Raw genomic sequence first — 144,179 nt, 5'->3', positions numbered from 1 at the left:
TTAACTTTTTAACTCTTAATTTTAGTGGAAAACATTAATTGTTTAAAACTGACCTCCTGACCTCCCTCTCTGATAGTTGAAAGATGTTCCACCTACAGTTGTTTGGAAAGGTGACTGGGAAAGCGAAGGCTAGAGACCAGCACTGCCAAGTACTGAGAAGGTGGAGCTAGTCTACCTGATTCTGGGGAACAAGAAATGTGCATTATCCCAAGCAGCGGAGAGGGCATGGAGATTCCACAGTCTTGATTTATAACAATTCCAGATTTTCCCTCTAGTGAAGACTTCAGATCAGTCCAAATTTCACTCTAATTTTCTTTCGTTTCTCTTTATGTTTAAACCTTAAAAATTTTTTCTTTTGTTTCTCTTTAAATTCCCCCTTACACTCTCTCTTGATAGGTCTTGGGAAAGTTGAGGATACTAAGTGTGCCCTACTTTCCATTCATTTAAGGATGATTAAATAAACCACAGCTAAATCATAATATCTATTTTAGGGGTTTGTCTTTGTAGTGGCTTTCCCTTAGTTTACAATTGTTGTAGCTGTGTTAGGGGAAACTTTAAGGTAAATTTTAATTACTCCTGGCGCAAGGACCTGTATTTCTGCCTATTCCCAATTTCATAATTACAGCTCCCAAATATAAGCCGAGCATCCTCAAAATCAAGAGCTGAAGTAAGCAGGACCATAAATGATTTTGCAATGTCACATCCCAGGTCCCAGAGCAGAAGTTTTAATGGGGTCTGAAAAAGTGGATGCTAGAAGATAGGCAGCACTGTATTCTAGCATCCACTTTTTCTGGAACAGAGGATCCATATCATTCATCAGATCTGTAGATAAAAGAAAGAACTACCTCCCTGGAGGAAGTCTCAGGGCTCATGTAAGAACATGTCCTAACATGAATTCCCAAAATAAAAGCATTCCCAGCTACCCAAGACATTGAACTGAAAAATTTATTATAAAAAATCCACATTTAATTTTGGAAATGTATCACTTATAGTTCCTAGAAAAAGTGACTTCTCATGGAAATAGCTAAGTGCCTTTCAATTTGTTAAATATGCCAGGGAAATAATGAAGACTGTAAATGTCCCTTAACATTTTCTGAGCAGAGACAATAGCACCCTCAGCTGGGTTTATGCTGGGTCTGCAATTGTATCAAGAACCAGCTGAGGTGAAAAATAAAAGGTCTTGGGAGGATTTCCAAGCATATTGAATTTTATGTTTTGTGAGCAGATCTGGAGGCAGAGTGGTCAACTATGAGAAGCAGGGGGCTCAGGGACGAAGCCCCGGCATCGAATTCCAGTTCTGCCTCTTTTTATTGGTAGAGCCTCAGGGAGTTGTTTATCTTTTCCCAGACTCCCTGTCTTCTGAAAATGAGGTGGTTACACTAAATGGTCTCTTCTGAACCCTTTCAGTTCTAATAGTCTAGATCGTGTGACCTGAGCTTTGGAAAGTGGCCTGCATTCTAGACCTGTCGGCCCAGGCCTACCACGATGCCTGGTACATATTAAACCATGAGCAACAAATACGGAATTTATTAACAAGCGACTTCATTGTTTATAATCTGCGTGACTCTATAAACAAACCAATTTTCTGAAGTCTTAGTTACCTTCTGGGTAAAATGAAATCAGCAATTTCTATATACCTGCCTAAAGCTCTAAGCTGTTAGGAGCAGTGTTTCTCAAAATGTGTTCAGTAGAGTATAAGTTACAAGGAATTTTAGTGGGTGTTGTGAAGAAAGAAAAAGAGAAATACTAGGTTCAGCAAAACTAAAGATTTCTTTACAGCAGACTCGGAGCCTTTCTAACTGCCCTGTGCTCTCTGTCTGGCGGCTCTCCCAGGAGGAAGTGTGTTAGGCAGTGTTGCCCTCGCCTACTTTTTACTATGGAGCCCTTTTTTTCATGGAGTCCCTCAGGCAATTACTCTTCCTTAGACCACCTGTTTGGACATTAAAAAAATAATGTTGCTTAAAGGATCAAATGCAATGTGTTGTTATTATTATCAATTTCCCCAATTCCATTCTCTGTCCGACACATACAAAGAATTTCTAGTTTCTTTTTCGTGATTTTATATTCTTGCCAGGGTTACTACTTCTGCAACCCGTGGGCAAATTCCTGCAACTTGTAAAACAAATTCCTTTCCTGTTTATCCACTCACGTGCTTCAAGTTTCCTGGTGGTCACCTGAATGAATCCCGACTGTAGCGTGTCCTGGAAACTCCGAGTCCCTTTACATGTCTCAGATATATCAAGATTTATGGGTTAACTTTGACAACAGTGAATGGTCATGTCCTTACCAGGACATCAGACATTTTTGAGTGACTAGAATGTGCCAGACACTGTAGTGGGCTCAGGGTACAGGGGTCACTGAGCTGTGTTAACTTCCATGAAAGTGCTCATGATCTTCTGAGCTAAGGGAACAAGACTGGCGCCCAGAAAGAGTCAAGGCCATGTGGAGAAGTGCCTGAGGAGTTAAAGAGAGGAAGTATGGAATTCACGTGACCTGGGCCTGGAAAGCAGGTGCTTTCTCCAGGGAAGTGCACGGGAAAATGGGGAGGATCAGGCAGGCGAGGAAAGCGATCGGGACAATTCGGGCACCGAAGTCTGCAGGCCAGTCAAAGCCTGCCTTTGAGGGAGCTTGTGCGTAGGTGTCCAGAAGGAGATGTGAGAGGCTGGCATCTAGAAAGGTGGTTTGGAAGCAGGCTATCTAAGAGTGGTTATTTTAATAGGCAGTGGGGAGCCTTTAGGGCTATTGGGCTGGAAAGCATCACCATCAGATTGGGGTTTAGAACGGCTACTGGCCCTCAAGAAATCATCCCTCCCCAGTTTCTTTCCCGTTTCCCTCATTTCAGCAGCATGTATGTCTTAACAAAAGCTCATTTCACTTGTTTCTAGTCACTCCTCTAACTCGTGGTTATTTTGATAACATCTCTTCTTAATCCAGTCCTCAGGGAGCCAGCCCCAAACTGCAGGCATTTAAATTACTCAGAACCATCATTGATAAAAGTCTGGTTATTCCAGGCCAATCTAATGCACCAATTTTGCATTTTGAAAGTACAAATATAATTATTTTAGGGTGTTCTTGGTGCAAGCAGCAAATGTCTGGTGTTGGTTTTGTTTTACCTTCGTTAAAAGTGTTCATCTCATGGTCCCAGAAAGTGTCTTGTTCTCATTAATACTGACAGTAATACCTGAGAGCCTTGAATTCCTAAGAAATTTTCCTTCCTCCCTTCCTTCCTTCCTTCCTTCCTTCCTCCCTCCCTCCCTCCCACCCTCCCTCCCTCCCTCCCTCCCTCCCTCCCTCCCTCCTTTCCTTCCTTCCTTCCTTCCTTCCTTCCTTCCTTCCTTCCTTCCTTCCTTCCTTCCTTCCTTCCTTCCTTCCTTCCTTCCTTCCTTCCTTCCTTCCTTTCTTCCTTCCTTCCTTCCTTTCTTTAATTTCTGGTTAAAATTGAGAAGAAAATCAGTTTCTTTTTCTCCTAACTAGTACCCACTTCAGCGGGAAGATGATAGCACCCACCCCATTCTTAACACCAGCCAGTGTCTCCACACAAGAGTACAGGGTGTTCCAACAGCGCCACAGCAGACAAACACCCTGAATCACCTGGTTCCTAAGCATGAGCAGCTTTCAGATTAAACCCACGGCCAAAGCCACAGCGAGTCATTAACTCACAAAATTCCAAGGCTGAAGTACAGATTTTATAGGGGGGAAAAATAAAGATATACAGAGGCTAAATAGGAATGCGGGCCCACCTAAAACCTGCCGAGTCACCTGGAAGGAGGCCACATCTCCGGTTAGTTAATTCCTGGGTCATGGTTTTAGCCAGCCAAGTTTCTTTTGTCTTTGTAGGGGATGAGCAAAGTATTATTAGCAAAGGTGAATTTCTGAGCTCCTGTGACTTCATGTGACTAAATGTGACCAGAATAAGCCAGTTGTAGCAATCTTGTTTGTGTCTTGGTGCTGGGAGGTAACAGGTCCCAGATTCTGGGTTTCTGGTCAATTATTATCTGGCTGCATAATAGGGTCACACTGTCGTTGGTCTGATGCAGACACCCATGACTGTCCTCTTTGTCCAGTTTTCTTGATCTCAAACTTCCCGGGGCAGCACCGCCTGTTTGGGCTTCTATGGTCATTGGGTCCCCCCTGATTGAGGCCAGAATTCTTCTGCTACTCTGTGCTTCTGGTGTGGTGGGGATGGGACAAACGCCTCCCCAGCGGTGGCACAGTTCTCTCTGAGTGCCTGTCAGGAGGTCCCTTACTTAGTGGGATGGAGCAGGAAAGGGAAGGGAGAAGAGAAAAGAGAGGTAGGTGACAGAATTTGAAAGCTGGGCTACTCCAGCTCACCTTAGTGTGGTCTGAGCAAGTTAGGAGCTCGTTGTCCTGAGTCTTGATCCCTTAACAAAGGAAGGAAAAGGCAGGTTTAGCCTAAGCAGGAATTCTTGACTTAACTTAAGCATTTTGTTGAATTGAATTTCTCTTTTTGATAATCCTTGGAGTTTGTTTTTCATTTGGCTCAGAAGAGATAAGTTCTTAAAAAGTTTCATGTCAACCAAAATCCTGGTTGAACTGTTTTTTTCATAAGTAACATCTAATTTTTCCCCCTCTATCTGATTTGCTTTAAGGTGTATCTGTTTGCTATTCCTGTTTTATTTGGAAATATTTATTTATAAGGAATTAATAAGCTATTATAATTAAGGAAAACCTGGTAGATAATTGCTTTACATGAGACTAGACTATATTCCAAATGAAAATAAATTTTAATATAATAACATGATAATGTAGATATTTTTGATGCCTGATTTCAGAATTTTGATTTTAATTTGTTTTATATAATAGTATATATTTAATTCTTAAGGTACCCTATTAACACTTCTAGTTAAGTAAATTAGAATGAGGACAGGATGCAGGTGAGCTATGATTGCACAGGGTTTCAAAGATTTTGAGTGAATTAGGGGATTAAGTCTCTTAGTAACAAATGACACACAGAAGTCATAGAAACATGAATTAAGCCCCCAGTGATATTACCAATGAGACTATAAAATATAAATTAGTTAGATTTACATGTTGGAAACCTTAAGAATATTCTCCTTAAATTGTAAACTTCTTAACCAAGAGGAAAAACAAAGAGTTACTCATGAAAAGTTAGAAATTAAAATAAACAAAAGATCTAAAAAAAAAGAAGAAGAAAATATTTTGTGGGTATTTGCTAAACACAATTAAGAAATGACTATTCTCTCTTTTTACATTTTATCTCTCCTATACCTTAAATTTAAAAGGCTTTCAGCCCTGGCCAGTTTGCTCAGTGGTTAGAGTGTCAGCCTGCAGACAGAAGGGTCTTGGGTTTGATTCCAGCCAAGGGCATGTACCCTGGTTGCAGGCTGATCCCCAGCCCTGGGCTGGGCGTGTGCAGGAGGCAACCAATGGATGTGTCTCTCACATCGATGTTTCTCTCTCTCTCTCTCCTTTCCACTCTCTCTGAAAAGCAATGGAAAAAATTTCCTCAAGTGAGGATTAAAAAAAAAGGGGGCTTTCAGAAAATTGCTGTCATTCATTTTACACCTGGGTTCCTTTGCATTATTGTGATGTGTTTTCCTTAATTTCAATGTCAAAAGATATCAAAGATTCCACAAAGCATCCAGGTCAAGACTGGGTATAAATAAATAGCCAAGAGAATAGCTTGAATACTTTTACTCCTAGTAATTTCAAGTTCATACTTTGTCAAAATTGTTGCATTATTGATACTGGAAATCTAGGGTGCCTGTGGAAGGGCTGTTCAAAAAAGCTTAAAAGGCAGTAGAATGTATTGTGATTCCCTAACACGAACCTCAAGAATGTTAAAATAATTAAAATCACAGAGTATGTTCTTCAGTGACAATGGAATCAAACTAGAAGTTAATAGCAAAAGAAAACAGGAAAATCTGTAAACACATGGAAATTAAACAACGTATTTCTAAATAATCCATGGGTCAAAGAGCCTCAAGGGAGATCAAAATATAAATTAAACTAAGAGAAAATGAGAGAGAGACAGAGAGACAGACTGACACCTGGTGGAGATCATATTTTTTCCTCCATGAACAGGGAGTCTGCTTTAACATGAACATTTGAGCTGTTCTCTTAAATCCCTTCCCCTCCTCCTGGCTCATGGTATTTATGCCATTGACCAGCCTAAAGGGGCCACTCACCTTTAAAACATGAAAATCTCAGCTTCTCCAAGTCCAGCTCGCCCCTGTCTCTGCTACCCTGACAACCGTGCTCTGTAATTTGGGTAATTCAAATCCACCAGTAGATTTCTACAGTCCAAATTGTTAGACGAAGGTACATGTTTTAACATTTTAACCTTCATATTTATTATTTCAGAAGATAAAATGTTATGCTTTCTGTGGCATTTCGGCGACAGAAAACAAGAGAGGCTTATTTGGAGTTTAGGTCAGAAGGCTGAGGAGAGAGGTGGGTGGAGAAAGCAGCAAATGAGGAGGCTCCCTGAGCTGCTTCTCTCACCCTGGGGCACTGAATTTTATCCTGCTCAGAATTACCCAGGACTTGAGGGAGAGAGGGAAAGACCTGGAGAAAGCAGACAGTCTGTTCAGCATCTGGGCCTGGCTGTGCCTCTTTCTTGGAAACTCTAAAGTAGTTGCTGGGTGGATTAGAGAGGACTTCTTCTCCAGGTGCCACCCTCCTGTGATTTATGTCTTTTCACCGTTCTCTTCTGGGGCGACCTCCCCTTCCCAAACCACAGTAGTTCCTGGAAGGGCCAGCTGCTGTCATTGACCTCAGAAGGAAGGTGGTGGAACCAGAGTTGCATCAATTAGGCTTTATTTTACAGGCGCTTGGACTCCTGTCTTGCATTTGGCTTGACAAGGTTTAAAGCATGAAGTAGCCTCTCTGTGGGTCTTTTCTCTCCTGAAAGCTGGTGGCTCTTACAGTCACATTGGCTGGCTGTGTGTGGCCTAGGTCTAGTAGAGAGATAACTCATGCCAATGTGGAACTTGCTATGTCCACACTGTTATAACGTTTTGGGTATGTTAGCCAATTCGATCCTCATAACTTCCCTGTGAGGTAGGTGCTCTTGTTACAGAGGAGGAAGCAGGCACTGAGAGGGCAAGGAGCTTCGTTAAGACTCACACAGGCCATCTGCCTCCTTGGCCATGCTCTTAGCCAGGAACTGGCAAACTTCCTGTAAAGGGCCACATAGTAAATATTTTAGGCTTTGTTGGTCATCCAACCTCTGCCATAACTACTCAACTTTGCCATGGTGGTATAGAAGTATTCATGGACAGTAGTCAAATGACTGGACATGGTTGTGTTTCAATAAAACTTTATTTACAAAGACAGTGGGTTGGCTTTGGCCCATGGGCCCAAGTTTGCAGACCCAAGCTCTTCACCACTGCCCTCTCATATACATAAAACCTCTCATATTTCCTCAGACCTACCTCAGCTCCCATGGCATTCCATTCAAACAACTCTCATCATCTAAGGCTTACAGATCTGCTGTTTACAGTACTGTTTGAAGTGTGTTTTATCAGTGCTCCCATTTCAGAGAAGAGCAAAACGAGGCTTCAAAGACAAACTCACTTGCCCAGAGTCTCATTAAGTTCTTCGACATATTCTATTATCCCTATTACACAGATGAAGAAACAGGTGCACAGCCCAGCTGGTGTGGCTCAGTGGTAGAACATTGTCCCATGAACCAGGAGGTCACAGTTCAGTTCCAGGTGGGGGGCGTGCAGGAGGCAGCCGATTGATGTTTCTCTCATCATTGATGTTTCTACCTCTCTTTCTTCCTCTCTCTTTGAAATCAATACAAACATTAAAAAAATAAGTTCTTTAAAAAAAAAAAGAAAGAAGAAACAGATGCACAGAAAGCCAAATATCTTATGCTATAATGATGGAGTGTCTTAGTTTAGTTAGATGTTCATGCCCAGGGAATAGTGCCAGTCCTGGGCAGGAAGATAGAAGCTTCCAGTCAAAGTAAACTCTTCCTTACTCCTCTCCCTGTTTGAGGCACATGAAATGGGAGTAGAGAAAAAGGAAGACATCTGCGCAGGGGAGGAAGCGGCTCTCAGAATCCTCCTGTGCCAGGGCTCTCCAGGCTTCCCACTGCTGGTGACTTTTCATAAATCTTAACATTCTTTTTTATTTTATTTTTTAATCTTAACATTCTTAATAAGGTAACTGCATGGTGGTTTGAGATGATCTCACAATCCTACCACAATGTTTTCCACATTAATTGTGTCAGAGCACAGTAATATTACTTCACCCTCAAAAATTCTTAGTGAGAAGTGGTCATAACTCTTATCACCAAGGGCTAGAGAAGCTGCCATCAGGTAGAACTCAGAGGGGCTGAGTCACAGCTCCTTTTGGTCCAGGGAGCAAAGGTTCAGTAGACACAGCAGTCATGTTGCTGCTGCTGCTGGGCTGTTTTCTCAGATCTCACCACAGTGAAACCCAGGTTGGCCTCTGCCAAAGGTCTCTCACCGAGCTCTTAAGTGCCAAAACAACCTTCATGTCTGTTGACGCCACAGTGGTGGATAGTTGTGTCTTCTAGCTTAAAATGTTATTCTTTATGTTTCTGTAAGGATGTGAAAAAGACTGACTGGTTCCAAGAATGGCCGGATTCCTACGAAAAGTACATCTACAGCTCAGAGGACAGGAACGCACAGAGGCACCTGAGCAGCTGGGCCATGCGCAACACCAACAACCACAACTCGCGCATCCTCAAGAAGTCCTGCCTGGGCGTGGTGGTGTGCAGCCGGGACTGCTCTGCCAAGGAGGGCCGCAAGATCTACCTGAGACCTGCGATCTGTGACAAGGCCCGGCAGAAGCAGCAGAGTGAGTGGGGCTCGCTGGCGCTGGAGAGGAAGCTGGCGTCCATTCAAATGCTCCTGCCCAGATGGGCCACTACATCCCAGCACATCCCAGGGGCCCAACCTTCACACTGGAGTGTGGTGGAGACCAAGGCTATTTCTATGTAGAACATATTAAGGAGAACCAACCACCCCCCTCATCCCCCAAGGGGGACTGCCCCACAGGTCTGCTGTGGCCAGAGCACCTACCATTAAAACTGCTACCTTGGGTTAAGGCACCTGACTCAAGGCCTCTGTTAAAAGGAAAATGCCTCACTTATGGGACTATCATTAATTCATCACTGCTCCCACATAAAGTTTAGGAGAAAGTTGTTTATTAGACTTGCCTCCTGATCTCTTGGGGAATGGGTCCCTACCTGATCTCGTGGAATGCTTTGATCTGCAGTGTGAGCACTGGGACTAAATTTGAGATTAGACTCAATTCCATGACATTTAGGTTCGTGCCATAATCACATGCTTAAATATGTGTTCCTTTTTTTTTTTTATCACATTCATCGGATTGTGAAATACACTCAGCATTCCCTGTGCCTTTCCCATTTCAGACCTCAAGTGACCTCATGTTCTTTCCTTATAACTTGTCTTCAAGATTTGCTCTCAGGGCAGGATCTAATGTCAGTCATTTACACGTTAGTGAAAATTTAGTAGCTGTGTTCTGTCTCCCATGTGGCTTTGCCCCTTGACCCTTAGTTCTAATGGTGAAGTAAAATAATTTTGTCTTCTTCTCTAAGTATCAGTAAGTAAGTAGGGAGGGATTTTCTGCTCAGAAAAAGCTTTCTCCTGACCTGTGAAATATCCCGTCCTATTGGCCGCTTCCTCTACCCACGTGTGAGACTGATCTGGGCCTTTATGGTAGTCAGGCTTCCTAGGACCAGGGGTTCTGCCCAGTTGATGGGAGTTCCCAGGCGTATCCTCTGCTACCCTGGTGTCCGGGCTAACGCCACCAGGGCTGCAGACTCAGGAGCCAGCGAGCGTGGCTCAGTGGCATGGTCACCTTCTTCTGCTCTTTCGTAGGGAAACGCTGCCCCAACTGCGATGGGCCCCTGAAGCTGATTCCTTGCCGAGGCCATGGGGGCTTCCCGGTCACCAACTTCTGGAGGCATGAAGGACGCTTCATATTTTTCCAGGTTGGACTTGAGTTAGAGTGATAAGATGCTATTTCCCTTTAATTCAAGAAATGTTTACAGAGTGCAAGGGGGAGTTTCATACCAGAGATGCCAGGTGAACAGGAGCCAACACCAGCCCGAGGCACAGTCTGGGCGAGCAAGTGTCTGTACCCCACACCTCAGCGGAGGTGCCCGTGCCGAGCCCTCGGAGGGCAGCTGGGGCCTCTGCCTCGGGCTCTTTAGGGTCAGTAACCTCATGGAGCTCAGGCCAGCAGCCCTGCCTCATGCAGCCCCGCCTCATGTGCAGCCTCCAACGAACAAACCCTAGATTCAATAGCAGCTCCGACTTCTAAGTTGCCCTGTAAACCTAAACCCATTACCCCCTGAGCCCCAGTTTTCTGTAAGACCTGGATATTGGGAAGTGAAAGCGGGGTGGTGGTTTACGCAGTGGCGAGGAGTGGCCTCTGCAGTAGCTGCCTGGGCTCACAGCTGTGGAGTGCTGGGAACCCTGGCCTCCCAAAGAAAGTGTTCTGATTTGCAGGGTTTGCCCATTTCTGTGCTCTAACTCTTCCCATTGTGGCTGATTTCAAGCTCTTGGTTGTTTTTAAAAATCAGCTTCAGAATTCCCGAATCTGTAACAATTGGCTCTCGACTTGGCCGGCTCCAGCGCTTGGAATCCTAGCTCACCCACTTACTAGGGGAAGTGGCCCAGGTGCCCTAATCTCTCTGTGCCTCAATTTCCCATTCTGTAAACTGGGAATGATAATGATGATGTGTGCCCCACAGACTTGGGCTGGAGGTTAAATGCGATCGTGTGTAGCAGGCCTTACTTGGTATCCCTATGAATATAACTTTGCCATGTGTGCCAGACACACCATGCAAAGGAGGAGCATCGTAGACAAAAACAGGCAGGCAAGAAGGTGCACGGTGCTCTTGGGAGGTACTTAAAGGGTTTAGCCAATCTTGTTACAATATTCAACTGTAGCAGCACCAGTCAGATGGCCGGGCACAGGGTAAAATTTTGCACGCCATGAAGTACGTCTGGTTATTTATTTTATCTGTCTCCTTTAAGTCAAAGGGAGAACACGATCATCCAAAACCAGAAACCAAACTGGAAGCCGAGGCAAGAAGAACAATGAAGAAAGTGAACCTGGCATCTTCCTCCATCACCTTAAAGCTGAACAGGGGCCCCGAGGCAAAGGTAACCTCTTCCCAGATGTGTTCAAAACATAGGGCAACTCCACACCCCTATGGTGGGCAGTAGATTTCTCCAGCCCCTTACCTACAGAGGAAAGCAGAAGTCATATCCCGCCAGGCTCACCTAAAAGCCAGCATCTGCCACACAAACTGAACCCTTGAGGGTTACCTCTCAATTTCTGTTATCTTTCTATGCTCTCAAATACATTCTATATAATTTTAGAATCATTTTCCCTACCACAATGAAAAAAAGACTGGAATTAGTACTTAACCTGTATTTGACACTCTCTATTTTGGTTCTGATGGAACTGAAATTAACTGAAATGATCCCCACAGATACTAGCCTGATGCTTTCTTTCCTAAAACAGATTACAGTTGATCCTTCAGCAATGCAGGGGTTAGGGGCACTACCCCACGCCTGAGTAGTCATACATCTGCATATAACTTTTGACTCCCCCAAAACTTGACTTGTCCCTCGGTGTCCATGGGGGATTGGTTTCAGGACACCCCATGGATGCCAAAATCCACAGATGCTCAAATCCCCTATATAGAATGGTGGAGGTCAATGCAGACGGATGGCCCTCTGCATCTGCAGACTGCCAACTCTGGATCAAAAACAGTACTGGGATTTACTGAAAATAATCATATAAATGGACCAGTGCAGTTCAAACCCATGTTGTTCAAGGGTCAACTGTATTTCCTTAGCACACTTGACCAAGATGAAATAACCAAGCAGTTTCTGGAAACAGTGGTCATCAGGATGGGGGGTGGGTGGATGTGATGTGAAGTCCCTGCTTTCATGGGGGTTACACTGTAGGTTTGTCTGCTTAATAGTGATAGTAACTCCTACACTTTTTTACTGTTCAATGCTCCACATTTCTTTATAGGAGGACAGATATGGAGCCAGTCCACCCCTGGAGGCTCTAAATGTACTTTACATTTTAAAAAATAGGTAACTAGTGCTTCTTGTCAGGAAATGTAAGCCCTGAATCCAAATAACTGGCACCGCATCCCTTTTCCCAGCCATGGGCATTTCTTTCCACTCACTCTTACCTGATCACAGCCTCTCCACCTGCATCTCTTATTAGTCAACAGTTTTACATAAACACGAGGATTACTTAATTCTCAACCAGATTCTCGATTAACTGGAGGACAATATACTTCCTCTATTTATAAAAATAAATTTACCACTTCATAGTCTGGAAGTCTTATTTATGATTCAACAAAATGAGTTCAGAGGAGTCTCTTGAGAAAAAGTATAATAACCACCCTACTCTCTCGTACTACACATAGCACTGAAAAATAGAAAGTCAAGGAGGGAAACGAGAGAGAGAGAGAGCCCCTGAGAGCTGCATTGAGTATAAGACAAATCTTTGAAGCTGTGGTTTTATTCTTCTTAAATAGCCCCTCTAGGTTTCTCACAGAGGCATTTAGGATATCAGGCTTGCATCTGCAGGGGAAACGTTTAAACACAGGAATGTGAGCGTGAGGGGAAATTGCCTCTTGCTGGTTAGTAAGATCTGCAGTGGAAATGGAAGCAGCCTTCACTTCTGTCAGGTCCTGAGTGGTGGCGTCTGTGCCCCAAGCGTGTGTGCAGTGAGGAAGCTGGGGCAGGGCTCTTATTTGTACAGAGTAACTCATGGGTGCTTGGGGTAGCTGTGTCAACCCGCGTAACTTATTAACATGAGCTTTTCACTTTCCTTTCCAGTCTGTTCCAGGTGAAACGCAAAGTTGGGGAAGTTTACCTTTAACCTGGTCTTTCCAGGAAGGCATCCAGCTGCCTGGCAGTGACAGTGGACATTTAACGGCTAGCACCCCCCAGCAGAAGTCACCGAATGATTGCTTATTTAAGAGCTATGGTTTGGGGGGAGCCGCTGAGCTGACAGACCCCACATCTACCGTGGGTCCTACTGAGCTCTATGAGAAATGCAAAGCGTCCAACAGTCGGATCTACGGCAGCGGAGACCTGCTTCAGCCTCCTGTCTCTGGAGTCCTCTCTGATTACAATGATCTGCAAACATGGAATAAAAACGCTGCTCTGGGGAGAAATCCTCTCAATGACAACGGGTGTCCCAGTTACCCTTTCCCCCAGACCAGCTGGCCTTATGACTTCTCCCCTCCCCAGAACTCTTTAGAACCCCTTTCCCAGCAGATTCCTGTGGAACCACCTGTGGCCAAAACTGGCTGCCACCCACTATGGCCAAATCCAGGGGGCGATCTTTATGAAGAGAAGGTGCATATGGATTTTAACAACTACTACCCTTCCAGCACGTGCCATTCGCCTCAGGAAGACCCCTTCCTCTTCACCTATACCTCTTACGCTCACCATCAGTATTCGCTGCCAGGCAAGAGCAGCAAGTGGAATTTTGATGAAGAAGTGAGGTACATGGGTTTGGATCACTACAGCAACGAAATGCTTCTAAACCTCTGTCCTTTACGATGATCCCAGAGTGTGCCCCGTGCACTGTTAGTAGGAGTGTGACTTGGTGCAGTCACTATGGAAAACAGAATGGAGGTTCCTTAAAAAATTAAAAGTGTAACTACCATATGATCCAGCAATCCCATTTCTGGGTATACGTCTATCTGAAGGAAACAGAATCACTATCTCAAAGGGATATCAGCACCTCCATGTTCCTTACACCATCATTTACAATAGCGAAGATGTGGAAACTACCTAAGTGTCCACTGACGGATGAATGGATAAAGTTGTGGTGTACATATATAAACAATGGAACACTATTTAGCCATAAAAAAGGAGGGAGATCCTGCCATTTGTGACAACATGGATGCACCGTAAGGGCATTATGTTAAGTGAAATAAGTCAGACGGAGAAAGACAAATACTGTATAATCTCACTATACGTGAAATCTAAAAGAAGAAAACCCAAATTCTAGAAACAGATCAGATTTGTGGTTTCCAGAGGCAGAAGGTGAGGGGTGGGATAACTGGGTAAATGTAAGTTTATCTTCTGGATGAAAGTCTATAATCAGATATATGTTTTGCAAATATTATTTCCCAGTTATTGTATCCTATGTAATTCATGGTCACAAAGATTTTCTCCCATGTTTTCTTCTAGAAGTTTTATATTTTCAGCTCTTAAATTTAGGCAAGTGTTACACCTCTAATTAATTTTTATATGTGGTATGAGGTAACTAGGGTTGGATTTCATTTTAGTTTTGTATGTGGATATTAATTTGTCTCAGCACCATTTGTTGAATCAAAGTTTTATCACAATCTTTGGTTAAATGAATATCCAGAATTGCTGCTTTTTGACTGCTTACAGCTAGGCTATTTGATTTACTACAATTACATTTCCTCTTTTAGACAACAATTTGTTTCTCCTGGAGTTGATATTTGTCCCATCTTATTGCTTAATTTCCTATATAACCAACAATAGTTTACCTTCAAACACTATCCAAGCAATAAAAGTCCTTTCTTTATTATAACTCATATTTTTCTTAAAGAAAGTCCTCTGGAACTTGCCATTTTCCCTCAAATGTGGACAGATTGCTCTCTAATTCTGCTGCTCTGCTGTCATCATGCTGTTTCTCTTCACCGCCATCATTGGACCTTCTTTCCTTTCTCTGGGATTCCGTATCTTTTTTCTTCTCGGTACATTGCCTAGTTGTTGTTTTTTTTAAAAAATATATGTTTTAATTGATTTTAGAGAGAGGGGAAGGGAGAGGGAGGGAGAGAGAAACATCTATGAGAGAGAAAAACATGGATTGGTCGGCTGCCTCCTGCATGCCCCCTACCAGGGATCGAGCCTGCAACCCAGGCATGTGCCCTGATGGGGAATCCAACCAGCGACCTCTCAGTTCATGGGCCAGTGCTCAGCCAACTGAGCCACACTGGCCAGGGCTACATTCCCTAGTTTTGATGGAGCACATGCCACACTAGTTCCCTAAGAAAAGATGGATGGAAGATACGTTATTTTGAGCCCATGCATGTTTGAAAATGTCTTAATTCTACTCTCATAGTTGAATGAGAGTTTAGCTGAGACGTCTAAACTGAAAATAATTTTCATTCAAAAATTTGAAGTTTCTGTTCCATAGTCTCCTAGCTTCCAGCATTACTGCTGAGAAGTCTGGATGGCATTTTGATTTCTGGTCCTATGAACATGGCTTACTCTCTCTTTTTAGGGACTTTTAGGATATTTTTGTTACTTCTGGTTAACTGAAATTTCATGATAATGAGCATTGGTGTGGGCCTTTTTACATTTTGTTCATTATACAAAGCTTTTCTTGGCACTTTTAACCTGATCATCCAGATCTTTCAGTTCTAAAAGATACCCTTGTGTTTTTAATAGCTGCCACTGTGAAGATGGCCACAGCCCTGGGGCCTGAGGGTGGCACTGTTGGGCCAGTGTGCACCAGTGCCAATCTACTCTGTGTGTAAATTCACAGAGAAACATGAATGGGTAACAACAGAAAATGGTATTGGAACAGTGGGACTCAGCAGTTTTGCACAGGACGCTTTGGGAGATGTTTACTGTAGTCTGCCTGAAGTTGGGACAAAACTGAACCAACAGGGTGAGTTTGGTGCTTTGGAAAGTGTGAGAGCTGCTAGTGAACTCTGTTCTCCTCTATCAGGAGAAGTAACTGGAATTAATGAAGCTCTTGCAGAAAATCCAGGACTTGTCAACAAATCTTGTTATGAAGATGGTTGGCGCTGAAGATGACACTGAGTAATCTTCAGAACTAGGTGGACTAATGAGAGAAGAAGCATATAAGAAACATAAAATCTACTGAGGAGTGGAAATGGAACCCCCTGAATAAAGTAGCAGGAAACGACTTGATCTAGCATAATTGTCTAAAATTAGTGGTGGACAGAAGATTTAAAATAGCAACTTTTAGCAGTACTAATGGAAAAAAACTACCTACAACAATGATCCTGGAAGAAAATACTCAGCTTTCTAAAGATTGCTGATGAACGCTATGCATCTTTTCACAACACCGTCTGATTTTTAGGCTAGGCTACAGTTTTAATATTCAGAATTCCTGAAATTATCTGTGGTAACAGCTAGCTATAAAAATTATGTAATTCAAGTGCCCCAGGTGGGTGGCTCAGTTGATTGGAGCATCATCCCAGACACCAAAATGTTTCACATTTGATCCCCTGTCGGCCAGTGTAGGAGGCAACCGAGCAATGTTTCTCATGTCCATGTTTCTCTTTCTCTCCCTTCCTCTCTCTCTAAAAATCATAGAAAAATATCCTAAGGTGCGGATTTTTAAAAATTATACAATTCAAGGGTAATATTGTCATAAGCCTTACATAATGTAACTTGTTTACAGTCATCTCTGGATTTGGGTCAAAATACTTAATGATCTTTCCATTGGAAATAACTGGCAGAGGAGACAAGTTTTTATTAGTTGTACAGTGTGAGCTGACAAACAATATTACCTTAATTTTGCAACATACTGCCTTTGCTGGTGCTATTTTTATGCAGTAAAGCAACAACTTTGCAGGAAAACAAGAAACAGTCGAATAATAAGACATTCAACTTCATTAAAAAATAATAATTGCCTTTTCTTTCTTTTTTGGTTCTCTTTATGGTATTTCTTTTAGTTGGGTATTGTATTCGACCAGTTTTCATTGAGCACCTACCAATACACTCCCCTGAACACAGCTCATGGTGCTGCTGTGCAAGCAAAATTGCATCAGCTATGTTTACTGAGCACTTGCAGATTCTGAGGACCACACTTGGGCATAGAAAAGTGAGAAGACACAATGACTGAAGGGATCCAGATGTATTATGGTCAAAATAAAATACAAATAGAAAAATATAAAAGGCAACTAAAATGGGAACATGGATATTACTAATTATAGCACTGAAATTTATTTTTTTATTCTGTCCTGATCCATATGTGTCATCCATACAGATCCTGTTTAGCACTTGGCTCAATGCAAGTCTCCTAGAAATGCTCAGTGTGTAGCTAACATAGAATGGCCCCAATGTAAAGAAATATCAAAGGCTAATCAAGATCAACAATGGAGACAATGATTCTGACTTTAGTGAACGTGTAGTAAGAATAAAATATCCAAAGTAGGAACCAGTTCCACCACCTTTGTTTTGTAGAAAAACATTAAAGTCATTTATCATTTAGTTCAAGGTGGCAGACCATATTTATGCTTTCGTCTCCTCTTCTTGAGAGCTTATTAAATGTCGGTAATGAAGTACAAAAACATAACTCATGAGCCAAGAGAACGTAAGGGAGATAATAAGTGCGTTGGAATTGTCAGCACATTTCTGGGCAATGGGACATGGATGGAGCGCATGTTGACCTATACTGAGGAGGCTTAGAGGTGAAATGGGGGAGGCAGGACTCTGGAGAGAGAGGCTGTAAGCTTGATGTCACTGAGCTGGAGGGTAGGAATGAGAAGGATGGGAGGCACTGAAAATAGGGCCAACACTGGAAGGTCCTACAGATCAGCTGCTACCAGCTGCACTTCCCAGCAGGTATTCATCCAAACGTACCTTGGGAATAAAAAACTTAAAAAATAAACATAAAACCCAAGAATTGTCTCAAAAGACATGGAATTAGCTGTTCTAGGGGAACTAAGACTTCTACTATGGCTCTTGTTCCCCAGAATAAAACCTTTCTCCTGCTTACCTTTCGGGGGCCAAGCTCTAAAGGCACTTCAAGCAAAGACTGTTTGGCATCTGACCTTGCTGCTAGAAATGTAAACCCACAGATAAGGAGAAATAATCCTCGCTCACTATGTGGCCCTGCAGTGACCTAGTTCTATGGACTCAATAATGCAAAGTGTGAATTGGTTTCCAACTTTGAAAATTAACCACACTCGAATTACAAAAGACCTAGAAAAGTCACAGCACAGAACACAACAGCTGTGAAGGTGCAGTTGGAGTCAAAGCTGAACTGGACCTGGGCACCCAGGCGTTGTTGGAAGGTGAGTGCAAGTGTCCTGGCAGCCAAGTCCCTCCCAGCTCATAGGAGGAGTAAGAGAGGGCGAGCAAAAATGGGGCGAGGGGAGGGTTGGGAGGGACCGAGTGGAGGTTAAATAATTGCACGTGGTGACCGAGGGGGGAAAGGGTGGGCTGAGCTTTAACACCAGAAGCAATTCCCAAACTTTCATTCTGATGCCACAAATAGAAAGAATTAATTGTCCGGCTTCTGCCCAGAATCCCTCCCTCAAAATTAGAGCATTATCCTGCAGGGAAGGAGAAGGTCTCCAGCCCTGGATGATTTCAGTAGTTTAGTCTCATCATGGAAACATCACATAGAGGCCACCTCCAGAAGGGAGAAACATATCCCACGTGTTTGTTTTCCTAGCGACCTTTCGCACTACTAAGGAAAAAATTAATTTGGAAATCTAAGCCTCCTCTGCTAAGCCTTAGGGTTTTGTTGTTTGGTTTTTTATCTGTCATAGAGAACTTGCGTTTCTTTTGGTATAAAGTAAAATACAATAATTGGATAGTAGCCTGGAGACACGGGGTTCTTTGGGCTGACGCAGGGTAAGATGTTAAGGCCTGGCAGTCCTGGGAGGGGAACAGGCCACTGGCCTCTTCTCCGAGAGAAGTAAATACCCTGGATTTTGTTCCCTGCCCGCTGAGGCTCTCCATAAGCCCGTGGCAGACCTTCCGAGGACTGTCCAACGTCCACCTCTTGGGTCCCTTTTGGTTTTGCTCTGATTATAAGGGGAATGGAGAGCATCCCTTTGAGGAACTGAAGTCCATGAGCTGTTGCAACTCCATTCTGAGATGCTGGAAGTTTGTCACAAAGGCTGGGAGAGAAGGTTAGATACTCTGGGACTTTTTATTGAGAGCGTAGAACTTTAGAATGTGCCAGACATTGTGCCGAATGCTTCCCGTACATTACCTTATTTAATCCTCAAAACGATGGTGTAGAAAGTGGTACTGTCTTCATTTCGCAGACAAGAAAACTGAGCTCTGAGATATTAAGTAACTTACAAGGATGCCCAGGAGGCAGTACCGAGGAAGGGGCCGTTAGGAGGATGAGCCTTACTGTTATCTGTGTCTAGGAGGTTTTTTCCTTAATCTTTTCACCCTTTCCACCCAGTAGGAAAAGGGGGTAGGAGAGGTAAAAGAGGGTACAGGGGGGATAAATGGTGATGGAAGGAGACTTGACTTGGGCTGGTGAACACAAAATACAATATACAGATAATGTATTATAGAAATGTACACCTGAAACCTATATAATTTTATTAACCAATGTCACCCCAATAAATTCAATTTAAAAGAAGAGTATGGTGCCTGGCTCAGCAGTTGAGCATCAACCTAGGATCTAGGAGATTAAGGTTCGATTCCTGGTCAAGGCACATGCCCGGGTTGCAGGCTCGATCCCCAGTAGGGGCCGTGCAGGAGGCAGCCGATCAATGACTCTCTCATCATTGATGTTTCTCTCTCTCCCTCCCTCTCCCTTCCTCTCTCTGAAATCAATAAAGATATATATATATATATATATATATATATATATATACACACACATATACATATACATATATACATATACACACATATATATTTAATTAAAATTAAAATTAAAAAAGAGTATGAGCCTTCATGGGGGGTGGGGGATTTGGGGAGATGTTGGTCAAAGGGCACAAAATTTGCAGTTAGGCCCAGCCAGTGTGGGTCGTGGATGGAGCATTGTCGTATGCACCAAAAGGTCACTGGTTTGCTTCCCTGTTGGGGCACATGCTTGGGTTATGGGTTCGATCTCCAGTAGGAGGTGGGCAGGAGGCAGCCAATTGATGTGTCTCTCTCATCAATGTTTCTCTCTCTCCCTTCCTTTCTCCCTAAAATCAATAAAAACATTTTTTAAAAATATATTTTTAAAAATTTGCAGTTAGAAGATGAATAAGTTCTGGGTTTCTAACGCACAGCACTGTCATAGTTAATAATACCTTATTACATACCTGAAAGTTGCTAAGAGACTAGATCCTAAATGTCTCACCACAAAAGAGAAAATGATAATTACATGACATGGTGGGGGTGTTAGCTAATGTTATGGCGGCAATCATATTGTAATATTTAAGTGTATGAAATCAATGCATTACAAGGTGTATAGCATTTAAGGTTAAACTTACCTAATGCTATATGTCAATTATATCTCAAAACAACAATAAAACCATTACTCAATACTGTTGCGTGTGTCCCAATATCTTCTTTTTCAATTTTAGTGAAAATTTTTGCTTGAAGGGGAAACTGTAGAGGCATTTACTGCAAGTAATTGTGTTCAGGGCTAGCTCAGAATAAACTTGTGAATCACAGAAGTTTATCTTTCATTCCTTCCACATCCTGCTTCAGGATCCCCTTCTCTTTAGGATGTTGACCCTTACTCATAATAACAGAAATGTAAGGTAAAACTACACAAAGACAATTTGCACCTACCAGATTAGCAACAATCCAAACTTTTGACCACATAGGCCAGGCACTTGGACGCAGTGATGGTGGGAACATTATTTGGTGTTATTATGGGGAGGGAAACTTGGCAATATCAGAATTATAAATGAATTTACCCTTGATTCTAACAATTCCACACATGAGGCTTATTCTACAATATACTGGCATATGTGTGAAATGATAAATTATGATATATCCATTCAATAAAACAGTATGCAGCTTGGAAAAGAATGAGTGTGCTCTTGCCACACTCTTACAGAAAGATCTCCAAAACATGTTGTTAGGAAAAATAGTACATATTATGTGCTATGTTGTGTGTTTTTAAAAATGACAAAGAATTTACATTACATTCTTTATTTTTTTAAATATGTTTTTATTGAGTTTTAGAGAGGAAGGAAGAGGGTGAGAGAGATAGAAACGTTAATGAGATGGAAACATGGATCAGGCCGCCTCCTGCATGCCACCTATTCGGGATCGAGCCCACAACCTGGGCATGTGCCCTGACCAGAAATAGAACCATTGACCTCTTGGTGCATGGGACAGCGCTCAATCCACTGAACTACACAGGCCAGACTACATTACATTCTTATTTGCTTGACTATGCATGAATTCACAGGAACTGAAAGGATACATATGGAATTAGGTAACTAGGTGGTGTGTGTGTGTGTGTGTGTGTGTGTGTGTGTGTGTGTGTGTGTGTGTGTAAAAGGTGGAGAGAGAGTTCTGGGCAGAATTAGGCAGATGGGGAACAAAAATGGGAGGTAGCCTTTTAACTGTATATCTTTTTTAAAAAATATTTTTGATTTTTTTTTTTTTTTTAGAAAGAGAGGAAGGGAGAGGGAGAGAGAAAAACATCAGTGTGAGAGGAAAACATCAATCGGCTGCCTCCTGCATGCCCTCGACCAGGGATTGAGCCTGAAACCTGGGCATGCGCCCTGACCTAGAACTGAACTGGCAACATTTTGGTGCACAGGACAATGCTCAATCAACTGAGCCAAACCAGCCAGGGCTTTACTGAATATCTTTATACCTGTGGTTTTTGTTTGTTTTTTTTTAACCGTGTGATTGTATTTTCCTCAAAATTATTTTCTAAGTCCCTTTCCATGAGCACCAAACTTTCTTCCCAACCCTTGGATCCAAACTGGGTATGTCTTCTCTCTAGTACTCAGGAACCTTCTCAGAAGGCGTCACTTGTGTGAAAACTAACCTTTCTGTCCAGTTTCTGCTACAGGGACTGAATAAGTTACCCTCAAGAGATTTAATGTCTGCACTCTAGCAGGGACTTCTATTTGACAATAATTTGAATGTCTGGAAATTTACTTGGCAGGATGATGGGGAAATATTCTAGGGCTGGTGTGTGCTTTATGGGTACTCCTCAAATTGCATTACATCAAGTTAGCCCTCCTTGTTTTGTAGCTAGTAATTCATGTTTATTGAGCACCTACTATGAGCTAGATTCTATTTTAAAGGCCATTTGTTCTTTTACCCATTGAAGACTCACAACAACACTATGAAGCCACTGCTATTATCATCACTCTCATTTTACGAGTGACAAAACTGTGTCTCAGAGAAAGGTAGACTTCCCAGGGGCATTTAGCTCATTACTTGGCAGAGCCAGGGTTTGAGCCCAGGTGGTTCTGCTCCTGAGACTGTGCTCTCAACCACAATAGCATTTTCTATGGTGTCTCTCAGCTCAGTGATGCCCAAAACCTTGGGAAGCTGGGAAAATGCTAATGGAGTAAATGAGAAGGGTCACTCTCAACAACTGCCACTAAAGGGTCTCAGAGGTGAAGTCTCAAAAAGGGGGAAAATCACTCCCCAGTGGTTAGAAAACATCATAAAAGGAAAAGTCAAAACATACAACAATCCCTGCACAACTCATTTGAAGCACAAAACAATAAGCCAACCTAATTCTAACAAAAAATGTTTTAAATATTTAAATATGAATTAGGGAATGAACACGTACTTCCTTGAGAAGTTTGTTAAATTCTGAAAATACGTTATGTGATTCCTCTAAATAACAAGCTAAAGTTCACTACAATAAATACTATTTAAATACAGTTTTTCTGAGAAAAGTGAGGCCTATGAGTAATACTTCTATAGCTTCCTAATATTTCTGAATTGGAAAGTTCAGTCTCGGGAGCCCTTGGCTTTGTGAAGGTCCCTAAGAGAGTCAGTCATGAGCCTCAGAGCAAAGCAAGGCCTTCCCGACTCATAGCCTCTGTACACAACAGACATGTCAGCCTTTCCATTTATCTCAATCCCTGTGCAGCCTCAACACATGCCCTTCTCTGGTCTATGAGTATAAATGTCACCAGGTTTATATGACAGTCACTTCAGTTCTATGAAAAACTGTATTTTGCTTTTTTACCTTTCCTAATATTTCTGAAATTAGGATGCATCTCCCTATTTATATATCTATTTAATGTAGTGATGTTTCTTCTTTTCTCTTTTTTTTACCCCCCCCCAAAAAAAACTGTCATTAAACCAATTTTGCAGTAATACCACCTGGGTATTAAGAACCTGAGTGCTCTGGATTGTCAGCAGCCCTCCTGGCTTCCCGCTGGAAGTGCAGTGCGATCCCGGGGCGCTCCTTTCCCCAGGTATTCCCGAGTCCCCAGCACTGTGTGACAGGCCTAACCCAGGATGCCTGAGGCTCATCTGTTAGGGTGTCGGGGACAGCAGTCACTTAGCAGTGTCCTGAGGTCTGCCCCTCCTGCTCTGGGCCGTGTTCTGATTTACCTGACGCCCCTGGTCGATGCGGGGGGTGGGGGGCAGCTCCCGGACCATCCCTGTTCGCTGCTCCTGGACTTTCCCCCCTGCTGCTCTGCTCTCTGCTTTCTCTGCTCCCCCACACTGACCTGCTGCCCCCAGCCTGTCCTGGGCCCCTGGGCCTTTGTCCACACCCTGGCCTGTGTCTGCCCACAGTAGCCCGGGGATGTGCCCTGCCTTCGACCTCTGACAAGTTTAGGGTTTGGCGGGAGCATCACCCCCTCCTGGCCACCCTCACCGCCTGCTCCAGCCCTCAGTCCACCGAGAGGTAAGGACGACAGAGGCAGCCTCCCTGCCCCACCCCATCGGCTCCTCACACCGGAGCCCCAGGGGCATCACACCGCACTGCCAACAGGCGCTCTGGGCTGCAGGGCCGGGCTGGGGCGGGCGTGGCGGGCGGATGTGCCGCCCTCCGAACAGTTTCTGGGTCCCGGTGCGGAGCCTGGCCTTTCCACCGAGCTCCTAGGCAGCCATGGTGATCTGTGCACTAGGGTCCTCACTGTTCCCCCTATGGCCTCACTTGCACCAAGCCTCCCCCCCTCCTCAGGTCTCTCACCATGTCTGCACACGCCTGTGGCCCAGCCGTGGAGGTAAGTGTTCAAGTTCACTCTCACAGAGCTCCCTGCCCACCTTCAGGGCTCCCCGGGGACTGCCCCGAGCAGGTGGGGCGGACTTCAGGACACACTGCCTAAGGGAGCAGCCACATCTGAAGACAGGTGAGCCTAAGGCACACCTGGGCTATTGTCACAGTGCTGAGGGACTCAGGGGCTGTGGCTAGGTATTCATGACATCCTGTGACATTTATCAAGGCTCCACCATTAGGGCCTGGCAGAGTCCCCTCTGCAGAGTCCCATGGCGACTCCGAAGTTCCAACACACACACAGACACACAGAGGCATGCGCGTGGCTTTGCGTATCAGTTGTCATTCTGTCTCCATCTGCCTGTTTCATCAGAGTAGTTGTGGTTTCTGCCGCTGGGTTTTATTGGCTCTGTGATAACAAAAGCCACCAGAGCTCAATCATAGGACAGAGACCTGACATTCTGGGCAGAGGTGAAGAATTCTGGGCCTGGATGTCAGACATGCTTTGGATGAGCAGAAGTCACAAGGAGGACTTTAAATGATAACATCCTTGAGAAATGCTTGGTATTTCTCTGAAACCACCCAAGCCTGGCATTGTTTGCGTGGCTAAGTAATTGTACTGTAAGCAAAACCCCCTTTGAAGCTGTGTCTCTCTCTTTGGGGTCTGATTTCCTTTGGCCACATCATTACGACGTAGATGACATGCACCACACAGCTTCACCCTGGACGCTGCTGCTGAGAAACCCCCAAAACGCTGGCCATCGAGCTCGGGGAGGCCTCCAGACTCTCCTCACAAAATAGAGCATGTTTTAGGGAAGCGGCCGGGTGGCGACGAGGCCAGGCTTGAGTAAAAGGAACAGACAAGAACTGAGGACTGAGCTACCGACCTGGAAAATCTCATTCGCTGCTGACTTGGGAGTGAGGCGCCCTCATGGACAGGTAGAAAGTGCTCGGGACTAAGCGTCAGAAGATTGTGTAGGGGAGGGAGACTTTTCCTCTATGTGCTCAGGTTCTGTGACTGGCACCCTGGGAACTCAGCTGCTGAAGACAGATAACAGGATGAAAAGGCTCATTCCATGTGCCTATGGAGGGCCTCACAGAACTGAACTAAAAACCCGCACAGAGATGGTCAGACCCACAGGCTGATACTAAGGAGAATAAATTTATGGAGAGGTGACCAGGCACAGGGAAAGGGTTCTGGGCTTTTAGGGGTAATAAATGGTGGGGAGGTAAATATGTGGGGGAACTCATGGAAACAATAAGTGTTGTTGCAGGAAGGTCTGTTATGTAGATTCCTCCCAGTGCCGCCTCTGGACTGATGAGTCTGGAGTCCTCTCCAGGAATTAAGAGTCATCCTGTCTTTCCTGGTACATGGGAGCGGAGGGGGACACCTCCACAAAGGGACATTTATGCCTGGCTTTTAGGCAAACGGGGAAGGCAGAGAGCTTTTTCTGCAGTCTGTTGTTTCTCAAAGGCATTCAGCTGGAAGCAATCCTTATGCCAAAGCGGCCCATTTGGGGGTGGCATGTTCTGTTTCTCTTCAATTTCACACAGCTATGGACCATCTCCTTCTTGCCAGGCTGGAAGCAATTTGAGGGCAGGGAACGTGTCTGTCCTACTCACTGGTGTATCTCCAGAGCCTAGAACAGTGCCTGGTGCATTGATTTGACTGCAAATGAATGGATGAGTGATTTTGAGCTGCTTTGAGCCTCAGTTTACTTATCTGTAAAACAAAGATAATGGTCAGTAGACCTCTCTCTACATTGACTTACTCAGCAGCAGAGGTTCCCAGGTTCCCAGAATGAAATAGTATAATCTCTTGTTTTGGATAATAGCATAAATGTAAAAAAATCTTTTTAACTTAAAGGGTAGCTCTTCGTCTTTTGAATGCCCCCAGGGAATATGACAAGCTATGACAGAGAGCAGATCATGACACCTGACAGCAAATTACCTGTGAGAATCTTCTCATTTTGTCTGCCCCTGTGACAAATATTTGGCTAGGAGTTTGTGTAATGCACACCACTCAGCTACCTTCTGCTAAGGAAACTGCAGGGAGGGTGGGGGCATGGCTGGAGGAGCTTCAAACATTACACTCCGAATGCTACATTCAAGACAGATCAGAGGCCCCTTTTTGCCCGGCTCCAAGGATGGAGTCCATGAAAGATGTGGCCCTGAGCCGTCTCACCTGCGTTTTTATCAGAACATTTCAAGTGAAAGTGGAAAATCTATCCTGGGGCTGGTGGTGGTGGAGGGGGAGGCACTGGGTAGGGGGCTCTGCGCACAAGTTGCTTATACTTCAGCATCACAACTTCTCTCTGAAGCCTTCCGGTGTGTGTGCACGCCGGGATACGGCGGGAAATACAACAGAAGTGAAATTACAGGTGTGTGTTTTTCTGTAAAAACCTTTGAAAGCGCAGTGGAGGCCCAGGGGAAGTAGGCTGTGGGCAATTATTTAATTATTCATCGGCTGGGGGTAAATCAGGGATGGGCTTCCAGGAGAAGGAAATAAACTTCAAGGTGGAGCTGGAGGAGCTGGGAGAAAGGCATCCCAGAGCCCTGCAGAGCCAGGGCGCGGGGCAGAACTCCTCCTGGCCAGCTGAGGGCCCAGCAGGGGGACGGCTGGAAAGGCGGGTCACTGTCGAATCATTCGGAGCCCAACGTGCAAAGCTCTGATTTCGATTTAGCCTGTACACCGTAGGTCAGACACCGGCGATTCCATTCATCCCGTAGATGGCTGTTGTTTGGTGTAAATCCCATTGCCATCCACCCACTGGGCAAGGTACCCAACATCTCCGCGCCCCCGTTTTCTTACCTGCGAGAAAGGCCGGTAGGTAGCACCCACTCCACAGGCCATGGTGAGGCTCCAGTGAGGGAATATGAGTGTCTGCTCATTCTTGCCCACATTTTTCATGGGCCAGTCTATGGCCCTGGGTGTCCTGCAGTGAGTAGACCAGGGTGGGGGGTGGGGGAGACACGGCTGTGGGTGTGCCACGTGGGTCAACAGGAGGAGACACCAGCTGGTCCTGAGCCACCTGGGCTGTTGTGGGTGGCAGACAGAGGAAGGAAAAGGCGGGGTGGCCTAGCTTTGGCCCCTCCTCCTAGGGGGTCAGGCCCGCAGTTTTGTCTTTCTGGGCAGCAGAGGAAACGGATTGGGGGCTGGTGCAAGTGGCAAAACTCATATACGGGTGACTGAAGGAAGGTGAAGTAAATGCTTGACGCTGGGTGGCAGTGTCACAGGTGCTAAACTGCCCGTATTGTGCAGAGGCTGCTATCGACCCAATGGCACTGCTCAGGGAAAATATCGAGCTTGTAACCTGCGCTCAGGCCGCTAGGAGTAGAGGCATAGAGGCCGAGCGAGGCTCATATGGCCCGGGCAGTGTCACAGCCGTGGGAGGCAGAACGATGGCCCTCCACCCCCAAAGGTGCCCATGTCCTGATCTCTGGGACTGCGACACAACCGTATGTGGCAAAAGGGACTTTGCAGATGTGATTAAGCGAAGGACTTGAAGGTGGGAGACACCTTGGGTTTTCCAGGTGGGCCCAATTGAATCGCATTGGCTCTTAAAAGGGGAGACCATCCCCAGCTGTGGCCAGAGAGGGAGGGAGGTGGGGGGAGGGAGGGCGGTTAGAGATGCAGTGTTGCCGTCTTTGAAAAACGAGGAGGGAGCCGCACACCAAGGCGCGTGGGCAGCCTCTGGAGACTGGACAAGGTGAGGGGAGGGTTTCTCCCCTAGACCCTCCAGGAGGGACGCCGCCCCCTCGATACCTTCACTTTAGGCCAGCGAGACCCATGTCAGACTGCTGACCTCCAGAACTGTAAGTTGATACGTTTGTGTTCTTTTAAGCCACTAAGTTTTCAGTAATTTGTGGCAGACCGGGAGACAAAGAATAGTCGTGAATGGGAATGGTCTTGGATGAAGAAGCTTGGGACAAGGAGGTCTGGGCTTGGGCTGAAACTCACCCTTAACATTTCAATGACACAGCGGAGCAGGTGCCCGCGGGGCTAGCCCCAGTCTGCAGACACCAGACCAAACGCAGAAAGCTCTCCCAGCACCAGGGAAGACAGCAGAGTGTCCCACAGAGATTTTGCAGAGTATCTGGGTCAGATCAAGGGTGAAGGAACTTGTCATTGGAACCTAAGATAATACATTTATGCAAATGTGAGCCACGTTCTAGCTGGGCCTTGATGGTGAGTGAGTTTGACTCCCAAAGGGAAGCTGTCCCTGAAACCAATCTCTCCATCTACTTGTTCAAGCCTTCTGGATAATTCCCCTTCCTTCAGGGTAACCCAGCCGTTCTCAACAGGCCACAGGTGAGGGTGATTTTGACCCTCCAGGGCTTTAACAACGTATAAAGAAATTTTTGGTTGTTACAGCTGGAAGTGGGGTTGCTATTGGCATCTAGTGGGTAAAGGCCAAGGATCTTACTAAACATCCTGTAGCGGACAGAAAAGCTCGTCCTCCCACACCAACAAAGAATCACCCAGCCCCAAATGTGAACAGGCTGAAAAACCCAGAGGTAGAGAAACTGGGAGAAATGGGTTCAAATCCATGTGGCTACTGAGTAAGGAACAGCCACGCTTCTGTCTCCACCCCTCCGTCAGTCCCTGGGGTCCTAAAAGTCTTCTAGTCAATCCCTTTGCTCACACATTGGACCAACCTCAACTCAGGCACTTAGGAAAGGCAGTCACTGGGGAAACTGAAAAGAGGTAGTTTTGATCCGAGTAGCCACTAATAGCAAAGGGGTAGTCCTGGGAAGCTCGTCTCCTGGCCAGTAGATCTATCTACTGTTCTCTTGAGGTGCCTGCAACTTGCAGACAATTCGTCCCCTTGACCACATCTTCCCAGGACTGCACAGAAAATCCCCGGGGACAGTTCAGTGAGCAGGAAACAGAGCTACTCCTAGCTGATTCGCCCTGAGACTTCTCCCCCCGTGTCCCCCCATCACACTAACTCAGGTGGTCACTGTCTGTCTTGGTCTAGCAGTGAGGAGGAGGGGTAGAGCCAGTGTTTAAGGTTCAGTGGCACTGTCTAGATATGCTGCAATGCATAGGCTTTAATATAATTGTTTCATCTCTAGTTGCAGGGAACTTTACACAACGTATCTGGTGCAAACAGAAGTCCTTCTACTGTACCGATGAGGAAACTCGGCTTTGAAAGACAGGGTTTCTCAAACCGTGAAAAACAGTGGTTATAGTTGGTGAAAGACCTAGCTACCTGCAAGGACACATCTGAGAAGTCTAATTCTCATCAGATGATTCCCCCGTCCAACATTAGTGTTACCATATCAACAGACATAATGCATTAAAGTTACACTTTGCTCACAAACATTCACTTTCCATCACCCCATCTCTCACCACTGTGGCCACTCGCCCTTACCTGCCCTGTCCCAAACCCTGCCAGTGCTGATCCTGGTGGAAAATTGGCAAGGAAACACCAAGAATGCCTCTCTGAACTTCCCAAAATGGGTATATTCTATAATCAGAAAAAAAGTTTTAAAATATTCATTTTTCTAAAAAAAATAACACAGGAAAGAACGGAATCTAAAACCTACATCTTTTCAAATTAAGCCAGGCTTTGTAAACTTTACTTTTCAGTAATCTTTTCAAGGAAGTTTGGAAAATTCACAGATGCTCCCCATTCTGCTGTGTCAATGGAAAATGTAGGGAGATAAGAGGAATATTCCTGTCCCAGAAGGATCAGGAGAGAGCTGTACCATCCCCCCTTTATGATGGAGGCCCCTGAGGGGTGCAAGCAACGAGGCGGCCACATGGGTGACTGTCCGCAGATCAGAGAAACCTGCTTCGCTGACTGTCTCAGTAGGAGGGGAAGAAAAGCCTGTTCCAAAACATGTTCCTACTTAAGACAAAATTTGTTGACCTTTATATTTCCCCTGACTCTTCAAGTTCTTCAAGATTACTTTTCCAAACTCAGGTCTGCTTTGAGACTATTATTTCTGCTTTAGACGCTTCTCTTTCTGGTTGAATTTGGGGGGGTGGGGGGGCCTGAAGAGAGCTGGGAGCAGGGATTTTCTATTTATAGTCTCCGTGACCCTTATAAAGGTCATCTTTGGTACTCTATCCTTCAGTCAGAGCCAGGCTGCACTTTGTCTTACTCAATTCTCCTCAAGATTAGAGTTCTCAGAACAGATGCATTGAGATACCATTCAGCAGTTAGAGAAAGGCCACTTGGGCACATTGAATTTAGGGGCATTCAAAGCTTTCTTGCTCTTGGCGATTTTGGCTCAAGGGCTGTAAGCTTGTGCGTCTCAGACGAATGCTCCCAAGAACAAGGTTGGGTATTTGCTTGAATTTTTACCTTGTGTTCTTTTATGTTTTCCCTCTCCTCCTGCTCTTTAACTAGGCTCCGTGCACTTCTTAATATTCCCAATTTTCTCTTGGCCCTTCCAGCTAATTTCTCAGGCCCTTCTGAGAAGAATTAGGAAGGCTGCTCCTGTACAGAATTAGGAAGGCCTTGACATTGGCCTGATGTGCTATCAAGGATTTCCCACGAACTTCCACCCTGTCCCTTCTCTCTGTGTGATCCTTTGGCGTATCACTGCCTTCCGTTTATTTCTACCCAAAGCCTGGCTGCTGCTCTAGACTTCCAGATTCTTGCTTGTGTTAAGGGCAGTCTTACCCATTGGTCGGTGAGGAACAGAGAGGGTAATTATGTGCCCCCCAATGCTGCGCCCAGAGCAGGCATCCGGAATCAAGCGGCCATGGCACGCCTCCCTGCTGAGGTCAGACTCAGCAGCAGAATCTTTCTCACCCGCCCCCTTTAGCCGCCAACTGATCAAGCCCAAGTCATCCACCTGACATACACGTCCTCCTTTGAGACAGGTCACACGTCCTCACTTGAATCAGGTCACAAATATAGTCTTAGTGTTTTTTTCAAGATTTATGGTTTTAGAATATTCCCTCTGGGGGCTCCCAGTCGTAGAACTATCTCGCCGCTCACCCGACTGTTACTGCTCTTTTAGATAAATCCCACCTAATAACAGTTTCCATAGAGAGAGGGCCTGTTTTGTGCCGGGGCTTACCGCGTGCAGTCTCTTGTTGCCACAGCAACCCCGCAGGTAGTTACCATTATCCCTGGTTTACAAATAAGGCTTCAGGTGTCAAGTGACTTTGACTAAGATAATAAGTGCTGGTGAGGGTGGGAATTCACACCCAGGGCTCTCCAACTGCCAAGTCCAGGGTCTTTCTACTGCTTTGTGCTCCTTCCTTCCTTCTGCCTTCAAGTTCCGAGTTAGGGGAACTCCTTTCTCCCTCATGCTGGGGGAATACAGTCCTTTCTTTCCTCTTTGGGCTCCAGGGATTCAGTGGAATTAAGTTTGGAAGGATTCGTAGCTGAAAGGCCCTTCATCTAGAGGAGCCCCAGTGTGTGTGGCTATCCCTCGCTCCGAACGGTATGAGCATCTACTGCCGTAGGCTCGAATCGGGGCATCGGGGCACCGGGGCGAGGGGCCACAGCGGGTTTCCCTCCCTGCAGGTGTTAACTAGGGTGGTCTCACTGGGAGGGGACTCGCACTTACTGAGCATCTACTACATGTCAGGCTGTGTGCTAGGCTCTCTGAGCTAATGCACTTTGATAAAATCTGTGGTCTTTGCAACCACACCATGCAGGTAGCTCCTCATACCACAGTGTTCTCAATAAACCCCTCCTCCAGGTGATCACGTAGGGGAGGAACAAGGCAGGAGGGGAGACTCTGCTTCGAGCCATCTGCCTCAGGGCAATGCGAGTTATAAGGCAAGGGGACGATATCTCTTGGCAACTGTCCGCATTAACCTGGCATGACAGGTCCGGGCCTGGAAGCAATCGGCCAGGCATGAGAGAAATCCGGCTCAGGTACAGATACGAGGGAAGGAGAAACCAAACGCGGGGCAGGGTTTTTCATGCTGTTGATTCCTGGCGCCCTAGTCCCTGTTAGATACAGAAGTTGCCTATTCTGAAGGAAATCAGCCACGGCCAAAGGCAGTCGTCTTCATACCCTAGGAAATACACCAAAGCATTTTCTTCTTTTCTGGTAGGAGGAAGGAAAAGAGCCGGAGCAGAACAAATAACCTTCATTCCAAGTTAAATCTGATGAGAAGCTGGTTGTAGGGCGCTGTATATAGAGTGACCATGCATCTCAGCTCGCTGGGACAGCCCAGGTTTTAGCTTGTCTCAGTGTAATTACAAAACACACTCCCCCTTCTAGTAGAAAGCATCCTGATTTTGACAATAATTGACTCTATGGTCACTGTGCTTATAACCTGGTTTGAATTTACTGCACACGAGAAATATTCCAGCGTTTGAGGAAAAGTTATTCTGCACAGAAATCCATTCTGTCAGAAAGAAGCCTTTGTTGCTGATGAAATTTTCACACTATTCCCCTGCTGCATACACACATGCACACACACATACATAACTCACACATGCACACACATACACACACATACATTGTGTCTAGTGTCAGTTGGCATTCTTAGAACAATTTTGCATGCTTTTGTGAATTTGAATTCCACGGCCAAATGTCTATTGGAGTCACAAGAAGAAAGTGCAAATATGGAAGCTTTGGGTGGATTTAACAGTGATGTACCCAATCTCTGCCCTGGGAGTGAGGTCTAGGGGCCTCCCAAGTATAAAAAAGTCACAAATCAGACTGTTTGTCAAATGGGAACAGTTGGTCTCTCTTCTGTCCCTTCCCATCTTCCCCAGCCCCCTGCCCACCACCAGACGATTCATCCCAGAAACCCTTCCCTACTCATTCCAAAACATGGTATTCAATCTCCTCAAACTGCAAAAGTTAACTAGCCAGATAAAATCTGGCCAAAAAGACTGGGTTCCTTGGTTAGTTATTGAGGAGCTTAGCATGGCAGGAGTCAGAGCTCTGTCACCAATGTGGCATTTCATTTTGGATACACACCTTAATTTTGAGATCCCATCGTTTGCATCTTTGAAGGCCAGCCATAAGGATTTGGGCAATCCTGTTTTCCTGTGAACGTGAAAAGCAGATCTCCCCTAGCGGCTGGAAGAATAAAAGCAAAAATAAAGGCGTGGGACAAGGGCGCCACCTAGTGGCAAAAGCATGATTCATTTCTGTCAATCGCCGCAGGCTCCTGGAATGCAGCCAGTGCTCCTGGGGGATTATTTTAATGTTTACAACACAGGTGTTTGGGAATCAGGAATTTAAAAGAATGCTCTCTGTCCTCAAGCAACCCAGAGTTTGGTGGAGGGACACTGACATGGGAAAAATTTAGAATGGAATGGAATAACTGCTGGGATAGCAGGAAGGTGGGGTATTTTGGAAACTGACTAAGGACCCTTTCTGGTGGAGTCAGGGAATGGGTTACAGAGGTGCCGAGACTAAGATTAAGTGGGAATTAGTTGACTCTATGGTTTACCCATCTTAGTTTACCCTGTGGCCAGTCACACAAGCTGAGAAACTGCGAGGGCTGAGTTTGGCACAAATCATCCACTTGCTCTCTTTTGATGTGCCTGTCCCTTATGGTGGCCATTCACCACATGTGGCTATCGAGTACATGATCCAAATTGAGATGTGCCAGAAATGTAAATAACACTCCAGATTTCAAAGATTTAGAGTCTAAAGAGTATAAAAAAATTAACAATTATAATATTGATTATATGTTGAAATGATACTATTTTAGATACACTGGACTGAAGAATGTTATTAAAATTAACTTCACCTGTTTCTTTTTCTTTTTTGGTAAGGTGGCTCTAGAAATCTTAAAATTATATATGTAGTTCAAATTATGTTTGAACTGGGCAGTGCTGGTCTAAGCCATTGGTTCAGTTCCAGTGGGAATTATATTTCAGTTTTGATGAGATTCCTGTAGAACTGGACTCCTGGCTATGGGCTACGAGCAAGGGTTATAGTCAGCCTTGCTCTACCACTCAGTAGCTGGGGTGAGCATGAACAAGTTTATTTAAACTCTTGATGTCAATTTTCTTATTTATAAAATGGGACAATAATACCTACGTGTTGTGAGCATAAATGCAATAACCACTATAAACTTAAAGCCTTTTGTTCCACACTTAACACATACAAGCTCTTAAAATTTTTGAACAGCTTTATTGAGGTGTTATATTTACAAACAAACTCTTAATGAACAGTAAGATGAAAATTTACTGAGCCCTTCCTACTGCCAGGTGCTCCGTATGAGCCCTCTCCTTGAATTTGTCAGTGTCACAGTTTGACCACCTTGGGAAAACCACCTCACCTTTCCATTCCCCATTTCCTCACCTCCTCTAGGATGGGTGGTCAATGATTTCTACCATAACTTCTAGCTTTCACATTGTTTTGTCAGAAATTTAAAAAAATTTAGCTATTATAGTTTTTGTTTTTTAAATATATCTTTATGGATTTCAGAAATAGGGAGAGGGAGAGAAACATCAACGATGAGAGTCATTGATCGGCTGCCTCCTACACGCCCCCTGCTGGGGATCAAGCCTGCAACCCGGGCATGTGCCCTAATCTGGGAATCGAACCTCGGATCTCCTGGATCCTAGGTCGATGCTCAACCACTGAGCCACGCCCGGCTGGGCTATTATATTGTAACATCCAAAAGATGTCTTCCAATTTTTTTTTTATAGTCTCTTGTTTCATGGATATCTCGCTTTCATCTCTCTGAAGATATGTAATTTTGGTTAGTTTTAAAAATATTACTACCACATGTACTACCTGTTTCCTTTGTGTTCCATTTGTTTAATTAGTTTGATTTTTCATGTTAGGGACTTTTTTGTCACGATTGATGCTCTCTCACAGGCGCAGACATTCAAGAATGAGGCGCTAAATGTTGACTGGAACCTGTGTGTGGGTGGGGTGGCTCGCTGACTGAGTAGTGAAGGATGGAACCTATTCTGTTGAGGCACCTCTCTCAGCATCTGTAGGTCTTTGAGCAGAAGGGTTGTCTTTCCTCCATTTCCCTGCCTCAGGGGGATAAGCCTGGCGACCCAAGTTCTGGGGGCTGGTGTGGGATCCTTCCTGCTGGGTGCTTTACTGCCAGCTGGAGGTCAGTTGATTTGCTCTTTTGGGTGTTCGGATTATTTTACTTTTTGAATCATTGTATATTCTTATATACTCACAATATATATTGCTTTTGAATTAAAAATTTAAGTATACAAATATAATCTGAAAAAAATTATTTTCAGCTCTCCAAGCTAAATAAGTGAAAGTTGCTTTAGCGGTCACAAAGGAACCTTTGAACTGGGTCTCCACTGGCTGTCAGCCACAGGTCATCAACACTCTTCAAATTCCACTTTCCTTAGGAGCACATTTTTCTAGCTGTATTTGACTATGTCCTAATCAGATGTTCTATTAACTTACTAAAACTAAGTCATATCATGAAGAGCTGCCTTATGTTAGGCATGTTGGTTCTTCCTCCCGCTTTCCTAACTTGAACACATCTGATTCCTATAGAGCCAACCTAAATGGAACTCTCCTATTTAGGTACATGTTTGGTTTTCACCTTTAACATGTATTTGCTTTTTAAAAGGCCTGTCCCATACTGTACTGCAGGGATGTATGAAGTGCCTTTTAATATCAATATGAACATGAAAGCAACTGTGGCTGCAGATTTTTTTTTTTTGCAGATGTTGATTTCTGAAAATATATGAGTACTGACTCTTGCTGTATTGAATCACAAAAAAATCTGAATCTGGTAGAGGACTGCCAGACACAAACTCTGAAATTCTATTAGTATTGTTACTAGGGAGGTAACGTCCAGGTTACTTGATGGCTAGCTCTCCCAACCTTAATTCTGGAAAAAGAATTAAGGCCTGGGTTTCCATGATCCTCTACTGTTCTTTTAAGAACCAAGATGACTGGTTGATCTTGTTGAAGTGTTCCAGTCCCAAGGGATTCATCCTTTCTCACTTTGTGCCACACATTTGTAAGGTGCTTGGGTGAGCTCAGAGTATAGACTTCTATAGTCTGTGGCTGCATATAAAAACCAACAATAAATTCAGGCAATGATTCTTAAGCCTTCGCTGGCTGCCCTGGGACTGCTTATTATTCTGATGTTTAAAAAAGGCCATCCAAATCCATTTTCTTGAAAGAAACATTTATTTATAATCTTTATTGGTCAAACAGTTTCAAACAAATCCCGAACAGCTTTTCACATTTTGAGCCTTTAGTGCAAAAACACTATGTCATGCGTGAAAGAAACGCGTATCCAGTAAAGCTCTCCCCTGAAGCATTTAAATATTGGGATGATCAGGCAGAAGACTTATGTGACAGAAATCTGCTTGAAAGGGGGCATAATAAAGCTCATATTAAGGTTTTTCACAACATAAATGTGTTTAAACAACTTATAATCTCAACTTCTTAATTTCAAAACAAAACACCCTAAGAATCAACTATCCCTTTAAATAAAAAAACCGAATAATCAATTTATACTCTTCTTAAAAGAACTCCAACAATGTAAAATAAGTTCCAATTCCAGATATATATATGTATATGTACATTTATAACTTAGGTGCTCTTTTGAGCTATATGCTTTTATTCATGCAACACTGACAGAGGACTGAGCGCGAGCTCTACAGAGGCCGCTCTGAGAACGCAGTGTAGCTCCGCACCCGGGCGAAGGACAAGGGGGTGTACATCTTGTCAATCTCAAAAGCAGTGACTGCAGTCTCACCAGTTGACCTGGAAAGAATGCACAAAATTACAAATTACCAGGAAATTCCAACTCATTTAAAATCCTTGCATATTTCTAGGGGTGGTGGTGGTAGTTTTATACTTCAGTCTTTTAAAAATTTTAATATATATCAGTAAATTCTAAATAATATAGCACATTGTTGAAAAATTTTAAAATTTAAAAAAGTACAAAAAAAGGTCGCTCATAATTCTACCTATTCTATCACTGAATACAGCAAATCCAAAACATTTTCTAGTGTTCCTTCCAAACACCTAACCTCTCTATCAAGATTTCTTATTGAAGTCATACTCTATTAGCAATCCTGTTTTTTTCATTTAACGTTATGACGTATGCATTTCCTAACATCATTACTCTTCAGAAGTCATTTTCAATGGCTGTATTATTTCACTGTCTGCTTGTACTACAATTTACTTAAAAATTCCCCTTTTGTTGGAAATTTAGGTTGTTTTCTGTATTTGGCAATTAAAAATGTTGTGATATTTTTTATTGTGTCCTTTGGACAGATTCCAAAGAGTAGACTTTCTAAGTCAAAAGCTATAAGCATTTTAAGGCTCTTGTTAAAACGTAATTTAGAAATAATTATAATCCTAGAATAGAATTTAATGACTTAATATTTGTATGATCAACAACATAATTACGGATGGGATGGAGGGAAAGCAAATGACAAGTTGTACTATTATAGTCTTTTATATTCCACCCCCCAAAAAGAGAAATAAACAAAAGCAGAAAATTCAAGTGCCTTTATAAACATTATAAGGAAGTCAACGTGATCCTTAGCAGTTACAAACAATGCCTCTTATAATGTCCTCTTTTCTCCTAAAACATGACGCTTTTCTTTCTTTTTTTTTTTTTAAATATATCTTTATTGATTTCAGAGAGAGTAAAAGAGAGGGAGAGAGAGAGATAGAAACATCAATGATGAGAGAGTCATTGATCAAGCCCATAACCCGGGCATGTGCCCTGACCGGGAATCGAACCCCAATCACCTAGGATCCCAGGTCGACGCTCAACCGCTGAGCTATGCCCGGCCGGGCCTAAAACATGACGCTTTTCATTTCTTTGATTCTACTTCTGGGTTTGGTTTCTTTCTTTGAAAAGAAAAAGAAATTCCACAGATTACTGAGAGAAACAAAAAGGAGATAAGTGAGAAAAAAGAAAACTGCTTTTTCTCACGACCTTCCAAATGAGTGCAAAAAGTTACTTGTAAGACAGCAATGTAGCCAACAAATTTTCAACAAATGGTCAAGGTTGTGAAGCAGGTTAACTGAAGGTGATCTCAAAATGTGCCTCAGAATTTTGGATTCGGTTAGAATGGAAAGCCTTCAGTCACACACTAGTCTTCTTTCAAATTCAACAGCAGCTAACTCCGACAAGCACATGAATTTATTTCACTTTCTTAATTCCTTTTTTATTTTACTTATTTCTGTACTGGTCCTTTCCCACACATACTCTTCTGCTAATGATTTCTTACAGGTAAATTCAAACTCAAGGGTCCAAGATGGTAGCACAGAAGGACACTGAACTTACCTCCTCCCAAGAACATACCAAATGAATACCTATAATTAGAGCAATTTCTCCTGAGAAACAACTGAGGGTCAACTGAACAGCTTCTGCAGAAGAGGGAAAGTTGGGGAACCATGAGAGCACTCTGGGAGCTGAGGGAGCTATCAGGCTGGAGGAATGGGTGAGCACCACAGCGTGTGTACAGGGGGCCCCTTTGCAGCCAGAAGGGATTGGCACGACATATTCAAAGTATGAAAAGCAAGGACCTATAACCAAAATTACTCTACCCAGTAAGGCTGTCATTTAGAATCAAAAGAGAGATAAAGAGCTTCCCAGGCAAGAAAACGCTACCAAACCAGCATAACAAGAAATGTTAAATGGACTTCTTTAAGAAGTAAAAAATATGAACATTAAAATGGCAATAACTACATATCTATCAATTACTTTAAATGTAAATGGATTAAACAATCAAAAGACATAGTGTGGCTGAATGGATAATAAGATCCATACATTTGCTGCCTATAAGAGACCCACCTCAGATCAAAAGACATAGACTAAAAAAGTAAAGGGAAGGAAAAAGGTATTTCATGCAAATGGAAACAAAACAAAACAAAAAAACCTGGGATAATGATACTTATATCAGACAAAATAAACTTTAAAACAAAGGCTGTAACAAGAGACACAGAAAGACTCCGCAATTCTACTTCTCAGTATTTATCTGAAGAAACCCAAAATACTAATTCTAAAAGATACATGTAGCCCGGCCAGGCGTAGCTCAGCAATTGAGCGTCGACCTGGGATCCAGGTGATCAGGGTTCGATTCCCGGTCAGGGCACATGCCCGGGTTGTGGGCTTGATCAATGACTCTCTCATCATTGATGTTTCTATCTCTCTTTCCCTCTCCTTTCCTCTCTCTGAAATCAATAAAGATATATTTTAAAAAAATGTTTAAAACAAAAAGATACATGTAGCTCTATACTCACTGCAGCAACCTAAGTGTCCACAGAAAAATGAAGACGTGTTTACATAGATACAATGGAATATTACTCAGACATAAAAAAGAATGGTATCTTACCATTTGTGACAACATGGATGGACCTAGAGGGTATTATGCTAAGTGAAGTCAGAAAGAAAAAGATAAATACCATATGATTTCACTTATAGGTGGAATCTAAAGAACAAAATAAACTAACAAAACAAACTCATAGATACAGAGAATATTTTGACGGTTGCCAGGTAGGAGAGGGTTGGAAGGATGGTTAAAAAAGGGGGAAGGCATAAAGATGTGTAAATTGCCAGTTATAAAAATGGTCATGGGGATGTAAAGTAGTCATAGAAAGTCTGGTCCATAATACTGTAATTACTACGTATGGTGTCAGATGGGTACTAGACTTATCAGGGTGATCACTTTGTGAGTTAGAGAAATCTATCATCACTATGTTGTACACCTGAAATAATATAATGTATGTCAACTGTAATTAAAAAATTATTTAAAAATAAAATAGAAAAAAAAAAATCTTTCCATTTGCAACAATGTGAATGGACCTAGAGGGTATTACACTAAGTCAGTCAGTCAGAGAAAGATAAATACCATGAGGTTTAACTTATATGTGAAATCTAAAGAATATAAATAAAGAAGATAGAAACAGACTCATAGATACAGAGAACAGACTAATGGTTGCAGAGGGAGGGGGTTTGAAGGATGGGTGAAAAAGGTGAAGGGGGATATCGTTAATATTGTGACAAGTTTACACAGTGACAAATGGTCACCAGAATTAGTGTAGCGATCACATTGTAAGGTATATAAATGTCAAATCACTATGTTGTACACCTGAAACTAACATAATGTGTACACCAAGCAGATACATGGGCCTTCACTGTAAAATTCTTTCAACTTTTCTGTATGTTTAAAATTTTTGATAATGAAGTGTTAGAAAATAAAGAATAAAACAAAGAGAATGGTGGAACACATTTGTAGTAATGGAAAATAATGGTTTTGGAGAATACTTAAAGATATTAAGCATGATTATGTAAAATAAAATGTAAAAAAAATAATCCTAACTCATAGAACAAAGAGCCTTATACAGGAGCCACCTAAGAGATTTGGCTTTGAATACAAGAGACCTTTTTAGCAGACTTACTTTCCTAACTATAATTTTACTAAAATCAGTGTGTAATCCCTGAGGATAAACCAAATGGAAATAAAGTAAAAAGTGTTAAGACGAACATGGGAGAATAAAAAAGGTCTGGTGTTCTCAAACTGCCTTGAATAAGTCCACACATGAACACCTTGGAATGACTGCATGCCATTCTACTCAGGGAACGCTGCCTTCATTTGCAGAGAGGAGGTGCCCATCCACATTCCCACGGGCCCTGTGAGCAGCACAGGTGCTCCATGGCCTGGCCCACTTTCCGTCCCAGTTCTTCTCCTTTGGGCCATTTTCTGGGCTTGCACAGTATTAGTATACTCTGCTTCTGTAGTGTTAACTCTGGGGTTAACATTATGTGAGAGTTTCCTAAGTCTGACATTAAGTACACATTTATTCCGTAACCTTTGTATTTTTGCTGCATCCACCTACTTGTACATAATATGACAAGAATGATGTATCCAGATGAGTTTGTTGAACCTCTGGTGGCCACTGGAACACAGCTGTAGCCCCACATGAAAACTCTGATCTGCTTCTTGTACAGGAACACGACGAAAATATCTGTATTTATAGTCCAGTGGTTTCTGTAAAAGAAAAGATGCGTGAGCTGTAATGAAACCTCACTAAATATGTTATACAAGAATAACATAGCATCTGCACATAGTAGAGTTGTCCTGGATATCAAATAACAATGTGTACGAGTGTCCTGAAAAATTAAGCACTCTAAAAACATAAGGTTTTTCCTCCCTCATCATCATTTCAGTAAATCATCATCATAACCCCATGTACTAACTATGACGACAGTGTTGCTATCTAATGGCTGAAGGAAGGAAGACCCAGGCAGGTCATAAGAGTTAATCAAAGTTACACAGCAGTTTCAGATGGGAATCAAGACCTCTGTCTCCTATCTCGAAGCCTTGTATTTCCTTCTACTTGAAAATGCTTGGGAATTTTTAAAAAGAGAAAATAAGTTGGTGAAGGCTGCAGAAAAAGCGGAGTATAACTTATTTTTTGAAATAACAGTAAGACAGTCAGTGGAAAAGTAATACAAGCTCCATTAGAATCACACTTCCGCAAATACTGCTGCTAAAAACACAAAAATATCAACACTACATGTGGTTTCATTGTATCCTATTCTGAAGGAAAAACCGGTACTCTATGTGGGAGTTCCTAAATTCTTATTAGATAAAACCTAAACAACTAGGGCCTCACAAATTCCCCAATTCTGACCTCAGGAAACTCATGGCCAAGGTCACAGCAACTATCTCTGCCCCCCAGACTGCTGCCCCAGATTTCAGGAGCCTGCCTGAGCCAGGCAGAGAAGCCAGCAACAGATGGCCACACGTGATAGGACTAGGACTCACAGAGAACCCTGTCCTAACTATATTGACACATAATACTAGAGAAGAGAGGGGGATTCAATACAAGGGAAACTTCTTTCAAATCCTACAATTTATAAAAGCAATAGGCTAGTATTTATTATAACTTCCTTACAACTGACTTCTTGATGGTTTCTAACCAGGACTGAAAAAATGCACCTGAACAAAGGTAAAAAAAGAAAATTAGGCCCTCAATCTGTTAAAAAAGTGTAAAGCCCTCTAGAATGTAATAATAACCCAGCAATCCTACTTGCTTGATAGTTTTTTTTTTCTGTTGCAATAATAGGAAGAAAATGATCTTACATTAGTTTACTTCCAGTGAAAACTGAAATTCTATATATGAATGCCCTTATGAAAGAACTGCCCATTTGAGCTAATTTAGGAAAAAAATCTCTTATGATTCAAAATGAGAAGAGCCAAAAAAACATATTTTGGTATCATTTTACTAGTTACTTTACAGGATATTTTTTGACTTTACATTTTCACATGTGAAAAGCCTGGACCAGGAAAAGAAACCATTTGAAGAAAAATAGACAAGCTGATCCAATAAAAAAAACACCACATTTTAGAAAATCCTCCAGTTTTCTTTAGAGAGATGCTATACGTCAACATACATTTTGTGTAATAGTATAAATAATGAAACAGTGTATTTGTATCCTTTCTAATCAGGAATGCGTGAATAAACAGGGTATTAAAAAGAAAACATTAATTCAACCTTGTATACTCACTTCTTCTTTTTTCTTAGTTATCACAGCAAATACTTTGGTCTGATTGTCTGTATCTTGTGACAAGCGATAATGACCCAGGAGAACTGCATCAGTTCTAAAAATAAAAAAAAATACACTTTAAATCTATTATTAATCAGTTATTATATGTATTGAAGTAATTTAGGAAGTAATGGATTATAATAGTGTTTAAGGAACTTGCCTGAGAAGAACCAACTAGGATGTGAGTAAACCTGTTCCAAGGCCCCAGAGACCTACTGTATAGTACAATCTCCAAGGGAGAGATGCAGGAATTGGTATTTTTCACAAATGCCCACCCAGTGACCGCTTTTTAAATCATCCAGTAGTAAGTTCAGAAAACACAGGATTATATTAACCGCAAGTAACCATATAAAATGTGAACTGGATAGGAAAGTATAGAAAAATATTACCTTGTATTTCGAGTTCTTAAACGTGGAACAATGGACTGAGGCTCCTCGGGGGTCGTCAACATCATCACGTGGCCATCAGGAAAGAATCTTATGTACCTGTGTATGAAGAAAAAGAACACCAAAAAACACCACACACAAAGTATAAAATATGTCCTTCTTTACTGGTACCTAAACCTAGCCATAGCTATGAAACCAAGATGGATATACTGTAGGCCAAAGAACTGGCAAAACATCATTAAGACATGACTGACAAGCTGTGAGGCCAGCAACAAAAAATTAAAGGCATATTATCTTCCTTAGAGGGAAGTGTTGAACTTTTACTTTCATTCACTGAATAAAATAGGTAGATTAAATATTATTAAAGTCCTGCATGTTTTTTTCTAAAGCACTAATTAATGTCAAATAAAAGTGGAATCTCATCATACACAGTAGTTAACATGTCTACTTATTTCTCATTGCAGTGTTACCTGATGAACAATAAGGCTGAATAAAGGCACAAGCTATTGGAAAAGGCAAATGAAATGAGTACACCAGGGGCAAAAGACAAGGAAGAGCTCTAAAATGTGAAATGATTCTTAGATTTAGAGGCTAGAAGGAATTAAATTTGTAGTAATCCATTGGTTCTTTGAGTACAATTCCTATTATAACACTGGATAAAAATACTAAGGGCCATTTTGTGGATAAATGCAAGAGCCACAGAGAACAGATGTTCAGTAACTAATGAGCTAATACTTGGAGAGAGAGAATTTTTCACTCACTCAGTTTACTACAGTTGTACCTGTAATATTCCACTTGGTGCCAGGCTCTATAGAAACCATCAAGAGACTGTTCCCCTTGACGAATATATGTGGTTTTACTGATATATACTCCTATAGAAAAGAAATAGTTTTAAAAGAATTAAACATAATAATTAAAAATTTTTAAAATTAAAATCATATAGCACATTTCTAGCTTCATTTTTACAGTAGTTTCCTTTAAATATGCTCATAACACTTAGGTCTGTTACAGAAAACTAAGACTGTGCATTTATCAAAATCAGCATGATAGATCACTATTTCTCTTGAGTTCTAAAGGGTTCAACTTACCATCAAACCGAACACGGGGCCTTTCTAGAAACATCTCTCTCCAGGATGTGTATGGAACAAGTTTAATACAGCTTCTGCCCCAAACTTTCAAGCAGGCCAAACGCCATATTTCAGGGTCTCTAAGTAATAAAATTACAATATCAATATATATAAAAGGCTAAGTCCCTATATGCAGAAACAGTCCTGCTACCAGCCATCTCCTATTCAGCAAGTATTTGTTGAGTGCCTGCCAGGCACTGTCCTGGGCCCTGGAGATAGATTGATGGAGAGAAGACTTGCTCTTTTACTGGTGGGAAAGCAAGAAAACAGAGAGAAAATTTCAGGCAATGTGGTCAGTGCAAAAACAAACAAAGCAAGGTAAACAAAGACACGGTGGTAGGAAAATAAATTTAGATACAGTGACCAAGAGAGGCCCTTCTGGGCAGAAACCATAGCAAGTGCAAGGCTCTTAGGTGGGAGTGAAGCTAGTGTGCTCTAAAAGGAGCAAGAGGGCCACATGGTTGCAGCAAAGTGAGCAAGGTGAAATACCGACTACACAATTTGAGGGGTGGTCAGGTGTAGGTGAGTCCTAATTTACAGGTGGGAGTGGCTGTTAAGTGAGATAGAGGTCACTGCAGGGTTTTGAGCATGACTTATGCTTTTAAAAGATGACTCTGGGAGAGCTCCAAGATGGTGGTGGCATAAGAGGATGCTGAATTCACCCCCTCCCACGAGCAAACCCAAATATATACATGTATAGTGAGCAATTACTCCTGCAAGACAACTGAGGGCTGAATGAGGAGCTTCTGAACAACAAACAAGAGAGACAAACAGAGAAGACTGGGAAACCACAGGAGCCCTCTGGGAGCTGTGGGAACTGTCTGAGCTGGTGGAGCTGGTGAGCACCATTATTTATGTTCCTCTCCACTTCAATAAGATGGGCAGGGGCTTTTGCTTGGGTGCTTTGGCCTACCTGCAAGATGACCACAATGAGCTCCCAACTACATTACCCAGAGCCTTTTGCCTCCAAATAAAGGGAGCTAACAAGAACAACGGGTACCACATCCAACTGCCAGCCTACCTGCAGGGAGCCACTCCAACACCTCAAGCCAGTATTCCCAGTGCTGTAAGTGCCAACCAGCTTCCTAAAACTACCTGGCAATGAAGCCTACACTGAGATCATTTTACACAAGACTACAACAAACATGAGAGATTGTACAAAGAAAGCTGGGGAGCCCCAGGAGCTCATCAGCTCAGAGGTGCTGGAATGCCCCCTCCATCTCTATAGGGTGGGGGTGGGCCTCTATCCAGGTGCTCTGGCATATCTGCAAGGTCATTGCAGCATGTTGCCACACTCATTACCTGAGTCCATTTTGTCCCCAAACAAGCAGGATTAACAAGCATTATATTACCTGCACTTGGCCTCCCCACCCAGAGCCTCTCCAATTGGTGGACAAGTGCCCTGGACATCTTATCTTAGCACCTGTGCGGCTCCTACTAGCCTGCCAAAACCATCTGCACACTGAACCTACAAAGAGGCCATTTCTACATAAAGCCACTTTTTCAAGACTGGAAGGAATAGCTGCTGTGTCTAATTCATATAAACAAATATGGAAAGTCAAACAAAATGAAAAACACACACACACACACACCAGAATCTCTCTCAAATAAAGGAACAAGAAAATTCCCCAGAAAAAAAAACCCTAAGGAAATGGAGGTAAGTAATTTGCCTAATAAAGAATTTTTAAAAAATGGTCATAAGAATGCTCACCAAACTTTAGTGTGGCATAGAAAAACTCAGTGAGAACTGCAACAAAGAGAAGGTGTAATAAACAGGCAGACCTGAAGAACACTACAACAGATGTAAAAAACACATTAGAAGTAATCAACAGCAGATTGCCTGATACAGAAGAAAAGATCAGTGACCTGGAATACAGACTAGTGGAAATCTACAAACCAAACAGCAAAAAGAAAAAATTTAAAAAAACAAGGACAGTGTAAGGGACCTCTGGGATGACAGCAAGTGTTCACACATTCTCATTATAAGGATCCCAGAAGGAAAAAAAAGAGAGAAAGGAACAGAAACCTTATTTAAAGAAATAATGGCTGAAAACTTTCCTAATGTGGGAAAAGACATCCAGGTCAAGGAAGGACACAGAGTTCCAAACAAGATGACCCAAATACACCCACATCAAGATATATTGTAATTAAGTGGTAAAAGTTAATGAGACAATCTTGAAGGAAACAAGAGAAAAGTGAGTTACATACAAAGGAAACCCCATACAGCTATCAGCTGATTTCTCAGCAGCAACTTTACAGGCCAGAAGGGAGTGGAAGGACATCTTTAAAATTCTGAAAGAAAGGAACCTACAGCTTAGATTAAGTTACCTAGGAAGGTTATCATTCAGATTTAAAGGAGAAAGAAAGAGTTTCTCAGACAAGCAACAACTAAAGGAGTTCATCGTCATTAAACCAGCTTTACAAGAAATACTAAAGGGTCTTCTTTAGGCAGAAAAGAAAAGGACATAACCAGAAATAACACAATACGAGAAAGAAAAAATCTAACAGGTAAAGCCCAACAGTTAATAAATATAGCCAATCAGACATTTAAAAAGCTACTATGAAGGTCAAAAGAAAAAAGTATCAAACTCCACTCAAAGTACAATAAGTAATTAGGAGATACATAACACAAAAAGATCTAAAACATGACATTAATACCATAAAGCATGGAAGGGGAATAAAAACATAGTCTTTACAGAATATATTCAAACCAAAAGCCTATCAGCTTCAACCAGAATGCCATAGATATAGAATGACATACATAAACCTCACAGTAACAACAAACCAAAAACCTACAAAAGATACACAAAGAATAAAGAGAAAGAAACTCAAACAAAACACTAAAGAAAACCATCGAACCAAAAGGGAAGAGATCAAAAGGGAAAGAAAGGAAGAGAGAAGAGAGAGAACTATAAAAACATCCAAAAAATTTTAACAAAATGGCAGTAAGTACATACATATCAATAATTACTTTAAATGTAAATGGATTAAATATCCAATAAAAAGACATAGGGTGGCTGAATGGATCAAAAAACATGGCCCCTCTCTATATGCTGCTTATAAGAGATTCACTTCAAATTGAAAGACACATACAGACTGAAAGCGAAGGGATGCAAATGAAAACAAAAAGGAAGTTGGGGTAGCAATACTCGTATCAGACAAAATAAATTTTAAAACAAAACAAGGTAAAAAAAGGCAAATAAGGACATTACATAATTATAAAGGAGTCAAGGAGAGGATATAACAATCATAAATATCTACACATTCAACAAAGAAACACCTAATGATATAAAGCAATTATTAATAGACATAAAGGAAAAAATCCATACTAATACAATAATAGTAAGAGGTTTTAATACCCCATTCACATCAATGGATAAATCATTCAGATGAAAAATTAATAAGGAAATAATGGCCTTAAATATCACATTAGAAAAGATTGACTTAATAAATATTTATAGAACATTGTATCCAAAAGCAGGATACACATTTTTTCAAGTGCACATGAAACATTCTTGAGGATAGATCACAGGCCACAAAATAAATCTCAATAAATTCAAAAAGACTGAAATTATATCAAGCATATTTTCTGACCACAATGGCATGAAACTAGAAATCAACTACAGGAAGAAAACTAGAAAAAACACACATACATGGAGGCTAAACAACATGCTACTAAACAACCAATAGATCAAAGATGAAATAAAAAACTAAAACAAAAATATAACTATTCCAAATTTATGGAATGCAGCAAAGGCAGTTCTACAAGGGAAGCTCATAGCTATAGAGGCCTACCTGGAGAAGTAACAAAAATCCCAAATAATCTAACTCGACTCCTAAAGGAACTAGAAAAAGAACATACAAAACCCAAAGTAAACAGAAGAAAGAAAACAGTTAAAATCAGAGCAGATATAAGCAAAATAGAAATTTAAAAGCCAATAGAAAAGATCAATGAAACTAAGAGCTGGTTCTTACAGAAGATAAATAAGGTTGATAAACCTTTAGCCAAACTCATGAAGAAAAAAAGAGAGTCCAAATAAATAAAATCAGAAATGAAAGAGAAGTTCCAACCAATACCCACAGAAATACAAAGAATCATTAAAGAATACTACAAACAATTATATACCAACAAATCTGACAATGTGGAAGAAATAAACTTCTACAAGCATATAACCTTCCAAGACTGAACCAAGAAGAAACACAGAATCTAAACAGACTGATTACCAGCAATAAAATTGAAGCAGTAATTTAAAAAAACTCCCAACAAATTAAAGTCCAGGAACAGACGGCTCCAAAAATGAGTTCTACCAAACAGTCAAAGAACTAATACCTATTCTTTAACTATTTCAAAAAATTGAATAGGAAGGATGGCTTCCAAACTCATTCTACAAAGCCAGCATTACCCTGATACCAAAATCAGACAAATACATTGCAAAAAAAGGAAAACAACAGGTCAATATCCTTGATGAACACAGATGCAAAAATTCTTAACCAAATATTAACAAACCTGATTTAACAACACATTAAAATACACCATGACCAAGTGAGATTCATTCCAGGAATACAAGATGGTTCATTATCTGTAAATCAACGTGATACACCACATTAATTCAACAGATGCAGAAAAATCATTTGAAAAAATTCAACATCCTTTTATGATAAAAACTCCCAACAAGTGGGTGTAGAAGGAACATATTTCAATATAATGAAGGCATATATGACAAACCCACAGCTAATACCATACTCAATGATGAAAATCTAAATACCTTTCCTCTAAGATCAGGAATAAGACAAGGATTCCTTGCCCACTATCACCCACCACTTCTATTTAACATAGTATTGAAAGTCCTAGCCCAGCAATTGGACAAGAAAAAGAAATAAAAGGCATCTAAGCCAGAAAAAAGGAAGTAAAAGTTTCATTATTTGCAGGTGACATTGTAGTCACAGTAAAGGAAACCATCAACAAAACAAAAAGTCAACCTACTGAATGAAAGAAGATATTTGCCAATGAAACATACAACAAGGCGGTCAATGTCCAAAACATATAGGGAACTCATAAAACACCAAAAAAAACAGAAACCCAATAAAAAATGTATATACAATGGAATATTGTTCAGCAATAAAAAAGAATGAAATCTTGCCATTTGTAACAATATGGATGGACCTAGAGGGTTATTATGCTAAGTGAAATAGAGAAAGACAAATACTGTATAATATCATTTATATGTGGAATCTAAAAAAACTAAACAAAACAGACCCACAGATATAGAAATCAAGCTGACAGTTGCAAAGGGGGAGAGAGGTAAGAGGATAAGAAAAGAAGAAGAAAAATAAAGGATCACACTGGTGACTTATGGAGAATATGCTTCAGGTGTGTAAGACTGGAAGCAGAGAGACCATATAGGATGCTATGGCCATAATCCAGACTCGACATAATGGTGGCTTAACCCGAATGCACTTTGGAGAAGTAATAAAATCGTCAGACTGGAGATATATTTTACAGGTAGCAACAACAAGACTTTGTTATGGAGTTGGTACAAAAAGCGAAGTTAAAAGATGTATTCAATGTTCACATGATTCTTATACAACTCAAAATATGTTTAACTTCACTTATAACTTAAAATATTCAGTTTTAAAGATGTAAAAGCTACTTATATTGGAACCAGACTACAAAAAAGAGATCCTCTCTCAAAATTTATGTTGCAATGTGTATTTAAAGAAATTTTTAACAATTACTTTTATAACACATGAGGTTTTATCCCTGAAAATTTGTTTTATCAATTCCCTATTTATGTTTTCTCATGTATAATTAAAAGTTAATGGAGTAACAGTGCTAGAGACCCAAATTTCAAAAGATTGGTAGCAATACACTAGATGTTTAATAGGTATTTGTTAAATAGAATAGTGCACAGAATCACCAAAAACCAAAGACTTCAAGCAATTCAAATGTTTTACCTAAAATACAATACTGCAAATGAAACTTTAACAACTAAAGTTATAAAAAAGTTCTAAAGCTAAGAACTAAGTATATATTTTTACATAAGATGCCCATGAAAGACTACCAGTCTCAAATAATGTCATACTAAACTATTTTTCTTCACACAGTGTGATTTTAAAAGTATAAGGTAACTTTTAATGGGCTAAAAGAAAATTCTAGTGCAATCAAAATTTAAATCATTACAACTTAATGGGTTTAGAGTTGCTGTGAAAATGGCTTGAGTATTTTTTTTTTTTTTAGCATGATTTCTTTTCCAAATCAACTAAGCTAGCATGCAAATTACTCTATGGAAATGTATGTGTGATTGTATCTGTTCCACATATCATTCTATACCCTGGGAACCTAGTGCATTCCACCCTTTAAATGCCTAGTAGTTTGAGGAAAAATCACGTATGTACAGCTTAGAAAACTGTTCTAGAATAGCATTTACCGAGAACATCAATTAAATTCTTTTATCAAAATTGGCAAAAGGCGATAATTCGATTTTCACCACTGCCAGAGTTATTTAAAAAAGTAAGTACCTGGCACAGATATAGAATCCTCTGCACACCTGTGACAACTGCTCTAATGATCTGAGGTCCAAATCACTAGACACCACCCATCGGAAGATGTACATCAGCACCTCCATTGGCAGCACTGCAAAAGAAAAGCACCCTTTCAGTGACTCTGTCATTCTACTGTCACGTTCTCAGGGCAAATACCTTTATGCATTCCTACAAGTTTATAAATCACACCTTCAGTACTGCTCACATGTACAGCACTAAGTATGTTTAACTACCCCTAAGTAATAATGGTTCCTAACATCATGACACAAATATCTGTTTTTTCAGTATAGAACAGATCTGAAGCTACTTTTACAAAGCACCCCTGTCCCTCGCAAGATCATTTTACTACCAAGATATATTAAAATAAGTATGCTAGGAAAATAGTCTACTATATATGTATGATTCGTATTTCATTTAACAGTAAAAGTTATTTTCATCTTCTTGAAAATTTCCAATTGTCCTCCTCTGAACAATCCTCCTCTGAAAAGTCCCATAATTTGTAAACATTTAACATGTGAAAATAAAAAACATTCATTTTTAAACATTCAGCCCATCTCAGGACTACTGTTCGACTTGGCTGAAATACCTGATGATACCAGTATTCCTCCAATTTTCTTAGGATTGCCCTCAACAACTCAGACACTCACCCTCTTAGATCTTAAGTGGAAAAATATGGCATCCTTGAACACCTGCATTACAAACTCTGATCTACTTCAGACTTTGAAAAGCTTATCAGTATACACAAACCATAATTATAACTAAATCTCCAATCATATTTTGAACTAGATCAGTTATCTGACCTTGTAAGTTTGGAAATCTAAAATCTAAGGTTAAAGTATTTCTCATGGATTTCTAATAAGCATAAATTCTAACCTGATATGTGAGTCTGACTGCTCTCAAGTTCGGGCTGACACAGTTTGAGCACCGACTCCTGAAATGTGAGCTGCTGCTGGAAGTAGGACAACAGGTCTGCCATCTTGCTATCATCATCGTTATCTTCAATGCTGCAAGGGTAGGGAGGTGAATACACTAAGGGCCTCAGTTTATAAACAGAAAGCTTAGAAACTGATTTTTCATAGTATTTTCAAATCTTCTTTAGAAAAAGTCATCTAAAAGCAAACTTCTGACTGCTTCTTTCTTTGATGTGGTAAAAGTTTGTCCTGCCTTGCAGAGGAGTTACCATAACAAGTCTTCTGGAGAAAAAGTTTCAGCAACTTTAACTCCCACCCAGAAAGGATCAGAATTTGGGGATACAGGTGTTAAGATTTAATTTATTAGTTTCATTGTAGAGACTTCATGTGTTAATGAAAAATATAATTTCAAATGATTTTTAAAATCTTATGTAAACATATTCAAATGACTGTAATCCATTTAATTGGATAAAAATCAAAATCTACAGATGTCATCTGAGGTATTTACTTACCAAGGGTTCCTAACAGATGTGCCTTATCACCCTGCATTTAGAGGAAAATGTGTAATTTAAAAAGTCTTAGCAGGGTCCACAAATCACCTATCAATATAAACAAACGTGTAGAGTTCTAGAAAAATATCTAGCTTTCCGTTTTTGCTAAAAGTAACCTTAAAAATGATCAGATGTATAAAAAGGCTTGGATGGATGAAGTTGGAACAAGAAGAGTTTATTATAATACAAGAAAGGGCAAGTGTGATTGAGTCTAGATGGATTCAAGAGCTACTTTACCAACATTTTACAAAAGGCAAAAAAAAAAAAGCAAAGAGATAGAGCTTATTAGATCTGATAAGAAAACACACATGTGTCTTTAAAGAACTTTCACAGCATCTGGGTTTGTATAAAAGGATTGCACAGAAAAGAAATGCTTCTTTAATGTTTTAATACAAACTTTTTTAGCAGCACTTGGAGTCTATTTATAAAACTGGCTCAGAACTGGGTCCAAATGACTCTACCCAAATTTTAAAAATCTCAGAGGAAAGGGGGGGCGGAAGAGATTAACCAAAGAACTTATATGCATAACCCATGGACACAGACGACAGTGCGGTGAAGGCCTGGGAGGGGGGAGTGGGGTGGACAGGTCAATGGGGGAATAAAAGGGGACATCTGTAATACTTTCAACAATAAAGATAAATTTAAAAAACAACACTGGGTCCAAATGACGCTACCCAAATTTTAAAAAGGCTTAGAAAAAGCCCAAATGATTCCTTTTAAGTATGATCTGCCTTACACTATTAAATCTAATTTGGTAAACAATATTATTAGCCCAAAAGTTCAAACAGGCAATTAATAAAAACTTCATTAGGATGTTTTTAATATGGCTTTCCCAAAGCTTAAGTGTTAATAATATAAGCAGTCAATAAATACTGGCAATAAGCATAAGTTATCAATAAAGGTAGCTTCTTAATTATTTCATGACAGAGGTAACATAATAGATAATGTAATATCTCATTACCAAAACTCTTTGTTTTCTAGGTGTTGTTCATTTTAAACCTGACATTCTCTCATGGGTACAGACTCCCTTCCATTATCAGCAAATTGGGCTTTTGGGGATAAAGGGATTGAGCCAAAACAATTTTATAATTGTTTTGCAAATACCTTTAAAAGTATTGACTTAAAAATATGTTCTCTTGATCTCTGTCATATAAAACCATCAATGCTACCTTCATGACTGATTCAGGAGCTGGGCCTGTACAATGAAATGGGGTTTCTTTTAGGAGTGCTTATATCCTGCACTTGTGCCTTTAAACAGTTAATGATATTCCACCTACATACCTTAAGAGAATAATAAACTAAGGCTTGTTATACTTCAGCATTTTCCTAATAAAATGAAAACCCCCCTTTTAAGTAAAAATGCATAGTTTCAAACATATACAAAAGGAGAAAGGCTAGTATAATGAAACCCTATGTACCCATCACCCAATTTTTACCATTAACACATTTCAATTGTGGCCCAATTACATTTCAACAGTTTTGACTATAAATAGGTTTCAGAAAGTTGAAATATGGCCTTTAATTTACTCCTTTCAATAATCACTGCTTTTATTTAAAAAATTCTTTCATCACCTTATTTCTGTTATGTCTAAAATGTGCATTTCTATATTTTAATCTTAATTTCCCTAATTAAAAAATTTCCATTAACTTTATAAACAAATCTTTTTACTAAAAACTATATGACTTAACAGAAAAGCACCATCTTCTTATCATGTTAAGAGTCAACAGGGCAAAGACGCTTAATTTTAACAAACTCTATGTATTACTGTCTATCAAATTATATACGCACTAGCTGTTTCCAACGCCATCACCATCTGGAGACCGGGTATAAGTAATCTTGAACTCTATATCAGGTACAAGTTGCATAGCCCTACGATAAAACTTGATGGCTAAAAGAAGAAATAAAGCTAAATTAGCTATGACCATACATGTTTGTCATTTCCTTTGATTACCCTTAACTGTGGTTTAATTTGGTAACTTTCTTTACAAACAGCCAAATTCCCTTTTTCTACATGCAACAGTAGTCAGTGAACAAACTTATTTCCAAACCTTACAACTCAGAAATAATCTTTCTTTTTTCTAAAGCTAACATGTTACAAAAACTTAAGATGTTGCATTTTGCTCGTCTTTTAGTGCTTCCCATCTTTTTCCTCAGCCTCTTATGCAGTGTGAGAAGTGATCTTATGTGGATGTTTTTCTTTGGACTTTGCAAATACAAATGTTATAGCCCCAGCAAAAACACTTTTAAGCAGATTTTTCTAAAATGTAGAGTTAAGGAAAATCAAACGCTCCCTAGTGGGTGGAATACAGAGGTTTTTTTTTAGTTTATTCTTCAAATCCAACTTCAGTCCAGCTGCCTTTTATCTAGCTAAATAACCTTGAAAACCTGTTTGTTTTTAAATAAATCTCCTGGCCAGAAGGTTCAGAGTTATAATATTTAATAATGTATTACATAGAGATATATCAATAGATGGTGGGGCTGCCAAGGCCAACTAGATGAAGTCCATTCAATTCAAAATATTCTGCCATGTTTTTTCACTCTTAGTGTACACTAAGTGGAGATAGGAATCTTAAAAACTAATGAAAACTATGGAGAGATATTAATTGGACCCTTTTAATATCTCAAAGTGAAAAATATCACTAGAAGAAATTTGCAAATAATGCAACAATTCTGAAAATGTTATTTTGGGGGCATATTCAAATGATCCAAGCACAAGAATCTTTCCTATGTCCCAATTATTAGCTTTACTATCGCAAAATAAAAGGCCAGTTTCAAGCGTAATATGGTAAATAGCCCCATCACTTTGTTTACTTATGCATTTCTATTAGCTTACTAAAAGAAACAAAGTTAAAGGGTATTCCTTTACAGATAAAATAAATTAGAACTTAGAAAACATGTTCCTCAATGTATCTTAATATTCCCCTCCCCTGAAGGAGCAGAACCTATTTTTAAATAAGTGGCAATATTTTTAAGACTTTAATAATGAAGACTACTAAAACCTAAATGTAAAAAAAAGTCATTTTACTCATTCTATCAATATGATGTTTTCCAGCAATATTTTTTTTGGAAGGAGACAGGTTATATAGAAATACAATTTTTATTTTTGATATTTCAAGAACCAATTTCAAATATAGGGAGACTGATATTCTATACCAAATATATTGTATTAAAAAAAAATTTCTCAGTAACAAAGAGTTGTTATTCATAAATGTCATGATAATATGATCCAGGGCCCTGAGCTTTTACCTTCATAGAGAGCTCCATTTTGTTCTTCTTCTACTGCTTTTAGGAAGAGTTCTCGAGCCTATAAAAATAAACAGTGAAAAAAATTTTTTAAATTGGTATTAAAAATGAGTATGAATAGCAGAGGACAGCCTTCTCAACAATGGTGCTAGAACAACTGAACATCCATAGGCAAAATAATGAACCTCAACCTAAACCTCACATCTTACAAAAAAATTAACTTGATAAAACCACACTGAGGTATCACTTCACACCTGTCACAATGGCTGCCATCAATAAATCAACAAACAACTTGTGCTGGTGAGGATGGGAGAAAGGGGAACCCCAGCACACTGCTGGTGGGAACACAGGCTGGTGCAGCCACTATGGAAAACAGTATGGAAGTTCCTCAAAAAATTAAAAACGGAGCTGCCTTTTCACCCAGTGATCTCACTTCTAGGAATATATCCTAAGAATCCTGAAACACTAATCAGAAAGAATATATGCACCCCTATGTTTATAGCAGCACAGTTAACAATAGCTAAGATCTGGAAACAGCCCAAGTGCCCATCAGTAGATGAGTGGATAAAAAAGCTGTGGGACATTTACAACCATGGAATACTATGCAGCTATAAAGAAGAAGGATCTTATACCCTTTGGGACAGTATGGATGGACCTGGAGAATATTATGCTAAGTGAAATAAGCCAGGCAGAGAAAGACAAACATCCCATGATCTCGCTTATATGTGGAATCTAAAGAACTTAATAAACTGATGAACGGAATAGATTCAATGACACTGGAAGCATAGATCAAAATGACGAATGTCAGAGGGATGGAGGGGGCGGATGGGTGGAGGGGGAGAGATTAACCAAAGAATTTATATGCATATATGCACAACCCAAGAAGACGGACAATGGTGGGAAGAGGGACTGGGGAGGGGTGTGGGATGGGGTGAAACGGGTCATTGGAGAGAAAAACGGACATCTGTAATATTTTAAACAAAAATAAACAACAACAAAAAATTAACTTGAACATGGATCATGGACTTATATGTAAAATTTTTTAAACTTTTAGGAAAAAAATGATGAAGAAAATCTTGGAGGCCTCGCAATAGGCAAAATTCTTATACTCGACACCAAAAGCACAATCCACAGAAGTTGATGAACTGGACCTCATCAAAGTTAAAAACCTGTTCTGCAAAATACCCTGTAAAGATGATGCAAAGACAAACTATAAACAAAGTATTTATACGCCACATGTTCAACAAAGGACTTGTATTTAGAATGCAAAACGAACTATTAAAACTCAACAATGAAAATACAAGCAATCTAATTAGAAAAGACAAATCAACATTCCCACAGGATATAAAGATGGAAATAGCACATGAAAAGATATTTAGCATCAGCAGACATTAGGGAAACACAAATTAAAATGACAATGAAGTATTACTGGGCACTTGTCAGAATGGCTAAAATTAAAAAGTAATGACAACACCAAGAGCTGACAAGGATGCAGAGACACCAGATCACTCACACACAGCTGAAGGGAGCATAAAATGGTGTAGATACTCTGCAAAACAGTGTGGCAGTTTCTTTTAACTGAAGATGCACTTACCTAGCAATTACACTCTTAGGCCAGAGAAATGAAAATGTATGTTCATGCAAAAACCTGCACATGAACAGTCACAGCAGCTCTACACATAATAGCCCAAAACTGGAAACAACCCAAATGTCCTTCAACTGGTGAATAGTTAAAATAAATCGGGGTACGTCCATAACATGCAATACTGTTGAGCAATAAAAAGGAACGAACTTTTGATACACACACAACTTGAATGGATCTCAAGGAATTATGCCAATCTCAAGTGTATGATTCCATTTATATAATATTTTTTAATATTAAAATTATAGAAATGGAGACCAGATCAGTGGCTGTCAGTAGTTAGGAATGGCCGGGAGGAGGGAGGGAAAAGAGAGTATAACTGTGAACATATAGCAAGAGGGAGCCTGTGGTGATAAAACAATTCTGTGTCTTGACTGTGGTGGTGGTTACATGAAGCTACACATTAATAAAATTGCACAGAACAATTTATATGCATACACACAAAACACTACTCGTAAAACTGAATAAGCCCTGTGGAGTGCATCAATGCAATGTCTATTTCCTAGTACTATACCTATGTAAGACATCACCATGGAGGGAGAATGGGAGAAGGTGCAGGAGACTTCCCTGTACCTGTGAATCTGTAATTATTTAAAAATGAAAACAAAATGGACATGGAAGTTCTTAGTTATCAAGGTAATGTCACTTATTTAATGGCAAATGGCTTCTAAACAAAACCTTGGATGTGATGGAGTACAGACGACGGCCTCTGCGGAAAAGGAAGATAATGGAAAGATGGTGCGCTGTGCCTGCCTCACGTGCGTAACAGGGAAGAAGCAAGACACAGAAAGCCACCAAACTTTCCAGTGTGAGCACTCTGAAAATGTTCCAGAATAAGGAAATGATTACTGCATCATTATAAATTTGTTCAATTTAAAATATAACAAAATACTGCATTAAGACCTTTGGAATGGTGTTAATCTTTGGATAATTTTTTTCCCTTCTGTAATAAATTCAGAGGCATCAGTCTTTTGGAGACCAAGTGAAACTCAGGGGTCTATAAATTACCAAAGTCAGTTCCATGAAGATAACGTGCCTGTAGGAAAGAAGCCCATAAGGAGTGGTGATATCATTCAAAGTACCTAGAAGAAGTAGTGAGGGATGGACAAATTGGTGTATCTGTACAAGTTTTTCAAGTGCAATGTCCATAATACTTAACTTTTCTTCTTTTGCCAGTTCTTGCTTTCCTTTGGCATCCACCGCTTTCAGAAAAGAGCCTCTTGCTGCTCTACTAGATCGAGTTTCTGAATTGCCAGGGCCTACACCTGGGGCAAGTTCAAACATCCACTGAGCTCGGAACATCTGGAGTTGTGCCTAGGGGAGAAAGTATTTTAGGACTCATCTAGAAAGTGTAGCTCAATTTGGGAATAATTTGTCAGAATATATATATTCTAAGACCAGAAAACACTTTAAAAAAAAAAAAGTTTTTATTTATTTCAGAGAGAAGAAGAGAGAGGGAGACACAGAAACATCAATGATGAGAGAGAATCATCGATTGGCTGCCTCCTGCAGGCCCCCTACTGGGGATCAAGCCCAAAATCTCCACAGGTGCCGAAAGGGAATCGAACCGTGATCTCCAGGTTCATGGGTCGACGCTCAACCACCGAGCAACACTCAAATTACTAAGTTAATACCATTAAATACATATTCTAAAACAATTTTCTGCTTAAAACTTTAAAGAAATCATGAAAATTTGCCTAAAATAAGATTGTTTATACAGGAAAAGTCTAATGGTATGGGAAAACCAAATTTTAATTAGAATAAAAAATATAAGCCATCACTTAGGAACTGAACTTAGATGCTTGAAAAGTGTTTGAAAAAAAAAATCTGTTTCCTTGGAATACACCATTTAGCAGATGTTAAGAGTGCTGCTAAAAATTCTATATGCAAGCCTCAAGTATCTGTTAACATTTCTCTTTTTTAAAAAGAAAATATTTTTTCTAATACACACCACTGAATTTTTTAAAAATACAGGGCAACTGAAGTCCCCTGTGTGGTGAACTGTGCTGTGCTTTATCCCCCTTCAGGAATAAAGCACTGACTGCCCCAACTGCTGGGACAGCAAATGAAAAACAGCCCTCAGTTGTCAGCCCTTTTGGGGTATTGCCTCAGCAAGATTATATTCCCTTCCCAGGTGATTCCTATCCAATGATACATTAATGAAAGTAATCAGTGGCTGAAAAAGCCAGGCTCTCAGAGGCTATTCCATCCTCAGAACTTCCACAGGAATAACTAAGGTGGTCCATCACGACTGCATAGCACCTCAACTCCCCTCAACTCGGCTTCCCTCCCTCTCTTCAAGGTGACAAAACAGTTCTATACCTTGATCGTGTGTTGATCCCAAGAGCAGTGCTTTAAAAACCTCCTACATGGTACTCTCCACCTCCAAGTCTGCTTTCCACGGAACCCGACCCATGCCCCTCCTCTCAGAGAAGGCATTGCCCATAGGATTGGGTATATTAGTCCTGGCTTTTTTTTTAAAGGTATATATACACACACACATACACACTCTTTAAATATTAAAAATATTTTTAAAATATTTTTCCTCTACATTCTGTACACTGCTTTGGTTTTGGTTCCCACCTTCCTACATCTAACACATATACCTCTGACCTAAACAATCTTTAGCAGCACTCTTAATGTCTATTAGACGACGCATTCCCAATAAATATTATAGAGCTTATGAATTCAGTAAGATGCATTTTACAAATTACAATGAATATTTTTCTATTTCACTGCATAAAGATTTACCCCATCCTTTAATTACTTATTTTTGTTAATCCTCACTCAAGGAAATTTTTTCCATTGATTTTTGGAAGAGGGAGTGGAAGGGAGGGAGGGTGGAGAGAGGGAGAGGGAGAGGGAGGGGGGAGAGAGAGAGAGCGAGAGTGAGAAAGAGAGAAACATCAATGTGAGAGAGATACATTGGTTGCTTCCTGCACGTGCCCCAACCAGGGCCAGGGATGGAACCTGAAACCCAGGTATGTGCCCTTGACCAGGAATCGAGCCCTCACCCATAGGCCAACACTCTAACTACTGAGCCACACTGGCCAGGGCTACCCTGTACTTTAAAATGTCTGCAGTGCATTTCACTGCATGGATGTATCATTACTTAACACAAGTGATGGATATTAAGGTTGTATTCCATTTCTCCATATAAACAATGCTTCAATAAACATTTTTGCACATGTATATTTTCTTACTTTCCTCATTATTTCTTTAGGCTAATTTCCTGAAGTAGAACCACTGGTTCAAAGGGAATGTATGTTTCTCATTTTGACCAACACTGCTACTCTGCCTTCCAAAAAAGTTGCAGCAATTACCCTTTCACATACACTGCATGAGTGTTCTCACAGCCTGGATGGCATTGGGCATTCTTCACCAATCTGATTGTTAAAAAAACTAATTGTAGATTTAATTTGTATTTTTAAAATTATTAATGAGGCTAATTATCTTTTCAAATGTTTAATAGCCATTTATATTATTTTTTCCATTACTTGTCCTTTCATATCTTTTGTGTTCCTTTTGCTAATTTATAAGGATATCCTATATACTGAGGCTATCAATCCTCTGCCCATATGCGGTAAATAGTTTTTATAGCTGATTATTTCTCTTTTGACAGTTTTATGATGTGCTATATACAGGTTTTAAAATTTTAGGTGGTCAAATCTGTCAATCTTGTTTGAGGTGAGGGGTTTTGAGTCATGCTTTAGCCTAAGTTTGAGTACTTTAAACCCATATACGGAACTACATAGCAGCAATTACTGATACATCTTTTTACAGAAAAAGAAATCCACAACATAGTTATAATTTAAGCAATCTATAAACCCATATGAAAATACAGTTAAACTCCATGCAAATAAACCTATACATCTTTACAATTATGACCAATTGCTGCTTATGTATGGAAAGCAATGGAATATTAAATATACAATGAAGAAACATGCCTGCAGATCTGTTTCAACAGGGCTTTCATTTTCATCATCCTCTGCTCTGATCATATCAGATTGACAATCTTCCTCAGCTTCTGCCTGAGGAGGAAAAAAAACACATCAGAATCAGTTTCTCTGAAATCTGCCTCTCCTATTTAGCTCCTTGCCCAATGAAATACATAGTTGCTTTTGTCTAGATACCTTCTTTATGGTAAGTTTAATGATTCCCATCAGAAAAGCCTGATACTTTTAATTTTTTAATACTGTACAATAAACAACTTCACTGGACTCTAGTTTAAAATGTTTAGAAGAACAGCTTTGCTTTAGAAAATAACATTTAGTTGTGGTATACAGTTCAACAAATAGTTTCTGTTTCACGAATCACAAAAGGTGATGTATAATCCATCTATAGATGTCCCTTCTTTTACACATTGGCATGTTATTAATATGTGAATATGCTTTTTTCTGTTTATTAATATTTTAAATGTACCATGAAAGCTTATAAATCAAAGACATGTAATAGTGATTTTTTTTGGTAAAAAAGTCCCTTCTATTTTGTTTTACAAATCCACATTTTTATATATTGGATTAACTTAAAATGGAATAAAGCAGGGCTGGAATGACTGTGCACGGTTTGGAGCTTTATAGAAGTCTCAGATCTGTTTCCTTTCATTTTATCCTTTTGTTCTCAATAAATGTTTGCTAAACTAAACTGAACCCTACCTTCCAGTGAAGATGAAATGTTGCCTAGGTTCAGTCTGTTGGGTAACAGATTTATTAGCAAACGGGACTTGCTCAACACTTCTTGTGTTCAGTCCTATAGAAAAATGTGGCAATCAGGGAAATGACCTTGAAGGTTAGAAAAAGTAATAAAACCTATTTAATTTTCATCGTTCCAAAGATGGTTAAGTTTCATAATCGCCAATTTCAGCTGTAATTTGTTTCCAGAAAAAAAAGTTTGTATTAGCACATATCTTTGAGTACAGCAACCGGATATATACGTGCACTACTTTAGAGTGCAACATAAATAAGCCTCACTTCTTACCTTATCTCTGCCAACCAGACTTCAAGCAGAGAAGCCTTTAAGACTTGAACCACTTAGTATATGGTAAAGTACTTGGCACATTGTAAAAGCTACATCAGCAAAGAAATAAATGAGAGAGGCCAAAACTCGGAGAACTTCCAAAAAACTAGAAAATTTAAGCATTGACTACGTATTGTCAAATACACATTTCTTATTCTGAGTCTTTAAGCTGGAGCTTTCTGTACTCAGAAAATCACTGATGGGAAAATACACAATAAAGAACTCTGAATTTATAGATCCCATTGAGAAATGTATTTCTCCTCAAATAAGAGTCTGCTTTATTATTGTAAACTCTAAGTACAGCTAATTACAAGGGAATCTGAGTTCCCTAGGGTATCCTCTTATCAACAGCCTTCTCTAACTCTTGCCTAGGGGTCATACTAAACTGACTTCAAGTGCTTCCCCCCCACCCCCCCTCCAGTTCTGTGCTCCTGCATATGCTGCCGATCTGTTCGAATGACGCCTGGAATTACTGCTCCTTCCTCCTCACTTGGCTACTCCTGAGTCCTTCAAGATTCAGTTGAGGAATCATCCCAGTAAGAAGCATTTTCTGATCCTTTTAATTGCTTCTTTTTGTTTTCCCATCACACTTGTGCTTGTATCACAGCACTTAGACTTGTATTGAGATTATTTTTGTCTCTTTGCCAGAGTTAGTGCATTGGGAACAAGGATCACATCTCATTCACCTTTGTAACTTTAGAAGCCAAACACATGGCTTGACTCATAATAAAGGTCTGTGCAAGCTTCAACTGTCTCATCTCTAAAAAGCTGGTGTTGGATTTGGTTACCTCTGAGGTCCCTTTTTGTATGTGACATTCTATGTTTAAAAGTTTACCACAAACCACCTTGAAGGTGTGCTTATATTGAAGATTTAGTCCTGTACCAAAGTCTAGTACTATGCCAGGCTGATAACAGGTGCTCAAAAAAAACTGAATGTATAAAATGCCATGTAGAAATATAATGTGTATCTCAAGAATGAGGAAAGGAAACAGGAAACCTGTAATACAGACAGCATTTTTCTTCTTCTCTGAGCTCCTGTGCCATAACAGAGTTCTAATCCAGTATTACTTTGATTTTGACAGTATAACAAAAACAAGGAACTATCAATTTGGGGTTTTATCGCATTTTTCAATTCAAATACCATGTGATTAACAAGCAGGTCCTCAGGTGTCACCGAAATTTTCACTTTATTTTTCCTAACTGAATTTTACCTGAACCTCACCTTTCACTTGAGTAGCTCATATCTGCATCATTTTACTCCTGTTTAACACATGGGATTAATGAAATATAAAAAGTTAAGTGCTTAATCCTGGTCCGAGAACTACTTCTGCAGTTAGGGGTATAGTCAATTACTGCTTCTCCTATCTTCCACATTAATAAAATAAATTCTTTCAGCCATTCATTTATTCAATAAATATTTGAGTGTCTACTGTAAGTTTGGTATCCTTTCACCCTGGATTCGCGCAACCCTCGAGATGAGTTTCTCTGATGGGCAATTTATTCCAAGTCAAAGAAAGGACATCTGCATATTCCAGCCTGCAGTAGCCCCGTGGGATGTGCGCTGTCAATCTCCCGAGCTTCGCCGAGTCTCCGCATCTGCAGCACACTGCGCTCCTCGGGCCCTCACTGCTGCGAGGTGAGGCGTAACCCTGCCAGCCGCACGCCGCCAGGGCCGCCGGCGCACACCCCCTCCCGGGCGCCGCCGCGTCGCGGGGCACGCGCCTCTCGGACCCCGGCCTCTCCGCGGGCACGGCTTTGCAGAGGGGAGCAGTCAACAAGTGCCTGAGCCTCCCGACTGCAGACGCTGCGACGGCGCACCTCAATCTATGCTCAATGCTTCTGATAAAATCCCTCGAGAGGAGCGAGCCTGGTTCGACGTCCTCAGCGAGCAGAGAAGAGGCGTTTTCCGCGGCCGTCCTGCAAACCCACTCTCTTCACGTCGCCTCCCGGCTGGCGGTTCAGCGGGACGAAAGCCCGGGAGTGGTCGGGGCTGGGCCCCCTCCACTCCTCCTCAGACCCGAGGTGCCACAGTGGGTAGCAGCCGCGCTGCTCCCGCCCCTCCCCGCTCCCCCGGGGCTCCCTCCCCCAGGCCCAGCCCCTCCGGGGCCCCGCACCCCCGCCTCGCAGAATCCCCCTGCCTCCTCCGCAGGTTACCATGCTGGCGGGCCGGCCGGCCGCGGTCGAGGGGCTGTCCGCGCCCCCTCTGCACCGTCCCCCGAGGAGGTGTGCTGGGTGTCTGGGTGTCTACTTCTGCCTGTCTACTGCAGGGGGGTTTAGCAGAGTTCTCGGTCGGAGAAGCGCACCAGGCAGCGGGAGTAACTGCGGGCCCGGCGTACGGCAGCCATCTTCGCGGGATGGGGGGCCAGATCGGGGCGCGCTGGAGCCGCGGCCGGGGACACGAGGAGCCGAGAGACACCCGTTGCCAGCGGAGGCCTAAGACTGTGCGAGAACCAGAGCGTCGGCCCTACCTCCCGGAGACCCTACACGCCGCCGCAGAACTGACCCCTCCGCGGCAGAAACCTGCGCCGCCGCACCGAGCATGCGCAGTGCCCGCCGCCTGCGTGCGCCGCTCGGCTCGGAGGCTCGGCGCGCACCGCCTACCCGAGCACTAGGGGGCGTGGGCCTACTGGGTGCCCGAGGCCAGACCGGGTGTGAGGTCACCAATTTGCCGAACCCACCCCCAACTCACCCCAGTTATTCGGCTCAGTGAACACTTATGCAGACTTGAAAAACCATAATCTCAAAAATGCAACTCAAATTCAGGTTGAGACTCTATGGCAAGCAGCCCTAAGGAGCACCGAACTGGGCGCTCAGGGCTGTCCCGCGGCGACTCTGGGGGGAGTGCCCCTCCAGGAATGCAGGGAAACTGAGAAACTCCACTACATCGCAGGCTGTTGTAACGACTGAACTTTTTAAGAGCACAGGTCTGGAGGTTGAGGAAAAGATGCGTTTAGGAGAGCGGCAGGGGTAAACTCAATCACCGCAAGGAAGTTCTCACTACAGATCCCACCATGCAACGGGGGAAGGACGTGCTCGCTCCAAGGCCTTGAAACCCGAGTCCTGCCCAGACGGCGTTCCCGAGACTCTCTGGGATTTGTAGTCCGCTGCTCAGCGCAGAGCGTCTGAATCTGCACAAGGTACTCGCCCCGCCTCTTAAAGAACAAACGCCTCATTTTCACTCCCACAGGCACTTATTTATCAGGCGACATGTAATTGTCACACACTTTACATTGCTTTAAATAAGGAATTTTGCATGCTCTATGAAAACCTACAGTCATATAGCCTCTTATCTTCTTCATTCAGCAAACATTTAAGAAGTTTCTGCTTTCTATCAGGTACCGGCTACTAATAGTTATCAAGATTCCAAGACCCTACTTTCAACGAGTTCACAGAGTTTAAATCTCTTATCCATTATTTTATTCTGGAGATATTAGAATCTTGGGCAGAAATACAGAGGCAAAAAAAAAAGGGGGGGAGGAGGAGAGGGGGAAGGAAAATGGTGAGCTACAATATGGAAGCCCAACTGCTGTCTTAATATTGGGGTCCTCCCTTCCGATGGGTGTTTCTAGTTGCACCCTAAATCAGTTACCTATAAAAAGTGCCTTCATGTTTAATGGAGGACCGAAGTTTAATAGTTTTTAGTTTTTAAAAGAGACTCTAGGGCTTAGGTCTTTTAAGGATGATTTTCCTCCCAATGATCTCTTTAAAAGGATTTTGAAATTTAAATCTGGTGGAAAGATTAGATGTAAAAATTTATAATAGAATAAAATTATATGTGACTCATGAATACAAAAGATCAGTTTTGCAAATGAAGAATGAGGTATTGAAATATTTTCAGAACGCTATTTCATTAAACGTGTTGAATGCTAATTTGAGATATCTTGGTCAGTTAGCGCAGATGATTCCTATTTTTCTAGCAAATAAACAATTAAGTAATAATTAGTATTTGTAATGATAAATTGAGCACATATTTTATTAAAACGCTGTTAGGTTGCATAGCTACTAATTTTCTATATTAGATCAGCATCCACTAGACCTCTTTATAGGGTTGTATTGTCTGTAACCTGACCGGCGTGGAGCCCATCTGCCTCAGGCCAGTGTGTAGTGTGTGTGTTCTTGACTTTGTACAGGAAAGATTTCGCAAGACGAGTCCAGATGATTTTGAGAGTACATTTATTAAAGCTGAGGCCAGTGAAACAACGGAAGGACTTAGGGTAAGAGAAGCAACAGGAGAGAACCTAGGCAGGGCTGCTTTGGCTCCCTAGAAATGTTACAGGAACAAAGTGAATCAAGGCAGGGCTACTGTTAGCTCACTGGGAAGTAAAAGTCACAGTGCAGAAGTGAGCCAAGGCAGGGCTGCCTGTAGCTCACTGGAAAAGTCAGAGAAAAAGGGAGCCTTTGAAACAGGTTTGGGGGAAAGCCCAGGACGAGCTGCTGCTGTGTGCTGCTCTCTGGTTGCAAGTCTCATGGAGACTCTTAGAGTTTAGCAGAAAAAAAATTAAAAGTTCATTCTGTGCTCTAGAGCAAGCCTGCACTGGGTCTTTGTCTTGAGGGTTTTTAATCTTTCTTCTGTGGGTGAGAATCTTAGGGGAGGGTTTCAGTAGAATATTCATCAGCTTTCCAGGTGCATTTTTAATATGCTGATGCATCAAAATGATGTAGGGGAGTTTGGGGTTATTCTTTGGTTGGCTTTACTGTTTTACTTTTTTCTTGGGTCTGTCTGGCTCTAATTGGGTTTTTGTTGTTATTTATTCTCCTGACTTCATCCATACTTGGGTTTGGCTGGAACAAATGGCATTAATTGGGTCTCTGTCCTCTATCTCCCCCACCAGGGTCATTTAAGCTATGTATTCTCTGGTTAGGGAGGAGAGGTATAAACCATTTGCTCTCGAGTGTCCTTGGTTAGGGAAGATAAGGTCTTGCGAGTCACTAGCTAGTTGTAACTTGTTCAGATTCTTTGGCCTTGTTTATTTTGTCTCAGTTTCCCCATTCCACTTGCCCAGGAATTTTCCTAGCTTCTACTATCCTGCCTCAGTATTACACCATATTATATTTACAGGGTTGTAATTTTCCCCAAGGCTAGAACTACTAAGTCATTTACTAGCCTAGTGTACCCTTTTTAAAGTAGACCAGGATAGTCCCTCTATTTGCTAGGCAGACTTGTTTGGACAATTGAATTTGACTAAAATTTTAAATACTTTAAAAATCATTTTTCATGGGAGTAGCATAAAATTTGTTAGGGTCCCTCTTATTTCCCTGTCATTTCATTGATAATGATTTTCAATTTTCATTTGCCATATGGTTTGTGTGTTGTATAGGTAGATAAATGTTATACATTTACCAGATGGCTTGATGACCCTTTTCCATTTAGGACAGGAAGTCTAAGAAAGCTTGATTGTCTTGTGTCTTGGTTTCTTCAACGGGAGCAAGAGGAGAGAGAGAGTCAGGCCTCTTGTACAGACTCTTTAGGAAAAAACAACCTGCCTTCAGTTCTTAGAATTCAAAAATAAAAATAATGAGAGAAAACTGATATGGCGATGAGCTGGGGAATTTAAACTCAGAGAAAGATCCAGTGTGTAAAAGATTACTGCTTTATGAATTATAGTTGTGTTGCTTAGGGCAGTGTGGTTCTCCTTACCAGTACCAGAATTTTGGGGATAGGGTCCAGAAATCTGGTTTTAACAAACCCTTCAGATGATTCTGGTGATTCTGATGCCACCAACTAAAGTTTGAGAACCACTTGGCTTGGGGCAATTATGTAAACTTATTTATTTATTTTTTAATCTTCACTGAAGGATATTTTTTCCATTGCTTTTTCTGAAGGAGAGAGAGAGAGAGAGAGAGAGAGAGAGAGAGAGAGAGACATTGATTGGTTGCCTCCCGGGATGGAGCCTGCAACTGAGGTGCTGCCCTTGGCCTAGATAGAACCTGGGACCCTTCAGTCCTCTGGCGGAGGCTCTAACCACTGATCAAACAGGCTAGGGCCAATTATGTAAATTTAAATTGAGGACCTTGAAGTGATACATTTTTCCAAAGCACTTCAGAGCCAGTCCTTATATGGAGAATTTAAGGTAATATCTAAGATGCAAGTGAATGTGTTTTAAAAATGTTAAGTGTTAGACTTCGGTCTAGTCACTAGTTACAGAGGACAACTGTCGTGTAGAGCATACCTAGTCTGTTTCCCGCCTGGATAACAATCCAGTCTTTCAAACTCAAGTTGCTAATATAAAAATTCTTTCAGTTCAGATGAATGCCAACAGGCAATCAGTTGAGTCCTTCCTGTAGACATTTTTTACTGTGGCAATATATAACATAATTTGCCATCTTAACCATTTCGAGTGTACAGTTCAGTGGCATTGATTTCCTTCGCAGTGTCTTGCAACCTCAGTTACCTGTTGTTGTTTTAAATCAGGAGAAACGTTTTCGCCATGCTTACCTGGAATGAAATGTTCTCAGAACGTGCATGCACGGCCACCGTCTCTCCATCTTGACAGGCGGTGCAGCCGAGCTGCAGGAAGGGCGCGTCTGGAGCTGAGGCGGGTTCGTGCTGGGCTCTGGGCCGGCCCCGGCCCCGGCTGCAGCCCGGAGCGCAGCGGCTCCGCGCCCCGGGCGCCGGGCGCGGTGCAGGGACGCGCAGGGCCAGCGAGGGGAGCTGCAGGGCAACTTTTCCCAGGGAAAGCGGCCCGTCGTCCCCGCTCGAAGCCTCCCTGCCTTTTGTTTGTTTTCCTGCTGGAGGCTGGAGAGCGGCCGGGTTCCTGCTGCTCCACCATGCGCCGCGCGGCCCGTGCGACTCGCCGGACCTCCCGGGTGTCCCGGCACGGACGCCTCGGCCCGTCCTAGCGGGGATCGCCCCGCTTCTCGGTCCCCGAGCCCGCTGCCGCGCCCCGCTCGCCGGGGAGCTGCGCTCACCGCAGGGGCGGGCCCCCGCCTGTGTTCGCCGCGCCAGTAAGTGGGGTCAGGGATTTAGGGGCTTCTGCAGGGCGACCTGTCAGTCGGGGCGATGGGCTGGAGCTGCCGGGGGGACCCCTGTTCCGAGGCCCCTTGAGTGATCGGAGCCGGAGGGAGAGGTTAATGGGCTGTAGTTTCTCTGCGCGGTCATGTGGGTCTCTCCCTCTAGGCATGAAAACTCCCGATTCCTCGGAGTGTGGAAGATTTCGATGGGTGTTTACCTTTTAGTGTTTCAGAGGGGAAAGATTCGTGCCCGATTTGCAGCCCCTTTAGTAGGATGTGGAGGACTTGCTCTGGAATTTTCCTGACTAGGCCTTTGGCTGTCCCGCAAGGGGTCTGAGCAAGAATCCTTACACATTTATGTGCAACCATTTTTCACTGGGTTTCTTTCTGCTCTGATTTCTGTTCTACTAATGTGAGTACCTGTTATGAGAGGGGTGTTGAAGGGTTTTCTAGAACAAGAGTTTCTTTTGTAAGGCACCTTTTAAAGTTTGACATTGAGGGCTTTTACTTTTAAATAGGAAAGTAGTTTAATGCATCCTTCTGCGGAAAGACTGTTCATTTCCACTTCAACTAAAGATCCGCCTTTGCTAAAGCTTGACTGTGCTGAGATACCACCTTGAATTTTGCATGCAGGCCTAGATTTCTCTAAGGTATTAGCAGTTGTGTTTTTTTTTATTTTGTCCTGGACCACTCTTTATAGCAATAGAAGTTTAATAGCTACAGTTTTCATTTCTCACATTTTCCAATGAGTGGGCTTCCTGGATATGCCCCAATAGTGAATTGTACTATTGCTGGATAGAAAATTAAAATGAGCTTTACATTTGTGTAGTCATCATAAATAATTAAGAAGAATTTGCGACTCAACCATATGCTAGCTGTGCTAGGAGTTAATGTATGCATAAATATGCACATTTGAAATAGTTTCTGAACAAAGCGCTAGGATTTGGTACAGAATCTTCAAGACCTTCCTATTTATTTGAGGACCAGTTAATTGTAAAACACTAAGAAGTAGATGTAGAAATGAGAGATGTGCTGGGATTCTTTATGTAAAAGGATATCCTCTCCCTAAGGGCTAGCCCTCTACAGTGACCCTGCCCACTTCTTATTTCCCCTCTTTCCACTTTGCATTGTTCCCCATCTCCAAAGTTAAAACTGGTGGTTGGGCAGGAGTGGGTAGTCAGGTTTCTAAAGGAGATTGGTTTAGTTTTAGATGATGGAGGGATATGTTGGAGGGTTGATGGAGCCTGTCTGAGTAGGCAGAGGTCTGTCTTCCTTGTCTAGGGAACTGGGCATTTTTAGTCCCAAAGAAATGTTTTTTCTCGGTGAAGTTTCCTACCTACAGACTATATGTAAATTAGCTACCAGGATAAAGAACGAGCCTTTTGGGAGGGGTTATTTGCTGACTGTTCAGCGTCATCAAACCCCGTTGTTTGTTTTATTCTCATTGCTTTTTGAGGTTCCTAGTAGAGGTGGAAATCATGTTGCAATTGAACCTTTGGACTTATCTGTAATTATCTTTTCCTTCATTTCCTTCCATCCTGATATCAATGAGTCATCAAGACCTTAGAAACATGATGTGTATAGATCCCTCCCTCTATATTTTAATCCAGAACCCCACCTTTCCTCTCTTGCAGACAAGCAGCCTCTTAGCTAGCCTCCCAAGCCTGGCTCTCAGTAAGTCCTCAGTAAATGTTTGCTGAATGAATGAATGAATGAATGAATGAGATGCGCCTCTTTCTGGAATATTCAGCATTCCTTGTTAGTCTAAACTTTTTAAACTTTTAAACTATCACTTCTTTATGCCACTCCTTGACTTGCCACCTGCAGTTCCTCTCCATTCTCTAAAATGATTTGACTGATTTTACAAGGCCTTTTATAAGCAGGCCTCATCTCTTCTATCTAAATCTTATTTTCAGTTTAGCATACATCTTTGTGCTTTATGGGGTTTGGTTTTCTTGCTATCCTGCTAAAAGGGGCCAGGCTCTCCCTAGAAACTCCCCCCCTTCTCTCCACTCTGCTGTGCAAATCTTAAATCTTACCCATCTTCTGTGGAGGAGCCTTAGTCCTACTTTTTTCATAATGTCTTTTTTAACTATTCATTTCTCTCCTCTTTCTTTAAAGCCTTAAGATACTTGTTTTTTAGCCTTTCCTTGTACTGGCTGTATTGATCTCTAATTGGTTTAGGCTATTTTAAGCCTCGTTAGGGCAGGAGCCATATTTTATGCATGGTAATGTGGCTTTGTGGGCTTTAGAGTCAAGCAGAATTGAGGTCAGGGACTGGCTTCACTTATTACTCATGTGGCCTTGTGAGATTCACCCAGCATTAGTCCTCTCACATGTAAACTAGGGGAAATGCTTCCCCCTGCTGATTTCATTGTGAAGATGGTCTGGTGCCTAATTAGTGCCTGGCATAAGCCTGACAAAAATCTGCTCAACCCCTCCCCCCACCACAATGACTCGCAGAGACCTAAACATGTTGCAAATATTTGGTTGATGTTTGTTGATTGACTTGTAGTAGACCACAAGGCATGGCTCCGCCTGGAGGCCCAGAGCATGGGAGCCATTCAGTGAAGCTTAGTGAGTGTTATCCTGCCCTTACTTAAAATGGCTTGGGCTTAGGTTATTCCTGGCTAGAGCTCTGCTTCTGGGATCTGTTGCTGTTTTTCCGTCTGAACCTTGCCAGGAACACTAGTGCCTTTTAAGTTTTTTTTTTTTAACTGCTTCTCTTGAGGCAAGCTCCTCTATTTCATTTCGCAGGACCGTGTGAGTTAGAGTTTTACCTTGCTCACCCTTCTATTTTTCTGCTTGTGAGGTATGTATGAGTGTGTGTGTTTATGGCAGGACTACTTGCCTAGCATTTTTGTGGCAGATTTCTGAATACAGTGACCCTTCTGTATATGTTGACCCGCCAGCCTGTGAATAGTGTCTCTCTTAATTGTAGATTCTCTCATCAGCAGCCTGACAGACATGGCATTCTGAGAAGGGCCTCTGACTAGAGGTCAGAAATCTCCTGTCTGTGGGCCCCAGTGTTTGTGGCCGATGTGCTTGGCTGGAAGATTGTGCAAACAGAGGTGCGTGCGGACAACTTACACACATATTGCTTGGAGGTGACCGGGTAACCTTGTCCTAGGTTGTGGCTTTGCTTACCCTTTGAAACACAGTTTTAAATAACTTCCCTATCAATACACACGTGTTCTAGAAAATTACCCCATAAAAATAATTCAGTGAAGCAAATCATTTTCTGGGGCAAATGACATTAAAATGCTAAGAAAATGTTGCAGCAGGAAGGAATCAGATGCCTTTACTTGCGGCCAAAGAGGAAGTTAAAGCAGCAGCTCGGGTTCCTCTGAGATGGGGAGGAAGGTCGATATGGGCATTCACACTCAATCTCTGTGCCTAGTGAGGTGCTGTCCGATGGTAGAAGCCATTACCACTTAACAGATCCTGGAAAGGTGCTCAATCCAGGCAGAAAGCTTCCCTTCCTGATTTCCTTCCAAGGAAACTGAAGCATCCTTGCTCACTGAGCTAATACCCTATGCATTGTGCTTTGAAAGTCGAAACCTTCCTAGAAAGCGTGCTGGTGGTCAGACTTGCCGGTGCAGCTGGAATCAAATCCTATGTGCGCTCACTTGTGCTGTTGTCTCAGAGTTTGAAGAAAGCACAGCTTTGGAGATCTACCCCTTTTTTATATGTGGTTCAGAATTTGCAATACATTCATACACTTTTTACATAAGGGCAAGTGAGGAGCATTTGATATATCTTTAATAGATTATTAAAACATTTCTTGCCCTGGCCAGGTGACTGAGTTGGTTGGAGCGTTGTCCTGTACGCCAAAAAGCTTGCAGGTTTGATTCCTGGTCAGGACACATACCTAGGTTGCAGGTTCGATCCCTAGTCGAGAGGCAACCAATTAATTTTTCTCTCTCACATCGATGTTTCTCTCTCTCTCCCCCTTCCTCTCTCTCTGAAGATCAGAAAAAACATATTCTTGGTGAAGGTTAAGAAAAAAAAATTTAAAGATAAACATTTTTTATTCACACAAAAAAATGTGCTACTCTGAAGCTAACAATGATTTTATTCCTATTAGTTGGGTCTCTGGATCTCATCTGATGTAAAGTGAGGGTGCTGGATGATTGTTAAGGTCCCTTGCAGGAAAAAATCTAATTTATAGTCTGAAGTTTCTTCAGCATTGTGCTGTGCCCATGTTGAACTTAGATCCTAGTGAACTCAGCTTTCTATCTATACTAATTAGCATCGTTATATATTATCTTACTTTTAAATTTTTTCTAGATATTAACTTTGTCTTCTTAACTCAGTTTTTTAAAATGGAAGGGCCACAATAGTGCCTCACATATCACTTGGTGGCTCTTCCGCCACACTGGGGGCTCTCAGTAGCTACTGGGTAAAAGTATAGTGATGGCTGAGAGCTTGAGAGCCGCATATTTTTGTGGAAAGATCAATGAGTCATTTTTTACCTTTCTGTAGGTATTGTATGACCTGTAATAAAGTGCTGATAACATGTGACTGCCCTCGTGGTTACTATAGAAGATAACGGCCCAGAAGCTAAAAAGATAAAGTATTATGGTGTAATGTATTCAACTGTATATTTGACAGTATCAGGAAAGTTACTATCTGCATGAACTTGTAGTTCTCCAAAGACAACAGTTAATGCTTTTGTGGTCTTGGACACTGCCTTTGTTTTGAGAGTGAATTTATTAAAGGTTGATTTAATTCAGACAAAACTGAGTCAGAAAAAAGTAAGATATACAGGCTTACATGTTATCTTAACTGTTAAAAAGCATGTTTTCCTAAATTAGTGTAAAAGTTTTTAGAAGGATTCATAATTTTTGTGCCCTAGTCCCCATAGAGTTGTCCAGTTTTGCAAAGAAGGGTGTGAGGGGGGTGAGATGGCAATCGGAGTGCAGTTGGTGACACAGGAAAATCACCTATGGGCAAAAAGACCTTTTACAAACCTGTAAGTTGCTCATTCATTAACTTATTCATTTAACAAATCTATATTGTGAGCACTTATTTGTGCCAGGTGTGTGCCAGGTACACAGCTAGGTGCTGGGAATACAGTTGTGAGTATAAAATTTCTGCCCTCACATTGCTTCTATTCTAGGGATAAACACAGTTCATACATGTAACCCTGTACCGAGGGCTGAATGAGGGTTATATGGAGACAGCTGAAGTGTTTCTGCTTACTTACAGGATTTCCTCTCTTCCAGGGGTCCACACACTGTGCCCTGCAGGCATTTCCTGCGTGCTGCCCATTTTTGTAAACAGAGCTGTCCCATTTATTTCCGTATTGTCTCAGACTGCTTTTGTGCCACAGCGGCAGAGTTAAGTAGTTGTGACAGAGACTCATAGCCCTCAAAGCCTAAAATATTTATTGGCCCTTCACAGAAAACATTTGCTGACTCCTGCTCTATATTATTTTTTATATTACGCCTTTACTTCCTTGATACATTTTATTGATTTGTTTGTTGTTAAACATGATAGTGAATCATTTAACATTAAAGTGAGATCAGTTCCTGTGTTAAAGGTGCTGTAATATTTGCATAGTGCTTGATTACAGGGTGGGGCAAAAGTAGGCTTACAGCTGTGAGTACGAGAAACACAGTTTATTTACTAATTATTGTATTATTTTCCATACAAACAACTGTAAACCTGCTTTTGCCCCAGCCTCTAGATATGTTCTCATTCACTCCATCTTCACCACACCCTGTCTTGCCCACCCTCCACAGCCCTCATTAAGCACAAGGACTGTCATCCCAGTTTCATGCAAGCCAGGGTAAAGGTATTCTTCCAGCTCCTTAACATTTTGCTCTCCTTTCAGTTCTTTACACTCCACAAAGGCCACATAGAATGATGGGCCCTAGTTTAGAAATAATCTGCAGTGATTGAAGACTCTTTTTCTCAGGTTTGGGCACGAGCAGCCTTTGGTATTGCAGAAGTGATGGGAAGTTGTGGGCCCTTCTCAGGGGACGAAGGGCCCTGGTGCATGGGGAGTCCTTTTCTCAGAAGCTGGGGTTGGTGGAGGGGAGGGAGGTAAGGTGTGGAGCCCTTTCTGGGCATGGAGGAGGCATGCCAGAGAACTGATTTCCTCCTCCCGGCTCACCAGTTGCTGTAGCTGGAAGCACCTTTAATGCACTCCTTTGTCAAGGTAAAGGCAGAGCGACTTCCTCATAAAGAAGGCTCTTTGGCCTTGTAACTGTTGTCCCCAATGTAGAAAAAAAGCACTTGTCTAAGAGGCAAAATACTTAAAGATGTTTCAGCTAAACTGTATATAGGCAGAAGAATTGGGCTCCAGAGAGAAAAATATGAGCACATGTACTATTTCTAGTACCTTTTAAAAAGAAATTAACAGTATTAATTTCCTGTTGTAAAGTTATGACACACGAACCTAGAATCTGCTGTGTAATTAATTACATGCCAGTTATGGTGCCACGAGAAGGGCCATTGAAGGACTTTGCACATGATCCAGTTTTCCTGTGAGGACAGATGAAAGCAGTGGAATCTTTTCAGTGTGAAACAGTGAAGGCTAAGGGAGGCAGACTCCTCATGGTCTGAGTGGGATCAGCCGGCTGGTAAGCCACAGCTCTCCGAGAAGCCCACATTTGCATGCAATTTTCTGTCTCCTGTCTTAACAAATGCGTAATTGTGGCATTTGTTCAGTGACTATCAGGATTACAAAATAAAGAATGACTACCATTTCCCTGTGCCCAGTCTCTGGTGTCCAGGCTGTGAATGAGCAGGGCATCTGTGTGAGCTGCTCACCATGAGCAGATGTTCTTTGCCTCCACTGAGGATTGCAGCCGAGGGGAGGGAATTGGGACCTATCCCAGGAAGGTTTTCCCCAATGTCACCTAGCCAGGAAAACCATCACATGTATTTCAGAGAGTGTCTGGAACTCTTTGAAAGTGAGATAAAGTTGTATTACTTTGTCACTTAGGTACAGACTTACCCAAAGACCAAAAACCTGATCTGGCTACAGTGAGGGGCCCTTTCTGTGATTGTCTGAGACTCAGTAATTCCAGCATCGTGGTGGAAGGGCCCAGGCAGCCTGCCTGTCTTAGTTTTTCTGTAGTATTTACTGTTCTTCCACGAACATTTGTGGTCAGGTCAAACAATTGATTATTACCTTGCACATGAAGAAATAGAAGCACTGAGAGTTTTGAGATAACTTATCGAGGGTGGTACAGAAAATAAATAGCAAAGACTAAAATTCAGATTTTGACCATTCAGACAATCTTTGAGTAACTGCTGTGTGCAAGCGGAGTGTGAGGTGTGGGAACACAGAGGTGAAGCATGGCGAGTGACCTGGCTGATGCAGAGGGCAGGGCTGCATGTCACTGACCACTGGAGAAGGTATGGGGACTGTGAGGTGGAGACAGGGACTTGAGAAAGCCATTTGCTATGGCTATGTCACTGTAGGTTGGGGCGGGAGGTTTTGAAGAGGTGATTGTTGTAAGTTCTGAACTTTGGGGCCCAGCTCTGGCAGGAGGTGCTTGTTCCGTCTCTGAAAGAGAAATGTCATGTAGTATACAGGGTCCCTCTGGGGCACTATCTTTTCTTTGCTAGCTTTTGTGTATGTGACAGGAAAAGTGGAAACAGTGATTCATTTTTTTTTATTGATGAGAGAGAGAGAGAGAGAAATCAACCTTCTGTTCCACTTAACTGTGCATTCGTTGGCTGACCCTTGTATGTGCCCTGACTAGGGGTTGAACCTAACCTGCAACCTTGGCATGTCAGGATTACACTCCAGCCAACTGAGCTACCCAGCTAGGGCCAGAGATCCGTTTTTTTCCCTTAGACAAATGCTAGCTTGATTCCTGACAGTCACAGAATCACAGAGCATTTGAGCAAGAAACCATTTAACTACATCAAGTGCAATGTCCTCATTTCACAGAAAGTAAACCTGAGGACCAGGAGACACTCTGAGTCAGAGGGGGTCTGTGCCAACTGGAAACTGGGACCCAGCTCCTCTTTGTCTGCATTCACTTTGCCTCTGTTGCTGTCGAGGTCCCTGCTGGGTTTACTGATGTTTGTTTGTAGAATGAGGCCAACCAGAGCATGGCCACATCACTGGTTTCCATATTTGGACTTTGAGCTACAAAGTACTTCCTCTAATTCCTCTTATTCTCAGATCCTCTAAAGATTTTATGATCTTTGGATCTTTTGCAACCTTTCCCTTGAGTTTGGTGCAATCAGTCTGGGTTCCTGTCTCAACTCCACTAACCTTGGACAAGTAATTTGTGTCTCAGTTTCCTTATCTATAAAATGAGGGGATGATGTTAATAGTACTAGAGACAAGTTGCTTATGTCTCAGTTTCCTTATCTGTAAAATAGGGATGATAATAATAATAGTACCTACCTGGTACAGGTGTAAGGATTGAATGGATTGATATGCGTGAAGCACTATAATAGTACTGTACAGATAGTAAGTACTACAATTATTAGTAGTACCTTTTTGGCTTATTTGATATGTTAGGAAGGTAAGTGTGGATTAGTTATAGTGAGTGATTTATTTATCTTAATTCTTGGAGTCGGAGAAGTATCTAGGACTGCCCTTTAGCATGTCAACTAATTCCTAAGTTAATGGATGGGCTGCTACATTCCATTCATTTCTCAGGCAGTGGTGACTGTCTATACCAGGAGCTATGAATTCAGATGCTGTAGGGCCAGAGGAGGAAATGTAAAAGACTCAAGGAAGCTGGCTATGTGCTTGTTAAGCAGTAAGGAATTGCTCTTCACTTTTAAATAAAGAACAATTTTTCTTCAAACATGAGATTTTTTTCAGGTTGTCTTTTAGTTTGTCACTTTTAATAGCAGCATAGGAACAGAGAAATATTTTTCTTCTGATAAAACAAGTGGCTGTGAAGGTGCAAAAATGCATGGTGACTAAAAAAAAAATAAAGGAACTGACAAGGAAGCCATTTCAGGGATAACAGGGAGGATGGGACTGTGATGAGCTGAAGAGTCCATGCTCAGTCTAAGGAGATGGTGACTACCCTTTTTTAGCTTTTTATTAGCATGTAAGGCTAGGATCCCATGTTGTTAGTCATTCAGTTTTTTAAGAGAAGACCCACATCTAGATTTCTATATGAAAGTTCCTGTTTTTAAATATAGATTCAGAACATACTTCTAAATTCAGGCCTTAGGCTGCCAGTTTGCAAGCTATGGTCCACACAGTGTAAATCTCCATATGCTAAATATTACATTCAGAGATTTCAGCCACAATTGTGAAGTCTTGTCCATTGTGCAAAACTGTAGAGAAATTTCTCTATATTTCAAAAAGGAATTATGTTGTTCGTTGGGTAAGTGTAGATTTCTGATTTCATTCCTAAAACATTCAATTTTGAATAAATGAAAACCACTGCTGCCTTAATTCAGATTATTGCATGAAAGTCTTTGGAAGGTTCTCTGATTTCCTTGGTCGCCTTTAACTTAAGCTCTGTTGCCACATGTGGTAAGTTTCACTATCAGTGACATACAAAGTGAGCCCCATGTTGGACCCCATTTATTGTACAAGGTGGGATCCCTTCCTGATTGCCACCTGCCATGTCACAGAACTAGGAGAAAATCCACACAGTATGAGTTAAGGAATAGGTTCTTTGGGGGAAACTTTCAAATCAAGAGAATGAGAAAGAGAGACATGGATGTCCTAGTTTCCCACCATCTTCGTGAAGAGTAGTGCTGGACTATGGCACTCAGTTGAACAGGCAGTGTGAGTATAAATAGATGATTAGCAGAGTCTGGGTTTAAGTGTCAGGTATAGAGAGTAGTTGTCTGGTAAAGCCATCTACCTAGCAATGTGGGGACCTTCAAGACCCAAGAAGCTGGGTTTTGATAAACTCTGGGGAAAAGAGTCCCTTTCCCAGCTGGCTAGTTATCCAGGCAATCCTTAGTGGTACCCAGGGCCACTTTTGGACACTCCTTCTTGTTGCACCACAGTAGATTTGTAGTCGTGTGTTCTTCCAGAATAGAAGCAGATAATGGTGGATGGAAAATTGAACCTTAGGCTAATAAAGAATTACTTCTTCTAAGTTGTCTCCAGCTATGCTAACCTTTTTCAGCTTTTAAAACCATGCTAACTACAGAGGATTGAACTATTGATTGATCAATCTATCTCTGTCACATCCCCTGTAGAATTTTGTCTCTTAAGTCAGTGTAGCCTTAGCCTACTATATCAGGAATGCTTAATGGAATATCTGACAGTGGCTTCAACAAAGACCTTTAGTTAGGTTGTATAACAAGAAATCTAAGGCAGGTATTTTCAGGGATTATGCGGCAGCTCAGTGATATCATCAACCATTCAACATCTCGGTCCCCCTCCTCCCTCCCCCTCTCCCTTTCCCCTCCTCTTCCCCTTTCTCTTCTTCCCCTTCCCTTCCCCTTCCCTTCCCCTTACCCTTTCCCTTTCCCTTTCCCTTTCCCTTTCCCTTTCCCTTTCCCTTTCCCTTTCCCTTTCCCTTTCCCTTTCCCTTTCCCTTTCCCTTTCCCTTTCCCTTTCCCTTTCCCTTTCCCTTTCCCTTTCCCTTTCCCTTTCTTTCTTTTGTCCATCATCAGCAGAGAAGATTCTCATCTTTAGAGTTCACTTCTTATAGTGACCAGAAAGCTGCCTGAGTCCTATATATCACAGTTTTATATAGTCGTGTTTAAGGCAGAAACACAGGGCAACCCCTGTCAATTGTCTTTATCAGGGAATAGATTCCTCCTCAGAAGCTTTTCTCTTCCCTCATCAGCTCACTTTCCTTTCCATCTCATAAGTCAGAGCCACAGCATCACTCCTAGACAATTTTTAGTAGACATGGAATTGCTTTGCTTGGCTTAGACTATAGTAGGTGTTCATCCCCCAGGATTGTAGTAGATGGCTGCCATCCCTCATTAGATTGAATCCTGAATAAAATCAGCATTCTATAAACTGAGCAAGAAGAGGAGCAGTGCTATTGAGTAGATGAGCATCTACGCAATATTGCCCCATCTCCTTCTTTTTTCCAGTGCATTGTCCGTCACTCTTGTTTTCCTACAGCAGCAGGGAGTTTTTGTTCTTCACTTTCAGATCATGACGTGAGTCATCACATTCAGGTCACCACAAAAATGATGAACAACTGAACACCACTGATCTCAGATATTTTTAACCACTTCCTGCTCAGAATTGACTGTGGGTAGAATGAAACTTCTTGTCTAATGCTAATTTGCATAATACCACTTCATTCATTTAGGGTAGAGATAATTCACTGGAGTAGAGAAGAGAAAGCTCAAACTGTGGTCATAGTTCTGCTCTCTGGATCCCCACATAGTGTGACTCATCTTTCTCTCTGACACCTCTTTGTACACTTGAAACAATTACTGTGGCTTCCTAAGTCTCCTTTACTTCTTATATCCTTGTGTTCCTTCCTGCTTTTCCTGTGCATTCATCTAGACCCCTCATTGTGTTCTTTAATATCTCTCTTGAAGGTTGTCATCCAGAGTTGAACAGTAACTCAGGCATATGGTGAACCTGTCCTGGCCCTTGTTCTAGAGCCGCAGCCACCGTGCTGTTACACTCCAGTGGGCATATTCATGTAGTGTGAACGGAGTCCCCAGAGCTGTGCAGTGTATTAGCCTTTTCTGAATGCAATGCTCTAATAAAAAGTCCAATAACTCACTGTGTTTGGAAACAAAATAGGACAAACTTGAAAGTACTTCTAGCTGCCTACTGAGCATCTCCAGTGAGAGGTTTTTATGCAGACCTCAAATTCAACGCCTTAGGAAACAGAACGCATTGCCTTTGCACACTGTCCAAGTAATACAACCCCCAACATTTTCTGTTGCAAACCTGTGTCTCCTTCTATTTCTAAGATTTCTATGTTCAGGCCTTGGACATATTTCACCTGGACTATTTCAGTTTCTACCTAACTAGTCTCTCTGCCTCTAGTCTCCCTATTGTAACATCTGTTTGGTCTCCAGAGGGATCTTCCTCATGTCATCTCCCTGCCTAAAAACCCTGGAGAGCTTCCCTCTGCAGATTAAAGACCAAACTCCTGCATGACATATACATACCCCTTCACAGCTGGGCCCCCCCTTTAAGTTTCTGACCATTTCTTGCCATTTCCTTACTGTTCTCTGTGGGTTTTTTGCCCTGGCCCTGTACTGTACAACCCTGGTTGCACATTAGAATCAGCTGGAGAGCTTTCCAGACTACTGAAACTCATTCCCACCCTGACCTAACTCTTTTAAAATTAATTTTATTTTTCAATTACAGTTTACATTCAATATTATTTTGTATTAGTTTTAGGCCACCCTGACCTAACTCTTAGAGGTGAAGCCTGGGCATCAGTATTTGTTAAAAGTTCCCCAGGAACCCGGCCGGCAGTGGCTCAGCGGTTGAGCATCGACCTAGGATCCAGGAGATTGAGGTTTGATTCCTGGTCAGGGCACATGCCCAGGTTGTGGGCTCCATCCCCAGTCGGGGGCGTGCAGGAGGCAGCCAATCAGTGACTCTCTCATCATTGATGTTTCAATCTCTCTCTCTCCCTTTCCCTTCCTCTCTCTGAAATCAATAAAGATATATTTTAAAATAAAATAAATAAAATAAAAAAATAAAAATAAAATAATAAAATAAAATAAAGTTCCCCAGGAGATTCTAATGTTCAGCCAGGGAACAAACTACTAGGTTTTTCCCTCTTGTGAACATACCACGCAGTCTACCTGCCAACCTTTTACACACAGTTTCCTTCATCTAATTCCTTTCTTTCCCTCTTGTGTATAATGAAACTTGATTCATTCTTCTGTACCTCAGTCCTCTCACTTCTCTGAAGTGTTGTCAGACCCCCCCTTCTCCCAAGAGTTGGTAGCCTCTCTACCATGTCCTCATAGTACTTTCTACATTTTTCACATACGTGCCAATTGTGAGTTAAGTAAAGGAAGGACCCTTATCTTATCCATAATGTGCCCCCAAAGCCTTGCATAATGCTTAGCATCTCAGCCTGGAGAGACACTAGTCTGATCCATTGTACAATCATTATTCAATTAGCTGAGATAACAAGATTAAAAAGCAACTACCATGTGCTGAGAGTCACGTCTTGCCAGAGTAATTGAGTTTTGGTCTCTAATAATATGAAAAACTGTAACAGGAAAGAATTGTTAGGGAACTGTGCATTGACCGAATGACCCACTTTATCTTGATTTCAGTAAAGTTCTTATGCTTTCACAAGTAGTTTTCTCAGTGATCATCTAGGGAAAGCATTGTCCCAATTATACAATTTAAGTGGTTGAGGAAGTAGAAGGACATTAATTACCAAAGAAAGGCACCTATGATTAATAATTAATAGATGTGATTCATTAGTATAATGCCATTGGGGAAAAAAAGTGGGCAAGAGCCCATATGCTACTGGTACATAGATAGTCATTAAGTTTTGGTCACCACAGTTCATCAAAGAGATGTGAGGATTCAGAGATGAATGCCAAAGATAATTAAAGTAATGGAAAACAGGTCCCATGAGGAAAGGTTGTGTAATTAAAGCAAGAAAAGGCCGAGGGACACACATTTGAGTACTCATTTCATGATATACATATTTTTTGTGAGATATATTCTTTATATCCACACACACAAGTAAGCATGAAGAAATTAGCTTACATTACAACAGGCAAGTTTTGGTTGGACATTTAAAAAATATTCTAATTAATTGGATTATAGAATGCAAATTTATTAGTTAGCTGGTTTTTGACAAATCAAGGTTCCAGTGATTTTTATTTTTATTTTTGGAAGATGACATATAACAATGGTTTGGGAATTTCAATTTGTTGGAAAATGAAATTATGAATGATGCAGAAATCATATTGTCAGATCAAAAACAGATGGAGATAAATAGGAAACAGAAGAAAACAAACACAGAGCCCCAAACGCTTATGCTGTGGCCCAAATGCTCTTTGTGTTATGTGGAGACAGCTTGCGTCCCAGACAGACACAGCCTTCATCATCAAGTGAACGAGCCATAGTGTATGATAGTGTTCTGTCTTACGAACAGCCTAATACAAGGTTTTATTAAGTAAATCTGCATCTGTATGTTTCAAGCTGAAATAAAATGTTTAAGACATATATGTGTGTTTTTTAAAGATTCCATTCCTCTACATTTTGAGGATAATTTTTTCAACTTTTAACCTAGGATAATTTCAAACATGCAGGAAAGTTACAAAAATAGTACAAAAAATACCTATGTACCTTTACCCAGATTTACCTGATGCTAACATTTTACCCCATTTGTGTGCTTGTGTTCTCTCTCTCTCTCTTTCACACACACACACACACGCACACAATTTTTGTTCTACCCACTTGAGAATAAACTACATGCATCATGGACCTTTACTTATAAATCCTTCAGGGCGTATTCTCAAGTACTAAGAATATTATCTTACAGAACCACAGGACGGGCATCCACTTCAGTAAGTTTATTACAGATGTGGTGCTTTAATCTACTATCCGTATTCCAGTTGTTTCCATTAACCCAATATTGGCCTTTATAGGTGTTTTCTTTTCCTCCAAAGTCTGTGCTTTTCAAAATGGCATCTGAGGCCCTCCGCAAACAAAACTAGGGTTGTGTCCTTCCAGTTGGGAGCTCCTCGCCTTTCCCTCCACCCCAGGTTCACTCCCCTGTGTCCGTTTCTGCTCCTTGGAGCGCACCTTATGCAACGCCTACTTTTCTTTTCCTTTCACTGCTCAGTCTGTTATGAAGACTTTTCTTGCTGCCTTCCTGACCCAGATGGAAGCCGGCGGCCTTTCTCCTCATTTCCTCCCCCATCTGGGACCCTGGGTGTACTTGAAATATCAGCGCATATGCATGAGTACATGTCCACCCCCTACCCCAGTCACCCTTGTCCTCTGCTGTGAGACTCTAAGAGCTTTGAAAAAAGGAATGGTATTTTATTGGTCTTTTTATCCCCAGATGTTAACATTGGGTCTGTCGCACAGGAGTTGCTTTATAAATACTTATTTATCAACAATGGAATATGTCTTTGTAAAGAGCTGCTGTAGGAGCCTAATCCCAAAGAGCTTCCAAAGAAAGGAAAATGCCCCTCAGCCAAGGGCCTTAATGGTTCTAGGGGGAAGGGGAATGAGTTTGGGTTGGGGGATTGGCCTCTTCCAATTAAATGGTAGAGTATGGTGAAATTAGGCATAACCTTTACATTTCTTAAGGTTTCTCAAGGTCACACACATTTTGCAAGAATGTGGACTGAATTTACTTTTTAATTTTTAATTTTGAACTAATTTCATACTCCCAGTAAAACTGCAAAAATAGGACAGAGAGTTCTTAGAAATCCTTCACCCAGCTTCCCCTAATAGTAACATCTTCTATAACCATAGAACAGTGGTCAAAACCAGGAAGGTAGCTTTGGCACAGTGCTGCTAACTCAGCCACAGACCTCATTCAAATTTCACCAACTTTTCCACTGATGTCTTTTTTCTGTTCCAGGATCCTATCCAGGACCTCACATTACGTTTACTTGTCATGTCTCCTTAATTGCCTCCCATCTGTGACAGTTCCTCAGTCTGTCCTTGCCTTTGTGATCTTGACAGTTTTGAAGAGTATTAGTCAGTCTTTTGTGGAATGTCTCTCATTTTGGGTTTGTCTTATGTTTTCTCATGGAGAGATTGAGGTTCTGCATTTTTCACAAGAATACCGCTGTGATGTTGTGATGTTGCGCTCTTCTCAGAGCATCGTGTCTAGGGCACACGATGTCATATGTCTTATTAATGGTGATGTTGAACTTGATCACTTGGGTAAGGAGGTTTCTGCTTGATTTTCCCCTGTAGAGTTACCATCTTTTTCTTTGACATTAATAAATATCTTAGAGATGCTTTGAAACTATGAAGATAATCCTGTTTCTCTTCACACTGTTACCCATTAATATTGGCATGCATCAGAGAATCTTGTCTGTAACAGATTTTACTGTGATGGTTGCTTAAGAGTTAATTTCTTATTTCCCTCTTTCCTTCTACATTTATTGATTAGAAAGAATTCTTTTGGAAAAAGGAGCTGCAGATGGGATTTGGATTTAGATGCAGGATGTCACATACTTCTAATCAATATTTTCTGATTTATTGATTCTTTAGATAATTAGTTTAATAGCTATATTTTAAAAATGTCTTTAATGTTATCTATGTGTTTACATTAATGTTTATGTAAAGGCATTGCAATCACATAAGTTATTACTACATTTTCTATATTATAGGCAGACTGAATGACTCAGTTTTATAAGTACAAGAATCAATGACATTAAAAAAACACAACTGAAAAAAAATTTTTTAATGAAAAACCTGAATGATGTTAAAAGGGGCACAGCCTGCATGTAGTCCTTAAAAAATTACTAGCTCTTTGTTTAGCTCCTGAATGTCTAGTAGTAAAAATAGTACTGTTGTTGTCTAGCCACAAATGGATCATGGAACAAATGTAAGTTCTCTATGAGGAGAACTTTGATTTTAGCATTTCTTGGCTTTTATATGTTTGCATTGTTAATTGTAGCAGAATTACAGAACACAGTATATTTAGCCTGTGCTCGGCAATTTTCATCAACCATAGTTATCATGCCTGGTTTGCCCACAGTGGTTAGTCAACAAAAAAGCAGTGAATTGCAATAGATTCATTTCTCAGTTAGTGACAAATTCATTTTCCAAGAATGGCATCTCTCGTTTTATAAAAAATTGTAAAAGAGAATTATTTAGATCAGAGCTTGACAAACTTTTTCTGTAAAGGGTCAGAAAATAAATAATCTCGGCTTTGTAGGTCATTCAGTCTTTGTCACTATTACTCAGTTCTGCTGTTGTAGGGTGAAAACAGCCATAGACAGTATGCAAGTGAGTGGGCAGGACTGTGTTCCAATAAAACTTTATTTAGAAGAACAGGTGGCCTGTGGGGTGGGGGCGGGTATAGTCTACTAATTCTCAATTTAGACTATAAAAATACACAAACTCAAAATATGCATTAACACTTATCCTGATCCCTGATTTTTCTCTACAGGCAGAAGACTGATCTTTGAAAATATGTATTTGGGAGATAGTCACGTTCTGTTGACTACCTTGTGCTGGTGCTGCCACAGGAAAATCTGGTTACACTCCGGGGAGGCCTGCCGCCGCTGCAGGACTGAACCACCTCGGCCCTGAGATGAGTGTCGGGCCTGAGCGGGCACACCATGAATAGATACACAACAATCAAGCAGCTCGGGGATGGAACCTACGGTTCCGTCCTGCTGGGAAAAAGCATCGAGTCTGGGGAACTGATTGCTATTAAAAAGTAAGTTTTCTCCTTCACTCTCATGAATGCATCCCCAACTATCCATTGTCAACAGCATTTTAACTCTGCCCTCTTCATTCCTTGTTTTTGAAAATTTTGAAAAGGGGAGTGCGTGGGAAGCATGGAGAAAAACCTTAGACATTGACTTCTTTGGGTTAGATGATTGTCGACTCTGGAATGCTCATGTTCAAGGTCTTAAACATTCCCATTTTGGATTTGCTACTTTGCATATAGCATTAGTAACTTTTCAACTTGTTTTCTCCTCTTGTGAGGTAATAACGAGCAGTTTAATAAATATTATTTCATAGGAAAGGAAACTGAAACTCTGAGAAATTAAGTGACTCAATTTGGGTCATTTACACATGTGGTGGTCTGGTGACTACTGTCCTGTTCCCCCGACCCCACTTGCCTTTGCATTATAAGTTCAGACTCATTGTATTAGTTATCTGTTGCTGTGTAAAAGTTGACCCCAAGAATGAGTGGTTTAAAACAACTATTTCACAGTTCTAGTGGCTCAGGAGTCTGGGCCTGGCGTAGTTGAATTCTCTGCTTTAGGGTCTCTCGTGAGGCTGCAGTCAAGGTATTGGCCAATGCTGGGGTCTCATCTAAAGCTGGATTGGGGAAGGATCTAGTTCCAAGCTCACTCACATGATTGTGGGCAGCATTCAGTACTGCCTGGGTTGAAAGACTGAGGGCCTCGGTTCCTGGCTGGCTTTTGACTGGAGCCTGCCCTGAGTTCCTTGTCACATGGGCCTCTCCAAACAGCAGCTCACAACACAGCAACTTCATCAAGACATGGAGCAAAGAAGGCAATGAGAGTCTTCTACCAAGATGGAAGTCACATCTTTTTGTGTTTTTTAAAACTAATTATGGAAGTGACATCCTCTCAAATTGCTATATTCTTTTGGTTAGAAGCAAGTCATTGAAGGAGAGCAGGTTATACCAGGTTGTGAGTACCAGGAGATGGGGGGTCTTTGGAGGCCCTTTTGGAGAGTGTCTGCCACACCCATTTATATTCAGTTGCCTTCTCAGCATCTCCATTCGGTCAGATGTCCTATAGACACTTCAAATTCATCATATCTAAACCTGAACTTATGTCCCACATATTCTGCTTTTGCTCTCAACCTGCTTCTTCTCTAGTATTCCCTATCTTGATAAATGACGCTACTCTCCCCTCAAAACCTGGGAGTCTTCCTGACTTCCCTTCATATGCTCTGTCATTGGTCATCTAGTCCTGACAACTCTACTCAATATTTATCTGATCCACCTACTTCTCTGTGTTCCACTGCTAACCTCCCTGTCAACCCATTATCACTTACCACCTCTACTCCTGGAATAATTTCTTCTGTAAGGTCCCTGGCTTCCATTCTTACCCCCATCCATTCCAGTTTGAAGAGGTTATTTTAAACTAATGAATCTAATTGTCTAAAACCATTTGTGACAAATATTCTTTGTGTCCCTGCTGCCCTATCATACCTTTTTGTCCCACCTGACTTAAGGGCACTATGGTGTACAGTGTCCTACCCACCAGCAGCATCCCACCGCTGGTACACGCAGGAGACTCTCAACCAGCATGCCCTCTACACAGTCAGTTCCTGAGAAGGTTCCCAGCAGGACTAAGCCCCAGTTGCCCACCTTGGCATCAGCTCAGGAATGCACCCTTAATGGATTTCCTACCTCTGTTCCCAGTTTCTCTGCTCCTTGTTTTGACAGGCTTCCTAGAATCGCCTCCCAAATAAACTACCTGCACCTGAATCCTTGCCTTGGGGTCTGCTTTCAGGGGAACTCAAACTAAGACAGCTTTCAGTGTCTTCCTACCAGTTTTAGGATCAAGCCTCTAATTTTTAACATGACCTACAAATAGCTGCCTCATTCAGCCCCCGCCTGTTTTCTTCAGCCGTATCTCCTATCACTGCCCCTTGCCAACTTTGTTCTGGCCTCTCTGGTCTTTCAGCTTCTTGAACTCACCAGATACCTTTCTGCCCCAAGCCTTCACATGATATTCCCTCTTCCACCTTCCTACCAGACTCAGTTCTGCTCATCCTTCAGGTTTTGGTTGAAATATCACCTCCCTAGGGGAATGTTTCAGACTACATTGGATCGCCTTGAGGTCCACTCCCGACAATGCCCTGTGCCTCTCCTTCCTGGCACTTACTACAGAAAGTGATGAATTACCTGCCTTTCTGCTACAGTGTCAGTCCTGTGAGGGATGTCTCTCTCATCATTGTATCTCCAGTGTCTGACAAAGCCCCTGCTGCATAGGAGGGGCTAAGTAATATTTGGGGCATGAATGAAAAAATTGATCACTCCACCAGGAGACAGTGTGACATCGAGGGTAGAGTGTCAGAGTGAGGTGTCAGAAGTTTGTCTGTTCTTAGCCAGCCATGAGACTTTGGGAAATCGAGTTACTTCTCTGTTCCTTAGTTTCCCCACCTGTCCCATCTGTTTCACAGAGCAGCTGTAAGATTCAGATGAAACAATGTGATTCAAATGTAATGGAAGAGAGAACCTTGACACCTGGGTTTCTGGTTAGCTAATAGGCTTCCCTTTCTCACCCGCAAGCTCCAAACCAGGGATTGGAAAACTTTTTCTGTAATGAGCCAGACAGTAAATATTTCAGACTTTGCAGTCCATATGGTCCCTGTCACAACTCAGCTCTGCCGTTGTTGTGGTGTGAAAGCAGTCAGAGACCATGTATAGATGAATGAGTGTGGCTGTATGCCAACAAAACTTCATATATGGAAACTGACATTCAATTTCAGATAATTTTCACATGTCATAAAATATTCTTTTGATTTTTTTTAATCCCAACTATTTAAAAATATAAATGCCATCTTAGCTTATGAGCTTTACAGAAACTGATGGGGAGTGGAGTTGCCCCTAGGACATAGCTTGCCAACCTCTGTATTGGCGTGTCTAGAACCGTGTTGTCTAACATGGTAGCAAGTATCCATCTGTGGTATTGAAATGTAAATTTAACTAAGAATTCAGTTCCTATGTTGAACTAGCCACATTCCAAGTGCTCAGTGGCCACATGTGTCTAGCAGTGACCATCCTAGACAGGCAGAACATTTCCAGTGAAACAGAAAGTTCTATTGGACAGCCCTGGTTTAGATAAAATAAGAATGAGGGGCTCCCTCCACGGCAAGGTTAGCTGATTAGTGATAGAGCAGGATAGCAGCCCAGGCCTCTCTGTACTACACTGCACCACCTTGCTGGAAAATTTGGTGACAGGATTGATTGCCAGATTTTAAAATAAATGCTGTTTTGGATAGTATAATATTTGATAGAAATGAAAACCAGTTTTAAGCACGATTCATTAGGTTCAGAATGAAAACATTAAAAAAAAAGTTTAGCCTGTGACTGGGAGTAAGCATACTATTTGTTTCTCTCTTCTCTTTTAGAATGAAAAGGAAGTTTTATTCCTGGGAGGAATGCATGAACCTTCGGGAGGTTAAGGTATGTATTAATGTTTCTCTCTCTCTTTCTCTCTCTCTCCTTCCTTCCCTCCCCCCCTTTCCCTTCCTCTCTCTGAAATCAATAAAGACATCTTAAAAAAAATTTACCACCTTACCAATTTTTAAAAAAGATTTTTTATTGATTTTTAGAGAGAGGAAGAGAGAGGGAGAGACAAAGAGAAACATAGATGTGATAGCAAAACATTAATTGGCTGCCTCCTGCATGCCCCCTTCTGGGGATCAAGCCCACAACCTGGGCATGTGCCCTGACCAGGATGTGCATGGTACTACACCCAGCCAACTGAGCCACACTGGCCCAGGTACCACCTTAACCAATTTTTAAGTGTATATAGTTCTGTGATATTAAATATATTCCTATTGTTTTACAACCACATCACCATCTATCTCTAGAACTCTTTTCATGCAAAATGGAAGTCTGTACCCATTAAACAGTAACCCCCGATGACCCCTTATACCTAGCCCCTAGCAACCACCATTCTACTTTCTGTCTTTATGAATTTGACTACTCTTAATATCTCATATAAGTGAAATCGTATAGTGCAGGCAGACCTCGTTTTATTGTGCTTCACTTATTGTGCTTCACAGATGTTGCATTTTGTACAATTGAAGGCAGGACACTCCAACTCACTTCATTGCAATATTCACTCATTAAGGTAGTTTAGAACCAAACCTGCAGTATCTCCAAGGTATGCCTGTGTTATCTCTTTGTGACTGGCTTATTTCACTTAGCACAATGTCTTCAAGGTTCATCCAGTTGTAGCATGTGTTAGAATTTCCTTCTTTTTTAAGGCTGAATCATATTTCACTGTATGAATATACCATATTTTGCTTATCCACTCATCTGTTGAGGGACATGAGTTGCTCTCACCTTTTGGCTCTGGTGAACCTTCCCATTTCTTTAAACTCTTTCTTTCCAGTGACTCCTTCTCTTCAATCTGTAAATGTGCCTACCATTTTCTCTAATCAGCCGTAGCCCTCTCTCCCCTTGAGCTCCCACCCCTTTCCTTTCCTTACCTTCCAACCAACTCCTGTTGCCATCATTTCCCACCTACCATTGACTTTACACTGACTTGAGTCAGGCATCTCTCTCTGCTATAGAAGCTGCTCCCTTAAAGTCACCAGTAGCCAAGTCCAGGATGATTTTCTCAGGTGCTTTCTTGTCTGCAGGGTTGGATGCTGTTGACCACTTCTTCTCCTCTCCTAGGGCTGTGTGACTGCTTTTTCTTAGCTGTCCTACCTCTTTCTTGCCTTTCACCATTTTTTCTATGGTTCACCCCTTAAATATTGGCAATTTCTCTCATTCTGTTCTTAGCATTTTTTTCTTTGCTCTGACTCTACTGAGCAATTTCATTCAACCCCCTTGCTTCAGCAGTCTCATCAAATCTTTTGTCTTTCCTATGCATTAGACCAGGGATTAATAAATGGCCCATATTGCATTTTTGTAAGTAAAATTTTGTTGGAACACAACCATGTCTGTTTGTTTGCATATTGTTTGTGGCTGACTTCATGCTACAATGACAAAGTTGAGTAGTTGCAGCAGAGACCATATGGTAGCCTAGAGAGCCTAAAATATTTACTGCCTGTCCCTTTGGAGAAAAGTTTGCCCACCCCTGCTGCAGGCTCCTATATCTAGCTGCTCAGTGGATATCAGTGCCTGAATTTTCTAGAATGTCTGCATCCCCCAGTGCTGTTCATATTTGCTCCCCCTTCTGTTAATGATCATTTACCCAGAAACCACAGCTCCTTGCAGGTGGCTTGTGTGATCCCACTTTCCACACATCTCATCCACCCTGTGTGCTGCCGGAATGATCTCCGTGACATTCAACTGCTCATACACTGTCTACTGTTTTATCCCCACAAGTGCCTGAAGTGGAAGGTGTTAGTATCTTGAGTTTGCTCATGAGAACAGCTGAGGCCCAGACTGAGTAACTTGCTTGAGGTAAACACAGCTTGAAGCCACAAAGTTTGGTTTCAAACCCAGGTTTGTGTGAAGGCTTCAGTGGGTATCCATCTAGCATCCAAACAGTGTCTTCCCTGCCCACTTCTCTTTAAAGTCTTCCGGATGAGCTTTAGAACCCAACTGGGGCAATTTTTATTTCTCAGACAGAGAATGCCAGTCCATTCTCACTCCCTTGCCTGTGAGGTCTCCCCTCCCAACACACCCCTTCCCGCTCACTGAGTTGTCTAGGTGTTACTGTTCCTTAAAATCAAATTCAAATGATACTCACTAAGAGTTTAGTAATTACTCCCTCTTGAAGTATCTCTGATGTTCCTTGTCTCTGTCATTAATACAGTCTTCTTCATTGTTTTACATATATTTTGTTCTCTCTTCCAAATTAGGTTGCTCGCCTCTGAAGGGCAGACGCTGTGTCTTATGCCCAGGGTATTTTTTGGGCCCAGTACATTGTACATCAGGTTCTCAAATAATGTCCTTTCAGTCAACATCTTTTCGTTATAACATTGATATCAATTAGCCTATGACACGATTGGTTTCTTTACACATTGTTTCACTGCAGTTCCAAGAACCTATTGATGACGTTAAGTGAGGACTTACTGTAGTTTTGTTAATAATTAAGAAGCTTCATGCACAGGGATAAATGGTCCCTACTTGGATTGCTCACCCAGGTTTAATCTGCTTCTCTGCATTGATACAGCTGTCCTGCCTCTTCCTCTCCTTTGTAGACCTCTCCGGAGCCAAAAATAAGATGCCTTCTTCCTGGAAACATATCTCTGTAAAATGAGTCACATGAAGTCCTCCACACAAAATTATTCTTTTTATATTAAACTAATACAGGCTTTAACTTGCTCATGAGCCTCACTTAGAAACCAGAGCTGCGAGCCACTCTTAGCCTTGGGGACAGCAAAAGGTACCCTACTCCTTGCCTAGAATTCTCTTCTTGAAAATTTTAAAAATTTACTTCATTTTCCTCTGGACAAATTTGCTGCTCACCCACTGACATCTCAGCCATTGTGTGGGTTGCATTCTAAAGAAACTGGCAGAAAAGATAGCTGCAGGCCACGGGATTCCAGTGAATGCTACTTACAAGTTAAGCAATATTTGTTTTTGTTACTCATGGAGAACCAGGAATCCAACCCAACTGAAAGAAGTAATCAGCCCAGTGGGGTCATTCTAGAAGGATCTGTCCATTTGGACAAAACAGCTGAGTATTTCCTGCCAGAGACACGTGTTGGCAGGAGCTCGCCTTTCAGGGAAGAGGCTCCAGAGAGTCTTATTTGTTCTCACTTGCTGGCATAGTCCTCTCTCTTCCCAGCTGCTTGAAATAACTCGATCATATTGCACATTCCCAAGCTGTGATCCCTGGGGTGCCTTATTACTGAGTGTCCTTCCAGATTCGGATGTCAGCGTTAGCATTTTCATCTTCAGGCATTGCGCGTGTCTATAAAAGGGATGCTCTTTCCAGGACATTCAGAGATAAAGAGGGCTTTGCAGTGTTTATTATTGGACCCGATTCTCTGGGAGGAAGAGGCTTTTTGAATGACAAGGCTCATCCCACTAACCAGAGTGACCCTGGAAGGAGCCAGTCTATAAAATTCTAGTCATCTAGTGAGCAGAGCAGCGGTTGGGTATCGCTGGTTGTCACACGTGAACAGGATTGCTGCTCACCATCGACAGAACTAATGAGGCAAGAAAAAATGGTTTGCACGTGGCCGCACTCACGTGGATGTTCCCGGGAGAGGAAAACTGCATATACGCGAGGTGGAATAATACGGTCATGCAGCGTTTTATGAGTCACCCTCTTGTTGCTTGTGCCTGACTTGTATTGCCTTTGCTGTTCCTGGAAGTAGAGATATTTCTCCCATATCACTTCAGAGTCTTTCCAGAGGTTTCTCTTCCTTGCCCCTCTCCTTCAGGACTCACAGCATAGACACCCTTGAACTGGATGGAAGTTGACAGAATCAAGCTATTGGCCTCTCTTTGAACAATTTCTTGTTCCTAATGTCTGCAGACTGTTAACTGGGGATCTTGCCCCAAAGCAGCTGCCTTTTCCAACACAGGCATACCCCAGACATATTGTGGGTTCAGTTCCAGATCACCGCAATAAAGCAAGTTCTAATCTTTTTGCTGGTGGAGACTCTTCACTTCCATTTGTAAAAACTGCAACATCTGTGAAGCACAGTACAGTGAAGCTTGATAAAACGAGCGTGCCTGCACTCAAAAGCTCAGATCTTCCCATTGATGCCCGTCTCCACTTCCCAGGCATGAATTCTATTATCTGGATGGAATGCGCCTAAGCTAGCCCTGGCCCACTGCCTGGTACTGGTGGCACAAGAAATATCAGTTAAGGTCAAGCATTTATCTTCCAGTCAGTTAATCAAGATAGTTTTTTCATGTAAAGTTGTTATCGATTTCATAGAAATGACATTTATGAAATTGTTAAGATATGAATTATGGTATTGCTGTGGTTTTAGAATTAGGTATTTCTTCCTAAGTCTACATGGGATTACTTTTTCAACAATAGATTCTCCTTAAGTTTTTGTTTTTCTTCCTCGCTTTTCAGTCTTTAAAGAAGCTCAACCATGCCAATATAGTAAAATTGAAAGAAGTTATCAGGGAAAACGATCATCTTTATTTTATCTTTGAGTACATGAAGGAAAATCTTTACCAGCTCATTAAAGAAAGGTATGGCTTGTTTTTCATGATCTTAGAAATAAATATTGCAAAGTGGATGTGTTTTCTTTCTGCTTTTGCTTTTTTCAGTCAGGTTCCTTAGGCTTCGCTATTTGAAGCTGCCCATCAGATGAGGGGCCCGACCCTCATTCCTACTTGGGAGGCCTTGTGGCAGCTTCATAGAAGCTAGTTTCAGTGAAGCTGTTTTCATGTTTTAATGGGTTACTCATCCAAAGAAGCTCAGATATTTGACAGATATTCTGCGGTTCTCCGTTCCCACAGGCACATGTGGGCAGAGCAACTACAAGTCAGGGGTGTAACAATTTCATTCATTTTGAGATCTCCATCGAAAACCTCTGGGTTTATTTCAGTTCCTTTCTTGCCACAGTGTTCAGGGGCTTGCGCTCTGAGCAGAAGAGACTGATAAAAACTTACCTGCTATGGTACTATGAACCTTAAAAGTGAACCATAGGACCTCTTGGGCACATTTTCTTGGTGGCAGATGAAAGCCATTCACAGCCTCCCTCTGAGCGATTTCAGTAAACAAGTATTGTCTTCATTGTCAATAAGAGCAATGAAGCTGCATGGTTTCCCCAACCAGGAGGGGGAAATGTTATTATCTCCTACATGCCATAAAGCCTCAAATTTTCCCCATTAAAATCTTAAAAAGTATTAGCTTATATTATGGAGAGAGGAGATTTTTAAATGCTACATTAGAAGAAATTTTGTTGGGGGGTTTACTATAAAATATTTCATCATTGCTTCTTTGTAACACAACTGAATATATTTGGTGTGTATAAGGTGGCCCTCTTGTATGGATAAATGGTTATTTTTCTTTGCTCTTTATTATAAAAGAATCTGATCAAATTAGCATGTGAGCAAATGTTTTCATAAGTTCTTACTATTATAACCCAAACAAATCCCTTTTTCATCTGTAAATCTGGATTTATAACTTTCTGCCCCCTCTGCTCCATACAGAAATAAGTTGTTTCCTGAGTCTGCTGTAAGGAACATCATGTTTCAGATACTGCAAGGACTTGCATTTATTCACAAACATGGTAGGTGATTTGGATTAATGTTGTCATCAGGTGGATGTAGGAAGCATCACTGTCTTTTGTAGTTGATTCCCAGAAAAGGTTGGAGAGCCCAGCTGGGCGTAGCTCAGCGGTTGAGCATAGAACTAGGATCTAGGAGATCAGGGTTCGATTCCTGGCCAGGGCACATGCCCGGGTTGCAGGCTCGATCAATGACTCTCATCATTGATGTTTCTGTCTCTCTTTCTCCCTCTCCTTTCCTCTTTCTGAAATCAATAAAGATATATTTAAAAAAAAAAAGAAAAAAGAAAAGAAAAGGTTGGAGAGTCGAGAGGCTGACAGTGGATTTTGGAATATGTTATCTCCATTACCTGATTTCTGAATACCCTTCATTCTTTCTCATGTCTGCGTATTCTTATTCTTTAGGCTTTAACATTAAGCATGTTAGTTATAGATCTAAAATTATTCATGCCCATTAACTGGTGTATTAATGAGAAACCTAAAACAAGAATTCAGAGAAGTTTCACATTATGTTTAACCCACTCACTAACACTGATCTCATTTTCTCAATGTATTTATATTTCAGTTTGTTCAAAGGGGTTCAAAAATAGTCGAACAAAATTTATGCAATGCAGGAAAATAAAATGAATGAAGAATTAGCAACGAAAGAAAAAGGCAAAGGCAAAACAAGCTATGGCTGTAACCAGGGGTGAGGTTAATCCGCAAAATGCATATCAGCATGCTTTACTCAGGTAGAAGAAGCAGGCCACAGATTCATTCTGAGCTTGTTTTCTGACAGTGCAGAATGTGAAACGTCACTGATTACTACCTATATAGTTTCCCCGAGGTAAAACAGTCCATTTGCCCAAGAGAAGCAGAGCTATTCTTGGTACTGAGACCAGAGAGGTTCTCTTATGTGTCCTTATAGAGGGGACAGTGTGTAATGTGACTTCATGGGAAACCCAGTGACAGGTTACATGGGGAAGTTTCATGTCATATCCCTCAATATAGGCCAGTTATATCACCTGCTCAGAGAAAACAGCTACTGCGGCCCAGGATAATTCACTTTAGGGATGGCCTGGTTAGGAAAGATTTAGAGTATCTAGAAGAATGGATGACTCTATACCCTTCAGGAAATCATCTACCACTATTATTCTTTTTATCTGAGCTTTTGAAAAATATCGAGTAGTAATGAATTTGAGGTTATATTTAACAGCAAGTACCTGGGACATTATTAGTCTTTGTTACTAACTGGACGCAACCCACCTGAGGTTGGATCGATACCTTCTAGTGAATAAGAGCTATGGGACAGGTTCAGCAGTAGAGCCAGGAGGCGCCTCAGGAGGTCATTTGAAGTCACTTTAATATATATGCAGATGGGTAAAGCAGCCGATCTTGCACTGGCAGCAATCCACTCACTCCCAGTCTAAGGATATCGTTGCCATTGCAAATATTGTACCAACAAATGAGTTTCATTACCCAGTAAGGAAACTGGATGGAAACCCTTTGATAATACAGTCAGTTCAGATTTGACACAAATTGGTAGTGAGTAGAAAAGACATCTTGCCACAGCCTGTGACACCGTCTATCTGGGATTGTTCCCAGCCTGTGTTTTAAACCCTAAGTAGCCTCTCACAGAGACTAAATGAAAGGCAAACTACAGACAGAGGCTATCTGTGCAAATCCTTGTCAGCCTCAGGCACATGCTGAGTAAACAGCAAGAAATTGAAAGATTGAGTCAAACTGTGAACCAATACTAGTAAAAGAAGTTTTTAGTAAAGGCGTGTCCAATTCTGCTGACGGTGATACAGCTAGCACTTTAGCCTGTAGTCACCAGAACGCGCAAGGGGTGGTGTGAGTTTGCAAAACACAAAAACCTTATAGTAAGACATTAGGGACAAACAGGGAGAAAAGAGTCACTTACTAGATTTAAGAGCCCAGGAAAATAGAAATGAGAAGAAATCAAAGAGATTCTCAAAAGAGAAAGGTCAACTAGAATATTTTCAAGTAGGGACCAGTCATAGCATCTAAGTTGCTTGGGCTACTTGCTCAGTGCTGGAAACTGAATGGGACCTAAAAGAAAGTTAATATTCTTTGGCTTTCTCTTCGTTTGCTATTGTCATGAGACTCAGATATTTGTTGCCAGAAAGAGCATGTAGCCTTCTATCCACGTCTCTACCTAACCCATCAAATGAATACACACATGTACCCTTGTACATGTGCATCCACGTCGACATGTACACGTATCCACATGTGCATGTATCTACATATACACTCCTCCCCCATCCACACGTACACACACGCAAATGCACATATATGTGTGCACACACAATACATATTTGTGTCCAATAATTTAGCATCCGTATACTATTGTGTCAAAACGGCTTTTTAGAACTCTGCACTGTCAGTGGCCTTAGCCGCTCCGGTTGTATGTGGGACGCTCAGTTTATTGGGAAGGTCAGACCACCTTTACTTTATGACCCCAGCACCAGTGCTATTAACAGAACTTCTTGACACTTTCCCCAGCTGTTAAGTGCCCAGTTCTAGTTATAACTTACTAACATTTCCTCTGTCACTTTATTTCCATGCCAGTTTCTCAAGTAGAAAAGATAGGTGGTATCTGTTCCTTCCAAAGAGGTTTAGAGAGGTTTAAAGACCTGCCAAAGGCTCCGCTGTAGTAAGGTGGTAGAGCAGAGATTAGCTCAGATACTTGTGTCCATTTGCTCCGCTTCACTAGAAAAACCTGTCCTCAAAGCTATCAAGAGAGTAAGAGGTTAAGAAAATAGCGAAAATAATTGTATCGATATTAATTTTATAGGTCCTACCTCATTTTCATTGATAAAGGATTTGGGGAAACTTTTTCATGGTATTTATATGGTATTGACTTGACTTTGGTTAGGCGCACATGTAACTCCATATTATTTCTTTTCTCCAGTAATGGAAGAACAATAAGCTAAAGCACATCACAGATCTGCCTTAGCTTCAGGCTCCTCCCTGTCCTCGTTCTCACTGTGAGAGGCGCTCTGCCCCTGGGGAGTGGGCTCCTCCGAGAGGGGAGTGGAGCACTGCGGGTAGTTGCTATGGCCATGGTCCATGTCGCTGAGCACTTTCCCCACACAGGGACTAAAAACGCCATCCTGCTTGGGGCCGACTGAGCAGTGTCAGAGCACATGTGCTTTGAGGGAATTAAATAATTAATGCACGCTGTGTTTTATCTTTAACCTGCTCTTACAAATATTCGGCTCACACTTATCCATGCCCATAATCAGAAGTGCATTAGGTGGCTTGGGGAACAGTGTTTTGCCCCTAGAAGTGGTTCTCTGCTTCTGTGTGTCAGCACTGTCTTCGTGCACATGGCCCTGAGTCAGCCCTTGGCCTGTGTGTTGCTGTTTTCATGGCTCTCTTTGTAAAAACATTGTAGGTTTAAGTTCAGTAATATCTGTGAAATTATACCTTCCATCTCAGGAAGGTGTGCTGTATAAATTCATAGTGTTTAAATACTCTCTGGTTATTTCCATATATTCGTATCAGGCTCGTCATTAACAGAATGTGCAGAGGGAAGAAAGACGCCTTTGTGGCTTGATGGTTTCCTTGCCTCAGGGTTCTTAGTGAAAAGTAAGCCCAACACATTTTCTGCCAGGATGAAAGAGAAAATCCCTCTGGTATTCGACTGACGTGGGATACCCTGAAATTAAACTGAAGGGCTGCTCTGGAATTATGAAAGCCAAACAGTTTTGAACAGGAAGGTTCTTATGTTAGAAGCAGTTGGCTGTTGCACGACCCCTGAATGACCCAGCTGTAAGGGTTTGCACTGTGAATCGGAAGTGCAGAGGGAGAAGTGGACTCTTGTTACAAGTCCCCATGCACACATCACAGAATGACCCTGCCAGGAATCAGATCAGAGCTTAGCTCCACCTCCACACAGGTGGAGGGCCACAGCACTAGCCTCACGAGCCTTGATTCTTACCTGCAAAAATGGAGCCGTGTCTGCCTGTCCACTTTACCAGGTTGTTGGCAAGAGAAAATGCGAGGACTCATACCACTAATAACAAGCTCTTGCAAGGTACCGATTGCTAAGTGCTGCTCTAAAAGCTCTGCAAATATTAACACCTTGATATCCTGCAAAACAACCTCACGAGGTAGATGCTGTTATTCCCCCATTTTACAGATGAGGGGAGTGAGGCACAGAGAGAGTGAGTGATTTGCCAGCCAGTGAACAGAACTGGGATTTGAAATCAGGCAATCTGATTGGTCTGCACACTTAACCACTACGCAGCATTGCCTCTCATGCGGAAATAGCAATATTTTGTTAAAATGGAGATGAGAAGTAAATGTACATGACACGAGGGTCTTATACTTCCAATTACCAAGGAATAGAGCTCCTGGGCATAAGGCTAATAATATCTATTGCTATTATTATTATTCAGTAATGAAAAGAACAGAGGGCTAGATTCCACAGACATGTTCATAAATGTTTCTAGTTATAAAGGCTCATACTCAAATATAGTATAACAGACAACATATGTCAACTGACAGATACAGTTTTCACCAGCCAATTTTAAGAGCCTGTTTGCAATTAATTTTTTTCCTAACCATGTTCCCTCTGGTTGTTTATTTGGGGCCTGAAGTATGATCCATAGAAGAGAAAGCTGCTTTAGAGGGACATATTGGGAACCAGAATCTTCGCTCTCCTCACTTCATTAGTGCACATGTTCTCTGTGGAAGTAGAATTAAAGACGAGTTAGCAGTGAGGGAGAGAATAAAGCTTGACTGACAGGAGGAAGTAGTCCACATTTATGGGAGCATGACCCAGGGTGGAAGCCAGGTACAAGGCCTGGAGTGCAAGAACATGTGTATCTGAGCACAAGCCGATGTGGTGGGATGAACTGAACAGAAGATGCAAGTCTGTTGAGGTGGGTGTTAGAGATGGTGGCAGTGAGGCTTGGGAGCTGGAGCACAAATGACTCATTATAAGATAAATGCCACATAAGTTTAGAAATAATAATTTCACCCAATCTGGACACGAGAAGACCAGAACCAAAAATCTAGATTAGCTGTGTGAACTGAGAGGGACAGAGCAGAGCTCCCTAGTGTAACAGCTGTGGCACATTTATTGGTAGGATTATGAATAATTCACCCACCAACCATGATTCACTTTTCCCATCTGTTCAGTAAGAAAACAATGGCTACCATTTCATTTCTCACTGGGTGTTTTTAATGCTCTGAGTTTTTAGGAAGAGAGACCATGGTCTCATTGTTCGCATATCTTCAGGGCCCATAGGATCCTGGATGCACTGATGAAAGGCCCCTCTCTAACAATCGTTTGTGCATTTTCAGCTTCCTAAGTCAGTTCCAAGATGGGAGCATGCAGTCAGGCCTTCTGGGAGCTGGATGCTGCTCTGAAGAACAGAGGGTCCAAACATAGTGACTCAGTTACACAGTCACTTAGAATGGACCTCGCCCACTCTGGTGGGCGCTGATCATCTTTATTTAATTAGGCCGAGAATAAGCCATTTAAACTTGCCCTCATCAGAAACTCTTTCATTTTAAAGGCCATTTTTGACTAATACTGAATTACTGTTTGAATTTGTTGTGTTGACAGCCTCAAGTTTGGTTCTTCCTATAATTTAGGTTTAATTTACTCTTAATTTGGTTAGGATACTTCAGGAATTGGTATGAGGAAAGCCATTAGGTATATATTAGTACAATGGCAGGATAAAGAATAAAGCAATGGGGATATATATATATATTTTTTTCTTTCTATACCCATATTTACATATAAACAGTCATATATATACATATACATACGCTGTACAAGTAGGAAATTCACTGTACCTGTCTCTGGTCTAACCCAGGTCTGATTCCTTTGACCTCAGTGGCTTGGATTATGGAAAACAGAAGCATCTCATTGGTGGAAGGAAGCACTTTCTCTTCTCTCCTGAGGCCCTCTTGAATGCATGCGATCACTTCTGTACCTTCAGCCCTTCTATGTGTACTGGGTTTTAGGCTCTGTTATTATACTCTGTCCATCTCAACCAGCCTTTCACCTTACAGACATCACTGTGTCATAATACTACCCATGTGGAACTTCACCTAGTACTAAGCCCTGGTGTCAGAATGAACAGAGAGGAGTGTCCTTTTATTAAAACATGTTGCTTTCTGTGATACATGACACCTAGTGCGTTTTTCACTTATAACCACATTACAGTCACCCACCTCATCCTCTAGAACAGAGAGGGTTTTGGAAAATGACCTTGACATGTAGATTTAGTCCTGCTGGAATGCCCTCTGTGATGAGGACTTCCCACTCTGAGCCCTCAGTGTCTCCCACACTGCATCAGGGTCATTGCTCTTCTCTCTCAGTTCTCAGCTGCTGTCTTGTGAGGCCTCCTTCCTCCCCCCTCCCAACAGCCCTAGTCTGCTCTCTGTCGCCCCTACCTACTTGGCACAGGTCTGTTTTCACCATTAAGTTGCTTCACATTTTCTAGAAACCTATTCAAGTCCTTGGCCAATCAGCAAGAACATATTATGAGGCCACTGTGCTCTGCCACTGCATTAGACATTAAGAAGAATTATAACCATGGCCTCTACCTGTAAAGTGCTACATCTGATTAGTGAGAGCGGCTTAACGTACCTGAAAATGATAGCACTCTGCTCAAGTTTATAGGAGAGGGCCTATGACATCCACCAAGGCAAAAACCATGACCATTTGGGTTGCTTCTGAATCCACAGAGCCTAACCCAGTGCCTGGCATGGAGTGGGCCCTCCTTGAATATTTATTGGTAGAATGAATGAATGAATGAATGAATGAATGAATGCTAACACATTAGAATGGCTTCGTGGAGGAAGGGAAACTCAAAGCAAGCCTTAAAGAAAGACAAAGATTGGGATTGATACAGACGAAAAGTACAAGGGTACAACATTGTGAAAGGGAATAAATACAGGGAACCTAAGGAAAATGAGGAATTTTCCCTGATTAGAGCACACTTTACACATATCGGTGGTAACTATTGGGAAATAATTTTCTCTCTCTTGATAGACTGAAAGTTCAGGCTTGTTAAGTAATTTAAAAAGGAGCCATGGAAGGTTTTGTTGTGTGTGTTTGTGATGGGACAGTGACAAGGGAAAGACAGTGTTTGAATGATCAGGAAGTGTGGTAATCCAGACAAGCTGCAGTGAGGACGGCCTGCTAGAAAGTGGCAGAGCAGGGATGGGCTGCGAGAGCTAGGATTTGGGAGGGGCCAGTGAGAAAGGGCACGAAGGACAGATAGGAGGTATTTTGATGAAAAATGTGACAGTTCCATGGCTTTCTAGGGAAAGTTAGATGGATCCAATCTAACTATGAGGCATCTGGGTATCTTATCAAGGTTCAAGAAGGAGAGATGGTTTGGGACAAGTCAATGTGGGATGACGGTGACATTCAGCTGCTGTCATTAGGGGCATCGGCCTAGAGAGGGGTAGAGGAGGCAATTGGAGATGTAGATTTGAACATTACCAGCATAGAGATAGTTGAGGAGTTGTGTGGATCTTCAGTGATGGCTGTTAATTTCTTCCATAATATACTAGTTAGAACCTAACTTTCACAACATTGGTAATGATAGCACATAATAATACCATTAGCAGCATTAACGGAGTTGTATTTCCAGTCTGGGTGTTCCATTGAGATTTAGGGTCACATACAATGAAGTTTATGTCAGCAATGCTCTCCATAAGTGGGGGGATTCTGGGCATATATAGCTGATCAGTGGGTGTCCGAGTGCACCCGAAAGGTTGGCATGTTTACTATCTCCTGCATGCACCCCCAAAGCTTTGCTGTAGCCCAGACCAGCTTCCCCTGTGATGAGTTTTCTTTGCCTTTCACGACGTGAGCTGCCGCTGTACAGCTGCACCTCTACTTCTTCATTAGGCAAAGTAGTGTTTAACATTTAAACATCTGTTGCAACACACACCAGAATCTAGCTATGAGTAAGTCACATTCATAAATCCCTTGTTTCTTGAACAAAACTCGTAATTGTGTTTCCGTAATTGTGGTATAAATTCTCAGTACCCATAAAACTTGTCTTTGAAATGATATTTTTTACTTGAATGACAATTTCTTTTTGCAGTTTTCTCAGCCCATAACTGAGTTTTGACATTTTAAAAGAAGTTTTCTCTCTTGGAACAAAGTTGTGAAGATCAACTTTGGAATAATTTTACATTTTGAATTCATCAAAGGGAAATGAATGAAGTCCTTTGACCAGTCCAAAAGATGAATATATAGAGTCCTCAGTGTCATACCTGAATTATAATTCAAATTACAGCTGTTATGAAACGGGCAATATAGCTGCAAAGGGTGATGCAGAAGCGAGCTCACATCTGATTCCTTCTCCACTGTCTCTCCAGGCTTCTTCCACCGGGACTTAAAGCCCGAAAACCTGCTCTGCATGGGACCAGAACTTGTGAAAATTGCAGACTTTGGATTGGCCCGAGAAATCCGATCAAGACCTCCGTACACAGATTATGTATCTACCAGATGGTGGTTACCATTTTCTTTAAAATTACTTAATTACATTTCCTTAAAAATATATCATTACGTTGAGGATAATATTAATGTCACAAACATTAACTTTTCACTAAGAGAAACAGGTGATTGAAAACATATGTGTATGTTGGCCTTGCACAGGGTTTAAAAGCTTGTGTTGTAAATAATGTTTTAAAGGAAATCCATTATGCTTTTCCATAATATAAATAATATTTTATAGACCTTCCTAAAGACCGTTTACTAAAAGAGTTATGTAAAAGATTCTCCAAAGACTTGTCTGACTAACCAGATTTATTGCTATTATTAAAACTTTCAGGCCCTGGTTGGGTAGCTCAGTTGGTTAGAGCATTGTCTGGATACACCAAGGTTGTGGGTTCGATTCCTGGTTAGGGCTCATATAAGAATCAGCCAATGACTGCATAAATTAGTGGAACAGCAAATCAATGCCTTTCTCTCTCTCTCTCCCTCACTGTGTCTTCCTCTCTCCCTTCCTCTCACTCTCTAAAATCAAAAAATAAATTTTTTTTTAAAAAGCTTTCGGGCCCTAAGAATTTGATTTAAGCAGTTGGCCACAACCAAGAAGTAGTCTACAGACAACAAGTTTTACGTTTTCTCTCTCTTTCTACTCTTCTCTCTCAATCTCTCTTTCCCTCGCTTTTATTCTCGCTCTCTGTGTTTCTCAAAGAGGCTGTGGAGAGGAAAATAGGCGACGCAATAGAAAATACCGTAGGATAGAAACACTGCTTTCTGACGGCAGCCGCAGCAGTTGCCAGTCTCGACGCCTGCACGTACCACACTGAGCTAGACAGAAAATGGAAATTTGTAAATCCTCACTGTGAATTGATGGTGTATTTAATGTACTCTGGCCAGAGGGAGCAGTAACAGGCAGCTCCCCTTTGCCCCTCCAGGTACAGGGCTCCAGAAGTGCTCCTGAGGTCCACCAACTACAGCTCCCCCATCGACATCTGGGCTGTGGGCTGCATCATGGCCGAGGTGTATACACTCAGGCCACTCTTCCCTGGGGCCAGTGAGATCGACACAATCTTCAAAATTTGCCAAGTCCTGGGGACCCCAAAAAAGGTAAGCCAGCTCCCTGGCCTCCGCCCTGTGTAGCACTGGCTCCGTGATCACTGCTGGCCCTGCTCCTTCTGGAGTCTCTCTCTCAACCTCAGTAACCTCCACGCCCCCGTTCTCAGACACGGCCCTGGCTCCCTCCTCTCTCAGGAAGAAATCGGCCTGGCCCCTGCTCTGCCCGCCAGGGCACCCCACCTCCCTTGCAGAGTTTCTCTGTTCTCATGGCTACAGCACTTACGAGCTATTCAGAATGTAACCTGTAGCCCTCACCTCCCTCCTTTATACCTCCATTCACATGTTTATCTCTGGAATTTTCTCCAGACGCCCTCCCCATCACCTCGGACTCAACATGCCTGACAATTTGCCTTTTTAAAAACTTCTCCCAAAGAACACGAACACACTGGATGTTCTGCGCACTTCTTACCTTACATGTGGTGTTCAGTATTTTAGTTCACTTTTTATACTTCTGAATTATTTATTTATGCATTTTATTGTTTTATATCATCACTGCTTATTTGCTTTTTCTTTCAGTTGTACTGAGATGTAGTTGACACACAGCGTGGTGCAGGTTTAAGGTGCACCAGGCTGCTCTGTGTTTCCCCCAACCAGCTCCCTTCTTTCATTCCCCATTTGTGTCTGTGGTCCCATCGTAATCCCAGAGCCCCAGCCTTGAGGCCGAGTGTCTTTCCCTCACGCCCCTTCCCCTCACCCAGGCCGTGGGTCCTTAAACCCTGTTGACTGTCGCTGCACAGCATCTCTCACATGGCTCTCGTCCTTGGAGTCCGCTGCTGCCGTCACAGACGGGGCCGTGCTCCCCTTCCCTGTCTGGGGTGTCACTCTTTCTGCCTTCAAGTCTTTCCCCCCCAGCTTATCTTTCAGTCTGCAGCCAGCTCACCTTCTTAAAGAACAGGTCTGGTACTATCTCCCCTCCTAAAAATATTCACCAGCTCCTCGTCACCCAGCCCCCTTGCTGTCATCCCCTGCCCCCACTTCATACCTGTACCCCCCCCACACCATGTGCCCTGGAATCTCTGCACTGCAGTGCTCTGCATATACGCAAAGGTCTGTCCCATACCCCAGTCTGCTCTTCTTCTGAGGCCCCAAAATCGTCTTTCTCCCCACTGTTCCTCTGATCTCCTCTCCACCTTCCACTGTGATCTGTGTTATTAATACAATCATCTGTGTCCATATCTGTTTCCTGGACATTACGCTCACTCAGGGCAAGGATTTGTCTTGTGTTTATTTGTGTTTCTTTTTCCAGGTCCTAGCACCATTGCTGGTACAAACCAGTTCCTCAAAAGAAACTACTAAGTCATTTGAATGAGTCATTAGTGGCACCTCTTCAAGATTTCCAGAGTCTCCTGCTGGAGCCTCCCCTCCTGGGGATAACTGTGTCCATACCTCTCATAACCTTTCCTATTTTTTATTCTGTATTCCTGTTATTTCTAATTAATTAATTAATTAAAATAATAGTTCTTTTTTTAAAAAATATATTTTTATTGATTTCAGAGAGAGGAAGGGAGAGGGAGAGAGAGAACCATCAATGATGAGAGAGAATCATCGATCCACTGCCTCCTGTACTCCCCCTGCGCGCCCCCTGCTGGGGATGGAGCCTGCAACCCGGGCATGTGCCCTGACTGGGAATCGAGCCTCGATCTCCTGGGTCATAGGTCTGTGCTCAACCGCTGAGCCACACCAGCCAGGCTGTATTACTGTTTATAAATAAACATCTTATTTTTTCCTTTGGACAGTAATTTCATTAAGGGCAAGATTTACATCAGATTATTTTTGGATACCCAACACTACGCCTATAGTAGGCATTCAGCAACTAGGTGAATTAATGATATAAGCAATACATAAAGCCACTTCACTTTAAAAAACAACAACACAAAACAATTAACGCCAGAACGTCTCTTGTAAAATAGTGGAGTGTTGGAACTAGAAGCCAACCTTAAAGATCACTTGTTTGTCCTTTCCCGTTGTTCTAGCATTTAGTGTCACAGGTATGATGGATGGGAAAGCAGAGAGCTTGAGTTGGGGCGGTCCAACTTTCTTTGCTGCGGGACTTCTCAGCATGTGCATTTTGAATCATCGAGATGGGGATATGTAGGTTTTGACAAATTTATTTAACTGGGACAAGGTGTTTTGTTTTATTCCTTCCCCCAAATGTCCTAGTAGCAGTTTCTAAAACCTCTGCCTCATGGAACACAACTGGTAAAATATTAATTTGGTTTAACCCCCAAATCTCAAGAGAGGAGCTGTCTTGCGTTAAGGTTATAAAACAAGTTAGTAGCAAATCCAGTGTCTTCTCTATACTTTCCCAGAGTTCGTGTACTTTCTGGTCTCTGCATAGCATCCTCCTGTGGATCAGTCATCACAGGAGAGGTGCCAGGAGAGTGGATATGGGCGTGGGTGTGACATGATTGCCTTTCCCTTATGGACGCACATGCCAGGATCTACACTGCTGTCCCAGCGAGTCAGCTGAGCAAGATTTTCTATCTTTTCCTTCTTTCAGACCGACTGGCCAGAAGGCTACCAACTTTCAAGTGCTATGAATTTCCGCTGGCCCCAGTGCGTACCCAATAACTTAAAGACCCTGATTCCCAACGCTGGCAGTGAAGCAATTCAACTCCTGAGAGACCTGCTTCAGTGGGACCCCAAGAAACGGCCGACAGCTAGTCAGGTTTTCTTCCATTTTCTTCTGTTCGATGTGTTTCTTATGAAGTTCATATCTAACTCTGAATAAGTCCTATATATCTCACAGGAAGTACTTTATTTGGTATTATGGGTTAAAAAAAATAGTATTGAATACCACTATTGGTGTATTATATATAAGAACTTAAAATAGTTTGAAAGTGTGTAAGGTTAAAGTAGTTGAAGTTTAAACAATATAGTTGCTTTGAAAACTGGCATACAGTTCACATGATCTATCACCATATATGTGGAAATGAAAATAAACATATATCCACCTGTGTTTGGAGATTGCTTTCAAATATGTTCTTTATAAGTTAAGATTATGTAGCAATTTGTTTATAAGTCAGTGCTGGTTGTTGAAAGGGAATTTGAAAATGTCTTCTAAAATCCAACTCGCTCATTTTACAGATGACAGAGAAAGAACAGCAGATGAGATAGAGCTGGGATAATAACCATGATAAACATTTTATAGCACGTTATAGTTCATAAATGCTTTAGTATGTTTTTGTGCGAATTTAACCCCATTAAATAGTATTACTCTTTTCATTCTATAAATGAGAAAAATGAATCTCAGAAAGTTTAAGTGATTTGCCCTCATCACTCATTTAGTAACTAGTTAGTTCAGACAGTGCAACCAACTGCAATTCAGTCACACAAATGGCAGGTCTTCTGGCCCCATACCTCCTGTTTTCTCTACCCACCCTCCCCCAGGTCACCTCGACTTAGATTATAAAATGCACCCCAAAGAGGTGTGGTGGTGCTGTGGACTCCAGCACGCCCATGCCTCCTGCCAGCTGCTTTTTGCACTAGTTGTGTCTGGCCCCTTCTCACCTTGTCTCATTGACAGTTACATTGCTCAGGGGATTAAAAAGGTGACCAGTTCTAATCAGAAATGATGATTCTGCTAAGCAGAAGTGACAGTGACATTTGAAGACATTGCTGGTGTGATGTTAGGCCTTGTGAGAGCTGGAGCGATGGTAGTTGGGGGATTAAAGACTTGTAGAAAAGCAGTTTTCCAAAGCTCAAAGAAGAAAGAGCCAAAACTTGGTACCATAAGGTTCTGGATAGCTCAAGAGGGTAGGAAAGCTCTCAGAAATGCACTCGGGATGAAATGCACAAATATTCTCAGGGCAGGAAGGAAGATTTCTGATGAACTCAGTGTTTTAAAGGATGCACACATATAAAAACAAAAATATTCTGTAAAAGGGAACCTAGAGAGCACTGCGTGCTTTCAAGAATTGTGGCAGAAAAGCTAAAAATACCCCTGAGTCAGTGGAGACTTGCAGAAATGGGACTATGGAGGAGAATTTTCAAGTTAGATGCCAGGGCCCAGGACCTGTACCAGAGTATTCACACTTTTTGCCTCTGTATTTGTACTTGCACTGGTAGTTACAGATGTTTACAACTATGTCCCAGAGGGGTTAAGAAAGGTTATGTTCAGTGATTTTCATTGAAAAAGACCAGGGAAGACAGGGAATATTTCAGAAAGACTTGGAAGATTTATCCCTTGGCTATCTAGAAAACTCGATTATTCAGAACAACTAGCAAGTCTGGGTGCCAGTTGATCCTGATAGGCAAGGTTTGGCTCTGTCACGCGTTACACTCTTGGCATTTCGGGGTAAAGCAGATATACCTGCTTATCTTACACTTGATTCTTCAGGGCCCCCCAGGATCACTGTGTTATATCATTTTTTTCTCTCCTATGGAATGAGGAAATAAATGGGCTTAGAAAGGTGAAGTATTATATTTAAGACATATAGCAAATAAATTACAAAACTAGGATCTGTGTTGAGCCAGAATACTTTCCAGTAGTTGCAAAGGTACTAGCAGTGTAACTGGCTGCTTTAGGCAGATCATTTTAAGTACACGCATTTGATGATACTTTAGATAAGAAAAATCACAAGGGGTGTTACAGATTCAAGGTGCTGCTTTATACAGGGTGGAGCAAAGGTAGGTTTACAGTTGTTCATCTGGAAAATAATAGTTAATAAATAATAATACAAGAATAAACTGTGTTTCACATACTCACAACTGTAAACCTACTTTTGTCCCACCCCGTAGTTGGCTTAGACTAAGAAACTATAGTAAACTGGTCTCATGGAACGTAGCCCTGTGAGCTGATGGTATTAACCTTCCCGCTAGACTCCTATCCTAAAGCAGCCCTATGTGTCATTCCAGGCGCTTCGATATCCTTACTTCCAGATTGGCCACCCCCTGGGCGGCACCACACAGAGCCTTCAGGATTCAGGAAAACCACAGAAGGACAGCCTGGAAAAGGCAGGCCTGCCACCTCACATTAAGCCAGTCCCTCCTGCCCAGCCCCCAACCAAACCACACATGCGGATTTCTTCGAGACAGCATCTAGCCAGCCAGCCCCCTCAGCATCTCATGTACCCCTACAAGGCAGAGGCGTCCAGGACAGATCACCCAAGCCATCTTCCAGAGGACAAGCCAAGCCCCCTGCTCTTCCCATCCCTCCACACCAGGAACCCTCCAGTGGTAAGCGGCGAAATTCACTCGTGATCCTCCTGTCTGGCCTATTTCTCTTCTCACATCACTTACTTTGTGAACTGGTTTTTTTCCTCCTCAGCCTATAAAGTCTAATTATAGTAAGTTTACCTTTGTAATAGCATGAAACTGTGAGAAGAGCTTTGGCCTTGGAGTTAAAGAGCGAAGTTCAAGTTCTTACTCTGCCTATTTATCACGAGAGCTAATAAATAGGTGGTTGAGAGCTGGATGCTGTAGCCAGATTGCCAGGGTCTCAGATCTCGGTTCTGCTGTTTCACAGCTCGGTGGCCCTGTGCATGTCACCTGGCTCTCTGTTCCTCCTCTTCTCTCTGTAAAATAGGGATGATAATAAGCACTGCCTGATAGAAATATTTTGAGGACTAAAATGAGTGACTACTTGAAAGAATTTAAACTAATACCTGGCGCCTAGTAAGAACTCGATAAATATTAGTCATTGTTACTGATCCCTCTGCACTCAGCTTCCTCACCTGAAAAAAAAGATTATTATGTCTGTCTTGCCCACTGGACAGGGCTGTTCATGAGGATCAAAGGTCCTGCTGCTTGTACAAATGTTTTGAAAGTCACAAAGTGCCACAGTAATATTTGTAGGCCGTTACTCCCATGAGTGCCATTAATGGCTGTTAAGGCTAGGCTGTTAATGGGGCCAAGATCTTTCTTCTCCTTTTGGGCTGGAGTTCAAACGGAGTCAACGCGTGTTAGATTTAATCAAATAGTAACCTGACCAGGGAGTCTAATTACCAGCAGCTTTATAATGCTGTCTGAAAGTCTGATTTTCTAACCCCTTTATGCAAAAGTAATACTTTTCCTGTCAACTAGTATTCATTTACTGAGCTCTGGCTCCCAACCAGCACAGTGCACGATACCGCATGAGGTTACAGGATGGTCTCTAGACTTTTCACTTTACCCCAGCCCAGGACTCGATAGCAATGTGTGTTTGGAAATTTCCTATTATAGCTAACTCTGTAGTTAAATTGTATCCAGGTCTACCAAGAAGGCAAAGAAGATATTACTTGTATTGTTTTCTGTAAAAGAAGGGGATGACTGGCATCTTAGCTATATTCTGTTACATCTTTATTTATAACACTTTAAATCACGGCAACTGTTTGAGATGAGGCCTGAATGAGAACCTGGCCATCTTCCCAGTATGGGAGAAGTACCTTAAACTTCTTTTTTTAAATTCTTTTCATATACAACTAGTGTCCCCATAAGATGAAGCCCGACGTAATCTGTGCAGGGTAGGGGAGAGACAAAGGTCTGGAATGCGTTTCTCAGGTTGTCCTTTCGGATAAGCAGTGCGTATTAGGGAATGCTGTGCCCCAGGACCCTCCTTTTCGTGACCAAGAAAGTTCAGAATGGGGATTAGCCATGGGTGAGCTCCATTAATGCCAAGTATTGCTTTTTTTCCTCTCTCCTTGTAAATACAGAAAATCCTAGCTGGGCTGGAGCACAAAAACGGTGAGATCAAGCCAAAGAGTAGGAAAAGGTGGGGGCTTGTCTCCAGGTCAACAAAGGACTCCGATGACTGGGCTGACCTGGATGACTTGGATTTCAGTCCATCCCTCACCAGGATTGACCTGAAAAACAAGAAGAGACAGAGCGATGAGACCCTCTGCAGGCAAGTGTCTGCTCGTCTGTAAACGGGCTGGATCTGGGATTTGTGAGGGGACCGTTACCCGTCTGACAATGCTTTCTCTCACGCATGACCTGAGCCACGTTCTCTCCATTCAGATTTGAGAGTGTTTTGGACCTGAAGCCTTCTGAGCCCGTGGGAACAGGAAACAGCGCCCCCACCCAGACTTCATATCAGAGGCGAGACACACCCACCCTGAGATCCGCAGCCAAGCAGCACTACTTGAAGCACTCCCGATACTTGCCTGGTAATGAAAACAATTCCCTTTTCTGTGACCACTGATAAGAAACCATTTTTCTGGCATCCCGTGTTGACAGAGATTCTGTTTTGGAAGGCACTTGGGGCTTCTCTTCAGAACTGGTAGGAACATCGTAAGAGTATTTGCTGGAGCCCAGGCCTCATATTTTTAGTTTATATAGTTGCCTAAGATAAGAAGCTTGGTAGAGGAAACTGGGTCCAGCCCCCAGGGAGGGAGGAACTGGTAAGAGTCAGGCAGCATGCCTGAGGCCTCTCCCTAGACATCGGCAGTGCCTGACACAAGTGGGGATGCGGGCGGTCTAGAGGGAAAGTGGTTTGGCTTGAGGTTAAGGTCAAGGCAGCCTTGGACATTAGGGAGTCTGTGAGGGTTGTTGGTATAGACTGGAGTCATCAGCACAGGATGAGAAGATGGATCTCGGGGGACAGAAAGCAGAAAGAGGGGAGCAGAGAACTACAGGGGTCAGGGCTTTGGAGGGGGGATGGGGAGGAACTTAGATGACAGAGAGGCAGTGGTCTGTGAAGGGGACAAGTAGAGATGTCCAGGAGCAATAAAGCCCAGGACAGCATGAGAGGGGGTCAAGACATAAGATGTGGGACAGATCTGTTGGTAGAAGTTTCAGATACCTCTCTCAGGCTACCCACCAGTGAGTCAACATACTAAACCCAAAGACAGCATCTTTTCTTTTCACATGCAATTTTTGCTTAGGTTCTTGACCCATAGAAACTTTTTGACCAGTTGAGCTCTGCATTAATTTCATGCCTGAAGTCTGGTGCATATTTTGCATTTTAAAAACTTTTCTTCCTATCAGGAATAAATATAAGAAATGGCATCCTCCCAACTCCGGGCAAGGATTTCATTCCATCCAACCCGTGGTCTAGTTCCGGTTTGTCTGGAAAATCTTCAGGAACAGTGTCAGTAATCAGTAAAATAAATTCAGGTGAGTAGTCATTAGTAAATGCCAAATGACCAGGAGCAAATTCTCTGGGTGTGGCAGAGTGGATACAGAGATGAGGGTACCAGCTGTGGAACCATGAGGGTATTTCTGCTAAAAAACCCCTGGGCCTCTTATCCAGGCCTGTGCTCTTCTCTCTCTCTCCCTCCCTCTCTCCCTCTCTCCCTCTCCCCTCCCCCCCCCCCTTCAGTAGCAGGCCCTGGGGACTCAGCCAGCTCCACTGGGTCTGCCTTCAGGAGTAGCTGGGGAGAAAAACATAGTCTTTCTTGGCTCATGGGAAAAACAAAAATAACTTTGCAGTGTCTGACTTCTGAGGGGCCCCCTCTGTGGTGGGCAACCTCTGGAGGTTGAACTCGGCTCCAGCTTGTCCCCTCTGTGTGATAACCCAGCCCCAGCCGAGCATCAAGACTTCGGTTGGAAGATGGTTTGGCAGGCCCTCCCCACTTTTTAGTAAACGGGTGAATGACTTTCGTAAGCTCTGCAGGCTGACTGACCCTGTTCCCAGCTGCAGCTTCCCATATGGCCGTCCCTCACACAGGCAGCCTGCTCTGTGCTGCTCCCCTTCCTCATTCCAGGTGAACACCTAGGTTTCACTTCTCCCCACCTTTATCCATTGTGTGTGCATTTATTTCAAGGAATACAAAAGAGAAGAAAATAATATCAACACCCACACACCCACTGCCAGATTAAAAAGTCAAACTTTGGAAATAGACCTGAAGCCCCATGTCTAGGCCTTCCCTCTCTTTCCCTCCCTCCCCCCAACTCCCACCTGATTTGGGTGTTTATTATTTCTGTGCTTTTTAAAAAATATATACATGAAATACATAGTATGGTTTGGCATGTCTTAAAATTTATATGTATATAATCCTGGATCTCCACTGCACTCATTTTAATAATTATATTACGTGTGTAGCAATTATACATATATAGAATATATATCATACTACACATACAGCATATCTAACCATACAATACCATCATTTATTACTTCTACTAGACTATAATCTAGTTATCCCTTCTCTTCTCGATGAACATGTAAGTTGTTTATAATTTTGCTTTAGAAAGCATGCTGACGTGGACCTTGCTGTGCGCCTGTGTGGGGATTCTCTGGGCGTGATGTAGACACACTAGGTTAAGAGTATGCTCATCTTGGACTTTACAGATATTGTCAAATTGCTCTCCAGCAGGGCGTGGGAGTTGTGCTGCATCCTTGATGCCACTTGATATCATCAAGATTGCAAAATTTGTGCTAATGCGATGGGTGTGACATGGCATTTTTGTGTGTCTTAAACTTATGTGTCCTGTTCACTAATGAGGTTGAGCATCTTTTCTTGTATTTATTGACTGTACGCTTTTTCCCTTTTGTGACTTTACCCATTCAAGTTCTCTCCCCCTTTTTCTTCATATCTATCTGTTCACCAAAAATGCAACACCTGCTCCAGCTCCGACTGACCAACACAGCTCCTCAGACATGCATTCCAGCCATGGCTCCCGCTCTGCTTTGAGCGCTGGCCAAGAACACTGTGTGGGGAAGACACAGAGCAGCTCTCCTGCTCAGCAGCTCTTCTTTATGGCTGTACCTCCCATTTGTATAAGGGCCAGAATAACATTCCTCATCACTCCATGTGTAGCTTTAAGCCTTAATAATAAGGCTTATAGATGTTCATTGCCCCATCCAATATATACATATTGATTACTTGCTATATATATGTAGGGCATTGTACTCATGTCCTAGAACAGTAAGGTGAGTAGCATATAGTTCTGGCCCTTAAAGCGCTCTCAAGATGGAAATAGCATAATAAGTGAATGTATTAAATATATTTTAATAATGGTTAATTATTCTGATTACAAACAAGAGTACTTAGTGTAGAATTACTTGTAATAGCTAAGTAATTAGCAGAACCTGCGTGTCGATGAACAAGAGAATAGTTAAATGAATTAGGGTTTATTTATATTCTAGAATGTGACATGGAAGGATAACTGTTCTATATTATGAAATGGAAAAAGCAAATTTCAGAATAGGCTAAACCAACTATACCAAAAGAAAGAAAAATTCCAAATTTCCCTTTTCGTAAACAAACCAACCGTCCTCCACTTGGGTGTGGGCTACAGGAGCAGCACTGTCCCCTACCCCTACCCCCGTCTTTCTGACAGTGTGGTGTGTTGGAATGCTCTACTCAGAATATGTTTTTATCATAATTCTTCCCCCTCAAAAAAGTAAAAACCTAATTCTTTATTGTTCTGCATCGCTGTTCTTTAACCCTGTCGTGTGCACTTGACTTAGTACTAATGAGCTTTCGCGTTTGCAAATCAGTTGGTTCCGGCTCTACAAGTTCTAGTGGACTGACTGGAAACTATATCCCTTCCTTTCTGAAAAAAGAAGTTGGTTCTGCTGTGCAGAGGGTACACTTGGCGCCTATTCCAGACCCTTCCCCTGGTAAGTTCTATTTTGGATTGTTCATGAATTGATTCAGCAAACAGTTATTGAACAACTGCTTTGTAGTTGTAGGTCTGTTGTAGGTCTAGGACCCACCTGTGAAGGAGACAGACAGAGCTCCCTGTCTTCGTGGAACTTGAAGTCTGTAGACAATACATAGGCCAGATAAGATGCTCATAAATGCTAAGGAGAAAATAGAGCAGGCAGGAAGTAGGGAATGTGGGGGTTGGAGGATGGTGCAGATTGCAGTTTTACATAGGGTAACGGAAGAAGGCCTCACTGCAAAGGAGATGCTGAGTAAGGATGTGCAGGGGTGAGCGAGCCGTGCAGAGTGGGTGAGACTGCTCCAGGCGTGGGACTCGTGGGACTCTGACGTGTGTGCGCTTTGAGACAGGACAGGCCTGGCATGTTCAGTGAGTAGATAGGAGGCAGAGTGCAAAGTAGTGTGAGTGAGAGGAGGGGAGTAGGAAGAGGAGAGGAGGTTAGAGAGGTGAGAAGAGGCCCAGTGGTATGAGGCCTGCTGCCACCGTGAGCAGGTCATCACTGACTCTGAGCGACATGGGAACCACTGGAGGGTTTTGAGCAGAGGAGTGGGGTGGCCTGATTCCCATCTTCCAGCTCACTCAAGTGCTGGGTATCACTAGACTGAAAGGGGATGGCAAGGTTCACCAAGTAGGAGGCTAATTATCCAGGCAGTGGATGGTGCTGGCCTGGCTGGGGTGGTAGTGGTTGAGTTGGGCCAGATTCTGGGTATATTTGGAAGGTAGAGCCAATAGGATTTGCTGACAAATTACAAGTGGAATATGAGAAAAAGAGAGGAGTCAGGAATGACACCCGTTTCTTTGGCCTGGCAACTGTAGCATCGGGTAGTCTCTAATGGAGAGAGGGAAGGCTATGAGTAGGAGGCAAAGTGCTCCTCTTGGGTTCTCATTTTCTCCTCTTCTGTCACCGAGATGCATTTCTCTGCACTTTGTTTGCATGGGTCCCCTATCATTCAAGCCCGCCTTTCTCTTTCACCGCAGGTTATTCTTCCCTGAAGGCTGTGAGACCTCACCCTGGACGACCTTTCTTCCACACCCAGCCTAGAAGCACTCCTGGGCTGGTCCCACGGCCTCCGGCGGCCCAGCCAGTGCACGGCCGGACGGACTGGGCTTCCAAGTACGCACCTCGGCGGTGACAGTCAGCGAGCCCTTCGTAGGGGAAAGCAGGACACTGTCCCGCAGCCAACTGGTGTTCTTCCTGCAAGAAACTTTCAGATGGTGTGAAAGCAAACAAACACTTTATAGTTATTCTTCTGAACCAAGACATTTCAATATTCTTTTGTAAAGTTTTTTTTTTAAATATTGATTTGAATGCAATACCCTGTTTTTGTACAAAATTATTTTATTCTAATACTGGGTCCCATTATTTTCTTAAACAGCAGCATTTTGTACATATGGATTATGTTTTAGCATTTTATACAGTCAACTTTGTAACAAACTTTTTAAAGATTAATTGATTTTCTTTTGGGGTTCCAGATAATATTTTATACAGATTTTTAAAAATGTAATAATAATATTGATGCAGTATTGCAACAGGGGTGCAATTTAAGGCTACATGATAGAGGGTTATTTACTCAGCGCGTGTGGATATTTGTGAAGAGGTTAAATTTTAAATGTGGTGCACAAGGTACCTCAGGCTTCCTTGGACTGACATCAGCACTAGAAAAATGCTCTTTTGCTTCTCAACATCACTCTGTCGTTTGGTTTTTTGAGACTGCTGGGCCGTTCTAAAAGCACTGTTATATAATTCACTTTGTTTGGTGTTTGTTCCCCAGATGAAAGAACTCTGATAATTTTTTAAAATTTTTACCACACCCTTTGTTGTGGTTGGAGATAGCCAAATGAACCCAGGCTTTAGCATGCGATGCCATTGCATTCTGTTTCTTCTATTTTTTAAAATTAAACTGTGTAAGGACCCACAAAAGGGAAGCTTTTCAAGCCCCAAGATTCTCAACATAAAGGTTAATACAGTCAGTTAAACTGATATCCGTGCCAAGATGCACAACCAGAAAGCTAAGTTCCAAAGCAGCCGATTTTTCATGATAATAACTGATAGAATTTTGCATTCAGCTCAGTTCTCCAGGTTTGGCTAGGAGCACACAATGAATAATCTTCTCTCCTAGCTAAAATCTCAGCAGAAAAGATTGATGGCAGAAGTTCCATTTATCTAGGAAGCCACAGTTACGGTGATGTTAGTGTCACAGTGTGCCACATTTGAACTTTGAACACTTAACCCTGTGTAGTTTCTTTCGACAGCAAGAACTCTGTTGGCTGGCAATGGCTGTTCCATTGAGAGGAATGTTTACAGCAATTTTGAAAATGACAAAGCTAGTTTGGAGACAGAAAAAAGACAAAAGGTCCGCTCTCATCCATCTCTATAGGACACATTTGCCTCCACTCATAGTTACCTGGAAGGCAAGAGGGAAGGAGGGTCACTTCCAGAGAGTGCAGTGTAATCTCAGAAGCATATGGACTCATTCTTCCAGGGCTCAAGGACTCTCATGTGGTTCCAGGGTCCAGGATATATAGCAGGCCGAACCGTATGAAATTGTCATTTTCATAGGTTAAAATGAATATTGGCACTTTGATATGGTTCGGCCTAATAAGTTGGTAAGTCACCACTTCAGTGTATTAATGATATGTTGCAGCCTGACCTGAACCAAGTACACCGTGGCTCCCAAAGAGCGCAAACCTAAAGTCAGGAGTAATTTCTGCTTTGGAGAATCTGGCTCAGAGACGTACTTGACCAGTAACTATGATCCCGAGGGCCCAGAAAAAAGCACTTAATGGATGTGGATTTGATAGGTAATATTTTCCTGTTAACAAACTGGCGGCAGAGCTTCGGAAAATAAATATGTACGTGTAAGCACAACTTGAACCTGAATTCATTTTTCTGTATTATATTCTCAACTCATTATCTAGAGCAACAGAAAATGTGTTTTTAGAGACGAGTCCTTTACTGAGGTTAATATTTATTTTCTCTTTCTGTATTATGTATACAGAGTAAGTTAATCTGTAACCTTGCCCAGCTTGCTGGAAAGCTGGGTTTAAAATGTAAATTGTAAATTGTAAAAGCTAATGGATTGTGAATACCATATTCTTGAAACTCTAGCTTATGTTCAGGCCATTATTACTTTTTTTTTAATTGAAAAAAACCCTAGTTATCTGGTTATTACACATTATAAAGTGGTTTTTCTAATACTTTTGTAGGGCCCAAATTCAGAAAATATTTCACTTTTCTTCCTCTTACTTTTTCCTTTTTTGTCAGCAAACAGCTTCTCTTGGGAAGCTAAACACGTTCACTCATATGAAAGTCAAGAAACTGATGTTCAGTTGAGAAAACTAGAAAATTGGAAAAACAATGTACATTCTAAAGAACTAGCAAAAATCCTATAAAGTACTCCCCTCCCCACCCCACAATGGGTAAAGGGCAAATTGTGTATACAAGCTGTTTACTATAGACAGGAATAGTGACCAGTTTTTTGTTGTTAAGTGAAAAAAATGCTACCTGTTGCATGTGTTTTTCAATTACTATTGAATTATAAAGTATACTGCAAGACGCCAAGGCCAACGACAAGTTTAACCGAACCTTCCATGACTGTACCTCACTTCCAGTCAGAAGGCTTTCCAGGACATAGGACAATGGTTCAGGATGGCTCTCATTTCGTGCCCAAAGGCTCAGTGACAGGTGTGCCAAAGGGTAACCTGCAGAGGCACAAACGTTACTTGGTCTAATTGTTCATTTTACAGTAAAATCTCATTAATTGCTAAGCCCTTATCCAGCTCATGTAGGATAGGATTAAATAGAAAGAAAATAGATTTTCAAATTTTTTAAAGACACATCTCGTGCCTGAAGGACTAAATAACATCTAATACATCGACACTGTGTCATCTCCTGGAGTTTGCAAAGATTGACTATAACCAGGGCGACACATAAAACAACACAATTCTTTTGTCAAGATTTTGTCAAGAATTGTTTTGTTTTTCAGTACAAATACCAGTACTGCTGGAGTTCATGGGCACCGTGCTTTCTCATGAAGTAGCATTTCCCTTCCATCGAGCCATTGTTCTGTGCCATTTAGGAGAGGAAAAGAAAGCAGGCTGTATGTTTCAGCTCCGTGTATGACCCAAAGCAATATGTGTATAAGAAAATGTGTGACATACTATTACCTATCATTTAAAGCATACTGTAGCAACTTGTTTGTTTAATATATGTGGTTAATTTTTAGAATTATTTTTACAATTTCCAACCAAAGTACTGTATTTTGTATAATTTATTGTGAGGACCTTCTCACGGAAACCATTAAGAAAACAAACTGGAGGCAAATATCACATTCATCGTATTATTAGTTTCTTATAGATGCTGTGCTAATGTGAATTTAAAATGACCTGAATAAATAGTCTTCTGATCTCAGATATCTTGGCACTGGTAGAAATTTTAGTCACCTGATTTGATTACAAGGGAGTAACTGAGAATATATTTATTTATAAAGCAAATACTCATAATGATGAGAAGATAGAGGAGAGAAAACCACTTATGTAAGCCCCTTCTGAAATAAAATGTTGCTTTTTGAATAGTTCATCCTAAGGTGTTTAAAAATGTTAATTTTACATTTACAAAATTCTGCTCCAAATAAAGTTATGGTTTAAGAGAAGTGGATTTGAGTATTCTGTTTTTGTTTTCATGTTCTTCCATCAAACGATAACATTAGGCCCAGCTGGGGTGGCGCAGTTGAACGTTGACCTAGGATCCAGGAGATCGGGCTTTGATTCCCGGTCAGGGCACATGCTCGATCCCCAGTCGGGGGGGTGCAGGAGGCAGCCGATCAGTGGCTGTCATCATTGATGTTTCTATATCTCTCTCTCCCTCTCCCATCCTCTCTGAAATCAATAAAGACATATTTTTTTAAAAAAAGAACATTAGTATTTCCTAATTGGAATTTTGATATTTTATTACTTTTTCTTAATACTTGTACATTGGAAGTATACACTTAGAGCAGCAGTATGAAGAGTAATCCTGCAATGTGGAAGTTTTGTTGTTTTTTTAATGTAGCTTTTAGTAAGTTAGGTGACTTGAGATATTTAAAAACAACAACAATGCAGGTCAAAACTTCTTGTTTCTGATTCCATCATGATTAATACCTACCTTGTATGTTTTTAGCTTTCACAGTGCACTCACATGTACAATATAAGCCTTCAAAAGAAACTCATAACTTCATGAGTTATCTATAAGATTCCACAGGAAATTCGTTTCCCAAACATTCTTTGAATCCACAACAGAATTTTGTAGGAAAGTGATTTACCAATCAGACTTGTATTGGTGAATCCCTAAATGTGCCCCTCATGATCAGAACACCACTGACCTGACTGTATAATCGTCAGCATTCGTCTAACCTCTTGGCATGGGTGCCCCTTCAGAAGCCCCGCAGATTCGAGCTCTCAGCCATCCTTCCTGCTGTAAACACCTGCTGTAGGATACAGTCTGATTCCAGCCACTCGAGCTTAGGCTGAATTTACAGCAATTGTTTCCCTCTTCCCAGAGTGGTTACACATCAAGCTTCTCTGAAAATGAGATTTAAAGCTCTTGATTTTTAAGGCAACTTTGCCTGCCACTGAGTGGGTGGGCAGAGGTTTAAAGACAGGACTTCCCAGGGCCTCTGTAAATATACCAGGTTGGTAGGTAGACAATATGAGTAAGACTGAGGGACTCAAAGAGTCTCCAAGAAGAGAAGGATTTTAGGGGATTCCAAAGAATAACATGACCTAAGGGTACCTGTGGTAGAATGGCAGAATTATTATAGCAGGGCTTTTTATTTCTCCATGAGGCTGTGTAATTACTAGAGTCTAATGAGACTGCCTTAGTTCCTCTTTCAGGTAAACAAGATTGCTAGGATGATGTGACCCCTGTTTTATTAGGTTGGACATTCGAGCTTGTCATTTTTGTAGGTTAGGAAAAAGTAGTATAGTATCAGCAATGTGATGTGGCTCAACCAATTAGAAATAAGGGAGTGGAGATAGATGTTTCACTTATCAACAAAGTTGAATAATAATGCTTGTGCTATCTAGTTCAATGAAAGTGAATCCTTGTAGAAAGGTAGGTTAGGAAAATTGAGTCAAGGATGATCACTTTCAGCAGGGCTGGAAAATATGGCCTCCTACCCATGTTAGACAGTAATCTCTGTGTTAGGTCAGAATTAGAAAGATGAAATTGAACATACTTATATGGGAAAGCGACTTTTCTGAGTCTCGGGCTGCCAGCTACTCTTGATTTGCTTCATTTCTTATTTTACATGCTCTCTCTGGATAAGCTCATCTTTTGGTAACAATTTGCTCCATGTGAGTCCTCCCTTCTGAGTCACCACTGGCTTATACAACTGTCTAGTGGACATTACAAATTGGATGGCTCATAGGTATGAAAGACAAATATACTCATTATTTCCCCCCAAACCTTGTCCTGCACCAGGCTTTATGGAGCTAGGAACCAAGGCTTCATTCATTCATTCATTCATTCATTCATTCATTCATTCATTTCATGCTTTTAGTAAAGATTCTCTGAATACCTACTCTGTGTTAAGCATTATTGTAGGAGCAGGATATACAAAAATATACTGTTTAAAATGTGAAAATCCCTAACCGTGGGATTTACATTGTATGAAATCTACAGACAACAAAATAAAATGTATAGTATATTAGATCACAATAAATATTATGAAAAATAGTCAAGGAGGGTGGAAAAGGAAATGTGTGTGTATGTTGGGGGACATCATTTTAAACTTTTATCTTCCTCCCTTTCCCACTACTCTGATTAGTAAACCCTTTACCTTACACCTCCTTAATATCTCACCTTTTCTTACCCATCTTCTTCAAACTCACGATACTACTTTAATTCACACAGACATTTAACAGGCCTCTCTTTCTTGACACCCCCCCCCACACACACGCACACACACTGTCCCAATTCATTCTTTACACTTCTGTCAGATAAATCTATTGAAAATAAAATCTGGTGTGTTGCTGCAATTGATCAGTACCGTGGCTTCTCAAGGCAGGTCCTCTCAAGAGCCCCTCCTGAGTGAAAACAATAAAACATCTACAGTCATTTGAAAAACAAGACAAACACAAAACCTACAGTCTAGGAAATAGGAGCTGCATCTAAAAACAGGAAAGTTTTGAAGCCCTTTTTGTAACCATGTATTTTTACCTTTGAATTCCACGTAAATGCAGCATCCTATTCTATAATATGTATTAACAGAAGTTTTATAACACATAGCTATGCTACCTTTCAAGAATCAGCTATACATCTAACTACTTACCTGGGTGCAGAATTATAAGTTGTTGCATGTATTAGTGTGCCTGTAAAAAAATAATAATAATAATCATTTGGCGTTGATTGCAGTGAGAAAAGAAAGGCAGACTGCCACGTGCAGCGCCTCATTTGGATGTGTCTGGAGTCTTGGAAGCTTGACTACCCTACGTTCTCCTACAAATGGACCTTGAGAGCTTGTTTGGAGGTTCTAGCAGGGGAGCGCAGCTACTCGTATACCCTTGACCGAAGACCGGTCCTCTCCTCTGGGGGGAAGGTCGTCCTCTTCGACCGAGCGCGCAGCTTCGGGAGGGACGCACATGGATCGGTGAGGGAGGAGGGGGACACCCGCCTAGCCAGCCAGATCAGCCGAATCAACCCTGGCGATCAATGGGGTGACAGATGTCGCAGCCAGATCGCCCTCACATCCGAAAGAACAGCACTGAGCACAGGGTATATAAAGCTGATCCAGGGTTTTGTCTTTACGCATAGGTCGACATTTTTACCATGCCAGGTTCCCTAATGAGACTTTTTAATTAAAGTCCAAATCTAAATAACACTGAAAAGGTCATTTGATCTTTCAAAATGTTAAAGTTAATGTTAAAACAGGCTTGAATTTGGGCTGTTCTTGCATTATCCAGAATGCCTTGCAGCTGGGTGGGAGCATGCTAAACATTGCGGTTTCTATTGGTGAGATCTTCCCGGAGCCGCGCCCACTGGTTGCTCCTCCGGGCAGCGGGCTGGTCCCGCCCCGCTGCGGGCTGCTCGCGGTGCGCATTGTGCGGCCCCGGTGCTGTTCGCGGATTCCAGGTCTGTGCCCCTCCTGCCGCCCCTACCCAATTGCCCCTTCTTTTTGTTTCTCCTCCTTTCTGTTGTCTCGGTTCCGAGCCTCTTCACTACACCATCCATCCCTCGCCCCCACCCCCATTTAGTCCTTCCCTTGTGTCCCTCCCTCCTGTCCTTCGCGCCCCCGCCTCCGTCTGGACGAACGTGGGCCCCTTGGCTGCACTTGGGGTCCCCCTTGGCTCTGTGTGGATTTTTATTAACCCGCTCCGGGGAGCCCGAATCCACCGACGGCAGAGGCCAGGCTCGCATCGTGCCCGGGCGCGGCGGGGTGGCCCCTCTGGTCCAGCCTGGGCTGAGCGGGCAGGCGGACGGAGCGCCCGGGTCTGGGCGCGGGTGGCCGAGCCCGTGGCCTGGGCGCCTCCGCAGCGGCCGGGGCTCGTCTCCCAGCGGGGGCGGGGTCCTGCTGGACCCCCGGGGCCGCCACCGCACGCGTGACGCTGGACGCGCGTTTCGTAATAACGCTGCCCGGCCGCCCTGCGGTTCCTGCGGTGATCCAATACCGATGCGTGTGCGAGGGTGACTCCTCCGGACGCGCGGGCCGTGGGATCCGCCGCGACCCCTCCGCGTCTGGCCTCTGCGGGCCGAGTTTGGGAAATCTAAGGTTTTTTTTCAAAGTCGGAGTATACGATGATCTGAACCTATCACTAATGTCTGTACAACACATGGCCGCAGCTTCCCAAGATCCGGAATAAGAAATAAATATAAACCAAGAAAAAGAGCCAAGATTTTTTTTTTTTTTTTGGTTTCGTTTTAATGTTTTTAAAGTGGTGGGAGGGTTTAATAAGTGAAACGCAGGGGAAACCTAACCGGTTTCCTGGGCCCCGGTCGTTGCATATTCATTGAGCCCCCCGGGCACGGGGTTGGGGACCCGACGGAGGAGGAGCTGCGCGTGTTTTTCAGAAAGGCCGAGGGGCCGCCATGGCCGAGAAGAAGCCCAAGCTCCACTATCCCAACGGGAGAGGCCGGATGGAGACCGTGCGCTGGGTCCTTGCGGCCGCCGGAGTGGAGGTACCTCTGCGCTGTTTCTAAACACATTTGTGTCCGCCTTGGAGACTTTAGGAAAACATAAATGGGGAGACCCGAGCTAGCCCCCTCCCGCGAGCGATACAGCCTTGCTTCATGGTGTCAGATGCCTTCCTTTCCATGTTTCTTTTTTCCTTTGTGAATGGTATGTAGTGGATGGAATTCCATTTTGCTTTTGACTTTTACTTAACCGTGGGCTTCTGACCTACCACCAAGAAATATTTATTTTAAGGAGAAAAGGAACGAGCCTGAAATGGGCCAGTTACCCCCAGACCTTTGTTAATCATACGTCTCCGTGAATTTCTTGTCTGCATGTGTGCATGCTTTGGCCCACAGGGGTTTTGTTCTGTTCTTTCAGCTTCTTACTTACAGGGATTTTCAGGTAGAAACAGAGGCAGGGAGGGCATTGCCATGCATTCTGTGTACTTTTCACCCAGCTTTAAGAATCATTAACTTTATTTGGTGATTGCCAGAGGGAAAGGTGGGTGGGGGAGGTAGAATAAAGTAAAGGGGGAAATAAATGGTGACAGGAGACTAGACTTTGGGTGGTTAACACACAATACAATATACAGAATTGTACACTTGAAACCTATATAATTTTATCAACCAGTGTCACCCCAATAAATTCAATAAAATTATTTTTAAAATCATCAACTTTATGCTGCTCTTGTTTCATCTATCTCCTCCCCTCCACTTGTTTTGTGGGAGTATTTTAAAGCAAAATCCAAACATTGTATCACTTCATCAGTTTTTATCTCTAAAAGATGAGGATTTTAAAACCACAATACCATTATTATACCCTACAAAATTAACAATTCCTTATTTTCATCTAACACTCTACCCTGATTTCTCAAACTGGTCTTTTCATAGTTTATTCCAGTCTGGATCTAAGTCAGGCCCACACATTGCATTTGGGTATATTTCCTTCAGTATTTAAAAAATCTTTAACAGTTTTCTTTGCATTTTAAAAAAGTAAACTCTAGGAATGATTTTAGATTTATAGAACAGTTATAAAGATAGTGCCCAGTGTTCCCAGATAACCATCAGTCAGGCTCCCCTAATGAGAACATCTTACATAACCATGGCACAGCTAACAAATTAAATTGGTGCATGGTTAACCTACAGGCTATTCAAATTTAATTAATGATTCCACTAATGTCCATTTACTGTTCCAGGATCCAACATTGTATTTAGTCATATGCCTTCTTATTCTCCCTCAATCTGTGGCAGTTTCTCAGTCTTTATTTCATGATCTTGACAGTTTCTAAAAGAATTGGTCGGGTTTTTGTAGCATCTTCCAGTTTGGGTTTGTCTGATGTTTTTCTCATGATTAGACTGGGGTTTAGGGAAAGAATAGCACAGAGATGAAGTGCCCTTTTCATTGCATCATATCCAGGGATTACATGATATTAACATGAATTATCACTGGTGCTGTTCACCTTGGTCACTTGGTGACAGTGGTATCTGCCAGGTTTCTTGTAAAGTGGACATTTTCCCCTCTTTAGAAGTGAGTCATTTTTAGCCCACACTCAAAATGATGAAAATTAAGTTCCTCCTCCTGGAGGGGGTAGTATCTGCATTTAGAATTCTTATATAAGGGAAATTTGCCTTTCCCCCCTCCATTTATTTATTTATTCAATCATTTATTTATATCAGTATGAACTTAAGTATATTTACTTTTTACTTCCGGTTATAATCCAGTAATATTTAACTTTGTTCCTCAAACTGTTGCAGTTTTGGCCATTGGGACTCCTTCAGGTTTACCCTTGTGTCCTTTCCACACAGCCCCACCCCCTTTCTCTTTTTTTCTTTCCCCTTCATCAATTTCTTACTTTCTGCCACAACAAGATGCTCCAGGCTCTTATATTTTCCTTGCCCTGGCCCTAGAATCAGGCATTTCTCCAAGGAGCCTTCATCCCTTTTCTTAGAAAATGCTATCAACAGCCAAGATCTGGATGCTAAGTGTCTTCATTTGTTTTAGTGCCATTTATTTGTGGAAGAAACTGCCCTGTAGAATCTCCCCCATTCTGCATTTGGCTGATTTACTTTCATTTTAACATGTTTCTCTGTTCTCTATATTTCCTGCAAATGACTAGTTGGATCCAGAGCTGTGATCAAATCCAGGCTCCTTCTTTTTCTTACTACATTTTTTTCCTGCCAGACTCTGTGAGCATATTTCTGTTATACGCCATCAGGGTGCATGATGTCTGACTGTCTCCTTTTCAGCCGTGTGGAGCTTGATCAGTGTGTTCCAGTGACGTCAGCCTGATCCACACATTATAAAGTTCCCCCATTACCCTTTCAGACAGTGGTTTTAGCAGCTGGTTGATCACCACTGCTAGGGGTTACAAAATGGAGATTTTTCTATTTCTTTCATTTCACCTGAATCTATTAACTGTGATTCTCTTATAAAGAGCATTTTTTCACTTGTTAACTATTTAATTACTTTGAAGTGCAGCTCATATAGGAAAGGCAAAATTAATGCTTGATTTGGTCTCTTTATCAATTTTCAGAATAATGAATTGTTACCCTGGCAACCTCCAAAGATGACCAGTGAAGGTCGTTGAGTCTGGGGTTTGGGGTTCTGTTTGTTTAGTTTGGGTTTTGGTTTTTTTGCATACCATTATAACTCCCCACACAGCGTTTTACGGTTTTCTACATTAGTTGATACCGTTCTTATATACGAATGCTGATTTCTGACTTTTAGAGAAACTAGAAGATCTAGTGGTACTGGGCCCTCATTTGCACAGGGCAGCATTGCTGAACCCGAGTGAGGACTGCCCCTACAACGGGACCTGCCAAGCACAGTTCCCTCATTCCCTGTTGTCTCAGGATGTATTTTCTAATTCTGTAAAGAGGGAGAGTAAAAAATTCTTGGCTCCATCACCTAAACGTGTCTGCTTATTTATGTCATTTGTATGCTTCTGAACTTAATTCTGGTTTATTCAATAAGTTTTGCAGTGGATGTCTTTTATGCGTATGTAGTATAATCCTTCATCACATCCTCTCTTTTCCCAGTTTTCATTCTACCCTGCCCCTCCTATTCTCCTAGGAGTCAGCATTCTTGGCTTCATTAATGGAAACCCAATCCTAGATAAGTTCAGCAACAACAACAATAACACACACGCACACATGCACACGCACACGCGTTCGGGTCAAGTCACCTGCCTATCCTAGGCCAATCACAGTGGGCAGGTAGGTGGGGCAGAGTAATTAGCCCAGTGTGGATCCTGGGCTCCCCACTCTGACCAGGGTGGAGGGAGCTTGACTGGCTTCCCTCACTGGGGCTGACCGTGTGGTTTACAGGAGCAATTCCCAAAAGGTGATATTTGGGGGGTGGAGAGAGTGCATCCCCATGTCTTTGCCAGAGGGCATTTTTAGCTAAGCTTGTGCTCATACAGATCTGAAACAATAAGGAGGGACCAGCTGGCAACCGCTGGATGAGTTTCTGATTCCCAGAGTCACAATATCGGGCTGAGCCTGCCGGGCACAGCAGACACATCTGAGTAACCAGGTAGCAACCTGCTGAAAGGCAGCGGGTCCTACTTCAGGAGCCAGCGTCCTCTATCTCAGTCACTGGTTCAAGTCCTTGGACGTTACTCTATGCTGGATGTTGCTTTTCCACTGCCTGGGGCTCCATTTGCCCAAAGACAACTGTGTAGACAGAAACCCAGCCTCGGGTTTGGACTAGAGTCGCCAAGGTCCCCCTAAGCTCTGCTTGACTTTTTCCTTCCTTCTCTGTTGCACCCTCCCGGTGCCAGTCTCATCTTACTGTCCAATAGCTTTACAAAGTTCAACACGAGCGAGTTCTTCTAGTGAGAGCACACATTGTGCGTGTCCCAGAAGTCCAAAATCAGGATCAGAACCGTTGAGAAGGACTCATTTTTAAAATGTACAATTCTAGTCTCAGTTACTGAAGGTGGGAGTGGGGTCAGACACCCCCCACCCCCACCCCCCACCTACTTTCCTCTGTGCTTTAAATGGTCATGGTCATAAAATTTTGAGAGCAGTAGTGTGGAGGGAGCATCCCCTGCACCACATCTGACCAGTTGGATGTTTGGACAAATGTCCAGAACATTTTTGGCCTGAGGCACCAGACAGAGTGTCTGTAGGGGCACTGAGGCCCCTCTCCTCACACCACAAGGACCCTGGAGAATAGTGGAAACTGTGTCTACACCCCATGTCCCAGCTCTCCCCCCAGGTCAGCTAGTTGAGACAGAGGAAGGGGGCACTGCGGATTCTGTGCCGGTCAGCTTCGCCCCTCCCTTGGATGACTTGGGAGCAGCACAGGGCAGACACCAGTGGGGAACCATCTGGGGACTCGGTAGGAGGAGGCCGCCTCTTCCTGACATGAAGCTGTGTTAGAACATTTTGTACCATCAGGGGAAGAGGAACTTATTTCCACTCTATTTCTTACCCCTCCCCCACCCCCACCCCTGATGTTTTAATTTGAAAACTTTCAAACCTACAGAAAAATTGTAATAGTACCATGGATGCCTTTCAACTAAATTTAATTGTTAACAGTTTGCCACATTTGCTTTCTCCCTTTCTCTCTCTCTGCTTTTATTTCCCTCAATCCGTTGAAAGTAAGGTGCAGACATCAGCACATATCTTCCTCTTAAGAATAAACTGTTCTAATAACCACAGTATCACTGTCACAACTAAGAAAATTCTAAGTTTACAATATCTAATATACCATCCTTATTGTCCTCCACATGCCTATATTAACTTACAGATTTGTGTAGCAGTTATAGCTGCCCCCCGGCACCCACCCCCATCCAGGATCTAATCAAAATTCAGGCATTTGGTTGTTAGTTTCTTTTCATCTAGAACAGTATCTGCTTTTTTCTCTCTCCCCATGCCCTTGACACTTTGAAAGACTCCAGGCCATTTATGTTGCAGAATTTCCACCTGGTTTTCACCTTGAAGTTAGCTCCAGGTTAAGTGTTTCTGGCAATGTTTTCACACTGCCAATGAGACGTGATCTTCTCATTGTGCCCCAGCAGCAAGCACAGGACATCTCTGAGTGTCCCCCAGTGGGCAGCTAAGTTTGACCGCTTGGTTGAATAGATGGTGAGACCTCCAGGTACATTGTTCCTTTGTCATAATTAACTTGTGGGTTATACTTTGAGATTGTGTGACTAGTCTATGCCCCATGACCCAATGATTTCAGCATCCTTTATGATCCTTATCAGAATCAATTATTACATTGTCAGTTGCAAATTTTCTAATTTTATCATTAATTAGCAATAATTCTACATTAACTAGCACTAATTCTGCTGTTTAAAAATAGAGCTTTCTCTTGTTTTTGGTATCATTTCTGGACACAGGTTTTTTTTTGGTGGTGTGTGTTATAATCCGTAACTGACATCAATCTTTTTGATGCTTGAATTGTCCCAGATTTGGCTGGGGAATTACCCTCAGGAAGGGTCCTGAGTGCCTTTGCCTTTGACACAGCTCATTAGTCTTTGCTGGTCCTTGCTGCCTGACGTGACAGAATCAACCTTTTCTCCCAGGAGCCTGGTTTCTTAGCACACAGTGATCTTGAGAAGCCAAGGTGTGGGTGCTAAGTGTACTCTTCCTCTCGGATTTTGCAGCAGTTTAACTTGGAATTTGCAGTCCTGAACCTGTAATAACATGTGCCTTTTCTTTTTAAAATTTAGTTTGATGAAGAGTTTTTGGAAACGAAAGAACAGTTGCAGAAGCTGCAGGATGGTGAGTTATGGGAAGGAGACGACTCCCGGGTCATGCTGATTTGTTTTAAAAACAACTGATATTTATGCGGAAGGGCAAAGATGCTGCTGACACTAGACACTAAACATTCAGAACAGTGTCCTAAAACCAGACCAGCACGAGGGAATAATAGCTGAGACTGCCAGGAAATCGCTCTTCTGTAAGAGGGGAGCTACAGGGAGAGAGAGCAGCTCCTTCTGCCTTCCAAGTAAACAGCCCTTCTCCGCCCCTTTCTCCTCCCCCTGCACCGTCCAACCTCCTTCTCCCCCTTCCTTCCTCTACATTAACTAGCACTAATTCTCCTCTTTGCCTCACCTCTTTCGCCTCCAAATTATCTGAGGCTCGAGGCCTGTGTCAAGTATGCAGATAAAAGTCCCCATTTAGGCGGGGCTGCATCACCGAAGTAAATACCAGACAAATGATATCAGTAAAGGCCCCATGACCTCCTGGTCAGCCCTCCGCTCTCCACACCCCATAAGAAATACCTAGCGACCCTGTAAGCAGCCTCCCTCCCAACCATCAGCGGGGTCCTCGGGCCCAGGTCAGGGCTCCCTTGAGAGGGACCAGCTGTACAGGCTGTAATGCCACCTGTCACGCGTGACACTGCCTGACCTCACGAGGCAGGTACTGAGCACTCATCCCCCCTCGACCCCCACATGCCCCCAGTCCTTGAACCCCTATACTTGCATCTCTCCCTGGGGTTTGAAAGTGTTTGAAAAAGGCTTGTTGAAGAAAGTAGTGGGTTACTTTTTAACCAGTGACAGCGAGGTTGGTAGTAAGGTGTCTATGGCTGTGAAAGAGAAAAACCCACCCACGAGTGGACCTGAGTAGCAGTTGGTGATTTAGGCTTCATCATCGGGCTGCTTGAGGCACTGCAGTCAGGAGTATATTCTACAGGGGTGGAAATGTTCCATTCTGTACTGTCCAATGCGGGAGCCACTAGCCATCTGTGCCTACCGAGCACTTGAAATGCATCTGGTATAACTAAGGAACTGAGTTTTAAATTTTTCAAATTTTAATTAATTTATAGCTACTGTTACTGGCCACAGCTCTGAAGAAATGTCTTCCCTCAATTCCCACCCCCTTATCACCGTGGGTAGGTCTTTTTCCAGGGGTGAGAATGAAAGGGGGAAGTTTAGAGCAAAGCAGTTTTCAGGCTGCTTTTATGGCTACATCTGCTGCCTAAACGAAGTTGAGTTATCTGTCATCAGGGAGTTTTACACGTTTCCTAAGGCTATGGCCCCACTGTTCCTTTTCATTCCCTAGAGCACTTTTTTTAGGGGTTGGGGGCAGGGAAGAGATCACCTCTGACTCTGGACTTCCATTCCCAGGTAACCACCTGCTATTCCAGCAAGTGCCAATGGTTGAAATTGATGGCATGAAGTTGGTGCAGACCCGAAGCATCCTCCACTACATCGCAGACAAGCACAACCTCTTTGGCAAGGACCTCAAGGAGAGAACCCTGTACTGTGGCCCCTCTTATGATGCTTTAGCTGATCTGCAGTCCTTGTAGCACCCCCATCTACTTTGTGTCTTGTATCACTAGTGTGAACAGGGAATGAAAACCTGGCAGGTCATGAAGACCAGTTGCAAAATCAGTAAGGAGAGTCTGAGTAAAACGATAGAAAAGAACCGAATTCAGATACTGGAGCCTGTATCTGGAGTGTGGTGGTTGCAGGGTTCAACATCTTTTAACTCTTTCATAATACTTCTTACCATTCTTGCAAATCTATTACCCTTGAGTATTAGGAGTAGGAAGCTGCTATGACATCCGAGGCCTGGGATAATGTGCCTTGAGTTATGATTTGAGCTCAAAAGCCCAGTCCTTTTACCTCCTGGATGCATGACCCTAGGCAGTGTGTTAAGCTCTGGAGTCCTGATGAGCTTCCTGTGCAGTGGGGATAATAGTGCAGTCCTCATAACGTCATAGGATTCAGTGAAATAACAGATGCAGAGTATTTAGCACCATGCCTGATGCATACCAAGCATTCCAGAAACGATATCCACTCTTTTTTTATAAATGTGGAATTCCACCCACACTGCTCATGGGTGTGGAGTGAGAGTGGAGGAGTAGGGGCTGGGGAGAGAGGGCCATCATGACTGCTGTGCTATCTGGTTTGTGACAGATTTTTCTGAAGGAATTTTCCAGATTGTAAGTAGCATCTTTCCTCTTACGAGAAAGGTGTAGATAGATGCTTCCTGGTACTTAAGTTGCCAGAGAAGATCTTAAGAGAAAAAGCACTTTGGATTCTTAGTTGTGGAAGCCGATGAGTTCTCAGATAGGGGAAACTAAGGAACCTGCTTTTTGTTTTAAGGATTGACATGTATGTGGAGGGAACGCTGGACCTGCTGGAGCTGATTATCATGCACCCTTTCCTAAAGCCAGACGAGCAACAGAAGGAAGTGGTTAGCATGGCCCAGAAGGCTATCCTGCGATACTTCCCTGTGTTTGAAAAGGTAGGTGGCAGGGAAGCCTATGAACACAGCATAACCAGACCACAAGGGAGCTGCCGCCAATGCCCCTCCCCGCTCAGGACAGTGTAAGTCTGAGCCCCGCTGGGCTGACCCGGCTGGCCTCCTGAGAGCTGACAGTAGCCATGAGGCACAAAACCGGGATGTCTCGGAGCCTCTCACTAGGACCACATTATTCAGGAGTCTGGAAAAACCTGGACTCACCACTCACGTGCATCATGATTCCTTACATTCACCGGGTGCCCGCCCTGTGTAAGGTACAGAAAAGCAGACACTCCATAATTCATTCATTCTTTCACTCCACAAACATTGCTGAACAGCGTTATGTATCAGGCATCCCACATAACAGTTCAGTGTGGAGAGAAGAACCATTGCCCTTTATTGCTCTTCTCTGTTTTGTTATTTACCTCGTCTTAGTAGTCTGCTTTTCTAAGTGTCAAACTCCTTTTTCTCAGCTGAGAGGTGTTTTAAATGTTTCAATTAAAAAATAAAAGAAGACAATGTAAAAATATGAAACTGGCAAATGCCCTCTGGCCATCTTCGTGGAATTAGATTTAAGAAGGGGAGGTGTCTCCTGGGGGTTCCTGTCACTTGGTTTCATGCTCTCTTGCCCACAGGCACTGCATGAATGTAAAATATGGCAGTGCAGAAATGTGGCATGACAAGGGAGGAGCAGGAACCGTGGGGAAAGGCCATCGCTGGTTCTTATGTCCCTGTAGCCCAGATGATGTCAGCTCCTCCCAGCACCCAACACATGAGCTAAAAATGGTTACCCCTCTTTTATGCATAGCGAAGCAGAATCACTGAGAGATTGGGTGATGTGCCCAAGGAGGAGAGCTGGGAATGGAATTCAGCTCTTGGACTACAAATTCTGGATTCATTGTGCTCCCCCACTCTGGCGCCACTGGCTGTGTTTGATTTAGAGTGGTATGCAGGGTCCCTGTCACTCATACACACCACACACACGTGTGCGTGCATCTTCCCACGTGAGCATCTGAGAATTTGCTGCCAAGGGGATGTCCCCTTCTACCATTCCTGTGACTTTGCACCTGGACGGTACTCTCAGCATGGGAGTCCAGATGGACTCTTATGCTTCTTATTTTCTCTGGCTTAGAAAATGCGAAAGGAAGCCTGCTTTTTTATAGTCATGTCCAGTTTATGACTACAAGTGCTGATGTTTGTACAAACAATTAGCAAGCAAGATTGGACTCCTTGGTGAGGACCTATCGTTACTTCTTACATCACTTCCCCCCCCTCCCCAGCCTCCTGAATTCATGAGGGCTAATTCATTTCTGTGGATGTATTTATGGAATAGATGTATCCTTTGAAAGCATAAATCCAGAATTAATATGTCCTTCCCCTTTACAGTGGTTCGTTCTGATATAAAGCAGATATTTAACGGTGCTTTAATTTCTATACCTTTTGTGCACACGCACTCTGATATAGGGAGCTTCCTCTTCATTGATACTATTAATAAAGAGATGAAAGGGTAAGGCCATACTTCACCCCTTCTCAGATACTGCACCGACCCAGTAGCTTCATCAGTTCCTCGGGGTAGAGTACTGTGACCCATGCAAAACACTTGTATCCTGCAGGTCCTAAGGGAGCATGGGCAGAGGTTCCTGGTGGGGAATCAGCTGAGCCTTGCAGACATCGTTCTACTCCAGACCATTTTGGCTCTAGAGGAGAAAATTCCCAATATCCTGGCTTCATTTCCTCACCTCCAGGTAAACGAAACCGCATATTAGAAGATTGGCCCAGAACTTTTAGGCCTTCCTTCGATGTCTGTTGATTGGTTGGCTGTGTGTGTGTGTATAACTTTTTTAGATTCTAGTTGGTAAAATGAAATGAAGATGCGGACCTGAAATTGTTTTTCTGCTCCCCAGATCTGTAGAGATGAAAAGTCATTTACATGTGAAAGAAGTTTTATCTTAGTTTTGTTCCATAACTACACTCTTGGAAAAAACTTCATACAGTTAGCCAGTAGGGACTTGCCATAGAAGTAATCGCATGGGCCCGGCCAGTTGTTGCTCAGTGGTTGAGCGTCGACCTGTGAAACAAGAGGTAACAGATTCCCCTGCAGAGCACGTGCCGGGGTTGCAGGCTTGATACCCAGAGGGGGCGTGCAAGAGGCAGCAGATCAGTGACTCTCATCATTGATGTTTTTATCTCTTTCTCCCTCTCTCCTCTCTCTGAAATCAATAAAAATATATTGAAAAAAGTAATTGCATGGGCAGGATGCTCCTCATCTGTTCCTGCTGAATGTACTGACAGGAATGTGTGAGCATCAGCCTCAAAAACAGTCTCATCACCAGGGCATGGCTCCCAGTCTCAGAAATAATGTGGCCTCAGGCTGGAAATGTCCAGGCCTGCATGGTGAGAGCAAATGAAAGGCACCCTGAATATCATCCCAAAGAGCTCCCACCATTCTCCTTCCCAGAAATTCCCAGGAAAGACCTGTGTGTGGCTCAGCCTATTCCTCACTATTATTCTGGCAGGATTGACCATAGTTTTGAAGCAGAAAGGGCTTTAAAAAAACTAATCTCCTCCACAGCCTTCAGTATACATATGAGGAAATAGAGACCCAGGGTAAAGAAGTCAGCAGCTGAGATGACCCCGCTAGTGGATCCCTGAGTTGTGCCTAGAACCTTAGCCTTTTATGTGCAAGTCCAATAGGCTTTCCTCTATACTGGGGTTTGGCAAACTGTGACACCCGCCCCAGGCTAAATCAGGCCTGCCACCTGTTTTTGTACAGCTCTTGAGCTAAGAATGGCTTTTACATTTTTAAACATTAGGGGGAAAATGCCAAAAGAGTAATAATGTTTCATGACACATGAAATTATATGAAGTTCAAATTTCAGTGTCCATAGATAAGTTTTATTGGCCCATTCATTTATGTATGTCTACACTGCTTCTGTGCTACCACGGCAGAGCTGAGTAATTCTGTTAGAGATAACGTATGGCCTGCAAAGCCTAAAATATTTACTAACCGGTCCTTTAGAGAAAGGTTGTCAAGATGTAGACGACACTGACACATCTTTGACCAAGTGGTCAAAGGCCAAGAGAGAGACATACTTCATCTCCCAAGAGTAACACAAAGTTTTTTGTCTTTTTAAAAATAATTTTTCCAAGTCCAGTAAACATCATTCTGATATACTAATGAGACAACCAGTTTAATGCCTATATCCAGAAAATGAGAATAAAAATCTTCAACAAGGCAAATAGGCATTCTATAGTTCAACATATAGTTATATGTTCATTTCTTCTTGAAGGCACAGAGATGATTGCTGTTTAATTTGACTTTAATACCAATCGGTCCTTGAAGTAGCCCAGGGACCTCCTGGTATTTTCATCCATGATGCTAACGACTTGTTTTTAAACACCAGGCACATTGGTGTAAATACAGTTTTAACCTCTGATCAGATCAAACATTAATATTAAAGGACTTTAGAATCTATCATTAGATCTGAGTTTAATTGAAGGGTCATTTCTACATTAATTAAAGAGTTAGAAAAAGTCAAGCGGCACAACAGTTTTATTATACATGGTAAGTATAAACTCCACATAAGTTTTTAAATGATAAATCCTATGGAATAAGCTTCTCAATATTGGAATGATATTCAAAACTAGATAGTACAAATAGTTCAAATAAGTAATAAAAAGAGAATGTCATATCTATATAGAATTCATTGACAGAGTCTGTGTTAATGGTATGTGTGTGTGTGTGTGTGTGGGCATGCCTAAGGCTGTGCTTTGTTTATAACTGACGTTTAATAAGTAGTAGCTTTTTAAATAAGTGACCTCTTTACTTTGAAAGATTTTATTAGAATAATTACATATGACGGATATACACTTCTTCATAGAATTCAAAATTTTTACTGGATCAAGTAGACTTTTTTTTAATCTTCACCCGAGGATATGTTTTTTTTTTAAAGTTAATTACATCTATCTGTTGCCTCCCTTACACGTCCTGACTGGAGCTCCAACCCCCAACCTAGGAATGTGCCCTGACTGGGAACCTAACCTGCAAACTTTTGGTATATAGGACAACGCTCCAACCAACTTAGCTACCCGGTTAGGGCCAAAGTAGACTTTTTTCCTCAGTAACTGAGAATTGGTAAGATATAACTATGAAAAATATGATTTTTTTTCTTCCATTCCAGTTTACATAAATTTCTGGTATCTGAGCCCTAGGCTACAAAAAAATGCAGCTGGCCATTTCCAACACACAGCCAGGAAGAGGATTCATTTGCTATTAGGAGTGAAGAAAAGTCCAAGAAAGCTGAATCTGAAAATCTAAATTGTACCCTCTGATGACTTTTTAAAGCACTTTCATTTAAATTACTCATGTATTTTCTGAGCAGATCAATATATTTGAGGCACTTCTCAAGTCTTCCCCCACCCTTTTTCTCTTTAAGCAAGTATCATGATCCTATTTTAAGTATCTTTTTAATTTTGCTCTCTCTTTGGTATGAACTGTGAGATTTGCATAAAGCCTGGTGTAGATACCTGCCGTTGTTGGCAGAGATTGTAACTAATCTTATCAGGAGATCAGACCCGAGTGGATGCTGCGTTACAGTTCTGGTTGGATCCCTATAGTAAATACTTACTGAACAAACTGGATGGATGGGCCATTTTGAACAACCATATTTTCATAGTAACTCATACCTTTGTGGTTAACCTTGAACTTCTGTGTTTCCCTTTTTCAGGAGTACACAGTGAAAATAAGTAATGTCCCCACAATTAGGAAATTTCTTGAACCTGGCAGCAAAAAGAAGCCTCCTCCCGATGAGATCTACGTGAGAACCGTCTACAACGTCTTTATGCCATAAAACAGCACATGCGTCTGTGAGTGAGAACTTGCCCCTAGAGATCGCTGTGTCCACAATTGTATCTTAATCGATGCCAGGCTGCCGTGATCCCAGCTCTGTCGTGGTGCTATGTATAGTTGTTCCTAAGTTGGGTCTTTCATGTCAAGATCTCTTCTACAAACATTGACATGTTTTTGTCCAGTGAATAATTGTTATGGAATCTTTTTCTGAAAACCTTTTTGGAGAGTCTGGCATTTAACTTAGATCTGGCCTGAACTCATTTCCTGGTAACAGGAATGGGCAGGACCTCATGTTCTTCCCCTGAGCTGCTTTTCTCCTCTCCTCCCATTCTAAACTCCATCTGGTCTCTTCCTAATTTTTTAGTGTCTTTATAAAAACAGAATATCTAGTGAATATCTCTCCTCTGAGCTATTATAAGTCCATGATAGTAATGAATGCAGTCGATATTAGCCAAAATAAAGAATTGACAAATCATTGCCCTGTTCTAGAATTTTTCAGTGAAATTGTTTGGAATCTGTAATACAGTTACATGGTTCAAAAATCAAAAAAGTATAAAAGGCCATACAGTTGGAGGTATTCTTTTTAGCCCTGCCCCCAACTACCTGATTCTCCCCACAGGCAAACACAGTTATCATTTGTAAATCCTTCCAGTTATATTTGGTATATGTATAAGAAAATATAAATGTGTATTACTTTTATCTTATTACCCCGATGTTCATTTGTAGGCTTGAGTTTTTTGCATTTCAGACTAAAAGGATGATTTATTCATACTGCTTTAAACATGTGTTGATTTATGGCTCAAATATTAATTGAGCACCTATGATGTGCCAAGCAGGGTTCCAGGAGGCAGAACCCTAGAACAGAGCCCCTGCTCTAGGAAAATTGACCACACAGTAGGGGAGATAGATGTGTCAACGGCAGAAGTAATTTTGGAAGGCTCATAGCGGGGACACATTCATCCCTTACTGCAGGAGAGGGTTTTGCTCAGATGTTAAAAAAAAAGTCATGAGGTGATCATTAATGCCTGTCACAATCATTGCAAGGGCCTTAGTGTTTTATTGGAGGAAAACCAAGTGCAGACACCCAGGTTGTTTGTGTTCGCTTTAATAGTGTGAAGACACTGTCATCACTCTAATATTTAGAATTTCTGGACGGGCAAGGACTTGGTAACACATGTAGCACTGGGCCAGGCCCTAGGAGCAGTGGTGGCCCCGGCTGCTGCCTCTGAGGGAGAGGCCCAGATTCCGGCAGGATCCTGAGAGCGAGAGCCAAGAAAAAGAGGAAAAGGAGGGAGTGTGTAATGAAAACACTCACCCTTCCCAAAGATAGGTCTGATCTTTGCTTCTGGGAGGTGATGTCAAAGCCCTTGGAATGTCATGCCTGAGAGGAGTGCCTTTGTTTGCCCGGCGGCCTTGGGCCAACCAGACAGTAACAAGTGTGATTTGAGCCACACCAATAGTGCCCTGTAGGGTGGGGACTTTGGGTCTTGCGGTGTCAGCCTAACACTGGAGGGGCTGGAGTTGGATCAGCCACGTGGGCAGTCAGTTATGTCCACATGATGGAGCCCAAATAAAAACTCTGGACTCAAGGCTTGGGTGGGCTTCCTGGTTGACAATACTCCATTGTCATACGTGATTACCAGGAGGAGTTAATTTGTCCACGACTCTACCTCGAGGACAGCTGGAAGCTCATGTTTGGAACCTGCTGGACTCTGCTCTGTGGGTCTCTTCCCCTGCTGGTTTCCGCCTGTATCCTCTCCCTGTAATAAACCATGGCCGTGAGTACAACAGCTTTCAGTGAGTTCTGTTTGAGTTCTTTGAGCGGATTGTCGAGCCTGAGGGTGTTTTTGGGGTCACCCCGTTGAACTTGCAGTTGGTGTCAGAGTGAGGGTGGTCTTTTGGCCTGCTCCTTCCAAACTCTTCCGGGAAGAGAAACATTTACACTCGTTTGAAGATTAATTTACACATGAGATTAATTTAGACATGGACTTGATAATATCCAGGGGTCTGTATTATTGAGTTTGGTGGGATGGCAGGAAATTTGGACTATTTTGTGATTTTACTCTCCAGTGCCATTGCCTGACAATATTAATCAAGAGCCTGCTATGTAAACCTTAAGCCATTTTGTAAACATTGCTCTTTGGGTTTTAATTCTCTTATTAGACACCAGGGGGCCCTCAAAGCTGGCCCTTTGAGGAAACAAGCAGGGAGGAAGTTTGGCTTCTGCACTGAATTGGAGGATTAGAGAAAATAAACACAAGAGGCCAGGCTGTTTCCAATGAAGACAGATTCCCATGGCTTTCCTGCTCGTGGTTACATGACCTTAAATTGTGCAGTTCACTTCCCATGCTGGAAACTAGTTCCCCTCCTCCACCCTGCCTCAGGTGGCATTTCCCAGTTTGTCCCAATCCCCTTTTGGTCCAGACTCCTGTCCATTAGTCTCAAACCTTTCCCCTCCCTCCCATTTTCATGAGCCACCAGGCCCTGGTGGTAACAGTAGGAGGCCAGGCACTGGGCCATTTATCCTCAAAGACATCAGGGCTGGACCCAAACACGTGAGACAGGGAACACGAGCAGAGGGGTGACACGAGGCTCAACGTCTAGAATCCACCGCAGGTGAACCCGTGGGGTTAAAGGGCACAGCCACGAATAAATGGGGCAGTTACAAAAGCTCTGGTGTCTGGTATCTGTGATGAAAGAAGAGGTGCAGCACTTAATGAGCCCGGGACCCAGCATTAGCCACTCAGAGAGGCTTTGGCAGACGGGGTGCCGCAGGGAACACCTGATCTCCTGCTGCCTGGCTGGGACCGGCCATAACCGCCAACCTCCTGGGGGGCCCAACAGAGCAGAAAGTGACTTCCACGGGCTAGGGTCTGCAACAGCAACCATCGTGGGCTCTTTTATCTGCTGTTCCCTATTCATCGAATGTGCTTTTTATTCTTGTCCTATCAGCGCAAATGTCCCCACCCAAGGGCTTGCCTCTGGCCAGGAGGCCTGTGGCACTCCCCCCACACCCACACACCTCTCTCTCATCCCCTTATTTTGTTTTCTTCAGAGCACGGGACAACCTCTGCCAATTTCATCTGTTTAATCTATCATTGTCTTTACTTTTAAGGTGGGTTCCTTGTAGAAAACATAATTGAATCTTGTTTTAGTCCACTCGTAGCCTCTGTCTTTTAATTGGTGCACTTAAGGCGACTTTTAAATTCATTACTGATGTGGTTGGGAAACCAGACACGGGGTCCGAGGCTGCCTGTCACTACTTGAGTCAAATTAAGCAGGGACAGGGCTGACTCACATATGAGCATTTATTCCAATAATGCCAGCAAAAGGAGGGAGAGGTCGGTCACCCCGGAAATTCTGCTCTGACACCCCTCACCAGTTGGCTGATTATATACCAGGGAGGGAGAGGATAACTGCATGCAGCTGCGAGCTGCAAGTGTAACAGGGAAAAGGGAGGGTCGGGTCTGCAGTCTGGCCTTCAGGAGCTCAAAGTCTGATAACCAGGTGGCTAATCTGTGACACTACAAACGGCCCAGCCCGCTCCTGGGACCAGAGAACGGTTAGCGTTCCTGAGCAAACTCCCAGAGGGGTCAGGGTCCAGGCACAGCAACCAAATCAAAGGGTGTCCTGTCCTTGGTCTGTTCTCAAAATGCATTTCTTTTCTGAGTAGTGGACTCACCGAGGCATCTTATCTTTTTACAGCCTCGTCTCATCCTCCGGTTTCTCAGGGTCTGTAAGAAAACCTCTTATCTATAGTTTGTAAGGTGAATGATTATTAAACAACTGTGGCTCTATTCTTATTATGTGCCCTTCCCCACTATCAGCTGAATTACTATCTACCACGTTTGTAACTGTTTTCTCTTTGTTTCCCATGTTCTTTGTTTCTTTTTCTTTGGTCGTCGCCTCTTTTTCTGTCTTCTTTGGTTTTAACTGAGCATTTTATATGATTCCATTTTCTCTGAACACGTCAATTGTAGCTCATTTTTTAAAAAAGTTTCATTGTTGTCCTAGAGTTTGCAATATATATTTAAGCTAAACAAAGATCACTTTCAAATAACACTCTACTGCTTTACAGGTAGTGCAAGTACCTTATAACAAAGTATTCCCAGCTCCTCCCTCTTGTCCCTTGTAACAACGCTGTCATAGACTTCACTTATCCTTAACCTATAACCATCTCATACAGTGTTGCTGTTGTTATCTGAACACACTGCAGGTATCTGTTTATATGTTTATACTGTCTGTCTTCCCCACGTAGGAGGGAAGCACCGCAGGTGCAGGGGTTGGGTCTGTTGAGCGCGCCGTTCTAGGGCCGGGGCCGAAAAGAGTGCGTGGGACAGGGTGGTACTCAGTCAGTCTGTGCTGAGTGAGCCAATGGAGTCTCAGTTTCTTCTTCCTTGGGTAACTGTGTGCCACCAAATACACTAACAGTGGATAAAAAATGAAGCCCTGGTGGTATGCACAAACTGGAATACTCCCTGGCCAATCCCTTGAGTGGGCGGAGCTTGCAACAGGAAAGATCAGGGTTATAAACCTTTCACTTTATTTCCCAACAGCACCAGAGCCAGGAGCCAGACAGGCAGAAGGTCAGTGGTGAAGTTTTTATACACTCTTCTTGGGGTTGAATAGTTACATTGTGGCCAAATTTGCAGCTTATAGTCAGCAATTGTTTTAACTTGGTGGTTAATTTAATGCCTATATTTTTCTAAACTTGCCTGTGTCAAATGAAAGGAACGGATTTTTTTTTTCCTTTTTTCTGCAGAGTAGAAATGTAAATGAAAACAAGTTACAGGTAGACAAGGCCTTTTAAAGACTGTCACTGCCTGTGCCTCATAGGCATAATACCTGACATTAGCATCCCCCACATCCACATCACACACGACATGTGAGAGCCGAGTGGTGTTTTTCAGTTGATTGATGGACATCACAGGCTTAGCAGAACTTTAACATTTATTCATTTTTGAGCTATTACATTTTGCCGCCTTAAGCAAATTCATCTTTTTGACATAGTTGAAAAAACACAGACACCACCTACTCTGTGCCAGGGTGCTAACAGGTAAACCAAGTCTCCTGCATCTGGGTGTCTACTCCACTATGCTTGGAAGAAAACTATCTGCCACCACGGTCTTCCTCTGGGGTCCTTATGCCTTGGGGAACTGCAAGTTGAAAAGCAGGAGTCTCTAAGTCAAGCCCTGACACAATTTTTTCTAGGACTTGTCCCTGCCTTTAAACAGCAGCAGCAGGCATGTGGTAGCTCACTTGGCTTGCTTTCTAAAGAAGCCTTGATGACCTAGTAGATGGAAGTCTCTTTCTTTGCTGTATTTTCCATTTAGGGAAGTTTGTAAGTCTTGGGGGTATAAGCCAACCTCTTGTGAATTTGGGGAACATGAATCAATCCATCAGACATTCGTGGAAAGGAAATTTAGGTTCAGAAACTGAAATGTGAAGCTCTCTGGAGAAGTTGCTGAGCATGTGAGCTTGAAATAGATAGAGCTCCCTCCCTGACCATCCTATGCTCTCAGTAGCCCACCCCCTCCCTACCCAGGAAGGTTGTTCAGCTGTGTTTGTGTATTAAAAATTCCATATAAATACTCGAGCTCTTTTTCAAAGGAGCTAGTTTTATGTAGAAGACTTTCCCTTTGATAAAATCCAAATAATATGTCAAATCCAACTAATGAAATGGTTTGCTACTATATAATATATTAGCAAAATAGAAGAGAAATAATAATTCATAATCAAGCAAAAACTGATAAACTTTAAAGCTCGACTGAAAGTCTCGGTTATGCTCCAAAGCATTATATACTTAAAGCTAAGATGAGGCTACCTCTTTCCAAACTAGCAAATTAAAATTCTGTGGGGGATACAGGGCTATCTGGGAGAGTTTTTTGTCTCAGTTACAGATTTTGATCTGCTGGTTGTAATGCAGATAGGTCATTCTGATCTACTGGAGAAGCCAAAGTGAATGTTAAGGCTATTTCTATTGATAATAGATTTAGAATTGACATCTTGTATTCTGACCTAAAACATCTGCTAAAACTGGCAACTTCTTAAATTAACCCCTTAAAATGTTCATGATCCAGAGAAGTGAATAAAAGCCTGCTTTTTGCCTAACTGTTCAAATAATTGAGAAAAATGTGTGTTGTTTTGCCTAAATTATTCAGAATGGCTGTTAACATTGTCAGTAGAATTTCACCCCAAAAAGATTGGCTGCTTTCCTGATGCACGTATTCAGCAGATAGGAGTGTAGGGCAAAGAATGAAAATGAGGGGAGAGAAACAAGAGCAGAAGGATTGTTAAAACTGGAAGAAATGAAGGAGATTGCCTAATTCTGAACCAGCTCTTCATTTTATAGTTGAGAAACCTGACATTTCTTTCAGACCTGCTCCAGGGCTGGGACCTACATACCTGATACTTTGTTGAAATAGGGAATTGAAGGAGGCCTTGCTCTCATCCTAGGAATTCCTTTCTTGAAGGGGTATCAGTAAAAATGACCCACATGGGAAATTTACTTACAATTCTCTCAAATTCCCTCTGCCCTTTCCTTTCTCTATTCTGAGCCACCCACAACTCCAGCACACCACCATTCGCTCACCCTGCCTTTTAAAACACCATGCTCTGCCATTTGTGCCTGCCCAGCAGTCCCTGGGAAGAACGACCTAGGGCCAAACGCTGAGTCCCAGGTGCAGTTTAGT

At 42.2% G+C, this 144,179-nt stretch overlaps 5 protein-coding genes across 7 annotated transcripts in view; 4 read left to right on the top strand and 1 right to left on the bottom strand.

The window, feature by feature from the left end:
* Positions 1 to 13,595, top strand: part of GCM1 (GCM transcription factor 1) — a 14,368-nt gene extending 773 nt beyond the window's left edge. Inside the window, exons 2-5 of the mRNA XM_016198061.2 lie at positions 8,565 to 8,817; positions 9,864 to 9,976; positions 11,028 to 11,156; positions 12,861 to 13,595. Coding sequence (XP_016053547.1) covers positions 8,565 to 8,817; positions 9,864 to 9,976; positions 11,028 to 11,156; positions 12,861 to 13,595 — 1,230 coding nt within the window. The remainder of the gene's footprint in view (positions 1 to 8,564; positions 8,818 to 9,863; positions 9,977 to 11,027; positions 11,157 to 12,860) is intronic.
* Positions 13,596 to 35,938: 22,343 nt separating this feature from the next.
* Positions 35,939 to 64,202, bottom strand: FBXO9 (F-box protein 9). Of its 2 annotated transcripts, none has more exons than XM_087817445.1 (13): positions 63,927 to 64,202; positions 60,704 to 60,787; positions 57,917 to 58,070; positions 55,118 to 55,177; positions 53,660 to 53,759; positions 51,282 to 51,412; positions 50,385 to 50,499; positions 43,827 to 43,945; positions 43,520 to 43,610; positions 42,742 to 42,837; positions 42,314 to 42,407; positions 40,639 to 40,790; positions 35,939 to 36,543 (listed from the first exon to the last, which is right to left on the bottom strand). In XM_087817445.1, the coding sequence occupies exons 1-13, from the start codon at positions 63,927 to 63,929 to the stop codon at positions 36,435 to 36,437; spliced, it is 1,308 nt and encodes a 435-aa protein (XP_087673571.1). In that variant the 5' UTR covers positions 63,930 to 64,202; the 3' UTR covers positions 35,939 to 36,434. The 2 variants fall into 2 exon arrangements, with proteins under 2 accessions (XP_087673571.1, XP_087673572.1); XM_087817446.1 differs by lacking the exon at positions 63,927 to 64,202 and adding an exon at position 57,573 and having other exon boundaries at positions 55,118 to 55,175; positions 57,916 to 58,070.
* Positions 64,203 to 68,466: 4,264 nt separating this feature from the next.
* LOC148093060 (uncharacterized) lies at positions 68,467 to 85,869 on the top strand. Its single transcript, XM_087817444.1, has 2 exons — positions 68,467 to 68,717; positions 85,727 to 85,869. The coding sequence occupies exon 2, from the start codon at positions 85,750 to 85,752 to the stop codon at positions 85,867 to 85,869; it is 120 nt and encodes a 39-aa protein (XP_087673570.1). The 5' UTR covers positions 68,467 to 68,717; positions 85,727 to 85,749.
* A 29-nt stretch (positions 85,870 to 85,898) lies between these two features.
* On the top strand, positions 85,899 to 119,937 carry CILK1 (ciliogenesis associated kinase 1). The gene is made up of 13 exons (XM_016198050.2): positions 85,899 to 85,999; positions 89,404 to 89,458; positions 93,999 to 94,120; positions 95,087 to 95,166; positions 103,525 to 103,657; positions 104,572 to 104,743; positions 107,253 to 107,420; positions 109,610 to 109,930; positions 111,385 to 111,575; positions 111,689 to 111,837; positions 112,658 to 112,786; positions 115,116 to 115,238; positions 116,261 to 119,937. The coding sequence occupies exons 1-13, from the start codon at positions 85,899 to 85,901 to the stop codon at positions 116,413 to 116,415; spliced, it is 1,899 nt and encodes a 632-aa protein (XP_016053536.1). The 3' UTR covers positions 116,416 to 119,937.
* Positions 119,938 to 123,907: 3,970 nt separating this feature from the next.
* On the top strand, positions 123,908 to 139,279 carry LOC107525820 (glutathione S-transferase A4). 2 transcript variants are annotated; one of them, XM_016198051.2, is made up of 7 exons: positions 123,908 to 124,436; positions 130,115 to 130,166; positions 131,516 to 131,648; positions 132,500 to 132,641; positions 134,252 to 134,383; positions 137,366 to 137,504; positions 139,131 to 139,279. In XM_016198051.2, exons 1-6 carry the CDS (start codon positions 124,347 to 124,349, stop codon positions 137,486 to 137,488), a joined length of 672 nt encoding a protein of 223 aa, XP_016053537.1. In that variant the 5' UTR covers positions 123,908 to 124,346; the 3' UTR covers positions 137,489 to 137,504; positions 139,131 to 139,279. The 2 variants fall into 2 exon arrangements, with proteins under 2 accessions (XP_016053537.1, XP_016053538.1); XM_016198052.2 differs by lacking the exon at positions 139,131 to 139,279 and having other exon boundaries at positions 123,909 to 124,436; positions 137,366 to 137,962.
* The last annotated feature ends 4,900 nt before the right edge of the window (positions 139,280 to 144,179 follow it).

This window comes from Miniopterus natalensis, chromosome 5 (assembly GCF_054644295.1).
Source record: "Miniopterus natalensis isolate mMinNat1 chromosome 5, mMinNat1.hap1, whole genome shotgun sequence".
NCBI lineage: Eukaryota > Metazoa > Chordata > Mammalia > Chiroptera > Miniopteridae > Miniopterus > Miniopterus natalensis.
This window is presented reverse-complemented; position numbering and strand designations above follow the sequence as displayed.

Bases quoted from the DNA above. Each gene is read 5' to 3' on its own strand.
- FBXO9 (XM_087817445.1), bottom strand. The intron at 43,611-43,826 runs GTAAGTTGAACC...TCTTTTCTATAG, and splicing joins GCCCCGTGTTCGGTTTGATG to GAGTATATATCAGTAAAACC. The intron at 36,544-40,638 runs GTAGGTGGATGC...CATTCTTTCCAG, and splicing joins TCTTGTCATATTATGTACAA to GTCAACTGGTGAGACTGCAG.
- LOC148093060 (XM_087817444.1), top strand. From the start codon at position 85,750: ATGTATTTGGGAGATAGTCACGTTCTGTTGACTACCTTGTGCTGGTGC.
- CILK1 (XM_016198050.2), top strand. From the start codon at position 85,899: ATGAATAGATACACAACAATCAAGCAGCTCGGGGATGGAACCTACGGT. The intron at 103,658-104,571 runs GTGGTTACCATT...TTGCCCCTCCAG, and splicing joins GATTATGTATCTACCAGATG to GTACAGGGCTCCAGAAGTGC. The intron at 111,838-112,657 runs GTAATGAAAACA...TCTTCCTATCAG, and splicing joins GCACTCCCGATACTTGCCTG to GAATAAATATAAGAAATGGC.
- LOC107525820 (XM_016198051.2), top strand. From the start codon at position 124,347: ATGGCCGAGAAGAAGCCCAAGCTCCACTATCCCAACGGGAGAGGCCGG. The intron at 124,437-130,114 runs GTACCTCTGCGC...TTTAAAATTTAG, and splicing joins TTGCGGCCGCCGGAGTGGAG to TTTGATGAAGAGTTTTTGGA. The intron at 130,167-131,515 runs GTGAGTTATGGG...TTCCATTCCCAG, and splicing joins GTTGCAGAAGCTGCAGGATG to GTAACCACCTGCTATTCCAG.